We start from the raw sequence: 144,179 nt of genomic DNA on the forward strand, positions 1-144,179 counted from the left end.
TTTCAGGTCTTTTTTGTAAGAAATGGACGCCATGTGCTCTGGACCAAAGAGGAAAAGGACCATCCAGACTGTTAGCAGGAACAAGTCCAAAAGCCAGGGTGTGTCATGGTATGGCGTTGGGTCAGTGCCCTTGGCAAAGGTAACTTACACTTCTGTGATGGAGCATTAATGCAGAAAAGTCCACTGAAATTTTGGAGCAACATCTGCTGCCTTGAAGACGACATCTTTACCAGGGAGACTTCAACAGGACAATGCAAAACCACATTCTGCTCACATTACAAAGGTGTGTGTGTGGCAGTGGGGGTGTGGCCTAGCATCAGTTTGTGAATGGAGGGCGGGGCCAGGAAAGGTGAGTGACAAAGTCAATGCACCTGTGGTCAATTAATGTTGTGTTTGTTGCAGTGATGGTGCAGGATAGAAAAGGAGGGAGAGAGCAGAGATTTCCCAGACCAGAGCACAACTCTGTATGTTCATGCATGTGTGTTTGTGGCTGTACGTGTCTAAAACAAATGTTAAAGCTGAAAAGCATTAAAAAAAAAAAAGTGTGAATGTCGTCTCTCGCCTGCTGTACTTCTGTACTCCACCCACATCAGGGACGTATTACAGCATGGCTCAGTGGCGTGCACAGATAGACACGAAGTGGTGCTCAAGCAACTGCCTCTCTGCCCTCTGTCCAAAAAAGTGCCCTTTTGAATTTTTTTTTTTTTTACAGTTTACTGAGGCCAATGTCAACATGATCTTTTAGAAAAGCCGCGGCATTAAAAGCGTGTGTGAAAATAATGCCCCGATGTGTGCCCCCTCCACACACATACCGGACCTCTGTCTCTCTTGCTCTGTCACGTGAACAAGCGTGCAGTGCATTCAATGTGAGGTTGCAGCAGCATAGCGTCCTGGAAGCCACGGCCTTGTCTAAGCACAGACAACACATCGGGCAGTCAGTCAGCTCTTCCCCTGCCCCACCATAAGCTTGAGACAACAATGCCATTGCCACCAAAAAAGAAACGGGACATTAGAAGTTATTTCACCACCGCGACAGTAAGTATAGTGCGCCCAGAAGTTTGATATTTAGCTGTGTCACGCAACACAATTATTGCAGCGTTCAGTGAAGGCTTAGCTAAGTGTTCTATTTCCTCCTCCCCTCCCATGTCTTTTTGGAGTGCTAGTTTTAACTGTCTGTAGTAGCCAACAGAATAAAGCCCTGGCAGATACATGCAATAAACACGGGAAGTCATGGAAAGATGCTGATAGCTCCCGTTTTCATTAGTTAGTTAGTGCTAGTGTAGCCTGGTGGCTATAAAGCTTGCCAGTTGTCGCTAATTAATGAAAACTCTGTGCATGAAATTAGACAACAGAAGACAGATGCAAGCCTTGTGCAGGTTAATAATCTGTGCTTTTGTCACTATAGTTTTCTTTTTGTCCAGTTTGAACTCAGTCATAGCATAATTTCTTTTCACCTGAGCTAAATACATCATGGCAACATGTAGGCGATATTCCAGTCCTCATGTTTGTTAAAAATGGGTTCATGAATCTTTTTCATGAACATTTTGTTTGATTACATAGGACACAAAGAAGTGTAGTGCCAACCAGGAGGAGGTTTCGACAGAGGAAGCAGAACCTACAGGTGGTCAGGTGAGGTGTAAAGTTAAGAACAGGCATAAGTAGGTCAGCAATGACACTGAATGTGATATATGTTGAATAGGGTAGCCAAAAGTTAACTCACATTGGTCTGAAATAAACAGAGCTCTGAGACACAGCTCACATATTTAGTTTTGCCAGTTGATAAACACAGATGCACATAAGCATGCAACAAACACTGCAATAATACAGAGATTTTTATTTATTTATTTTTATATAGTGCAAGATATTATTTATTTGTTCTTTTCTGGATATTTTTCTCTTAAATGCACAATATCCCAATAATGTAGAGATTGCATCATTTACCTGAAGTGCAAGAAGTTCTTTGTTCTTATCTGGATTTGTGTTTGCTGTCTAATACAGAAGATCCCAATAATAGTTATTTATTTTGATCTTACCTGGAATGTTTTTCTCTTAACTGCATAAGAGGACAAAATGCAAAATGTATGCTGAATTTGGAAAAGGAATAAGTAAAGTGTTCTTGAACTGTTCCGCTGAGTAGGAGTGTGGTTGTGTACACGTGATGTATGATCAAGTTATGGGGGGGGAGTAAGTTGTAATGTCCCTACCAAACATGGCCGTAACTACCATTGAGGACACCGAGGTCATGTCCTCGGTATTTTTTTCAGCAATTTAAAATTGGTCTACGCTGAATTCGAGCAGTGATCAATGTAAAACGCAGCGTCCACATGTCATCTGTATTTCCCCCCAATAAAATTCACATTTGTTTAATGTCATCTGAAATCTCTCAGCCTCTATCTCTATCGTTGCCGTGTCTAACGCAGCGTCACGCGACGTAGCCTATACTAGTGTCGGCCGGGGAAGTTGGGTTTTGGATAAAACAGGCAGGGTGTAGTCTACGCTCTCTAGGGTGTCCATTCGTCCGGATTTCGTCCGGACAGTCCGGTTTTAGAGCCGTCTGTCCGGACGTCTGTCACGCGTCCTCACTTTTTACATTTTGTCCTCATTTCGGACCCTCAGCCGCCACCGTTGCATCAATCGTCACAAATCCCCGCCCATTATTTACACTTGCTATTCTGCGATGACATACAGGCAAAGATAGCCTACAGGGATTTCTCCTATACAAACAATCGCGCTGCACGCGCAGCTGATGGAGCCTCTGCAGCCTCTGATTGGCTGGAAGCTGCTGTCACTCAGAAGCTGCGCTCGCGCGATTGACTGATTTTTGCTCCTCCGAGCTGCGCGCGCAGTGCGAATGTTTGTACGGAAAAACTTATGAATGTTGGCACGCATGCTGTTGAACAATACTCATGCCGAAACGAAAGACATCCTTTAAAAATGCTTGGTGCTTAGAGCATCGTTTTGTCGGCAAGAGCCAAAAAGGAGAACACTTCGCCTTCTGCAAGCTCTGTCGCATTGACACTGATGTGGGGAGCAGAGGGAAAGGTGCGATAGACAGACACGCGGACACAGACCCCACAGAGAGAAATTCTCTCTAAATGACAGTAGGCCACGGGCGCAGATAGAGGGGGGGACGGGGGGGATTCGTCCCACCCAGATTTAAATTCACCTCTTTCGGTCCCCCCCACTTATAGGGAGGAAAAAAACGTCTATGCTGTCTTTCTTTGCATAAGGCAAACCTCACGGAAAAATCAAAAGACTAATTACCATTCGGGTTATTGAGGTGCACAGCAGTGTATACATAGTTGCAACTGCGCAGACTGCACAGGTTGCGAGCTCGAGCTTGGTTGCTATGGTTACCCACAAGTTTGACAGGCATATCAGGGACAGCGCCTCCTAGTTCAGGACCCCAACACGGCATGATGAAGGGTGCCAAAAGGCAGAAAACGATTGCATCGTTTTAAAAAAAAAAAACGACTGTAAGTAAACTGTGCCTTACTTTATCATATCACCTTGCAATTTTTTGATAGTCTGTTCAAAGTAATGTCGTAGTGAAAGTAAAATCGTACGGAGTAGAGATGCCTTTCTGGTAGCCTCCTTCTTTCGATGGTAGCCTGTAGATACAGTGCTCAGAAGGTAGTTTTAATGTTTAATCTGGCGTTCCCTGCCATAATTTCAGCGAGCATATTGTTTCATAAGGAAACTTTGCGAAGAGTTGTTGACTGACTGCCGCTCACGCAACACACAGGCATAGTTAGAAAGTCAGGATGCACTGGTTTACACTTCACACACACACGTAGCCCAGCCTCTCGCTATGGTTAACAGTTGGAACTTAGCGGTTTTAAAACTAGTTTTGCAGTTTTGCAATTTCTGTGCGTGATGATAATGTGTAAACTTTGGATTTCCATAGGCTATGTTAAAATGTTATCATTGTCCTGGCCTGCAGGTAGTTCCTGGTGATGGCAGTGAGGGAGGTGAAATAACACTACCGTTCAAAAGTTTGGGGTCACTCAGACAATTTTGTGTTTTCCATGAAAAGTCACACTTTTATTTACCACCATAAGTTGTAAAATGAATAGAAAATATAGTCAAGACATTTTTCTGGCCATTTTGAGCATTTAATTGACCCCACAAATGTGATGCTCCAGAAACTCAATCTGCTCAAAGGAAGGTCAGTTTTATAGCTTCTCTAAAGAGCTAAACTGTTTTCAGCTGTGCTAACATGATTGTACAAGGGTTTTCTAATCATCCATTAGCCTTCTGAGGCAATGAGCAAACACATTGTACCATTAGAACACTGGAGTGAGAGTTGCTGGAAATGGGCCTCTATACACCTATGGAGATATTGCACCAAAAACCAGACATTTGCAGCTAGAATAGTCATTTACCACATTAGCAATGTATAGAGTGTATTTCTGATTAGTTTAAAGTGACCTTCATTGAAAAGAACAGTGCCTTTCTTTCAAAAATAAGGACATTTCAAAGTGACCCAAAACTTTTGAACGGTAGTGTGTGTGTGTGTAATATATATATATATATATATATATATATATATATATATATATATATATACACAAAATGTAATAATTTGCTGACAGCTCAGTCCCCCCCAGTTCAAAAATCCTATCTGCGCCCCTGCAGTAGGCCTACATGTTTCTTGACTCATTTTTCGATTTTTCTTTTTTTTTCATTTTGATGGTCATTTTCAAGTGAATAAATATGTTGGCCTATGGCATGGCAAAGACTGTTTTTTCAGTGTCTATAGATGGACACAACTCTTTACATTGACTTTACAGTGATGTTTTGTTTCTTGTTGACATGGTCTTGACCATCATTTTCCACATTTCTCTTTTTGATAGGTGTTCCAAGTTAATAAATATATATTGACTTAATACGTTTTTTTATAAGCCCCCCCCCGTAACGTGACTGTGTCCTAACTTTAGGGCCTTTGTCCTCACTTTCGGTGCTGTCAGCCATGCTTGACCTCGGTATTTGAAAAATCCTAGTTACGGCCCTGCTACCAAAGCTTAGACCAAACCTACACCCTTGCGTTACAGTGTTGTAGTAAATTTGACAGTGAGTTCAGACACATCGCAGTCGGATCAAGTCCCGTTTTGTGCTGCAGCTTCTCACATCCGTCCATCTGACCCAAAGACTCTGTGACAAATCATCAGTGTGCAGTGAACAGAAACAATCTTCCTCCTCAGGACACTGATGATGAAGCTAAAACCTCTGCTTCAGTCTCACTATTAGAGAATGGGTCTTACTGAGGAGCAGCTCATGTTGTGGCGAAATGCATTCTGCCTCTGAGACATAACGTTTTCCCGTCACTGTCCCCTTCAAAAGCACACTAACCCGACACTGCACTCACCTCATTAACATAACACGCAACACCTGGGAACGCTGATTGGGGGCGTGGTCACGCGTGATTGATGAAGCGCTTCCTTTAAATGTCACTATGTTGCATCCGTAGGAAGAGGAGCGGAAGTGGAGCTCTGTTTGGTTCCTGTGCGATTCTGGAGTAGAAGCTAAACCGAGTGGAAGACTTGTACATTGTTGCCGACGACGGAATCTGCGGCGACCCGAGCAAGATTTCCGGGACGGAGGAACATCGCAAGCCCCAGGTGGGAGGAGCTAATAGCGACTTCAAGCCCGATGCGGGAAGCGGATGGCTGAGGTCTGTTGAAGTTTCGGATCCAGGACGGTCCGGTTTACACAGCAGCTCCAGAACTGAGTTAAAGCGTTTAACCACACGCCCCTTGCTGCTCGCTTACCAAGCGCTACTGGAACTACAAACTCTCCCTACACTCACAAACATACAAGCCCAAACACACACGAGCACTGGGTTTACACGACTTTTTTTTTTTTTTTTTTTTATGCCCCCTTTCGCTGTGAAGCATAAGGTCATTATGGAGTTGTATTGATGCCATTTTTTTTGTGAATGAGTAAAGAGTATGCACATTGAAAACCTACCTTTTTTTTTTATTATTATTGCTGGCGGTGGTTACTTTTAAGTGGCAGGATTTTGATGAGATGAGAACTTTTGCACTATTTTGGATGAGAGAAGAAAACCTTATTGTTGGCAACCAAAGTTCAGTGTTTGTGTTTGCAGCTTGATTGTAATTTGAAATATGAAACCAAATGTTCAGTGACAGTTTTTGCACAAGAGCACAAAAGCCTGTTCTGTCTGTGTACTTGAAGTTGTGTTATTAGAATTTTTTTTTTTGTGTGTGTATTCTTTAAGATGTGGACAACTTTTAATGTTTGGTGTCTTTTGCACTATTTTGGATTACAGAACCTTTTCACTGTTTTTGCCATTTGCCTGATAGAAAACCTCTCTTACCTGAAGTACTGTTTACAATATCCACTTTATTTTTATAAGAATTTTGTACTTCTGAGACACTATTCTTACTTCTGTTCTTCTGCACAATAAATGCTCAAATTACATTATATCTTTGCGTTTTTGTTGTTTAAATCAATTTTAGCTTTGCTAAGGGAGTAAAAAACCCAGTCAGAAACACTTCCATTATAAGCCTTACACCGCGGCATTTATACTGTGATATCAGTGGCGGCTGGTAGCCTTTCAAACAGGGGAGGCTGGTCGGTTACGATATTTCCAGATTTTAAAAGAGAAAACATCAATTTTGCCCATACTCTTGCCTCTGATCTGGCTGATTGTTGGCAGCATCACAAACTGTGAAATAACAGGTTATTTTGTCCCATTAGCCTACTGTCCAATATACATGATGGTGGTGTTTTGGGGGGGTATATTTTAATATTTTATTTTAAAATTGTGGCATGTTTAAAAATTGATCATTATTGAAAGCAGCTCTTTGTCAGGAACCTCAGCAGTAACAGCAGAGTGTTCTGGAATCGGCACAAGCACTGACCTTGGGGAGCCAAACATGGAGCTGGGGGCCACACATTTCATTCAATGACACTTTCCCTATATTTTACTTATTTTGACTGAAATGTTTTATTGACAATTTTGATAACCCTTCACTTTTAATCCAGGTCTGTAGTGTGAAATGTTCTCGGCTGTGTTTTTGTTTAAAAATGTTTTCCAAATTGTGTTTAATTCATATCCAGAAAAATATATATTCCAATATAATATACTCAGCATAAACATTTTAAATAGATTCTATATTTTTGGTCCATCCATGACATATTACTAAAGTAGCCTATTTACTGTTGATGTGGGTCACTTGCTGTTAGCCAATTCACTTTCTCGTACCAGGAGAGCTGAAAGGAACGAGTATTATTCCCTACCTTTTTCACCAAGTCAATTTGAGGCGTTGGTCTACCCTGCTCTTTAATTTTCCTTTTTTCCTCGAAAGGAAGATTGGCAAATGGCTTCGCCAAAATTAAATCAGCAATGCTTGGCATCCATGCGCAGCTTTCTTGCTAGCTGACTAGCCCCCTCAAGTTCAGTCACTCAAACGAAATTTCTGGAACTAAGATAGCAAACTTGACAACACTATATTTACACTATTTACAATGAAAATATATACAAACTAAAAAAGCTGGTAGAAACTGTATGTAATGAATGAAATTGAAATGTAAGCTGATCTTACAATACACCACAGCACTTGCGAATCCGCAGGGGACTGAACTGAGATTCACTGCTGCCTGTCTATAGTTGAAACGAGCTGTCAATCAAAGAAAATATCCGTCCGCTTTCACCAATCACCAGTCTCCTCACGGAAACTGCCATGTCCCTCCCACTGTGAGGCTCGGAGTCCGTAGACGGGCATTTTCGCAGTATTTGTCCAATAACCGTCTTGCATTTTGAGATTGAAAAGCGCATAGCTCCCAAATGCCGTTGAAGTCAAGGGCGTAGGTTTGGTCTAAGCTTTGGTAGGGACATTACAACTTACTCCCCCCCCCCCATCCACCCATAACTTGATCATACATCAAGTGTACACAACCACACTCCTACTCAGCGGAACAGTTCAAGAACACTTTACTTATTCCTTTTCCAAATTCAGCATACATTTTGCATTTTGTCCTCTTATGCAGTTAAGAGAAACATTCCAGGTAAGATCAAAATAAATAACTATTATTGGGATCTTCTGTATTATACAGCAAACACAAATCCAGATAAGAACAAAGAACTTCTTGCACTTCAGGTAAATGATGCAATCTCTACATTATTGGGATATTGTGCATTTAAGAGAAATATCCAGAAAAGAACAAATATCTTGCACTATAAAAATCTCTGTATTATTGCAGTGTTTGTTGCATGCTTATGTGCATCTGTGTTTCTCAACTGGCAAAACTAAATATGTAAACATAAATGCTTAGAACTTTTACACCCATCTAAATGCAGTGTAATCTGCAGATTTTTACAGGGGTATGAATGTCTGTAATGTTATTTAAATACACCAAACACATTAGTAGACCTATTCTACATCACATTCAGTGTCATTGCTGACCTACTTATGCCTGTTCTTAACTTTACACCTCACCTGACCACCTGTAGGTTCTGCTTCCTCTGTCGAAACCTCCTCCTGGTTGGCACTACACTTCTTTGTGTCCTATGTAATCAAACAAAATGTTCATGAAAAAGATTCATGAACCCATTTTTAACAAACGAGGACTGGAATATCGCCTACATGTTGCCATGATGTATTTAGCTCAGGTGAAAAGAAATTATGCTATGACTGAGTTCAAACTGGACAAAAAGAAAACTATAGTGACAAAAGCACAGATTATTAACCTGCACAAGGCTTGCATGTCTTCTGTTGTCTAATTTCATGCACAGAGTTTTCATTAATTAGCGACAACAACTGGCAAGCTTTATAGCCACCAGGCACTAACTAACTAATGAAAACGGGAGCTATCAGCATCTTTCCATGACTTCCCGTGTTTATTGCATGTATCTGCCAGGCTTTATCCTGTTGGCTACTACAGACAGTTAAAACTAGCACTCCAAAAAGACACGGGAGGGGAGGAGGAAATATAACGCTTAGCTAAGCCTTCACTGAACGCTGCAATAATTGTGTTGCGTGATGCAGCTAAATATCAAACTTCTGGGCGCACTATACTTACTGTCGCGGTGGTGAAATAACTTCTAATGTCCCGTTTCTTTTTTGGTGGCAATGGCATTGTTGTCTCTTAAGCTTATAAAGTAGAACAGTGGTCAAATTCAGAATGACAAATATATACAGTTTCGGGCCATTCCGAGCCAGATGCATTGCCACTTTCAGCACCACAGCACATGGACCTCTGCTTTGGCATGAGGCTGCCTGACTGGCACCACTGATGCCCATCGCTCTGTTGCAGCCAATGAAATAGCGGCATGGGTCGTCATAGCTCCGAATACATCTCGGAACCTCTCATAAACAAAACGTTTAAATTAATGCTACCACTGCATAGTATACTGAAATATTACATTAATAAATGTAGATTTTCGCTATATTAAAATAAAATGGTAAGTATTGGTAGGGACTATTTTGTATTCCCCAAATATTGATTGTGATATGTCCCTACCATCCCTATATAAATCTACGTCAGTGAACAAATTAGAGAAAGAAAATTTGTTTTCCTAAATCTGAAATTGGTCTAGCAAAAAATATAATACTTATGTGCAGTTGTTTCTGTATGCGACGGGCTACTTCACGACAAAATAATTACAGCTTGGGCTTAGAGGGCAAACAATACATTTTCACTCGATTCATGTGTTAGCTGGCTGGTGGGGCAGGGGAAGAGCTGACTGACTGCCCGATGTGTTGTCTGCGCTACGACAAGGCCGTGGCTTCCAGGACGCTATGCTGCTGCAACCTCACATTGAATGCACTGCACGCTTGTTCACGTGACAGAGCAAGAGAGACAGAGGTCCGGTGTGTGTGCGGAGGGGGCACACATCGGGACATTATTTTCACACGCTCTTAATGCCGTGGCTCATGGATTAAAGTTTTCCGTCGCTACGACGGATTTCCGTCAACTGGGAGTGCTAAAGGTCAATAATGAGAGTGACGCAGATCCGAGGAAGAAAAAAAGGGGGGGGGGGTGTTGGCCCATAGGTCTGACACCGATGTGATTTAGAACTTCACCAAGCTGCTGTGATTGCCTGTTGTTGAACCCTTTCTTGTGCTATGTTTGAGTGTATGTAAAGGAATAAGTTGTTGCGCTAGATAGGCCTAAATAAATAAATAAATCCTCCTCTACTGTCTAGTCCCGGGGAGGCTCGGCGTGGGCCACTGATGAAACTACTTGGCTGTCCGACTACTAGGCAACTAGGTTACTTGTCTACTACTAATACTTGGCCTTTTGTAGTAGTAGTAATAATGATATTTGCCTTTTGAAAGGTGATCAGGTGAAAAAGTTGAAGCTGCAGCAAGACCTTTGCTATTAAGCGTTTTGTAGGTTAAACAGGCTTCGGCAGACAATGTTCTGGAAAGGCTGTGTTTTGCTTTGGTTTGATTAGCCGACGATTTAATCTTTAAACATTATGGTTTCAGCAGTTCACTTAAACATTGGAGGCTGCAGAGTCGGGCTGCAAGATTTCCCGACACTTGTTTAAGATGCCAAACTTCATAGTAAGGAGAAAATAATTCCACAGTATTTAGTGCCCCGTCAGTCTCAAAAATTAATAGTGAAGGACCAACGCGAATTAAGTCCCAAAAAAACATCTCGTAGGCCTATATTTTACATTTTCAAAAAAGTCCGGAATTGGAAGTCGGTCAGTGGAGTGTAATGAAGTGTCTCATTCACTAAACACAAAAGGTCGGAAAACAGCTATTGCTTAAATAGGCTACTAATGTTTTACATTAGTAATTTAATGTATGTGACAAATTCATTGATTAAATAGATAAAGAAGTGAATACTCCAAAGCTCAAAAATCAGGAAAGTGGCTATGGTGTCAAGTGCACAAGAACAGTTATTTGAAAGTTAACCGAATGAATTTGTGCGTGCGCGTGCGATTTCATGAAGAACCGGGACAATTGGCATTCGGTGAAAGATTCACACCTATGACTCATTATATTCGCGCGCGCCCTCTCGCCCACTGCTGCTTCGTTTTCCCGATTTACACAAGTGTCTGAAGATGGAGTTTTCAGAAATCTCCACTCTGCCCAGAGTTTGCGAAAGTAGCTGTTTTCAGTGACTGAAACCACCGTATAGGTGTGAATGAGAGGTGCAACCGAATAAATAAATATGCGTCTTTTTTATCCGGCTACATGTAGGCTATCACTGCGCAAAGCCTCTAATGTTGAAATGGTAGTAATATTTGTTCAAATAATAGTTGGCTAATCTCATCTCATCTCATTATCTCTAGCCGCTTTATCCTTCTACAGGGTCGCAGGCAAGCTGGAGCCTATCCCAGCTGACTACGGGCGAAAGGCGGGGTACACCCTGGACAAGTCGCCAGGTCATCACAGGGCTTAGTTGGCTAATTTCCACATTAATTGGTAAAATGGCCCAAGGGATGTGATGGGGGGATGGTCGTTTTATAAGGGGGATGATTTGAGATTTTTATTTCAGAAGGGGGATGCCTCCCCCCACATCCCCCCTCAACTCGAGTACTGCGTATAAGGCCACTGGACAGGCCCTTCGATTTCCATCACTAGAGCGCGTCAAATTACTTTCGGTTTTGCCAGCATGGACGCGCTTCTTTTAAATGAAGACACAGATGTGTCAGACATCGACAAAACGGTAAAGAATAAGTGGAGATGGGCTTGGCGAAATGAAATGGGCGATAATGGCAAGCCATTTAGTTCATGGTGCAAAAAGATGAAAATGGCAGGTGTGTGCTTTTGTGTAGTTTGCCATAAAAAAAAGTCTATGGAAGCAATGGCAAAAAACTAGATGCCTTTGGCTTCACTGTGAAGAAGCAGAAAAAGTGAACTTTCACTTTACTTTTCTTGTTTCCTGGTTTTATGTCAACATATTTTCTTATTTTTCTTTCTGTTCCACTCTTTTGAAAGCATGGTTTAAGTTCGACTGCACTTGCACTTTTCTCTGAACCACTGTTGTGCATTACGAAAGTATTGTTGAAATAAATTTGCACTTTGCGCTGAAAACTTGTTTCATCATTTATCATCATAGCCAGTAATGACAATGGTAAAGTCTTGCCTTAGCTTTAGTCATTATTAAAATGATGTAAATGTACTATAAGTAGGGGCCGAGGGGATAATGGACAACATGACGTTTAAAATTTGACGCATCGCTGACGTGGTAGGGGCCAACGACATGGAGCTTTTTTTTCATTCAGATGATTTTTTTTTTTTTTGCTTTAATCCATGCGTGGCTTTTCTAAAAGATCATGTCGACATTGGCCTCAGTAAACTGTAAAAAAAAAAAAAAAAGAATTCAAAAGGGCACTTTTTTGGACAGAGGGGCAGGTGTTTGAGCACTACCTCGTGTCTATCTGTGCACGCCACTGAGCCATGCTGTAATACGTCCCTGATGTGGGTGGAGTACAGAAGTACAGCAGGCGAGAGACGACGTTCACACTTTTTTTTTTTTTTTGATGCTTTTCAGCTTTACCATTTGTTTTAGACACGTACAGCCACAAACACACATGCATGCACATACAGAGTTGTGCTCTGGTCTGGGAAATCTCTGCTCTCTCCCTCCTTTTCTATCCTGCACCATCACTGCAACAAACACAACATTAATTGACCACAGGTGCATTGACTTTGTCACTCACCTTTCCTGGCCCCGCCCTCCATTCACAAACTGATGCTAGGCCACACCCCCACTGCCACACACACACCTTTGTAATGTGAGCAGAATGTGGTTTTGCATTGTCCTGTTGAAGTCTCCCTGGTAAAGATGTCGTCTTCAAGGCAGCAGATGTTGCTCCAAAATTTCAGTGGACTTTTCTGCATTAATGCTCCATCACAGAAGTGTAAGTTACCTTTGCCAAGGGCACTGACACAACGCCATACCATGACACACCCTGGCTTTTGGACTTTTTGCTGGTAGCAGCCTAGATGATCCTTTTCGTCTTTGGTCCAGAGCACATGGCGTCCATTTCTTACAAAAAAGACCTGAAATACTGATTCATCTGACCACAATACATGTTTCTGCTGTGTGATGATCCATCACAGATGCTTCCGAGCCCAGAGAAGTCAATGACGCTTCTGGACACAATTAACATACGACTTTCTTTTTACACAGTAAAGTTTAACCTTGCAGTTGTAGATGTAACTCTGTGGATATAATTGTAGAGCTTGACAAAGATTTGCCAGAGTAATCCTGAGCCCATGTGGTTCTATCCGCTATAGATGAATGACAGTTCTTGATTCAGTACCATCTGAAGGATTGGAGACCATGGGTGTTCAGCTTAGGCTTCAGCCCTTACCCTTGACACACACATTTGTTGACAAACTGGAGATCCTCGGCCCATTTCGGCTCATAAAAGACTTGGCCTTTCATGGATACTGATTTTGTACCAAATCATGATTACAGTCCACCTGTTGTCATCACCGGTTTCAAATCACATAATTATTTATTTGTTACCTCGTTACGAGCCCTGAATTGCCCCTGCCACAGCTTTTTTTGGAATGTATTGCAGGTCTGAAATGCAGGAATGGATGTATATTAACAAATGAAATAAAGTTGACCAACAAACCATGAAATATCTCAGGTTCATTCTGTCTGCAATGAAATACAAGTCAAAGTACATTAAGAAATTACTTCTTTTTTAATTTTGCATTTTCTATCCTGTCCCAATTTTTTTTAATTTGAAGTTGTAGTCTCTGGAGATTTGTTTTGAGGAGTCCTGTTAGAAGCCATCATTGTTATACGTATGAGACGTTAAATTGGTTAACACCACTTTATTGGTAAAGCTGGTTGCAAATTATTTGGCAACTTATTTTTAAATGTATTTTCTTTAACTATCCCGCTTATCTAAACATTTTTTTAATTCAATAAAGGTCTTCATATCGGCTAAGGCATATCGGCATGAGCATCTTTTTCTTTGTTCCTAAAATGTCTAAAGAAATTGGGTGAAGTGCCTTTAAACTGAAATCTCCATCAGACTGGACTAACCTGCCCCCTTCACTTCGATCTGTTACTTTGGTTCATCGCTTTAAGGCATCTCTTTTTACTTATTTGCAAGTAACTTCCTCTTGATTCTAATTACACCTGGGATTTGGTAATAATTGATCTCTAATGTGCAGATGCATGTTAATGCATGTTTATTGCTGTGTATGGGTGCGTGGACATTTACTGGATGTGTTCTGGTATCACTGGGAAGTCAGTGGGAGTGGCTAGGACCAGGAGAGCTTTTGTCTGTGTGTATTCATGTTGATTTGTTTTATGGATTTTTTATTTTTTTTGGTGTGTGTTTTTTTTAAGGACCACCGTGAAACCGAGATGGTTCATCCTTCTAAGCAACTGTGCCTATTTTCATTTACAGACAACTTCATTTATACAAAGCAAATTAGAGGGAGGGGGAGAGACCTGGAAGTGGCCCTCGTTCAAATTTTCAAGCCAAGTCCACTGTCTTCTCAGTCCTACTGACTGCAGCTTTAAAGGGTGAGATTGTCATGATATTTGTATAGAATTGATCGGTAGTAATCCCTGGTGTGTAGGAGAACTTTTTGGTGGATGAGACCCATGATTTCGTGTTCTGTCTGGAAGTGCTGACCTCTGAAAAAACTGAGCTCAAACTCCATCATCTAGCACAGGTTTAGAGCTGCTGTTATAGAAAATTAATCAACCCCTTCTGACCAGTCAGAATCCAGACCTGAATAAGATCTGTAGTATACGGTCTATGAAACGCTGTGTGCAGGGGCGTAGCCATCATTTTTAGAAGTGAGGGGGACAAATTGTTCAGAGGTCTATTGAGTGATTTATCATCCTCTCGCATTCAGTTGCACCTCTCCTTAGCAGCTAAAGAACCACATAACCACAAACAGCACAGCACCAGGGAACCGACTTTAGTTCTTTAAAATGATATACTGTCAAAATCTATAAATCCTATAAAGTAAAATTTATAAATAGAATTAAGAATAGTAGTAGTGACATAGCTAGTTATATTCTCTTCTCACCTGTGACCCTGCATAATCCTCCCTGTTGGCCTCTGGTCCACTGTCTCCTCTCTCACCCTGCTCTTTCTGTTGTGGCAATAAAGATTAAAAAATATGTGGAAAACAACATTTTGAAATAGAATTAGGAATACAGTAATAATAATCAGCAAATTCATGTACTTTAAACTTTAACTACCACAAAAATAAATTAAATCTTTACAAAAATAACAGTCAAAGGAACACAAATACATTTATATTCTTATTTTCTACCCAGAAGTGAGTAATCTTAGAGTAGCCAAAATAGTAACGTTACTCAAGTAAGAGTATTGCTACTTTAGAATAATATTACTCAAGTAAAAGTAAAACGTATTTTGCAACAAAACAACTCTTAAGAGTACAATTTATCCAAAAAGTTACTCAAGTAAATGTAACTAGTTACTACCGCCTCTAAGTTAGCTAGCTAGCTTAACTAACTAAACTGACATCTATTTGTCATCTTTTAGCTCAACATTATCTACATTCAACAGCATTACTCAACTTACACGGTTTGTTTGGAAAAAACTGTGTAAAGTCTTTAGCCTCTTGGCTGGTTTGCTGAACATACAGAAGCGCTGCCCAGATCTGAATCACACCAAACATACTCATACAATATTTTCTAAAGCGTCTCTGATCACCACAGCGGGGTTTGTTTGCCGCCTCAGGTCCGCCTGCTCATGATGCGTTTAGAGGCGGCTCGGAAAAACGCGTTTCCACGTGTTAAACATGAATTGAGTGACTGTAATGGCTGTAAAAAGTGCGGGGGACAGAGGGCACAAATACAGGAAGTGCGGGGGACATGTCCCCCATGTACCCCGTGTCCGCTACCCCCATGGCTGTGTGTGTTTTAGGATGATGTCAAGTCCACAAAACTGGAGCTGCTCTGATTGGCTCTAGCACATAACCTGGCAGGAACAGCCAAGACCTCATGCAGTGTATGTGTACACACACACACACACACACACACACACACACACACACACACACACACACACACATGATGGTGGAGTGACTGGCTGCTTTGTGTCCCAGGGCTCCGTCATGTCTGTGTTTCCTTCTGGCTCTCCGTTTTAGTTATACTGCCACAGTTAGCCATGCTGGAATCCCTGCTTGCACTCAGCGCACAATATACACTGTTTTTAACCATGACATGATGATGCACAGACCGAACAATCTGTGTTTCTGTTTCTCTCAAGTTACATGTCACTCCTGAGATGCGAGTGATGTTGGCGTCTCCTGCTCTCCAGACCTGACTGATCCATTCTGATGCTCTACTTCTAGCTGAGGTTCTCATGACTTGGCTCCTGTGGAGGACGGCCCCAAATAAAGACAGCACAAACTTACACTTAGAAGATGGCTCAGGACACTTAATACAAACGATTTTACTCCGATTGTTTCGGACTACAATCACCCTGACAACTTTAGGACTGAATTTCTATTAATTCACACAAAGCCCTCACATTATCTCACCATGGGTGCCGCCAGGGGGGGAAAGGTTAGAACAATTCTAGGGGCCCAGCACTGCCATGGGGCCCTTCAAGGGGCTGATAATATGCTTTTAATGATTTTAATAAGACTTTTGAAATAACAACAATGCAATATTCCATCTGGTAAAATGAGCTAATTGAACAAGGTTGTCTATTTCTTGAGTTCTTCAACATATTGTCATTTAACCCTCCCCCTTTTGCGAAATGGTACGGTCCAGTTCTGGTAGAAGTGCGATGCGTTAAATCTGTGTGCTGATCAGTGCAACGCTACTTGCTGCTGTGTCACGGTGCAGCAGCCAGCCAGCCAGCAGTGGAGTGCGTACAGTCTATGATCGCTAAATATGAAGAGTGGCTGTCAAAAATGTAAAGAAAGGCAGCTGAAAGCTGAGAGGGACTGGAGAGGCAGGCAACTGGTCACTCGGTTTTTCCCAAAGAAAGGTGGCTATCGCTCACGTGTGTGTTCAAAATATTAGCGAATGGTAAATGAACAGTATGAACGTGGTTGGATTAGCCTATCAAGAGAACACTTTTACAGTTTGTACAGTGACATTTTTTCCATTTTAATAACTGAACTGACTTGTCTGATAAACAAGATGAAATATTACGTTATGCTGGTGCTAATAACTAGTGCTATGTAGTACTCCCTATGTGTGGGTGGAGCACAAAGGACGGCAGGACAGAGATCAGGTTTGTCACTTGGCTTTATTGCCACACTTTTCAGTTTAACAATAACCAAACTAGCACAGACACACACACAACCGGCGTCTGGTTCAGGGATCAGCTCTCCCCGCTCTCGCTCTCCCTCCTCATATAGGGCACGGTCACTGGGAAGACACACAAACAGGTTAATTGCTCTCAGGTGTAGTGATTCTGCCACTTACCTTCCCTGACTCCGCCCTCCTGTCACAGACCAGCGCTTGACCACGCCCCCACTGCCACATACCCCCACCGCCCGACTCAGGCTGGGCGCCCGTCCGGCCCGCAGCCGACTCCCCCCCCCTTGACGGGAGAGGAAGTCCGCCACGACCATCTGCGCCCCCGGCCTGTGGACCACCTTGAAGTTAAAGGGTTGGAGTGCCAGATACCAACGGGTGATCCGCGCGTTGGCATCCTTCATGCGGTGGAGCCACTGGAGGGGCGCGTGGTCCGAACAGAGGGTGAAAGAGCGCCCCAGCAGGTAGTAACGGAGGGCGAGGACCACCCACTTGATCGCCAGGCACTCTTTCTCAATTGTGCTGTAGCGCCCCTCACGCACTGACAGCTTTCGGCTGATGTATAGAACCGGGCGGTCCTCCCCCTCCACCTGCTGGGACAAAACGGCCCCCAGCCCTCTGTCCGACACATCCGTCTGTAACAAAAAAGGGAGAGAGAAGTCAGGGGAGTGTAAAAGTGGCCCCCCACACAGTGCAGCCTTTACCTCGGAGAAAGCCCGCTGGCACTGCTCCGTCCACTGGACCGGATCTGGCGCCCCCTTTTTAGTGAGGTCAGTCAGCGGGCTGGTGACGTCCGAATAATTAGGTATAAACCTCTGATAGTAGCCAGCCAGCCCCAGGAACTGTCTCACCCCCTTTTTGGTCTTGGGCCTCGGGCAGGCCGCAATCGCTGCTGTCTTATTAATTTGGGGACGCACCTGCCCATTGCCCAAGTGGAAGCCCAGATACCGTACTTCCACCCGCCCAATCGCACACTTCTTCGGGTCGGCAGTGAGTCCCGCCCGCCTCAGCGACCTAAGGACGGCCCTCAGGTGTTGCAGGTGCCGCTGCCAGTCATTACTATAAATGATGATGTCGTCTAGGTAAGTGGCCGCATAGGTGGCGTGCGGCCGGAGGACCCGGTCCATCAGCCGCTGAAACGTAGCGGGCGCCCCAAACAGCCCGAACGGAAGTGTGACGAACTGGTGTAAGCCGAATGGTGTGGTAAAGGCCGTTTTCTCTCGGGATAATGGAGTCAAGGGGATCTGCCAATATCCCTTCGTCAAATCCAGTGTCGAGTAAAAGCGAGCAGTGCTGAGTCGGTTGAGCAACTCATCAATACGAGGCATTGGGTACGCGTCGAATTTAGACACCGCATTGACTTTTTTCTATAGTCCACACAGAACCGGACCGACCCATCGGCCTTGGGTACCAAGACCACTGGGCTGCTGCAGTCACTGTGGGACTCCTCGACGATGCCCATTTCGAGCATGGTCTGAAGTTCTTCCCGAACCACCTTTTTTTTGTGTTCGGGTAGTCTGTAAGGGCGGCTACGCACTACCACCCCCGGGGGCGTCTCTATGTGGTGCTCTATGAGGTTAGTGCGACCAGGCAGGGGTGAGAACACAACCGCAAACTCGGTCTGCAACTGGGCGACCTCCGTGAGTTGGGTCGGGGAGAGGTGGTCTCCACAGGGGACCGGAGAGGTACGTGATGCCAATGTCCCTTTTTGAACCTCCGGCCCCAGCTCCGCCTTCTCCGGAACCACCGACACCAACGCCACGGGGACCTCCTCATTCCAGAGTTTAAGCAGATTGAGGTGGTACATCTGTAGTGCCCCACCCCTGTCTGTTCACCTCACCTCATAGTCGACGTCCCCGACTCGCCGTGTGACCTCAAAGGGTCCTTGCCACTTGGCGATCAATTTGGAGCTCGACGTGGGCAACAGTACGAGTACTTTATCTCCCGGTGTGAACTCTCTAAGGCGCGTACCCTTGTTGTACAGGCGGGCTTGCCGTTCCTGGGCCTGCCGCAAATTCTCCTGAGTTAGGTGGGTGAGTGTGTGGAGTTTTGCGCGCAGGTCCATAACATACTGAATTTCGTTCTTACTTTGTGAAGGTCCCTCCTCCCAATTTTCCCGCAGCACGTCCAGGATGCCGCGCGGCTTACGCTCATATAATAATTCGAACGGGGAGAACCCCGTGGAGGCTTGGGGGACCTCTCACACTGAGAACAGCAAGGGTTCGAGCCACTTATCCCAATTACGTGCGTCCTCACTCACGAATTTCTTAATAATATTTTTGAGGGTGCAGTTGAACCGTTCCACTAAACCGTCCGTTTGTGGGTGATACACACTGGTGTGGATCGGCTTAATCCCCAATAACCCATACAGTTCGCGCAGTGTTCGTGACATAAACGTAGTGCCTTGATCAGTCAGAATCTCTTTCGGGATTCCAACTCGGGAGATGACGCGGAAGAGTGCCTCTGCAACACTGCGTGCTGAGATATTGCGCAGAGGCACTGCTTCCGGATATCGCGTTGCATAGTCCACCAGAACTAATATAAAGCGGTACCCTCGTGCTGACCGATCTAATGGCCCGACGAGATCCATCCCAATTCTCTCAAACGGGGTCTTGATTAACGGTAGAGGGCGCAAAGGCGCTTTTGGAATGGCCGCTGGATTTACTAACTGGCATTCGCGGCATGCCATACACCACCTACGGACATCGACGTGAATCCCCGGCCAATAGAATCGGGCCATTATTCGGGCTAGTGTTTTATCCTGCCCTAAGTGTCCAGCCATGGGATTAAAGTGAGCTGCCTGAAATACCAATTCCCGGCGGCTCTTTGGAATCAAAAGCTGCGTGACTCGCTCTTTAGTTTGAGTGTCCTGCGTCACTCGGTATAATCTATCCTTCATTATCGCGAAGTAGGGGAAGGACGGGGTGGCGTTCGGCGGGAGCATTTGACCATCGACTACTCTCACTTGGTCAAACGCATGCCGCAGAGTCTCGTCTCACGACTGCTCTAATGGGATATCCGCGAGGGATTCCCCAATAGAGAGAGGAGGAGCCGGCGGCTCCTCACTCTGACGCGGAGATGACGTAGACGGCTCTGTGACAGCTGCTCCCGCCAAAGCGACACCGGGACCTCCCCCTGTCAACTGGCAGGACCCACTCTCTACTAGGCGCGTCATTAAACCCCGAAATCCCGGCCAATCAGTCCCCAAAATTAAAGAGTGGGTAAGGCGAGGATTAACCGCCGCCTTCACTATAAATTTTTCCCCTCTGAAAATAATGTGGACCGACACCAAAGGATAGCAGTGAACATCCCCGTGCACACACAACACCTTCACCCCTTGTGCTCCCCCCAATGCCTCGTTTTGAACCAGGCTTTGGCGAATTGAGGTCTGATTACAACCAGAATCCACCAACGCCTGATATGTAGCCCCTTGGATACTCATCGGTATGCGATACGCTCCAGCCCGATCGAGGGCGGCCTCTGGCACGTCGGGGATCCGAACCACCGTGCCCACTTCCCTTGCTGTGCACTGCTGTTGAAGGTGGCCCGGTTCCCCGCAGCGCCAGCAAACCGGCCCGGGCTTTCCCTCTGCACCGGTGATCTGGGGCTCACTCACCTGAGGTGGGGGAGAGACAGACACAGAAGGGAGAAACGGGAGGGCACCGCGGGTGCGGCGGGCCGGCTGGGGTGGTGCCGGCCCCCGCCTCCGCGGTGGGGGAATGGGGCGAGGACGGGACACAGGAGGAGGGAGAGAGAGAGAAGAGGAGAGAAGAGAAGATGTCATCTGCTGTCCTGCCGCTGGGACACCCGCCAGATGATCCTCCGCCAGCTCGACTGCCTGATCCAGCGACACCGGGCGGTGGCACTGGACCCACTCCGCGGTTCCTGCTGGTAAGTGGGCGATGAACTGTTCCAGCACCACCTGGTCGACGATTCCCTCGGCGTCGCGATCGTCGGCCCTCAGCCACCACCAGCAGGCGTCCCGGAGCTGCTGGCCGAACGCGAACGGCCGGCCAACTTCCTCCAATTGCAGTGCGCGGAAGCGCTGGTGCTGTTGTTCTGGGGTGCGCCCCACGCGCTGGAGGACGGCCCGGCGGAGGTCCACGTAGGCCAGCCGGCGGTCGGCGGGGAGCTGTAGCGCGGCCAGCTGTGCCTCTCCCGTGAGCAGGCGCGCCGCGCGCTGCTCCATCGGCCACCCCGAGGCTTCGGCGACCTGTTCAAATAACGTGAGGAACGCCTCGGGGTCGTCCTGCGGGCCCATCTTGGTGACAGTGAGGGGAGACGGGCCCGCGGCTGTAGCGCTGGTGGGCCCCGCCGACGCGAGGAGATGCCGGAACGCCTTGCGATCTTCCTGCTGGGCCAGCACCAGGGCTTCGAAGCGCCGCTCTTGTTCCTTTCGGAGTGTGACGAGCGCCTGGTGCTGGCTTTGCTGAGCCGTGGCGAGGGCGTGGACCAGATCGGCGAACGGGGAGGATTCTATGGGGCTGCGGGGTTGGTGCTCCACTTTCCCGGGTTTCAGCACCACTCTAGTACTCCCTATGTGTGGGTGGAGCACAGAGGACGGCAGGACAGAGATCAGGTTTGTCACTTGGCTTTATTGCCACACTTTTCAGTTTAACAATAACCAAACTAGCACAGACACACACACAACCGGCGTCTGGTTCAGGGATCAGCTCTCCCCGCTCTCGCTCTCCCTCCTCATATAGGGTGCGGTCACTGGGAAGACACACAAACACAGGTTAATTGCTCTCAGGTGTAGTGATTCTGCCACTTACCTTCCCTGACTCCGCCCTCCTGTCACAGACCGGTGCTTGACCACGCCCCCGCTGCCACATGCTAATAACCAGTTTCATAACTAATGGGGTGCCCTAAATATGCACAGATTCAGCCTCAGGGGGACCTCCGCCCTACCAAACCACTGAACCCCCCTTTGGAGAAGGAGATAAGCAGCAATACAACCCATAAATGCTTTAGGATTGAAGTTTTAATGAGCGAGCACCATATGCAGTTTGCTAGATTAAAGTGTTGCTAATAACGGACACCAGTCAAGTGTTTGACATGGTTACGTGTGTGGAATGTTCACACGTTCTAAACCATTGGTTTCAAATTGAGGAGCTGGAGAAAGTGCAGCACACATAAAAGAGGGATAGAGGTTACAACATATGAAGAAATACGTACGTAATTGATCAAATTGAAATGTCACTCCATGTCACTTTGAAATAAATTTATAATAAGATGTTTCCTGTCTTTTATGGGTAACATTTGTAAGGCTACTGAGTATGGAGTTCATTTAAATGCATCAAACTTGAATGCATCAAACTTTTTCATGCATTAACTAACCCCTCATCAGGCCATGATGCAGCAGCCATCAAAAGTCAAATAATGACAATAGTGCAATTGTGACGAGGGTGGGCAAAGTTGGGGGGCCCAAAATTCTAATCTTTCATGGGGCCCAAAATTTCTAGCGGCATCCCTGTATCTCACTGTACTGTATATAAAATTAAATGAATATGTTTTAAAACACCATTACACCTGAAATACCGAGAAATAAACACGGCATCCAAATCAGTTTTTATATATTTTGTTGCTGGACATGAACTTATTTTCAGTAACTGTTATAGATATTTTAAGTTTGTTTCTTAGACAAGGATTTTTTAAACTTGTTACCTTGTTAACAGTTTCGGCGAGAATCTTCCGCCTTCTTCAGAAACAGTCCTGAAGAACAGTTTCTGAAGAAGGCGGAAGATTCTCGCCGAAACTGTTAACAAGGTAACAAGTTAAAAAAATCCTTGTCTAAGAAACGAACTTAAAATATCTATAATAGATAGACATAATGAACTTCCACTACATACATTCAGTAACTGTTGATTGTTTTGTGTGTGTGAAAAATTTTCATTTTAAATCAATAAACTAATTTGATACAACACAAATAATTACACTGGATATATTCAGTTCTTCAAATTGTATATGACTGATACAATTATACAATATATTGGAAGTAGTGTATACTTCAGTAAAAGGGATGGCACTGATGCCATATCAGGTTCGATCGTCTGATATCGGAGTAAATGAACAGATTTGTTCTGATTCTGTTACAAAAAGATCTAAACTACATTAAACACCAACCAAAGGACAAAGTGATAAATGTGTCTTGTAGTGAGTCTCCTCGGGGCCTCAGATTAACTCCCCAAATGCTGATCCTGTCAGGTGAGAATCCCACCAATGTCCTGAAACTGTTCCTGTCCATTTCAGCTCCCTCTTCCACTGACTGGGTTCAGATTGAGTCCCTGTGCTTTTCCACCTGCTCTTTCAGGGTTTTTAAGGGACTGAGGTCCAGGCAGTTTCATGCAGATCACAAGTTGTGCCACATTCAGTGTAGAATTGTGTGCAGTCTGATTCACTGTGCACCATGAACACACACTGACCACGTCTCCGAGTCTCTTTCATTTGTTAGAACTAAATGACTGATGTGTTTATGAATGTGTTGTCTGTTCCCCAACATGGAAATGCAGGAACACCAGAGTCTTCATCTCACACACAGATGTTCATTACAACCTGAAAATAAAAGAAAAACATCTGGATTAATCCCCACACACTGGACTGTGGTACTTCATGACCAACAGCATGGAATCATCTCTGCTCCAAGAGAAACATTATTATCTCCTGTTTATAATTTAATTCAACAGGATAAAGCGGCTAGAGATAATGAGATGAGATTTATTCATCTCATCTCATTATCTGTACCCGCTTTATCCTGTTCTACAGGGTCGCAGGCGAGCTGGAGCCTATCCCAGCTGACTACGGGCGAAAGGCGGGGTACACCCTGGACAAGTCGCCAGGTCATCACAGGGCTGACACATAGACACAGACAACCATTCACACTCACATTCACACCTACGGTCAATTTAGAGTCACCAGTTAACCTAACCTGCATGTCTTTGGACTGTGGTGGAAACCGGAGCACCCGGAGGAAACCCACGTGGACACGGGGAGAACATGCAAACTCCACACAGAAAGGCCCTCGCCGGTCACAGGGCTCGAACCCAGACCTTCTTGCTGTGAGGCGACAGCGCTAACCACTACACCACCGTGCTGCCCAACATTTATTCAGTCTTATATAATATCTGTGTTCTAACACTGAGCTCCAACAAACGAGAACTTCCACAAGATCTAACAGGAAAGTGAGCAGACGTTTCCCATCACTGCTCTTATCCAATCACAGGCTTTGGAGCTTTTTAAACAGTAACTCACACTGCGGTGGGTTTGATCTCTTGTTCTACATGTAGATTTAAGTGCAGACTTTAAGAAGAACCCGAGGTGAAGTTTACAGGAACGACAGAAGACACGGTGTGGAGGTGGAGAGCAGGAAGGAGTGTCAGAGTGAGTCAAGTGGCTCCTTAAATCACACATTTGTGGCTGTGTGGCATTAAAGATGATCATTTTACTGAGTTTTGAGGAGAGTTGAGAAGAAAGTGTGCTGCTGATCAGAAACAGGGAAAAGCCGAGATCATCTTATTCAGACAAAAGCAGCAGGATGAAGTCAGAGACAGCAGGGTGAACATTTCTCACACTGGTTTCATTCCATGGCCTGGTCATGTGATATTTACTGACATTAAAGAAAAATAATAATAAGCTGAAATGATTATTCTTTTTTTCGACATTTATCTAAAAAAGGTGATGACTCACCTCAGTATCTGTAGTTTGTAATGTTCATCATCCTTAAGAGCAGAGAGCAGCTTCTTTCCTGAGCTGCTTATTTTATTTCTAGACAGATTCAGGTGTCTCAGGTGTGAGGGGTTTGATCTCAGAGCTGAAGCGAGAGCAGCACAGCCTTCATCTGAGACACCACAATCACCCAACCTGCAGAGACACAATGACACACACTTCACTGCCTCAGTTTATGAACATCAAGATTTACTTTGTGTGTCTTTAAATTAGAGGTGTGTGTGTGTGTGTGTGTGTGTGTGTGTAAGCTGCTTGCTGATGGAGGAAGTGACCGCTCGCTCGTTGTAATCAGAAACAAATTTCAGAAATAAATACAAATAATCAAACAGAACTTTATGCGTACAATTTATTTGCAGTATTTACAAATTATTCCACCACTGCAGACTCCAATATGTTCAGGTTTGAGATGTCAATCATGTTCATTCCTGATTTACTGATTGGCAGTTGGTTATGAGGTTCCGCCCCTTTGAAAGATCTACCAATCATAATAAGGAGAAGCCGTGTGTCCAGGCGGGACAAAGGAAAAGCACACTGTCCAATAACCACAGAGATGTGTTTTTTTTCCTGTGTAAAACGGACCCGCCCACACTCCATTCCCTCCCAGTGAAACTGTGCGTCTGGGCGGGGCTCAAAACGACACGTTTAAAGCCTGTTGTCCAATGAGCTTTCGTCTTTCTGCCCATTAAAACAGCGAGTACACAAACAGACACTAATAGATGCCGAGGCTCCAGTGGGGGTCTGTTAGCTGTGTGTGTGTCAGGGGCTTTTCACACAGACTGCACTGTTCACCACGAAATCAAATCAAATCAAGTTTATTTGTATAGCGCTTTTAACAATAAACATTGTCGCAAAGCAGCTTTACAGAATTTGAACGACTTAAAACATGAGCTAATTTTATCCCTAATCTATCCCCAATGAGCAAGCCTGTGGCACCGGTGGCAAGGAAAAACTCCCTCAGACGACATGAGGAAGAAACCTCGAGAGGAACCAGACTCAAAAGGGAACCCATCCTCATTTGGGCAACAACAGACAGCCTGACTATAATATTAACAGTTTTAACAGGTATAACCCTCAACTGTCTTCATGGGGCCGTCCTTCACAGGAGCGGTGCGATAAAACTCCGACCAGACACAGGGCACCAGGATGGATCAAGCAGGTCCGAGGGGCAGAAGAGGCCAGCATCTCAATCCCAGGATCAACATGTAACTCAGAGGGACAGATTTTTGGGGGGGGGGGGAGAGAAAGATAACACAGGTTGTTAGGTATGCCCTAAAAATGACAAGTATTAAATCTGTGTGGTAGGCTCGCAGAGACGAGAGTCTTTACATCAGGCATAACACAACAATGGCATGTTAATATGGTAAAAAATATATCATGACCTGCTCTGGCTGGATGCTTGATTGGGTGATGGGAGCACACTCCTCAGCAATGATGAGATGCAGATGGGACCCTTAGGGCTGGCCAAGACAATTCAGTTACATTTCACCGGGCCTGGGACATGTGACAGAATGTCTGACGGCCGATTCCCTGCAGGCTACGATAGCCAGTCGAGGTCTCCACCCTCTCCACCAAAAGATTTCCTGTTGACTCCATGTAACTCAGAGGGACAGATTTGGGGTGGGGGGGAGGGAAAGAAAACACAGGTTGTTAGGTATGCCCAATGTCACCTGAATAAGTAGGAGCAGTATACGTATTGCACCGAGTACAAGCAGGGACTCCGGCAACTGACTATGACAGCATAACTAAAAGGGGAGAGCCAGAAGGTAACACAGGCATGAGGGAGCCCTGGGACATAAAGCAGCCAGCCACTACACCGTCAACAAACTCGAGTGAGCAAGCAAGTGGGGACTGACAGCATCCATACATCCCAGTTTACCAAAACACTCTATGTCTGAGGACCCTCCAGATCTACTCCTTTACCTCATAAACACCATTAACAAAAGGCTTGACTAAACAGATATGTTTTCAGCCTAGACTTAAATGCTGAGACTGTGTCTGATTCCCGAACATTACTTGGAAGGCTGTTCCATAACTGTGGGGCTTTGTAAGAAAAGGCTCTGCCCCCTGATGTAACCTTCACTATACGAGGTACCAGCAGATAGCCTGCACCTTTTGATCTAAGTAGGCGTGGCGGGTCATAGAGGAGCAGAAGTTCACTCAGGTACTGTGGTGCGAGACCATTTAGTGCTTTAAAGGTCAATAGTAGTATTTTATAATCAATACGAAATTTGATTGGGAGCCAATGCAGTGTGGATAAGACAGGTGTGATGTGGTCATATTTTCTAGTTCTAGTAAAGACTCTTGCTGCTGCATTTTGAACTAACTGGAGCTTGTTTATGCACTTATTGGAACATCCAGACAGTAAGGCATTACAATAATCCAACCTGGAGGTAACGAAAGCATGGACTAGTTTTTCTGCATCATGCAATGACATTAAATTTCTTATCTTTGCAATATTTCTGAGATGAAAGAAAGCTATCCGGGTGATGTTATCAATGTGAGTTTCGAATGAAAGACTGGGGTCAATAATCACTCCGAGGTCTTTTACTGCTGCACGTGAAGAAACAGAAAGGCCATCCAGAGTCACTGTGTAATCAGAAAACTTACTTCTAGCTGTATGTGGTCCTAGCACAAGTACTTCAGTCTTGTCAGAGTTAAGCAGAAGGAAATTAATAAGCATCCAGTGTCTAATGTCCTTAACACATTCCTCAATTCTATTAAGCTGGTGTCTCTCATCAGGTTTTGCAGAGACGTACAACTGTGTGTCATCAGCATAACAGTGGAAACTAATACAATGTTTACGAATAATATCGCCCAGAGGCAACATATATAGAGAAAAAAGCAGTGGACCCAAGACAGAACCTTGTGGAACACCAAACTTTACCTCGGTACGTCTAGAAATATCACCATTTATATCAACATACTGATAACGATCAGTTAGATAAGACCTGATCCAGGAGAGGGCCATTCCCTTAACTCCCACAACATTTTCTAGTCTATCCAGAAGAATGGAATGATCAATGGTATCAAATGCTGCACTAAGGTCAAGCAACACAAGTAGCGAGACACAGCCCTGATCAGACGCCAACAGTAGGTCATTTACTACTTTAACCAGTGCTGTCTCTGTGCTATGATGAGGTCTAAATCCTGACTGATACATTTCATGGATGTTATTCCTATGTAAATATGAGCATAACTGCTGTGCCACAGCTTTTTCAAGGATCTTGGAGATAAAGGGGAGGTTTGATATTGGCCGATAATTGGACAGCTGACAGGGATCAAGGTCAGGTTTTTTAATCAGGGGTTTGATAACTGCTAGTTTAAAGGATTTGGGTACATAGCCAATCATAAGAGAAGAATTTATTATTTTTAGAAGCAGTTCAATTACTCTAGGCATTATCTGTTTGAATAGACGTGTAGGTAAGGGATCTAGTACGCAAGTTGAGGCTTTTGATGTAGAGATTAATGAAAGTAATTCAGTTTCTTTTAGGGGAGTAAAACATTCTAACTGATGATCTGATACAGTTATATTGTTAACTACAAGGTCACTTTCATTGTCTAACCTTAAATTAGTAGTTTGAATTTTTTGTCGGATATTCTCAATTTTGTCATTAAAAAAAATCATGAAGTCGTTGCTACTACATACTGCAGGTGTGCATGTGTTGATAGTGGACTTATTCCTGGTTAATTTTGCTACAGTATTAAATAGGAATCTAGGATTATTTTTGTTATCTTCTATTAGGGAGGAGAAATATGTTGATCTCGCAGCACTACGCTTTTCTATACTTCAGGAAGCCCTCCTTCCAATCTAATTTGAACACTACCAATTTTGTTTGACGCCATTTACGTTCCAATTTTCGAGTGGTCTGTTTTAATGTGCGAGTGTCATCATTATACCAGGGTGCTAATTTTTTGTCTCTGACCATTTTCCTTTTTAGAGGAGCTACATTATCTAAAGTATGGCGGAATGTTGACTCTAAGCATTGAGTTGCCTGATCAAGCTCTGCAGGGGCTGACAGTGACCCAATCAAAGTTGACAGCTCTGGGAGATCATTTATAAAGCTCTGTGCAGTAGTTGACGTGAAAGTACGTTTAATACAGTAGCGTGGTGAGGTGCATATATTATTACTCAGACATAGTTTGAATGAGACGAGACAATGATCTGAGATAACTTCAGACTGTGGAAGTGTGACTATATTGTCTACGTTTAATCTGAATGTTAGTATTAGATCGAGGGTGTGACCACCATTATGGGTCGGTCCTATGACATTCTGCTTAATCCCGACTGAATCTAAGATGGACACAAACGCTGTTTTTAAAGGGTCTTCTGGGTTATTGAAGTGAATATTAAAATCTCCGACAACTAAAGCTTTGTCTAAGGAAATAACCAAATCTGAGATAAAATCTGCAAATTCAGAAAGAAACTCAGAATATGGCCCCGGGGGCCTGTAAATAATAAGCAAATTATTTTTCGAGGCTACATACATTATATGAGTATGAAGAACTTCAAATGTATTAAATTTATAACCAGGTTTTTGTGTTACACCTAGATAATCGTTATAAATTACCGCGACGCCTCCTCCTCTGCCAGTTAGACGAGGCTGGTGTATATAACTGTATCCAGGAGGACTCGCTTCATTTAATGCTATATATTCATTTGGCTTAATCCATGTTTCTATTAAACACAGTACATTAAACTCCTGATCAGTAATGAGTTCATTAACCATTAGCGCTTTAGATGTAAGAGATCTAATATTTAATAGCCCCACCTTTAGATCAAAGGTGCTGGCAGCAGCTGTACAGTCAGTATGATCTAATTTTACATTGATTAGGTTACTGGAACAAACTCTCTGAAAATTTCTACCTTTTTGTTGAGCTCGGGGAACAGACACAGTCTCGATGTAGTGGGCCCTGAGTGACGACTCTGTGCAGCTAGCAGACAGTCGGTTTAGCCTGTTCGTCTGCTCCCTGGCTTTGGCTCTGGATTGTCAGAAATTAACTAGGCCTGTTCTGAGACTATGACCTATGCTGCAGGAAATGAGAGCAGCACCTTCCCGAGTGGGATGGATACCGTCCCGCCCTAACAGGCCAGCAGTGCCCTCAAAATTAGCCCAATTATCTATAAAGCCCACACTGTTTTCAGAGCACCACCTGGACAGCCAGCAGTTCAGCGACCATAACCTGCTGTAAGCTACATCGCCATGCCACATTGGGATGGGGCCAGAGCATACTACAGCATCGGACATCGCCTTCACTAATTTAAACACCTCTACAAAGTTACTCTTAGTAACCTCAGACTGACAAAGGCATATATCATTAGCTCCTGCATGGATAACTATCTTTGAGAACCTGTGCTTGCCTAGGACCCTAAGATTACCTGCTATGTCCGGCGCCCTGGCTCCCGGTATACACCTGACTAAAGCTGCTGGTGCCCCTAAAGGCTGAGCTAATTTCACATGCCGTATGATAGAGTCCCCTGTAACCAGAGCTCTTTCAGGTTTCTCAGTGGGTGCATCACTAAGGAGAGCAAGCCTGTTCGACACGTGACGCGGAGAGGAGTGGTGCTCCCGTGGGCAAGCCACAGCGGTAGCTTTGGCTCTACGCTTATGCCGCCGAGCCGTCACCCATTCGCCCCGCTGTAAGGGCTCTAATGCCGGAGTTGGGGGATTACTAACTCCACCTAGGGCATCCAGACTTTTCCCTACAGAAACTACACTGTTCTCACGCTCACTAACCTGCTCTAAAGCCTGGACACGCGCTTCTAGCACTGAAATCTTCTCCGTCAGAGAGCTAACTAATCTGCATTTATCACAAATAAAGCTAATAAAGCTATCGCTAGTGACGGAGGAAGAATGACTAAACATCCTGCACTCAGCACACTGAGCAAGCTGAAGGTGTGCCATGATGAAAAGATTCACGTACCTTAAATGAAGATCTGTTGATATTAAAGCAGATCCGATGTGGATGGCCTCCGCTTGTGGTCTTTACACAGGAGGAGAGAAACAGTGTGAGTTTAATGAACAAACAGCGCCACACTGCAGTGAGATCCTTCATCAATCTGATTCACTCAGATACTTAATTACACCAAGACGGAGGAATAAAATCGACACTTTGGGAAACGTTTCATTGCTGCATTTGAATGAAATGTTCGGGGAAGCTGGACTTCCAGTGGTGTCTTAAAGCGATCACCACTGACAGAGATGGACTCAAACATTACTGACTGTTTTAACATTTATTATTATTATTATTATTATTATTATTATTATTATTATTATTATTATTAACTAATAATAGCTGCATTGTTGCCATGGTTTTGAATTTATTGGAAGTTCTTTTCTGCTCCTTTTTAATTTTTATCTAGATGTAATTTTTTTCTCTTTTTATTTTTGTTCCTGCATCAGTTCTCTGGCATTAATGACTCATTTTTGTTTCAAATTCTATATTCCTGAGATCATTTCCACCATGTCACTGCTGCTCACACAGAGGGCAGTTAGTTTGAGTCTCAGGTGCAGTTTATGGGATTCGTTACAGTGTTGTAGTAAATTTCACAGTGAGTTCAGACACATCGCAGTCGGATCAAGTCCCGTTTTGTGCTGCAGCTTCTCACATACGTCCATCTGACCCAAAGACTCTGTGACAAATCATCAGTGTGCAGTGAACAGAAACAATCTTCCTCCTCAGGACACTGATGATGAAGCTAAAACCTCTGCTTCAGTCTCACTATTAGAGAATGGGTCTTACTGAGGAGCAGGTCATGTGACTCTCAGAGAGATGATCTTACCTCAGTGTCTCCAGCTTACAGTGAGGATTCTCCAGTCCAGCACAGAGACGTTTCACTCCTGAGTCTCCCAGATTATTGTCAGACAGATCCAGGTCTCTCAGGTGTGAGGGGTTTGATCTCAGAGCTGAACTCAGAGCAGCACAGCCTTCATCTGAGACACCACAATTACACAACCTGCAGAGACACAATGACACACACTTCATCAACAGATTCCCATCTTGGTTTAATACTGACTTTAAAGATGATTAGTGTAAAATTAATTTTATTATTCAGAATGTCATGAGGATTTAATATCACCTGTTTATTCTCATTAACAGTGTCATTAATAATGATAATACTGAGTGTTATATTGAGTTTCTCTCCTCTGTTGTGTGTGATATTAAACCATCAGCAGCTGAAGCTGAACAGAGAACAGCAGAGAGACCATGAACTTTAATCAGAGAGAGAGAGAGAGAGAGAGAGAGACTGAATCTCAGATGGGTGTCTACTAGACTTATAGTGCACTACACAGGGGCAATAAACTTGTTTCTCTGTTGTCTACACAGTGCATTAACATGTATATCTATCATTTCCGTGTATATCTATCCTTCACTTCTTTCTGACTAAGATTGTCCAAGTAATCCAGTAGCAGAACTTTTTTAGCTGTAGTTTTCTTCGGACAACAGCAACAGACGCTGGACATCTCCGCTTGGCTTCAGTATGTGAACAGCCAATCAGCAGGTCCCGTATGTGTTTATGATTTTTATGTCACGATTTACAACCAATGGGAGACACCCTTTGTCGGCTGTCCACCAATCACAGGCTCCCGTGCCACAATGGAGGTTTGTTGATAAATATTTAGAAAATAAAAATATTATTACGAAATATATGAAACCATCAAAAACAATAAAAAATGGTAATATATATACTGGTTAGAGGTAAGGAACATTATTCAGTGATATCGTTTATTATTAACTCCAATCGTGATATAAAAGTTTCAAGTTTGACACCTGCCCACTTCAACCGCGCTGCTGGCACACGATGTCCTTGACCCTCGTCGCTCTGAGCCAATTGGTATAATTATGTCATATTTTTTGTACTTTTATATATTGTCATGTTGATGAATAAAACTTAAACACATTTCCCATGAAACAAGACGAGCTACTCTTAACACAGAGTGAGGATACAGTCCATGTCTCTGACGCTTGGTAGGATTCATTTTATTCAGGAACCAGTTCAGGAAAACACAATTTTCAATAGACACAGGTGAACTTTGTTTTGAGGAGTCAGATGTCATGATGCGTGATTCACTTTGCATAATAATAATAATAATAATAATAATAATAATAATAATAATAATAATTTCAATTTATATAGCACCTTTCACAAACCCAAGGACGCTTTACACAGGAGTTACCAAAAAAAAAGCCACACTAGGAAGAGTAGTGTGAGGTAAAGAGAAAAGTTTTCAAGTTAGCTTTGAAGGAAGAGAGAGTGGAGCAGTCACGAAGCGATTGTGGTAACGAGTTCCAAAGTTTAGTAGCAGCAACACTGAATGATCTGCCACCCATAGATGCCAGTTTAAAACGTGGGACAGTCAGAAGTCCACAGACAGAAGATCTGAGGGAGCGGGAGCGAGGGAAGCATTCTTAGTAATTAGTTTAAAATGGGGTTCAAACGTAAGGGTGGAGTCAAAGAGAACTCCAAGGTTTTTTATAACTTGGGAAGGACTAATAGACACACCATCAACATCAATAGTAAAACTGGAGAAGTTCAGAACCTGTCTTTTGGTACCTAATAATAGAACCTCCGTTTTGCTAGCATTAAGTTTAAGGCAGTTCTTATGCAGCCATTGCTTAAGGTCAGTGATGCAAGTCCTTAGCAGCTGAACAGAGGCTATGAAAGAGATGGTAGTGATGTAGATTTGAATGTCATCAGCATAACAATGAAAGTTAAGGCCATGGTTACAAATAATCTGGCCTATAGGAGAAACATATAATATAAAAAGAAGGGGACCAAGGACAGAACCCTGAGGCACACCTTGAGCAACAGTAGCAGTGGATGATTTATGAATACCAATAGAGATGAACTGTTGCCTGTTTGCTAGATATGACTGAAACCAGGCTAAAGCTAAGCCAGTAATACCAAAAGAAGATAGTCTGGAAATGAGTATCTCATGATGTACAGTGTCAAAGGCAGCTGTGAGGTCCAAGAGAGCAAGGACATTGAGATGACCAGCATCAGTTGAGAGCAGGAGGTCATTAACAACTCTTTAGAGAGCAGATTCAGTGCTGTGCATATTACAAAAGCCTGACTGAAAGGGTTCATAGAGATCATTATGAGCAAGGAAAGTATGAAGCTGAGAGGCTACAACTCGCTCTGTTACTTTAGCTAGGAAAGGGAGATTTGAAATGGGTCTGTAATTGGACAGTGAAAGAGAATCTAGACCAGGTTTCTTTAGTATTGGTGTAACAGAAGCAATTTTGAGGGAGATGGGAACAGTGCCTAAAGCAAAACACTGATTAATCATATGAGCAATATAAGGGGAGATAGCAGATACACAGGATTTAAGAAGTGCAGTGGGTGCAGGGTCCAGCAGACATGAGGAGGAGGTCATAATTTCCGATACTTTAGAAGAATCAACAGGAGAGAAAGCAGAGAGACAACAGTCAGCTTTATGAGAAAGAGCTACTTGCAAGACAGAAGAATGAATTTCAGAATGAAAGTGTTGGTAAATACTGTCAATTTTATCCTTGAAAAAAATCCAAAAAAGCCTGACACTGAGCAGGGGAGCTGGGAGTGGTTGAGGAAGGAGGCTGAAGAAGTTTATTTATTGTATTAAACAGAGTTTTGGGTCTATAGTTGCCACTCTTAATGATGTTAGCGTAGTAGGAGGATCGAGCAGCATTAAGAGCATCCTTATACTTAGCGATGTGTTCAGAGAAGAGTGAAAAATGAATAGTAAGGCCAGTTTTCTTATAAGGGCGCTGTAGCCGCCTTCCCTTGGCCTTCATGGCCCTAAGCTCAGAGGTGAACCAAGGAGAGGCGCGATTCGCGGAGACCTGTCTAGTTTTAAGGGGAGTGAAAGTATTGTGTTAGATATAGTATTATTGTAAATAGAAACTGTATCATCAGGAGAGTAGAGATGAAAGTGGAGCAAAGAAAAAAATCCTGAACTTCTGAAAGTCAAACGAAGATTGGGGGGGCAACGTCCCCCAAAAAAAATTTAATAACACGCAAAACCCTGCATTCTAGTGCATTTTAGTACTTATTTTCACTAAAACAAGTTATAACTTTTAAGCCTTTTTATTTCATGTACATTAATTATTAACATGTCAAAAATATTAAATTTTATTCCCTTAGTTAATGAATAATTTTCAGGAGTGCATTGTTCTAAATTCAGAATTTTCACTATTGGATGTTAAAACTTATATAAAGTGATGCTGTCATATCTTATGTGCAATACTGCATATATGTTTAGAAAATAATAATTCAACTGATATTAAATAGTTCACACTTTCATGAAATTGAATTGATTCAATATCAAAACAGTCTTATTAATCAGATATATATTTATTGTAACAGTAAACTCATTCAGAACAGAAAAGATAAATCAGCCACATTATCTTGTAAAATTGAGCTTATTCAACACAAACTATTATCAAAAAGAATATTTCTTATTATCATGCCACTTTAAAGATTTCAAACGATTAATAATGCACTAAAACTTAACTGGTTTGAACTGTATATATATATATATATATATATATATATATATATATATATATATATATATATATATATATATATATATGTATGTATGTGTGTGTGTGTGAGAGAGAGAGAGACATGGAATGCACTGCAAAGTTCATAGTTTTGTAAAAGCCAAAGAAGACAGTCTGCTCAGGTAAGTGAAAACCAGCTGTGAAACGGACACCACTGAATCTAGACCCTCTTCTTCTTCTTCGGTTGTTCCACAGCCTTACAGCTGTTTTGTTTTCTCTTACGCTTTCCCCAAAAGGTTCGTTCCATAGGCATGGCATTTGTGACTCTTGTGTCGCGAGAGAACTCTTGAGCAAACTTTATTAGATGTGGAGACATGGACAGTGGTAGGGAATGTTCTGCCATGAATGATAATAAAGAAGCCTCCTGGTCTGATTTCCTATCAAGAAAACTAATGATTGGTTTTGCTGGAGTCGTCTGACTGGCTGAGCAAGAAGCAGCACTGTGAACATTCTCAGAAGGCATCGTGCAAGTAGTACTGGTGGCTCCTTTCTCCATTGCATTTACATTGTGAAATACTGCGGGAAGAGTCTGGTTTGTTCTCTTCAGTCTACGAGCTTCAATGTGCTTCTTACGCTTACTGTGGCCTCGGAGGTCTTTCTTCCCAGATGACTCGTATTTAAGCAGCTCAAAACAAAAAATGGAAAAAATATATTTTCTCACACTTAAAATGTGAATATTTAGAGGTATACAAATTCATAAATGACTCATTAAATATAGCTCACCAATTATATCCCAATAAATGGCATACTAATAAATTATAATATCATTTATATTGAGTGTGTGGTTCATTTTTTATTTTTACTAACATTAACACTTCAATACTCCGATACGGTTTACAATATCACGCACGCTCACTGATAACTACTTTTATTTGCGGTCATTATCAGTCACGTCAAGTCAATAAGAATTCATTCACAATTTTCTAAATCTCCACATGGATCTCAAGTACAACAAATTAAGAATAAGAAAAATTACTTACCACGTGCATAATGCATATCCTGGCCTGTCCACTTTCCTCACACAGTCCGATAAAAAGTCACCGTTTGCATCTTTCTCCTCCAGCCATGACCATTTGAACTTGTTCTTTACCTTTCCTTCTATGCTACGGATATCTGCCGACCTGTCAACTTGTTTGTACATTATTATTGCTGAATCGGTAAACACATTTCAATAGAGAAGGCTCTTCAATTGTCTCGCTCAATAGAAAGGTACACAAAAGAAAGACCGCGTTTTCTAAAGCACGATATCGCGATAAAATCTCGTTCACATGACATGAGGTATGTATATAAGCATATAAGGTCTCGTACACACCAGCAAGCATTGCGAGACTACAAAAATGGCAACGCCTTGTTGCTGAATGTAAACAAGCCGTGCGATCGCAAAACCGAATTTCTATGAAACGGAACTCGAAAAATCCGAAAAATAAATTTCTCCATTCACAAAACCGGAGATTTTCAAGAGTTTTGTCAAATATCCGGATTTCCGGGTAAATCCGGAAGACTTTAATCTACAGGAGAGGAAACCTCAGCAAATTTACAAAAAGAAGAGAGGACAGAGGCAGAGAAAGAATGCACATCAATAGAAGAAAAATTACGGAAAGAGACAGTAGAACGCAGAGGAAGTTTAGAAGAAGGCACACTGAGACAACACTCAATCAACTTGTGGTCAGTAAAACCTCCATCAGAACCCGATACAGATACAATTTTTATACCAGTAGAGCGAAGCGAGTCAAGTATATGACCAGGATTATGTGTGGGAAAGTCAACATGCTGAGTTCAACCAAAACATTCAAAGACAGTCAAGAGCTCATCAGTCAGGGAGCAACTAGCGTCAACATGAATATTAAAGTCACCCAGAAGAATGACGGCAGGACAGATAGATGAGGCGACAGTTAGCAGCTCATTCAGTTCAGACAGAAAAAGAGATGGTGATGATTTGGGAGGTCGATAGATTAAGAGCAGCAACATTGGTGTGGGAGTGGAGGTTTTCAAAGCCAGATATTCACAGGATGTGACATCATGACAAACAATCTCTTTAAGTTTCAAACCACATTGGAAAACTGCAGCGAGACCTCCACCTTTCCCTGTGAGACGTGGCTTTGATATATATGTGTATCCAGCTGGTGAAGACATATAATAATAATAATAATAATAATAATAATAGAACTATGCTACTGCCGGACTGACAGTTCAGACCTGCATCACGGAGCAGTTGCCTGTGTTGTTTAGGTTGCCAGCACTAACTTTTGTCGTCCGATCAGAGGATTACCATTCAAGTTTTACTCGTCCTTGCACAGACTTTAGTCGTCTCGGACGATCGGACGTGGGATTTTTCGAGCATAGCACTTCTTTCAAAAATTCAATGTTTTAATGATCTTTCCTGCTCATTCAAAAATAAAAATTCCAAAATCTATTTTCCTGTAAAAATTTAAAACCAAGGATCAGCAAAGTAGCAGCAATAAAATAAAAAACTACACCAGTTTCCCCTTCATCAGGTAAACCACACAACCATCTAAATGTAAACAGTGAGGAAGGAACGTGCTTTCTGCAGCCTCAACTCTGTTACAGCTAAATCAGGCTTCAATCACAGTTCTGTACTGAAATGGAGGAAAGTCAGCATCTCCACATGCTCTTGTGAGAGACTCGCTGTAGCTCCGCCCACCAGACAAACCAAATCCAAAAATAAATCAATTAACTCGTTAATACCTCAATTATAAAATAATGACTCAACTAAACAAACACCAAAACAAACAAACACTTCCTGTTCACCCAGACCACTTTACACACACAAAATACCCATATTTACCATTTCCATTAAAAACACCCCTGTCAGAATGGACCACACCACCAAACACCCCTATTTCCCTGTGGTGGTACAGTCCCCCACTTTCCCACTGGAACCAGGAGGTGGTGGTGGAGTTGAACGGCGGTGAATGAAACTGGATATGGGGTTGTGTTAGGACTGGGACTGTTTTGGCCTCTAGAGGCTGCTGTTATTCCCTGTTTTTTGTCTATGTTTGTTTTGGCCTCTACAGGTCGCCACTGTGTCCTGTGTTTTGTGTTGGTGTTGATTGCCTGTTTTCATTAGTGTCACCTGTTTACAATTTATTTTGTGTATTTATACCCCCTGAGTTCAGTCCGCTTGTCACGGAATCTTTGTGCTGTTATGTTTAGCTCCAGTTACCTCTGTTCTGTGTTCCTTGCCGTTGTCTCTTTGGTTTTGCACTTTGCTTTTCTTTTTGGACTTTTTGGACTTTGTGTTTACTGTTTTTTGATATTCTGAGCATTGGTATTTTGCCTTTTCTTTTCTAGTTTTTTGCTTTTGTTTTTAACTTTGACCTTTTGGATATTTTATTTTTCCCTTCATCTTCTGAGCGTTTTTTGGATTATATTTTTGTTTGGACTGTAAATATTGTAAATAAACTTTTTGATTCTTTTCTACTTCCGCCTCATGCCTCTGCACTTGAGTCATCCCCTGGTGGCCTTGTGGGGGTTTGCTGGATTATCACACCAACGAACCAGGTTCGAATCCCAGCAAAACCCTAACAGAAAGACTCCGTCATGACCGACTCAGCAGAGGCTGCTTCAACTGTCTACCCGGCCAACCTTCAGGGAATTATGGCAGCTCCGACATGCTTCGGAGCGACCATGGACGCTCATGGACGAATGCTCACCAGCCAACTTGAGGCCCTTGCTCACCACGAGGAACTGCTTCAGTAAATTGGGAAAACCATGACACAGCTGACACCTCTGCCTGCATCTCCTGTTCCTGCTCCAGTGCCTCCCGCTACATTGTCTCCTTCACCTCACGAACCCAGCCTTCCTGTACCACAGAGGTATGACGGCAAGCACGGTGAGTGCCGGGAGTTCCTTACCCAGTGCCAACTCACCTTTGAGCTCCAGCCTACCACCTACACTATGGATCGCCGCAAGATCGCCTTTGTGATAACCTTGTGAGCTGGTAAGGCACGAGCTTGGGCAACAGCTATCTGGCAGAGACGGGGACCCGAGTGCTCTGATTTTGAACTATTTACTGAAGAGATGCTTCGGGTCTTCGACCAGGCGGACATCAGTACCGACACAGCCAGAAAGCTCATGTCCATCCGGCAAGGAGGAAGCGTCGCAGATTACGCCATCTCGTTCCGGACGCTCGCAGTAGTAAGTGGATGGAACGAGACTGCCCTGGTGTCAGCCTTCCACCATGGTCTGTCTGACCCCATCAAGGATGGCCTGGCCTCTACTGGATGCCCAAGTGACCTCAAAACTCTCATCTCACATTCTACTCGTCTGGACAACAGGATGAGAGAACGCCGCCAAGTCCTGAGCCCCCCCAGCCTCCCTACCTCTACCTGGAGCCCGTCTACCTCCTCCAGTGACTGTCCAGAACCCATGCAAGTGGGTCATACTCGCCTCTCTGCATCTGAGAGGGAGCGCAGAAGGAGGGACAAGTGCTGCATCTACTGTGGCAAGCCTGGTCACTTCCGAGCATCATGTCCCGAACTCTCGGGAAAAGGACCGCCCCGTCCAGCCGAGGGAGGGTTGTGACGGGGCCTACCCTCTCTCCCGGACTCCCTGACCAAGGAATCTACATCCTGGTCTCCATCTCCTGGGGTGAGTCTGTCCACTCTTGTCAAGCTTTGTTAGACTCAGGGGCAGCTGGGAACTTTATAGATATTCACTTTGCCCAAAGTATCAATGTCCCGACTGCACCTCTTGAAGTCCTACTGTCTGTGTCTGCCCTCGATGGCCAAGCGTTAGGTGATGGAAGAGTCACCCAAGTTACTTCTCCAGTGTTCCTCCAGTCTCAAGGTCACAAGGAAGAAATATCCCTGCACCTGATTCCTTCACCTGAGTTCCCAGTTATTCTAGGCCTTCCTTGGCTTACTCGCCACAACCCTCGCATAGACTGGGTAACAAGCCAGGTTGTGGAATGGGGCCCTGCATGCCATGCCTCTTGTCTGCTCTCTAGCTCTCCTGTGTCTCCTGCCAAGCCCCCTGATCTCACCGAGTTATCTCAAGTTCCCACAGAGTACTGGGATCTCAAGGAGGTCTTCAGCAAGAGCAGGGCCGCCGTTCTTCCTCCGCACCGGGCCTACGACTGTGCCATCGACTTGCTCCCTGGGACTACCCCTCCTCATGGCAGACTGTTTTCCCTCTCTCACCCAGAACGCAAGGCCATGGAGGAATACCTCAAAGATGCCCTGGTCTCTGGGTTCATTCGACCCTCCACCTCACCTGCTGGTGCCGGCTTCTTCTTTGTCAGCAAGAAGGATGGGGGGCTCCGACCATGTATTGACTACAGGGGTCTGAACAAGATCACTGTGCACAATCGATATCCCCTTCCGCTGATGTCCACAGCTTTCGACCTGCTCCAAGGCACCACCGTCTTCACCAAGTTGGACCTACGGAACGCATACCACCTCATCCGTATCCGACAGGGAGACGAGTGGAAGACTGCCTTTAACACCCCGTCTGGCCACTACGAATACCAGGTGATGCCCTTCGGACTCACCAACGCACCAGCTGTTTTTCAGGCCCTAATCAACGACGTCTTGAGGGACATGATTAACCTGTACATTTTTGTCTACCTCGACGACATCCTTATCTTTTCCAAGACCGTGCAGGAGCACCGCCACCATGTCCGCCAGGTTCTCCAGAGGCTGCTACAGAACAATCTGTTCACCAAGGCCCAGAAATGCGAATTTCATGTTCCCGAGGTCTCCTTTCTGGGTTTTATTGTACGGACAGGCCAACTCCAAATGGACCCAGCCAAGACCCTGGCCGTCCGGGACTGGCCCACTCCCAAGTCTGTCAAAGAGGTTCAGCGGTTCTTAGGATTTGCTAACTTCTACCACAAGTTTATCAGGAACTTTAGTTCTGTAGCAGCACCCATGTCGGACCTCACCAAAGGGACAAGTGGATCTTATGTCTGGTCTCCTCAGGCAGAAAAGGCGTTCAAAGACCTCAAGGACTGCTTCTGCACGGCACCCATTCTGGTCCTCCCGGACACCTCCCAACCATTCATCGTGGAGGTGGACGCCTTGGACAGTGGTGTCGGCGCGGTGCTCTCTCAACGTTCGGAAGGAAAGCTACACCCCTGCAGTTACTTCTCCCACCGCCTGAGTCCTGCGGAGTCCCGGTACGATGTGGGGGATCGAGAACTGCTAGCGGTCAAATTGGCCCTTGAGGAGTAGAGGCACTGGCTGGAGGGAGCGCAACATCCATTCCTGGTCTGGACTGACCACAAGAACCTGGAGTACCTCCAGCAAGCCAAGAGACTGAACCCACGACAGGCTAGGTGGGCCCTGTTTTTCAGTCGGTTTGACTACACCCTCTCGTACCGCCCCAGCTCCAAGAACACCAAACCTGACGCACTGTCCAGGCTGTTCTCTGCCACTAACAGGGAGAGTGAAGTCGGGCCTATTATCCCTGTGTCCCGGATTGTGGCCCCTGTCAGCTGGGGTATTGAGGAGGCCGTCTGACGAGCCCAACGCCAGGACCCCGGTCCTGGGACGGGGCCACCGGGCCTCTTGTACGTCCCACATCAAGCCCGGGCCAAGGTTCTCCAGTGGGGTCACTCTTCCCCTCTCACCGCCCACCCAGGAGCTTGGAGAACCCTGGACTTCCTGAAAAGATGCTTCTGGTGGCCTAACATGGAGAAGGAAGTAAGGTCATTTGTCCTGTCCTGTGAGGTCTGCACCAGAACCAAGAACCTGTGACAGCGTCCCCAGGGTCTCCTGCATCCTCTGACCATTCCCCAGCATCCCTGGTCCCACATGGGAGTCGACTTCATCACGGGTCTCCCTGAGTCTCAAGGTAACACTGTCATTTTGGTTATAGTCAACAGATTCTTGAAGGCCTGCCGCTTCATACCACTGTGCAAACTCCCTTCTGCTCTTGAAACAGCCAAACTTATTTTTAATCATGTCTTCCGAGTCTTTGGTCTCCCACAGGACATCGTCTCAGACCGAGGGCCCCAGTTCTCCTCCCGAGTGTGGCACGGGTTCTGCAAGGTCATCAGAGCCATTGCCAGCCTCTCCTCTGGGTTTCACCCACAGTCCAATGGTCAGACGGAGAGGCTCAACCAGGACCTGGAAACCACCCTGCGAGGCCTGGCTATGGATAACTCGACATCGTGGAGCACCTGGCTGCCATGGGCAGAGTATGCCCACAACACCCTGCAGTCATCGGCCACCAAGCTGTCGCCATTCCAGTGCCAATTCGGGTTCCAGCCACCTCTGTTCCCGGACCAGGAGGAGGACGCGGGGGTGCCTTCGGTCAACCAATATGTGAGATGGTGTCGCAAGACCTGGAGCAAGGTCAGGAAGACCCTCATCTAGACCTCCAGAACCAACCAGACTCAGGCCAACCGCCATAGAAGACCTGCCCATGCTTTCCACCCTGGGCAGCGGGTTTGGCTGTCCACTAAGGACCTTCCGCTGTGGGTGGAGAACCGCAAGCTTGCTCCTCGCTACATTGGCCCCTTCAAGGTGGTGCGCAGGGTGAACCCTGTCTCCTACCGGCTCCAGTTGCCCCGGACTCTGAGGATCAACCCCACATTCCATGTTTCCCTGTTGCGGCCTGTACTGACGTCCACATAAGCCCCTGCCCCTAGGAACCCCTCCGCATCTTCCAGGGTCAGACTGTGTTCACCGTGCATCGCCTGCTTGACTCCCGCCGGGTCCGCGGCGGGCTGCAATATCTTGTGGACTGGGAGGGCTATGGTCCTGAGGAGCGCTGCTGGGTTCCCGCTCGGGACGTCTTAGATAAAGAACTGTGTCGGGACTTCCATTCGGCCCATCCGGATCGCCCTGGGAACGTCAGGAGACGCTCCTAGAGGCGGGGGGTCCTGTTAGGACTGGGACTGTTTTGGCCTCTAGAGGCCGCTGTTATTCCCTGTTTTTTGTCTATGCTTGTTTTGGCCTCTAGAGGTCGCCACTGTGTCCTGTGTTTTGTGTTGGTGTTGATTGCCTGTTTTCATTAGTGTCACCTGTTTCCAATGTATTTTGTGTATTTATACCCCCTGAGTTCAGTCCTCTTGTCACGGAGTCTTTGTGCTGTTATGTTTAGCTCCAGTTACCTCTGTTCTGTGTTCCTTGCCGTTGTCTCTTTGGTTTTGCACTTTGCTTTTCTTTTTGGACTTTTTGGACTTTGTGTTTACTGTTTTTTGATATTCTGAGCGTTGGTATTTTGCCTTTTCTTTTCTAGTTTTTTGCTTTTGTTTTTAACTTTGACCTTTTGGATATTTTATTTTTCCCTTCATCTTCTGAGCATTTTTTGGATTATATTTTTGTTTGGACTGTAAATATTGTAGATAAACTTTTTGATACTTTTCTACTTCTGCCTCATGCCTCTGCACTTGAGTCATCCCCTGGTGGCCTAGTGGGGGTTTGCTGGATTATCACACCAGCGAACCAGGTTTGAATCCCAGCAAAACCCTAATAGGTTGTTTTACAAAGTTTTAACCAATAAATGAGAATATTTTAACAGCCAGTGTGGATGTCTGCATTTCTTGATCCCAGATAATGTTTCTACAGATGAGAGATGAACACGACAAAGCTGAAGGAGGGAATATTTCAGTTTGGACACAAACGTGTTTAAAAAGCCGGGAGGTCTTTCCCTGCACTTCTTAAGCAACCGAGTTCGTTCAAATGGAGTTAATCTTGAGTGAACGGTGATAAATGACACAGTGAACAGTAAAACAGTACAGAAACAGTAGCAGCAGTTCAGCTCCTAGCTGTTTTTGTCGATAAACGGTTTAGTGCTTGCTCCCGCGCGTCACCGCTCCGTCCCTCACACTCCATTTAAGAAATCTACATTTAAACCATATTTTTGTTTTGATTCTAGAATCCTGTGTAGATATCGAAACGTGCTCTAAATAAATGTTTCCGCTCTATCGGTGCAGTTTCACGATAAATGGAGATGTTCGTTATTCAGGCTGTCACTTTTTCCCCAAACATCAACTTCACCGAGATCAAACCCAGAAACCCTTCACTTTGGCCACGCCCATAAACAGGAGGTGCAGAATTTTCATTGTGGGTTTGTGAGAAAATATAAAATTCTCCAGACATCTGCAAACTCGTGCAGTCAGCAGCAGCACCATCTCCAGCTGTAAACGTCGCCGTGACATTATGACGTCGCTGTAACGTTTAAAAGTGGAAATGGTATTTGGACTGTGAACAGGTGCGCTGTGAATAACAGGTTGTTAGTTGCTTCTCTGTTCCAACTCCATCAACAAATCAAGAGACTCTGCATTTCCAATAAACATTACAGCTCATAACATGAAGACCATAAGACGGCTTTTACCATTAACGTTAGCCAACTAGCTAGCTAACTTCCTGAGATGAACCTTCATCCAGTGAGCCGACCTGCTTCCTCTTCATATGCTCCGACAGAGAGGATGTGCTTCCATAACAGCTAAGGTCAGCTTTACAAACTGGGTCATTCACAACCTTTCCTTTCAGAGTTCAGTGTGAAAAGCTCCCACACTTTGGAGGTTTTTGTTTTTGAAGCTGCCTTCGCGCTTTTGTGAATTTCTCTCCAGTAAGCGCGAACGTCAAAGCATTCCGAGTTAGCGCGAAAAACACACGTGATGATGTCACCAACTAATCAGCTATTACATCAGTTGGGAACTAATTTGGTCATCAGTTTTAGTCAATGAACTCGATTAATCGTTACACCCCGAGTGAACAGAAACAATCTTCCTCCTCAGGACGCTGATGATGAAGTTAAAACCTCTGCTTCAGTCTCACTATTAGAGAATGGGTCTTACTGAGGAGCAGGTCATGTGACTCTCAGAGAGATGATCTTACCTCAGTGTCTCCAGTTTACAGTGAGGATTCTCCAGTACAGCACAGAGACGCTTCACTCCTGAGTGTCTGAGTTTATTAGAGGACAGATTCAGGTATCTCAGGTGTGAGGGGTTTGATCTCAGAGCTGAACTCAGAGCAGCACAGCCTTCATCTGAGACACCACAATCCCACAACCTGCAGAGACACAATGACACACACTTCATCAACAGATTTTCATCTTGGTTTAATACTGACTTTAAAGATGATGAGTGTAAAATTAATTTTATTATTCAGAATGTCATGAGGATTTAATATCACCTGTTTATTCTCATTAACAGTGTCATTAATAATGATAATACTGAGTGTTATATTGAGTTTCTCTCCTCTGTTGTGTGTGATATTAAACCATCAGCAGCTGAAGCTGAACAGAGAACAGCAGAGAGACCATGAACTTTAATCAGAGAGAGAGAGAGAGAGAGAGACTGAATCTCAGATGGGTCTCTACTAGACTTATAGTGCACTACACAGGGGCAATAAACTTGTTTCTCCGTCGTCTACACAGTGCATTTATAGAACACTATAGATTTATATTATTGGAGAATCAAGGAAGTAAACAAAGATCATTCCATATAAATCCTACAAACATTCAGCCACTCGTTCTCGAGACAGCGCGAGAACAAGAATCTCACACAAATGGGAATAAACCCCAAAGCGTGAAGACAATAAAATTAACGCTTCAGTCCTTGAAAAAATCTCCCAGTTTTACGGCCCAATGTGGGAGCAGCACCCAAAACATACTCACCCGAAAAACAATTCCACTTGCCCAGAGCTTGACTTTATTTTGGAGAGGACAGAATGCAGTGGATTTTTTTTTAATAGGTGAAGCAGCATCATTATGATAAATCCACAAAACCATCACACCAATATATGCAGACACATTCAGAAAGAAAAGTTCTAGTAGTAGAGGAATTCATAATTTAGGGCATATTAAGCTGTGGAGAGTTTTGAATGAGTATAATAATAATAATAATAATAATAATAATAATAATGCAGCTTTGTTTCTGTTATCAGAGGAACCCAGTCCTGTACAAAATGTCACCGTGGAACCAGAGTGTAGAAATGAACCGACAGTTCAAGAGAGTTCTACACACACACACACACACACACACACACACTGAACTTTACAACAGCTGCACACATGTGAAACAGAAATAAATCAACTAAAGCAGGAAAAAACTATTTTAGATAAAACTTTTATTGTCCGTTACACACTGATCAACGTGAGTGACTCAGTTGTGCTTTTGAATCGAAAATAAATGAAAAGAGAACTGAACATTAACCGTTTACTGAAATTATTATTACAGGGTGATTATAGTTACTATATACCGTAACTACAGCTACAACTGGAATGTGCTGATTCTGTTAGCGTTTGTAATTATTGTACCGACCACTATTAGATAAAATTAAAATAAAATCTTACAATACTGTTTGAAAGTCTAGAGCAAGATATTTTGTTATTTTACAAATAATGACACTTCAGATATTGTTTTAACAATAATAAGCATCACTGTATAAATGACAGAGTGCAGATAGCTGTGTAACTACATGTCCGTGGGGTTATTGAGACATGGAGGGGTGGGGATAAGATCTAGCCCACAGTTTAGGTCAGAGCCCTTTGAGAGTAAATGCTTTGGCTTTCACAACATTCTGTTCCCAAAAACTGATGTCGGGAAAAAGTCTTTACACAAAGAAGGTTTTCTTGCTTCTGTAATTTTTTTTAAACTGTTCTTCTGTGTCGGGACTCTTCAGGAAAAAGAATGTATATGCCAACGTGCAGCTAATGCTAACGCTCGGCTACAAATCTGCACCGTCACTCCAGTCGTTTCGAGGAATTTTGCACGGATCAGAACCGCTAATAAACTCTCAGTTCCGTGTATATCTATCCTGTGCTTCTTTCTGACTAAGATTGTCCAAGTAATCCAGTAGTAGAACTTTTTTAGCTGTAGTTTTCTTCGGACAACAGCAACAGACACTGGACATCTCCGCTCGGCTTCAGTATGTGAACAGCCAGTCAGCGGGTCCCGTATGTGTTTATGATTTTTATGTCACGATTTACAACCAATGGGAGACACCCTTTGTCGGCTGTCCACCAATCACAGGCTCCCATGCCACAATGGCAGAATGTTGATAAAAATTTAGAAAATAAAAATATTATTACGAAATATATGAAACCATCAAAAACAATAAAAAATGGTAATATATATACTGGTTAGAGGTAAGGAACATTATTCAGTGATATCGTTTATTATTAACTCCAATCGTGATATAAAAGTTTCAAGTTTGACACCTGCCCGCTTCAACCGCGCTGCTGGCACACGATGTCCTTGACCCTCGTCGATCTGAGCCAATTGGTATAATTACGTCATTGCGTGGACCCCTCTGAGCCAAGCTTTTCCAGTACACTCAAACACACGCATACTTCGACAAATTATAACCAAAAACAAGGAAACGTGAATGATTTCCTCAAAATATTTTTGTACTTTTATATATTGCCGTGTTGATGAATAAAACTTAACACATTTCCCGTGAAACGAGACGAGCTACTTTAGACTGGTTCCCTGCTCTCTTAGCGCAGAGTGAGGATACAGTCCATGTCTCTGACGCTTGGTAGGATTCATTTTATTCAGGAACCAGTCCAGGAAAACACGATTTTCAATAGACACAGGTGAACTTTGTTTTGAGGAGGAGTCAGATGTCATGATGCATGATTCACTTTGCATAATAATAATAATAATAATAATAATAATAATAAAACTTGAAGTATGCAAATATTTTAACAGCCAGTGTGGATGTCTGCATTTCTTGATCCCAGATAATGTTTCTACAGGTGAGAGATGAACACGACAAAGCTGAAGGAGGGAATATTTCAGTTTGGACACAAACGTGTTTAAAAAGCCGGGAGGTCTTTCCCTGCACTTCTAAAACAACCAAGTTCGTTCAAATGGAGTTAATCTTTAGTGAACGGTGATAAATGACACAGTGAACAGTAAAACAGTACAGAAACAGTAGCAGCAGTTCAGCTCCTCGCTGTTTTTGTCAATAAACGGTTAGTGCTCGCTCCCGCGCGTCACCGCTCCGTCCCTCACACTCCGTTTAAGAAATCTTCATTTAAACCAAAGTTTTGTTTTGATTCTAGAATCCTGTGTAGATATCGAAACGTGCTCTAAATAAATGTTTCCCCTCTATCGGTGCAGTTTCACGATAAATGGAGATGTTCGTTATTCAGGCTGTCACTTTTTCCCCAAACATCAACTTCACCGAGATCAAACCCAGAAACCCTTCACTTTGGCCACGCCCATAAACAGGAGGTGCAGAATTTTCATTGCGGGTTTGTGAGAAAATATCAAATTCTCCACACATCTGCAAACTCGTGCAGTCAGCAGCAGCACCATCTCCAGCTGTAAACGTCGCCGTGACATTATGACGTCGATGTAACGTTTAAAAGTGGAAATGGTATTTGGACTGTGAACAGGTTCGCTGTGAATAACAGGTTGTTAGTTGCTTCTCTGTTCCAACTCCATCAACAAATCAAGAGACTCTGCATTTCCAATAAACGTTACAGCTCATAACATGAAGACCATAAGACGGCTTTCACCATTAACGTTAGCCAACTAGCTAGCTAACTTCCTGAGATGAACCTTCATCCAGTGAGCCGACCTGCTTCCTCTTCACACGCTCCGACAGAGAGGATGTGCTTCCATACCAGCGAAGGTCAGCTTTACAAACTGGGTCATTCACAACCTTTCCTTTCAGAGTTCAGTGTGAAAAGCTCACACACTTTGGAGGTTTTTGTTTTTGAAGCTGCCTTCGTGCTTTTGTGAATTTCTCTCCAGTAAGCGCGAACGTCAAAGCATTCCGAGTTAGCGCGAAAAACACACGTGATGATGTCACCAAATAATCAACTATTACATCCGCTGGGAACTAATTTGGTCATCAGTTTTAGTCGACGAACTTGATTAATTGTTACACCCCGAGTGAACAGAAACAATCTTCCTCCTCAGGACACTGATGATGAAGCTAAAACCTCTGCTTCAGTCTCACTATTAGAGAATGGGTCTTACTGAGGAGCAGGTCATGTGACTCTCAGAGAGATGATCTTACCCCAGTGTCTCCAGTTTACAGTGAGGATTCTCCAGTCCAGCACAGAGACGCTTCACTCCTGAGTCTCCGAGTTTATTAGAGGACAGATCCAGGTGTCTCAGGTGTGAGGGGTTTGATCTCAGAGCTGAACTCAGAGCAGCACAGCCTTCATCTGAGACACCACAATCATACAACCTGCAGAGACACAATGACACACACTTCATCAATAGATTCCCATCTTGTTTTAATACTGACTTTAAAGATGATGAGTGTAAAATTAATTTTATTATTCAGAATGTCATGAGGATTTAATATCACCTGTTTATTCTCATTAACAGTGTCATTAATAATGATAATACTGAGTGTTATATTGAGTTTCTCTCCTCTGTTGTGTGTGATATTAAACCATCAGCAGCTGAAGCTGAACAGAGAACAGCAGAGAAACCATGAACTTTAATCAGAGAGAGAGAGAGAGAGAGAGAGAGAGACTGAATCTCAGATGGGTCTCTGCTAAACTTATAGTGCACTACACAGGGGCAATAAACTCGTTTCTCCGTCGTCTACACCAATGTTTCCCAATCACTGTGCCGCAGCACATTAGTGTGCCGTGAGAGATCATCAGGTGTACTGTGGGACATTATCCAATTTCACTTAATTGTTCCGAAAATTATTTATTTCCTGCAAATAATTTGTCTTCGTTCGTCTATGCCAGCGACGTATAGTGACCGGCAGAACAATTAAATACTCTTCCAATAGATGGCAGCAGGTAGCTAATTAACCTGTGTATCTACCTGTTGCCATTCAAACAATAGAATTAGTAATGCTTCGGATGTGACAGCGGTGATAGCGATAGCAGGGATGAGAGTTTTCTGCTTTTCGGCGGATTTCCGCTTTTTCTGAGTAAAAATTTACCTTTTTATTTTATGCCTAATCCGTTGAGATTTTTTTTTTCATTTATTGAGGGGGGTTGGGCGGCACGGTGGTGTAGTGGTTAGCGCTGTCGCCTCACAGCAAGAAGGTCCTGGGTTCGAGCCCCGGGGCCGGCGAGGGCCTTTCTGTGCGGAGTTTGCATGTTCTCCCCGTGTCCGCGTGGGTTTCCTCCGGGTGCTCCGGTTTCCCCCACAGTCCAAAGACATGCAGGTTAGGTTAACTGGTGACTCTAAATTGACCGTAGGTGTGAGTGTGAATGGTTGTCTGTGTCTATGTGTCAGCCCTGTGATGACCTGGCGACTTGTCCAGGGTGTACCCCGCCTTTCGCCCGTAGTCAGCTGGGATAGGCTCCAGCTTGCCTGCGACCCTGTAGAAGGATAAAGTGGCTAGAGATAATGTGATGTGATGTGTGAGGGGGGTTGGGGTGTGTTCCTTCGTGACACTCAAGCGTAATATATTCCTACGACGATGTTACATGTTTACATTTTCGCCATCTTTAGTCTCTCCAAGTCTCGTGGTAGAATACGTGTTATCTGTAATTGGCCAAAACATCGATGGCGAGAGCATGATAGCCAGTCATAACAGCTCTTACAAAAGAGAGGACTGACAAGCTTTTGTCTTTGGCCAAAAAGCTGAAGAAGTTGAAATGATCAAATGAAAATGAGAAGTGACTGAACTATAAATAATTGTATAAAGTGCACATAGACATTATCCCATAAACTTAGCATTCGTTTGATTTAATACATTGAACATGTATATGATAGTCAGTAAATCTGAATTAATGCTGACAGTTTTGAAAACTTAAATATTTCAAAAGACTTCTTGAAGAAATCATATGCAACTAATGTAGGGTGACCTGACGTCCCGGTTTTACCGGGACAGTCCCGATTTGGGGTTGTGTGTCCCGAGTCCCGACAAAAGTCTGTCGGGACACGGATATGTCCCAGTTTTCGCCACTCGCGACGTTTGCGACTGAGCAGCGTGGGAATCATTAGCGGAGAAATGTCTGCATTTACTATTTTGATGAATTGACTGGAATCGCAAACTTTCCTGGTTACTGCCCCCTGGCCCTGTGGCATGGGTGTTTATTTAGCCACATTATTCCAGACAACAGAACGTGTTGCCATGCAACAATAAAATAAACATTAACTGGCGCGAATGTTCTTTGTCTAGCAGCTAGCAGCAGTAATGCCACAGGAATTATGCCCAAAAGAAAATGTACCTTTTCCAAAGATTTACAGGGCACCTACCCCTTCCTCCGAGAGGTGCAGAACAATGCGCACGGAGCCGACTGCACACACTGTAAGTGCTTTGTTCTTGTACTGAGTTGGGTAGCCTATGTTGCAAATGCTGTGCGCTCCTGTGGGGGCTTTCCTCGGGCTGTCGCCCCTCTCCTCCTTTACTGCTGTTTTGTTTGAGTGTATATTCTCAAATCACTCGTCTCTTTTTTGTTTCTGTTTAACATACCATTCTGACAGTTTGGCCATATTGCTGTGTTGAACAGCTTGTTGCACCTTCCATTAAAGTGTTCACTTTTGTACACATCTTGCTTTATTCATTCAGTTGTGGGGAATGGTTAGTAAGGTTGATTCTGACCTAGGCTATGTTGAGGTCACATATCTACTTTTTAAGTTCATGCTATAGTGCATACAATTTTAGAGATATAGCCTACATGTGCATATGCATTCTTCTTGGTGTTCTCACAAACAGGTGAAATAAATCAGTGTAAATGTGGCCTATGGACATAGCCTGGCCTATTCTCAGCCATTACAAAATCTGTTGTCTGACCATAATTTAACTGATCTGTATACCACTATGCTACTAGATAACAAAATGCCTGTTTGTTTTATTTCATGTGAGATGTTGATAAATGTGAGCTTCAACAAAATGATAAGAGCACCTCTCTGAGTGTCACGTTTACGTAAAAAAAAAGGTGTGCGTGCACGAGCATGGTCGCGCGCAAAAGTGTCCCGGTTTCAGACTCAGGGAATCTGGTCACCCTAAACTAATGAGGACATAGGGAGAAAAGGTCAGTCACCCTAAGAAATTTTATTTCATATATGAACATTTTGATAATTAATAGAACTTAAGTTTAATGTGAATTTAGTTTGTCATTTTTGTTGATCATGAATTATAACCATACCCTTGAATGTAGAATGTGATTTTATTTTGAATTCAAACAATACTCCTATTGATTTGATACACATTTTCATGTAAATATATAAAAAAGACAACAGATATTTTTTATCTGCTGCAGCTCAGATTGCAGGAAAAGTGGTTTGTAAGGCCTTATTTTTCAAAATTTTCCTGGGGGGGGGGGGGAAATCCAGGGTATCCCCCCCATTGGCTTTGGCTTTATAAACACACACACATTTTTGTTTGGTGGTGTGACGTGAGATTTTTCAAATGTAAAATATGTGCCGTGGCTCAAGAAAGGTTGGGAAACACAGTGCATTTATAGAACACTATAGATTTATATTATTGGAGAATCAAGGAAGTAAACAAAGATCATTCCATATAAATCCTACAAACATTCAGCCACTCGTTCTCGAGACAGCGTGAGAACAAGAATCTCACACAAATGGGAATAAACCCCAAAGCGTGAAGACAATAAAATTAACACTTCAGTCCTTGAAAAAAATCTCCCAGTTTTACGGCCCAATGTGCGAGCAGCACCTAAAACATACTCACCCGAAAAACAATTCCACTTGCCCAGAGCTTGATTTTATTTTGGAGAGGACAGAATGCAGTGGATTTTTTTTAATAGGTGAAGCAGCATCATTATGATAAATCCACAAAACCATCACACCAATATATGCAGACACATTCAGAAAGAAAAGTTCTAGTAGTAGAGGAATTCATAATTTAGGGCATATTAAGCTGTGGAGAGTTTTGAATGAGTATAATAATAATAATAATAATAATAATAATAATAATAATAATGCTGGAGCTTTGTTTCTGTTATCAGAGGAACCCAGTCCTGTACAAAATGTCACCGTGGAACCAGAGTGTAGAAATGAACCTACAGTTCAAGAGAGTTCCACACACACACACACACACACTGAACTTTACAACAGCTGCACACATGTGAAACAGAATTAAATCAACTAAAGCAGGAAAAAACTATTTTAGATAAAACTTTTATTGTCCGTTACACACTGATGAACCTGAGTGACTCAGTTGTGCTTTTGAATCGAAAATAAATGAAAAGGGAACTGAACATTAACCGCTTACTGAAATTATTATTACAGGGTGATTATAGTTACTATATACCGTAACTACAGCTACAACTGGAATGTGCTGATTCTGTTAGCGTTTGTAATTATTGTACCGACCACTATTAGATAAAATTAAAATAAAATCTTACAATACTGTTTGAAAGTCTAGAGCAAGATATTTTTTTATTTTACAAATAATGACACTTCAGATATTGTTTTAACAATAATAAGCATCACTGTATAAATGACAGAGTGCAGATAGCTGTGTAACTACATGTCCGTGGGGTTATTGAGACATGGAGGGGTGGGGATAAGATCTAGCCCACAGTTTAGGTCAGAGCCCTTTGAGAGCAAATGCTTTGGCTTTCACAACATTCTGTTCCCAAAAACTGATGTCGGGAAAAAGTCTTTACACAAAGAAGGTTTTCTTGCTTCTGTAATTTTTTTTAAACTGTTCTTCTGTGTTGGGACTCTTCAGGAAAGAGAATGTCTATGCCAACGTGCAGCTAATGCTAACGCTCGGCTACAAATCTGCACCGTCACTCCAGTCGTTTCGAGGAATTTTGCACGGATCAGAACCGCTAATAAACTCTCATTTCCGTGTATATCTATCCTGTGCTTCTTTCTGACTAAGATTGTCCAAGTAATCCAGTAGTAGAACTTTTTTAGCTGTAGTTTTCTTCAGACAACAGCAACAGACGCCGGACATCTACGCTCGGCTTCAGTATGTGAACAGCCAATCAGCGGGTCCCATATGTGTTTATGATTTTTACAACCCTGATTCCAAAAAAGTTGGGACAAAGTACAAATTGTAAATAAAAACAGAATGCAATAATTTACAAATCTCAAAAACTAATATTGTATTCACAATAGAACATAGACAACATATCAAATATTGAAAGTGAGACATTTTGAAATTTCATGCCAAATATTGGCTCATTTGAAATTTCATGACAGCAACACATCTCAAAAAAGTTGGGACGGGGCAATAAGAGGCTGGAAAAGTTAAACGTACAAAAAAGGAACAGCTGGAGGACCAAATTGCAACTCATTAGGTCAATTGGCAGTAGGTCATTCACATGACTGGGTATAAAAAGAGCATCTTGGAGTGGCAGCGGCTCTCAGAAGTAAAGATGGGAAGAGGATCACCAATCCCCCTAATTCTGCGCCGACAAATAGTGGAGCAATATCAGAAAGGAGTTCGACAGTGTAAAATTGCAAAGAGTTTGAACATATCATCATCTACAGTGCATAATATCATCAAAAGATTCAGAGAATCTGGAAGAATCTCTGTGCGTAAGGGTCAAGGCCAGAAAACCATACTGGGTGCCCGTGATCTTCGGGCCATTAGACGGCACTGCTCACATACAGGCATGCTTCTGTATTGGAAATCACAAAATGGGCTCAGGAATATTTCCAGAGAACATTATCTGTGAACACAATTCACCGTGCCATCCGCCGTTGCCAGCTAAAACTCTATAGTTCAAATAAGAAGCTGTATCTAAACATGATCCAGAAGCGCAGACGTCTTCTCTGGACCAAGGCTCATTTAAAATGGACTGTGGCAAAGTGGAAAACTGTTCTGTGGTCAGACGAATCAAAATTTGAAGTTCTTTATGGAAATCAGGGATGCCGTGTCATTCGGACTAAAGAGGAGAAGGACGACCCAAGTTGTTATCAGCGCTCAGTTCAGAAGCCTGCATCTCTGATGGTATGGGGTTGCATTAGTGCGTGTGGCATGGGCAGCTTACACATCTGGAAAGACACCATCAATGCTGAAAGGTATATCCAGGTTCTAGAGCAGGGGTGTCAAACTCATTTTGGTTCAGGGGCCATATACAGCCCATCTGATCTCAAGTGGGCCGGACCAGTAAAAGAGTTACAAAATAACCTTTGTCAACTCCAAACCTTTAGCATTGTTTCTTTCAGTAGGCTATGCTTTATGCTTCAGCCTACATTTGTAGGCTACATAATCACTGATCACAAGGGATCTAGATTATTACACATTTATTCACAGAGAGGCCAATGGATTTGAAATAAAATGCATTCCACTCTCAAACAACTGGTTTATTTTTATACAGTTGAGTGAATACATTTTTACATCTGACAACCTGAACCAACTCCCCACACTAAACTCAAGTGGGAGCTATGAAGAAAGTAGCCTAAACATCCTGCTTAAAAATGTGAATGTGCAAATTTATGAAAAATAAAATTAAATTAACAAACATAAAAGTTATAGCAGTGCATGAGCAAAACGATTAGGCTACATCAGATCAAACTATTTTGTAGGCTAGGCCTACTGAAGCTGAGAATGATATACTGCACAATATTCATTGTCTTTTAAAGTGAAACCATGCAGAGTCTTATTTTCAAAGAACTGCATTCTTCAGACTGCAAACATTTGTGAACATTACAAGAATTAGGCCCAGGCCTTAATGCTGATTAACCTCCCTCCCCGCTTTCTCTCACCAAGTCTATCGGCTGCTGCTGGCTCCTGACACTTGGCATCTTTTAGCCTTCACGAGGGCATCGATATCAGGTTTCAAATCCCGAGTAGCAGCACATTTCACAATGTCATTCAAGTGTGCGTTTGATAACCTTGAGCGGTGCTTTGTTTTGTTGAGGTTCATGACAGAGAACGCCTGTTCACAAAGATAGGTAGTCCCAAACATGGATAAAACCTTTGCAGCCAGGGTTGTTAATTTGGGGTACCCTGGCAAGAGATATTGATAAAATGTGTCTAAGCCCACCGATGCAAATTTCTGCTTCATATCGGAATCACATTGCAAGTCAGTTATCTCAAGTTGGATGTCAGAGGGCATATCAGAAGCATTGACTGTAAATGGCGAGCGAAAAAAGGCAAATTCGTCCTCAAGTTCACTGAAAACCTGAAATCTCCACTCGAACTCCTGCAGCAATTCTGTTATCTTGTCTTTGTATTGATCCAAATCAGCATTATGTTCGGTCGCACGCATAGCTGTGAGCAATGGGAAATGAGAGGTGTCACCATTAGATAGCTGTGTCTCCCAGAGTGACAGTTTCAACTTGAATGCGTGCACGCTATCGTAAAACTGAGTGCCAACTTTTCTGCGGCCTACAACATTTTGTTAAGATTATTCAGGTGCTGTGTAATATCCACCATAAAGGCCAGATCCCGCACCCATTCCGGGCATTTAAATTCCTCTCCTGGTCTGCCCTTTTTCTCCATGAACTGTCCAATTTCCTCTTGTAGTTCAAAGAAACGCTTGAGTACGGCACCTCGGCTTAACCACCGTACTTCAGTGTCGTATGGTAAACCAGCCGGAATGTAATTATCACTGAGAAAACAGTCAAACTGACGGTGATTCAGACCTCACGCTCTGATGAAATTTACAAGCCTGCACTTTCTCTCTGAATTTTGTCGCAACGCCTGCCTTTCTCCCGACCATTGATGGGGAGCCATCTGTAGCCAAACTGACAGCACAGGACCAGTCCACTCCGACCTTGTCCAGCACTCTAACGAGACAGCTGAATGTGTCATTCGCTGTTGTTGTGTCCTTCATAGGCACCAACTCAAGGAACTCCTCAGTGACGGTCAAAGTCTCATCAACAGCACGAATAAATATGCACAGTTGTGCAACATCTGTGACATCGGTGCTCTCATCAATTGCAACCGAAAATGCAATAAATGACTTGATTTTGTCATTCATTTGGCTGCCCAAGTCGTGAGAGATCTTCAACCCTATTTGCAGTAGTGTTCCTTGACAGACTAACGTTGGCAAAAGCAGATTGCTTTTCAGGGCACACGACTTCTGCAGCCTTCAGCATGCATTTTTTCACGAGTTCACCATCAGAAAATGGCTTGGATGCTTGCACCAACTTGTTTGCAATAAGGTAGCTAGCTTTCACTGCTCCATCACTGACCTCACGGCTGCGAGTAAATGCAGACTGCTGTTTCTTCAGACCAGCTAACAATTTGTTTATCTTCTCTTTTCTTAATTGTCCATACAAATTGTGAATTTTTTCTTTATGATGAGTCTCATAGAGGCGCTGAATATTATATTCTTTAAGCACTGCAACCTGTTGATTACATACCAAGCACACTGGTTTTGTATTCACCTCTGAATAAATAATACTCAGTCCATTTTTCCTGGAAAACTCTGCACTCTACGTCAACTTGTCTTCTTTTTGACAAAGACATTTTGGTAATGGGGGTATCACTCTTGATAATTTTCATAGCAACTTAATAGTGATGAGGCAAGACTGCCATTCATGGAATCAGACAGCATATCTGGGCACGTTGCTAAAATGTGCTGTTTATTTCCTGATCTCTCGTTATGTCAGTGCTGCTTCTTTTGGCTGCCCCTAGTGGCTGAATTGAGCATTTTGGTTATTTCTTTAAAAATTAATAAGTCGTCACAGGAAAGGATTAACTTTTTTTTTTGACATCCTTAGAAATTTTTTCTCTACAAGTCGGGAGCTGGATTAAACCATCTGGCAGGCCGGATCCGGCCCGCGGGCCGTATGTTTGACACCCCTGCTCTAGAGCAACATATGCTCCCATCCAGACGACGTCTCTTTCGGGGAAGACCTTGCATTTTCCAACATGACAATGCCAAACCACATACTGCATCAATTACAGCATCATGGCTGCGTAGAAGAAGGGTCCGGGTACTGAACTGGCCAGCCTGCAGTCCAGATCTTTCACCCATAGAAAACATTTGGTGCATCATAAAACGGAAGATACGACAAAAAAGACCTAAGACAGTTGAGCAACTAGAATCCTACATTAGACAAGAATGGGTTAACATTCCTATCCCTAAACTTGAGCAACTTGTCTCCTCAGTCCCCAGACGTTTACAGACTGTTGTAAAGAGAAAAGGGGATGTCTCACAGTGGGAAACATGGCCTTGTCCCCACTTTTTTGAGATGTGTTGTTGTCATGAAATTTAAAATCACCTAATTTTTCTCTTTAAATGATACATTTTCTCAGTTTAAACATTTGATATGTCATCTATGTTCTATTCTGAATAAAATATGGAATTTTGAAACTTCCACATCATTGCATTCCGTTTTTATTTACAATTTGTACTTTGTCCCAACTTTTTTGGAATCGGGGTTGTATGTCACGATTTACAACCAATGGGAGACAGCAGCTGAAGTTGAACAGAGAACAGCAGAGAGACCATGAACTTTAATCAGAGAGAGAGAGAGAGAGACTGAATCTCAGATGGGTCTCTACTAGACTTATAGTGCACTACACAGGGGCAATAAACTCGTTTCTCCGTCGTCTACACAGTGCATTTATAGAACACTATAGATTTATATTATTGGAGAATCAAGGAAGTAAACAAAGATCATTCCATATAAATCCTACAAACATTCAGCCACTCATTCTCGAGACAGCGTGAGAACAAGAATCTCACACAAATGGGCAGAAACCCCAAACCATAACGGTTTCACCTCTCAGTGGCGGAGGCAGATAAATGTCAGTGTAATTTATGATTATGTTCGTTTGTCTAATTATTTTTTCATCCCTCAAAAAATAGGGACCACAAATAAAAAGTGCTGTAATTTCAACACCAGTCGTCCAATTTAGACGCGAGTTTCTCAAAATAAAGCTGAAGGTCTGCACTTTGAGCTCATCTTCATTATTTCATTCCATCAACAATATACTGTGGACGACAATAAAAACCCCAATAATTATTTATATCCACGTCAGGGCTGGATTTAGGGGGTTCCTGGGTTGGGATATGCCCCGCCCCCAACCGGTCCCTGCACTGCATCAAGACTTTTTTAGGACCGCATTATCTCCTGAATTAATTTACGAATCTCATGTCAAACCTAAAGCTTGCAGGTCAAAATACGGTTGAAAAAAAAAACAGTTAAAAAATAATGAGTTTGGACCTTTTATCCTCTCCATCTCAGAAACTAATGCAGATACGAGCCTGAAATTTTACACACTATTAATGGGAACAGCGACATTATTCAAAAAGTACGAAGCAAATCTGAGATGGACAGTTGGGAACATTTTTAGAAAATCTGGTGATTATTCATTTCCATTCATTCAATTTCTAAAAATTACATTTCAGACACATCGCAGTCGGATCAAGTCCCGTTTTGTGCTGCAGCTTCTCACATACATACATCTGACCCAAAGACTCTGTGACAAATCATCAGTGTGCAGTGAACAGAAACAATCTTCCTCCTCAGGACACTGATGATGAAGCTAAAACCTCTGCTTCAGTCTCACTATTAGAGAATGGGTCTTACTGAGGAGCAGGTCATGTGACTCTCAGAGAGATGATCTTACCCCAGTGTCTCCAGTTTACAGTGAGGATTCTCCAGTCCAGCACAGAGACGCTTCACTCCTGAGTCTCTGAGTGTATTATAGGACAGATCCAGCTCTCTCAGGTGTGAGGGGTTTGATCTCAGAGCTGAACTCAGAGCAGCACAGCCTTCATCTGAGACACCACAATCATACAACCTGCAGAGACACAATGACACACACTTCATCAACAGATTTCCATCTTGGTTTAATTGCGGTTGTAAAGATGACGCGTCTCTTGTTGGACTGTCTCCTGGCTCTTGTCCAATCACAAGATATTAATAATGACGACTGAAACGTTACCACTGTTACTGACAATTATTAACATTCAGTTTATTAGAGGTGCAAATGTTTCAGCACAAAGTAAATAAAGGTTGAAGAGTTGGGTTTTGTAGAATTTCTCTGTTTGACTATTTGTCATGCTCACATATTTAACTGTAAATACATATATATTATTTACCAGCTGGGAGGTCCGTATCGTGAAATTCCGTGACCGAGGTCTTGAAAGTACTGAGCGAGGCCCTCTGGGTCGAGGTCAGCATTCAAGGCAGAGGTCACAGTATTTCAGCATACGGACCGACCTTAAGCTGGTAAATAATATATTTAATTTTTCTTTACCAAATTCTAACAGAAAACGAGAGCGCCCGAAAGGGAAAACCGAGCCGATGCAAGCCGCCATTTTGAATCCTCATTCACGGCTGTCATGCAAATGGCTTCCTCCTCGGTATACAAGTGCACTTCCATGGCAGGAAAAAACTACACTTTGCTGCCTATGTAGTCCCCTATTTATACAAAATTGAGTCATTCAGGATTCAGCCATGTTTTTGCTCGGCGTTAGCAACAGTTACAGGTTTTTAACTTTCTCCTGAAATGTTTTCTTTTGGCGGCACGGTGGTGTAGTGGTTAGCGCTGTTGCCTCACAGCAAGAAGGTCCTGGGTTCGAGCCCCGTGGCCGGCGAGGGCCTTTCTGTGTGGAGTTTGCATGTTCTCCCCGTGTCCGCGTGGGTTTCCTCCGGGTGCTCCGGTTTCCCCCACAGTCCAAAGACATGCAGGTTAGGTTAACTGGAGACTCTAAATTGACCGTAGGTGTGAATGTGAGTGTGAATGGTTGTCTGTGTCTATGTGTCAGCCCTGTGATGACCTGGCGACTTGTCCAGGGTGTACCCCGCCTTTCACCCGTAGTCAGCTGGGATAGGCTCCAGCTTGCCTGCGACCCTGTAGAAGGATAAAGCGGCTAGAGATAATGAGTTGAGATGTTTTCTTTTATTTCTTCTTCCTCAGGGTAGTAAAATTCGCTTTCGCTGTGAACACTGTCGTTACCGCTATCCATGCTGTAAAATTAATGCTATTCTCCTGAGAAATGCGAAAATAAATGTTGACAAAAATTGCTACTATGTTTGTTGTTGTGAACGAGTGAGTCAGCAGAGGTCTGTAACTGGGGTTTGTATTTGATATGGACCCGCTCGCCAGCCAATCAGATCGCAGGATTTGATGGAAACCGGACCGCGAAAAAAATAAATTTTAATTAATTTCTTTTATGTAAAAGTGATTCTGGGGAGAAACGATCACTTAAAGAGAGAGAGAGAGAGAGAGAGAGAGAGACAGAGAGAGAGAGAGAGAGAGAGAGCATTGGCACCTGGGGATTTTATTTTATTTAGAATTGGAAGCCTTTATTTGTTGCTTCTGTGTACTGAAGGGAAACAGCGTTCGAGTGTTCCGGTGGCGTCCCAGGTAGATATCCGGTTTCAGTGCTGCATCCAGGGAAGCCTATTTTTAGCAATATCATAACTTTTAAAATGGATAAATTTTTGTTCAAAAGTATTTTTAACTGAAACCTGCAGGGGGAGGGGCACATCAGGGCAGTTTCCATGATCAACAAACGGCATTTATTTTTGGATTTTGACTTTAAATGCTCTAACAGTAATTCACAGTTCGAGCTGTTCGGATTTGAGTTTTCTGCTGCACACGTCGTCACTGACACATGGGATAAACACACAACATAAAATCTGACCACCAACTCGGGAAATAAGAGTCTGATCTAAAATATTTATAAGAGGAGAAAGAAAAAGAGTTTCAAAAGTCAGGTTTAGATGAAGCAGGCAGAGTCATATTTACTGGAACAGATCAGACATCTAATTTGTTCTCTAATTACTGAGCGACTGAAATGATGGAGATACTGGAGATACTCATCATGAGCTCGTGTGTGTGTTGCCAGTGATTTACAGACTGGACATGTTCTTCCCCTTACACTCTGTGTGTTGTCTCTCCCTGTCTGACTTTCCCTGTGTGGGGGGGGGTAAAGACCTCTCCCAGAAAAGGACACTGAAATTTGAGACAGAGGTTTTTGTTTCAGAGACAAATAAATCCATCAAAGAGCTTCAGCATGAAAAAGAATAAAAGCTGTGAGAAGGTCAACAAAGTTGCAATTTATAAAAGATCTCCGGACATGAGAACAACAAAAGAATAATTAGCATGTAATAAATGTAAATCATGGTGTCATAAAAATAAATAAAATGGTGTTTCGAGTTTGTAAATATTGTAAATAAACTATCAGTATAAAGTTCAGTTTGATTCTTTGCTTCATTTCTGGAAATGTGGTGTTTGTGAGTCTCGTTAGCTGGCCGTCACCTCCATCTTCAGCTCACAGCTTCAATACTTCTTGGAACAAAATGGCAGAATGTGAGACGTAAACGTTTTTCTCCTTAAATGACATCAACTGGTTTCCACTTATTTAATAGCTGAACTTCAGTTTTATTCAATTCTACATGCAACTGTTTTCCCCTCATTTATCTCCTGATCTGTGTGTATTAACACACTCTGTATCACCTGAAACTCAAAACATCCCAAAACAGAGCTGGACAGTAACGAAGGACATTTACTTAAAGACTGGACTGAAGGACATTTTTTCATATCCATCTTTTACTTCGAGTATTAATGTTTTGGAAACTTTTGACTTTCACTCCTCTACGTCTCAAAGATAAATATTGTCCTGGTGACTCCAGGAAGCTTCCCGTTACTCGTTACTTTGAAGCATCGCTTTTGAGTCAGCAGGTGAATTTTTGTTTCTTTTCTAAAATGCCCTGCGCTGTGTTGGTGACAGGAGAAAACCAATCACAGTAAACTCCTCCTACACTCAACTTCAAAGCGCTTGCTGCATTTCTTAAACAGTTCATTTGAACTTGGTGGTGGTAAAGATGGTAACGAGAACTACAGCAGATAAAAATGATGGTTCCTCACCAGAGCACCCAGAGCCATATCTGAAGGCCATGACTGAGATTTTTGAAATGAAGAAAGATTTGCATTCTTTTAATCTTTGCTCTGTTTACCGCGCACAAACATCATCACTGCCTACAAAACCTTCCCGTCCAACCTGAGAAAGCAGCTGTCCTTTTGTCGATTCAACTGTGTTTTTATCAGCATTTCTACAGGCTCTGGAGCAAATTCTACAAGCTTTTTATTCTACAGGTTCTACAAGCAAGTCACTGTATTCAGTAGGTTGTTTCCGAGCTGTTAGAGTCTGTATCGTTGCCGCAGTGCATTTACAGCAATGTCCTGACATTAAAAAGACAACAATAAAAAAAAAATAATTAAAAAGTACTTCTGAACACTGAAGTATTTTTAATCCTCTGGGGTCGAGAGCTTCTCCGGCAAAGCTCGGCAGGTTTAGAATGAGGAGGTCATGGATTTAGAGAAATATGTTCACGAGTTTATCATATGAGCATGATAAACATATTGAGAGAAACTTTATACTTTACACTTTCCTCTGTGCCCACTGACAAATAATATTATAGTTTTTAAATTCCCTAAATTAGATGAAATATAAAACTTGTCCCTTCCTCAGTCACACCAGAGTCGGAGCACTGAGCGCCCGCTTACACATTCATAAAAGAATGTTCCCATGGTAACAGCATGATAATCACTTTCACTCTTTCCGTTTCGATTGGTTTCTCTTTTGCAGTGGGAACGCCCACCGTAAACAGGATAAAATCTGTCAGACAGAGTTCAGGCTATTTGGAGGTAAAACTTGTTGCGAGATGGCAAGCAGATTTTATCCACTTTGGATGATTCAGGACAGTGAATCAATTTCAGAACAGAAAATCAATTCATGATTCAGGACAGGGATTCAATTCAATCTTGAGAACTGCAACACCGATGATGAGCGGTGCCTTTTTTTTTCCCTTCAACTTGACCCAGCCGAAGATCAGCTCAAGTAAGTGTAAATATTTCTTCTATTTCTGATGAGCAGATCGGTTGATATGTGTGAGCTGTAGTGCAAACACAGGAAACATGCAGGCCTTTCAATTACATGAAACCTGCGACAGATAATGTCGTTGGCGCCAACATTAAAAAGGCGCCCAAAATATGCAACCAAAAGTAAAAAAAACCTGAAATGTTGATTAAATAAACTTGGCTGCCTAAAACCCAAAGTCTTGACTTTCTTCTTTAAAAACACAGAAATTAGCAAGAATTAGCATGTATTTCTCGTAATTAATGCAAAATCCACACCATTCCCATGTTGTTCCGGGTTTGTCGAACTCGCCGTAAGCCTCGCGCAGAGCACGAATTCTCCATCAACAGCGATCGGCACGCCATGATTTCGTGGAGGAGCGACTCGTGTACCAATGACCAGAGCGGGATTTCCACATTCGGGAAATCTTCTCTTCTTCTTCTTTTATATTGTTTTATGGCGGTTGGCAAACAGCTTTTAGGTGCATTACTGCCACCTTCTGGACTGGAGTGTGAACCAGAACGTTTACTCCCCTATTGTGCTAAATTCTAATAATAATTCCTGTATCATTTAAAAACCTAAAAATAGCCCGATATCCCACATTATCTGACCTCAACTGCAATATCTCTCTGATACCAAGTGTCATATGATTTAAATCAGGTAAAAGACTGAATAAGAGAGAGCTATTCAGGACACAACTGTGCGTAAAGATACAGCTTGCATCTTAAATCCACACAGTTGTGTAAGTGTGGGTGGAATCAGTGACTTGGAGCTTGGTCCTCTTGTTGATGATCTTAGACACTGGCCTTTCGTTTAAACTAAGATCTTTAACCTGACTACATGCTGTGAATTGCGCTGTGTGGTAAAACACGCCAAATCGCCAGGTCCAGGTCCACACAAAAAACTGGCTCCGCCACAAATAGCACTTTGGTGCAAGGTGTTTTATTTACAGTGCACCCAACATACAGGCAACCATGCAAAAGTTGCCAAGAGCGGTGAAAAGGTATGTTGTAGGTTATATAATACAAAAAAACTTAATAAATTACAAATAATAATAATTAATTAAAAACGTAGGAGAAATAGCACTTCCACAAAATATGGAACTTTTACAGCCACAGTCTACATTACTCTTGCTGTCCCCTCTCACTCTCCCATACACTGAATGAGGATCCCCTTTTAGGCCCTAAGCCCCTCCCCTAGGCCATACCACCCTGCACATTAATCAATCATCGTCACAAAAGGCATAATGGATTACATGTACAGCAATAATCACACATTCATATAAACACTGCACATTACCATAAAAACTATTGCACTTTTGCCCATCTAGCATGTATAAATAACACATTTACTGAACCCCCCCCCTTCCCGTCGTATAGTCCAATCCCACGATGCATTGCGCAGGCCAGACACTACTAAAGTAGCCCCAAGTTTGAACCGCTCGGTTTGGCTCTCATTTCCCTGCATTGGAATTACGCGGACCATTCAAACAAACCACCAAACACAGAAACGCCACCAACAGACACGCCAAACACAAAATACAAGAAGACAAAGAGCGCTCAAAGATAAGTACAAACACAACATTCAACAATGACCATTTTATCGTGTGTGGCATAGCAAATTGTTTAAGAGTATGAACCACTAAAGATGAAGGCAATATGTGTGTGTGTGTGTGTGTGTGTGTGTGTGTGTGTGTGTGTGTGTGTGTGTGCATGCGTGTATGTTACTCTCTGCTACTAACTTTGGGTGTGCACCCCCACTGTCGTAGCCGTAATATTATTGTTTAATGAAAGTAGCGTGTAAATGGGAAAACAACAAGCGTGCTTTACGTGCTTAATGAAACAATAGGCAGCGCTACAGATGCCGCTCATGAACGGAGACAGAGGCCTCTGTCACACACTGCCAATTCTTGTGATGTGACTGAAAAACCTTTTGTGTCGCGGGTCTGCTACAGGTTTGTCTCTCTGATGGCAACAGTGCAGAACTTGCATTTTCATTCCCAGGCTGCTTTCCTCCAGGCTCTCCTCAGGCCCCAACACCTCTTTTAAATCCTAACTAACTGTATTCTAATTATTTTTGTCATGTACATCAAGAGGGATTAATGCTGTAGACATTTTGAAAAAAAGGTAAAAATAATTCATAGATTTCTTTATTAATTCATAACTTTGGAGCTAAAAAATCAGCAGCAGGTTTAAACACAGAGCCCTGGGAAAACAGCACTCTGCGCATGCAGAAAAACCCAAATTACCCTGCATCACGACGGAAAAGGCCCAAATTCAGAAATACAGGGTGGAGCCCAAATTATGTCATTGAAAGGCCTGACATGACTGAGCAGTTTTTTCCAGAGTTAAAAGTATTTTCCTCAAAAATAGCTAATTTTACTGTATTTTGAGTTTAGAGAGTAAAATTTGGAGTTGGAGTAAAATTACAGAGTAATTGTGTAACAGAGTTGACTGTGGTTCTGAACTGAGTAAAATAGTTAAAGACACACTGAATCGAGTCAAATACCAAAATAAAGTCAAACACCAGATAAATGAAGATGTTGTAAAAATCAGTTTTAGAACTGTGTTGGAATTAGGGTGACCACCTGCTCATAAGCCCAAGGGGGGACAAGGGGTATGTTTTTGAGGGACAATGTGGGACGCCGCCCCCACTGCACCGCGCCGGCTGCTGGAAGACTCACAGATAGTGGTTTACCCATTTCTAGCACATACTACCTTACATGGTATATCAATAATACCCTATTCTGCTGTTATTGGTGATGTATGGTCATGAACAGGCCACCAAATGTGTGGGTTTTTTTTAAATAAACATTCATAATATTTTGACCATTCAGTGACTTGACAGACACACTTCCACTTATGATTTACTGAAGCTACTCAATTTTATTTATTTTCCATTACAATTTATTCACTTTAAATCAATCATAATATAATATTGAGTCTAAGGCTTTGCAGTGCATCAGTACAGCAGGAATAGTGACAAGTCTCCATTTAGTTTTCAGTGGATTAACAGGAATTGTAGTGGCTCAGCACCACAGAAACAGTAGAAAAAGTCTCTTAACTCACAACCACAGCTTTGTGCCACAATCTCCTGCCCGATATGATATTGCGTGTTGGGCAGTGTGATACACACTCGTCACCTCTGCCGCAGTCACTTTGTCAGCTAGAGAGTCGTTTTTAGGTCAGAGGAAAGCATCCATAGATTTAGACGTTTCTTTCTGTTGCACACGTTTCTTGTGAGTCTCCGCGAGCCTGTGTCGTTTCACATCGTATTCCCCGCCATGTCCGATTGAGAAAGATGTTTTGCAAAGGTCACAAAAAGCCCTCTTGGTATCCCCCTCAACCCCTTTCAGCCACAAATATTCATTTACCCACTCTTTCCTGTACATACACCTTCTCTTTTTAACTGGAGGTGGCGGTGCCTCACCTGCCATCTCCCCGGTACCTTTCTCCATTTTTTAATATGAAAGCAATGCATGCGTTGCACCTGCGTCCCTCGTCACTGTCTGTGCACGTGAGTGCGGTGTCATGGCAACAACAAAAAGTTGACAACAAGCAGTCAGTTGTGAGGGGTGTGTGTGTGTGCTTTTGTTCTACAGTCTATAGTGGCGACGGTGGTGTGCTGAAATGTCAAGTAATATTCGTTTGGCTGCCTGGGTGGCCCGGGGAAAAAACATGACCTTACCCATTGCACGGCTCGAAATTTGCGGTGGTCCGGTTGCTGAGGCGACTTAATTTGTCATTAGGCGGGTAATTCCTGTCACTAGGCAGCCCGGCTGGCTAGTTGAAAATAAAAAATATATATGAAGCGAAGATTCAGACACACCGTCAACTAAAGCCGCCACATATTAAGCGTGTGCTGTGTCTGTGTTAATCGATGTGTTTATCGGCAGGACGGAAAATACCGAAGAATTCCGAATCATATAGTGTACGAGTCAGGCTGTCGGTTTTTTCACTACTGCGCATGCATATTACGCATCTCGTTGAATATCGCGGTAATCACGTGTAGTATTGGACCAGGTGGGTGGAGCACAGAAGCACAGCAGGCCAGAACTGAGTTCTCAATGAACTATTTATTACTAGCTTTTCAGCCTTTTATCACTTCCTAGCCGCACGCGCGCGTGCACACAAAGTGTTGTGGTTGGGGAGAGAGAGCTCCCTTTCTCTGCTCTCCTCTCCTTTTAAAGGGCGCGGTCACTGCGGAAGATACACAAACACAGATTAATCCCCATCAGGTGCAATGATTCCACCACTTACCTTCCCTGACTCTGCCCTCCATTCACAGACCAACGCTTGGTCACGCCCCCGCTGCCACATCATGTTATCATATTCAATAGATGTGGCCACATTATCGCCCATTTAAACACGTGTGTTTTTGTTGTTGTTTACATCTACATCTGCCAAAGCTACGTTGCGATGTGGAATTTTCTGAAAGGTGTACAGAAACCGCCAGAGACGGGGACAAAGCGACCTCGGTCTGAAGAGGAGAAAAAGGCCACCAATAAAGCATATGAGAAGGAGAAACGACAAAGGACTTATAAGCAAACGTGGGAGCAGGGTAGGCCTTGGCTGTGATATGATTTTTATGGAATAATTAATTTTTTCAAGTTGATTCCTAGTCAATATGAAGCTCCTAATGCTTTCTCACTCATAAATGGTTAAATACAGAAAGCATGTTGGACATATTTTGGGTGCTATAGTCATGATAGTAAGTATATTTGTTTTCAATACTCGTACACCAAGTTGTCAAGTTTTCCAATATATTATTATTTGTTGATATTATATTATGGTGCTCTGTGTTGTTCTCATTTATGTATTTAACAACAGCATCAAAATACTCGGGTCTTAAAATAAATGCACATTAGTCATGAACAATGGTAACGACTCTCTTTTGCATTATTTTTGACAGAAGTAAAATTCATACATGAACAAATTTTGGCGAGTTGATTTTCTGTTTGGCGAGTTACTTTGGAAGGTAACTAGTCCGGCTGGCTGGTGAAAAAATATATGAATTTCTAGGCCTGCATTGGGACTTGACCTGATGGGATTAAAGGGCTCTGCATGCTCTTGCGACAAGGCTTTCGCAGACAGCTTTTCGCAGACAGTTGTAATTTATCATTGAGCGGGGAGTAATAGGCATGCACAATGTTATTCACTGCCACAACGCAAGGGGGCGCGAAGTTGCGAAAACGCTAGGAGTAGTTGGTGGGTGTGGTTAGTGGAGTGTTTATCCTCCGGTTACTTATAATGACTAGAACTGGAGTCATATAGATGTATGTACTTCCTCACTTCCTCGATCAACCACTCTTCGTGCTGCTCCATCTTCGCTCGTGTTTTTAAAAATGGCGGTCGTGAAAACAAAACAAACCGGGAAAGTAGGGAAGCGGAAGTGCATGTACAGCGGATGTAGAGTGGACCAATCAGAGCCCTCTTGTCTGCGACGCTGTCTGCGGTGGTCACAATTTTTGGGAGGTGCGCGCAGAGCGTCTGCGAAGGGGGGGGGCTTCGCAGACGCCATCTGCGAAGACTGGGTTGTCAGCATAAATTGGCCTTAAGAGTTGGCAGTGGGAGGAGTTTTCACTCTTCTCATTGAATGGAATGGAATTTTTACCCTTCTCAGTGAATACCCCTCCCACTGCCAACCCTTTACCAAAGCAACAGGGCATACATTTTTTGATGGCCAGTTAATTGTCCAAATCAATGGAGCAGATTTAAGTTTGTGTGTTTGATCTATTTCTCAGACTGAACAGAATCACCTCAAGTGACCAAAACGGTTCGACACAATGGGTACAGTCATGTTTTTACACACATTCCAACACAGTTCTAAAACTGCTTTTTACATCTTCATTTATCTGTTATATTTTTAAAAGCACAATCATGATATACAGACTACAGAGATATTATTGTAGCTGAGATTGAGCTGAAAACAAACAAGAGTGCTCCGAGAGCACAATATCCCCCACTGGCAACTCGGCCATAACTCTGGTAAAATGCGACTGAATTGAACAAAATTACAATATGCGTATTACCGACATAGAACAAAGAATCCTGCCAAGTTTTGTAAAATTCCTCCAGAAATTGTGAGAGGAGTTGATTTCAGAAGGTCAGCACCCTTCCTGGGATGGATGGACGGACATCGCCACGACATAATCCCCCTTTGGGCCTTTCAGCCAGCGGGGGATAATTGTGAGGGAAGTTGATTTCAGAAAGCAAGCACATCTTGATTAAATTGCCAAAGTACAAGTCTGTTAATAATCAAGGGTAAAATTTTACTCTGGTAAAATTTGCCCAAATTAAACGAAATTTCAAATGAACAGATTTCAAAATCAACACTGACCATGGTGACGGCAAGTTCACCTGGAACTGTGCCATTTGTTATCGCATTTGGATATAAAGCTTTCACACAGACAGCTAACAAGCGAACGGCCACTTGCAAAGTGTGTGGCATCAGGATAAATGATGCCGGCTCAACTACATCCAACTTTATCAGGCACCTCAGAACGCACAAGGATAGGTCAGTTACTTGGTTAGGTGAAACGAAAATTTAGCAGTATGGACAGATAACGTTACCGCTAGCAAACTAATCGAACCACAGATTACATGCAGATTATAGATTTATTGTTACCTGCCCGATGTTAGGGTTTTATTTGATTAACATCTCACCACATTTGAGCCTACTATTATACTCTGCTACCTGTTACCAGATAGTGGCAGAGTAGGCTATATGGATGTAGTTCATGGATGTAGCCTAACGTTAATCTTATGCATTAATTGAGGTTTCAGAATAGGCTACTGTTATGATCTAGTAAAACTACATTCAGCTCCCCAAGTGTTTATTCAGAAAAAGTATTAAAACGTATTTCTTTCAGAACGTCTATCACAAACATACTGTTGGCCTATTCCACTGCATTATTACTCTTAGCCTAATATTGCTCTGGAGTAAATGTCATATTTTGGACAAACTGAATGTATACAAAATAGCCTACTGGATTTTACTGCAAAAATGCAATATGGTATAAAAAATATTGCAGCAATGCAGTTAATATAAAATAACAGCAGGGTTTTTAATTTTGAAGGTACATCCACATGTAGTATTTTATCTATAAGCAACAATATTAGCTTTATCATCCATATTTTATAAATGGATTTATATGTTCATCTTCAGGTTTGCAGAATTCAGCAAAGCAAAGACAGGGACCAGTGAAGAGCGACAGAGCAGCATTGAGTCTTTCTTGGTTCAGACGAGAGGTGTGCAAGTTAGGGCTGGGTTCAAAAGATCGATCCACGATCCGATATCGATTCACGTTCAAAAAAATACGAGATCGATTCAAAAATGTGTGGATCGATTTCTTCCAGGTGGCTATAGGCACTATTTTCTCGACCGCGCAAGGACCGCTATAAAAAGCGGGTGCCGGCAAACGAAACTTAAGAACGCGAGATGGCTGAAGCTGCACAGCTAAAATCACCGCCTGGCCTGAAAGCTGATGTATGGCATTACTTTGGATTCAAACGTTACGAGGACAGAGACGAAGTTGACAGAACAAAAGCAGTGTGCAAACTGTGCCACATAGAGGTAAAATATAGTGGCGATACAACCAATCTCCGCAACCACTTATCCAGGCACCACGCCGACACAGTTTCAGCTAAACCTGCGGCGAATCAAACTGCACTGGAGAAAGTATTTGGTGTTAAATTACATGCACAAACACATATGGGGCTGTTATTGTCAATAGGGACAGTTTTTACTTTAAAGTGACAATCCAGCAATATCTAAGTAAATCGATATCGAATCGGATCGTGACCTTATGAATCGGAATTGAATCGATCCAGGAAATCTGGATCGATTCCCAGCCCTAGTGCAAGTATACCACCAGGGTCATCCTCGACAGAGGATCATCACTGAATCAATAGTCAATGACCTTGTCATTGGATGCAATTTGCCCCTGTCTTTGATTGAGCACCCCAACTTCAGGAAATTTTTGTCAGTGACAGAGGAGAGATATAAACCAGTAAGTCGATGCACAGTTACAAGACGTCTGAGTGATCTAACATCAGAGAAACAGGCCTCTATCGAATCAAAACTAGAAAAGACAGGCACTGTGGCTGTGACTGTGGACTTTTGGACAGACAGGACCATGTTAGACCTTAAGAATGAAAAGGCGACACAACATAATACATTTGTTAATGTATCCTGTGGTATTTTTTTCAAAATATATTTATCAAGTTCAAACAAAGCTTTCATGTTTCTTCACATTACACATTCATGGATAAAAGCAAAAAAAAAATAATCTGACTGAAAAAAAAAAAGCTCCATGTCGTTGGCCCCTACCACATCAGCGATGCGTCAAATTTTAAATGCCGTGTTGTCCATTATCCCCTTGGCCCCTACTTATAGTAGATTTACATCATTTTAACAATGACTAAAGCTAAGGCAAGACTTTATAATTGTCATTACTGGCCATAAATGATGAAACATCAAGTTTTCAGCGCAAAGTGCAAATTTATTTCAACAATACTTTAGTAATGCACAACAGTGGTTAAGAGAAAAGTGCAAGTGCAGTCGAACTTGAACCATGCTTTCAGAAGAGTGGAACAGAAAGAACTTGCAAAAAAAGTAAAGTGAAAGTTCACTTTTTCTGCTTCTTCGCAGTGAAGCCAAAGGCATCTAGTTTTTTGCCATTGCTTCTATAGACTTTTTTTATGGCAAACTACACAAAAGCACACACCTGCCATTTTCATCTTTTTGCACCATGAACTAAATGGCTTGCCATTATCGCCCATTTCATTTAGCCAAGCCCATCTCCACTTATTCTTTACCGTTTTGTCGATGTCTGACACATCTGTGCCTTCATTTAAAAGAAGCGCGTCCATGCTGGCAAAACCGAAAGTAATTTGACGCGCTCTAGTGATGGAAATCAAAGGGCCTATGTCAGGTGGCCTTATACGCAGTACTCGAGTTGGGGGGGGGGATGTGGGGGGAGGCATCCCCCTTCTGAAATAAAAATCTCAAATCATTCCCCTTATAAAACGACCATCCCCCCATCACATCCCTTGGCCATTTTACCGATTAATGTGGAAATTAGCCTACTATTATTTTAACAAATATTACTACCATTTCAACATTAGAGGCTTTGCGCAGTGATAGCCTACATGTAGCCGGATAAAAAAGACGCATATTTATTTATTCGGTTGCACCGCTCATTCACACCTATACGGAGGTTTCAGTCACTGAAAACAGCTACTTTCACAAACTCTGGGCAGAGTGGAGATTTCTGAAAACTCCATCTTCAGACACGCGTGTAAATCGGGAAAACGAAGCAGCAGTGGGAGAGAGGGCGCACGCGAATATAATGAGTCATAGGTGTGAATCTTTCACCGAATGCCAATTGTCCCGGTTCTTCATGAAATCGCACACGCACGCACAAATTCATTCGGTTAACTTTCAAATAACTTTTCTTGTGCACTTGCGACACCGGAGCCACTTTCCTGAATTTTGAGCTTCGGAGTATTCGCTTCTTTATCTATTTAATCAATGAATTTATTTGTCACATACATTAAATTACTAATGTAAACCATTAGCCTATTTAAGCAATAGCTGTTTTCTCCACTGTTTTCTGACCTTTTGTGCTTAGTGAATGAGACACTTCATTACACTCCACTGACTGACTTCCAATTCCGGACTTTTTTGAAAATGTAAAATATAGGCCTACGAGATGTTTTTTTGGGACTTAATTCGCGTTGGTCCTTCACTATTAATTTTTGAGACTGACGAGGCACAAAATACTGTGGAATTATTTTCTCCTTACTATGAAGTTTGTCATCTTAAACAAGTGTCGGGAAATCTTGCAGCCTCCAATGTTTAAGCGAACTGCTGAAACCATAATGTTTAAAGATTAAATCGTAGGCTAATCAAACCAAAGAAAAACACAGCCTTTCCAGAACGTTGTCTGCCGAAGCCTGTTTAACCTACAAAACGCTTAATAGCAAAGGTCTTGCTGCGGCTTCAACTTTTCACCTGATCATCTTTCAATAGGCAAATATCATTATTACTACTACTACAAAAGGCCTAGTATTGGTAGTAGACAAGTAACCTAGTTGCCTAGTAGTAGGACAGCCAAATAGTTTCATCAGTGGCCCACGCCGAGCCTCCCCGGGACTAGACAGTAGCGGAGGCTGTATTTATTTATTTATTTAGGCCTATCTAGCGCAACAACTTATTCCTTTACATATACTCAAACATAGCACAAGAAAGGGTTCAACAACAGGCAATCACAGCAGCTTGGTGAAGTTCTAAATCACATCGGTGTCAGACCTATGGGCCAACACCCTCCCCCCCCTTTTTTTTTCTTCCTCGGATCTGCGTCACTCTCATTATTGACCTTTAGCGCTCCCAGTTGATGGAAATCCGTCGTAGCGACGGAAAACTTTAATCCATGCACATTGAAATAGCCCTCCTAGGTTACCATGCTCTGATCAGTTTTGATATTGTGTATAATAGCCTAATAGATGATAAAGTACAGTAAATCCTTTCAATCCAAAACATACAGAAATGCAGTATCATCTCAGATAGCATCTAATGAGAGAACGTTAATTTCAGTCATTTGAGACTTGACTTGGACTTGGGACAAAAGACTCGAGACTTGACTTGGCATTGACTTGGACTCGAGTACAAAGACTTGAGACTTGACTTGGAAAAAATGACTTGTGAACATCTCTGGGAGGATCTTGGTCAAATGTGACTCTTCTAAGCACCTTCTCCATTACAGTTATTGTACTGTATTTGCACTACTGCTATTTTGTACATTGTTTGATTTTAGAGTGTATTTTACCGATATCTATATTTTATAAAGAAATAAATACATTTTGTTTTTTCTTTTTTTTTTAATATAAATATTTTTATCTGATTTTACAAGGTGAGAGAGAAACGACATTTTGATTCTCCTATATGTCCTGGACACACAGTGACTTGACAATAAAAATCTTTGGATCTATACTTTCACTCAACTAATGGAGTTGTGGATTTTGCCCTCCTCTGTCCCAAAGTGAGTTTCTGTCAAAGTGCTTTCAGTTTCTCTCTTTCTAACAATAGAACAGTTATATAAAGCTTTACTTACACTGCTTTTCTGGATGCTGCAATCACAGGCATCACCTTCACAAGAACCTCATGTGTTATCTTCCCTATACTGGTATATTTACTCAAGTCAAACTCCTCCAGCTCCTGTGCTGAAGTTAGTAACACAAACACCAGAGCAGACCACTGTGAAGGAGAGAGTTCACTTTGTTTCCCAGATTTCAGGTAGCGTTGGATTTCCTCCACGAGAGAATCATCACCCAGTTCATTCAAACAGTGGAACAGATTGATGGATTTTTCTGCAGGAAGATTTTCACTGATCTTCTCCTTAATGTACTGAACTGTTTCCTCTTTGCTCTGGGAGCTACTTCCTCTCTGTGTTACTAAGGCATGTAAGAGTTTCTGATTGGACTCCAGTGAGAGACCCAGAAGAAAGCGGAGGAACAGATCCAGATGTCCAGTCTGACTTTTTAAGGTCTGATCTACAGCACTCCTGTGTACATCTGAAATTGTCTGAAAGGACCAAATCTGATCAAGAACATTTCTTATTTTTTTATGCATTTTTCTTGTCGAAGAATTATCCTGATCAAGAACATTTCTCTTTTCCTTCATGAAGGTCAGATGCACATACAGAGCTGCGAGATGTTCCTGAATGCTCAGATGAACAAAGCAGTACACTTTACTCTGGTGAAGCCCAGGCTCCTCTCTGAAGATCTGCGTACACACACCTGAGTACACTGCTGCTTCTGTCACATCAATGCCACACCCTCGCAGGTCTTTCTCATAGAAGATCAGGTTGCCTTTCTTCAGCTGCTCAAAAGACAGTTTTCCCAGTTTCAGCAGCATTTCTTCATCACTCTCCTGCTTCTTTGAGTATTTTTCTCTGATGACGTTTGTCTGAATGATGAGGAAGTGTGTGTACATTTGAGTCAGAGTCTTGGGGATCTCTCCACTCTCTGCTTCACCCAACATTCTCTCGAGAACAGCGGCTGAAATCCAGCAGAAGACTGGGATGTGACACATGATGTACAGGCTTCTTAATGACTTCAGGTGTGTGATGATGTTCTTGGCCAGGCGCCAATCACTGACCCTCTTCCTGAAGTACTCCTCCTTCTGGGGGTCATTGAACCCTCGTACCTCTGTGACTCGATGGACGTACTCAGAGGGGATTTGTTCAGCTGCTGCTGGTCGGGAGGTGATCCAGATGAGAGCAGAGGGAAGCAGATTCCCTTTGATCAGGTTTATCAGCAGCACACGCACTGATGCTGATTCAGTTACATCACAGACTCTCACTGTGTTCTGGAAATCCAGAGGGAAACGACACTCGTCCAATCCATCAAAAATGAACAGAACCTTTTCCAACCTGGACATTTCGGTTTCTTTTGTTTCCTTAAAACAGACATGAAGGAGCTCCATCAGACTCAGTTTTTGGTCCTTCATCAGATTCAGCTCTCTGAAAGGAAGTGGAAATATGAGGGGGACGTCCTGATTTGCTTTCCCTTCAGCCCAGTCCACAATGAACTTCTGCACAGAGACTGTTTTTCCGATACCAGCCACGCCCTTTGTCACTACAGTTCTGATGGGTTCGTCTTCTTCAGATAAGGGCTTAAAGATGTCGTTGCATTTGATTGGCGTTTCCTCTGTTGTTTTTCTCCTGGACGCTGCCTCGATCCGTCTCACCTCATGTTCTTTATTGACGTCTCCACTGTCTCCCTCTGTGATGTAGAGCTCGGTGTAGATCTCATTCAGGAGCGCTCGGTTTTCCTGCTTTATTATCACTCCATTTAAACACTGAAACTTCTCCTTCAGATTTAATCTGAACTTTTTCTGGAATTCCTTTACAGCAGGAGATTCTGGGGCGTGTCTGTGTGACGGGGTGAAATAAGAAGACATGGTGAGACCTGGGCTCCAATTATTACAGTTTAACATCACATTTTTTCTGACTGGTTTCCACAGATAACCGTTCTTTATGATGCTAACACGATGGATTTACCTGATTTGACTGTATGTTTTCTATAATCTAATCCTGTAGATAATAACAGGAGAGAGATTTATAATACCAGAGCGTCAGTGTCAGTCATGGTGTTGGATTTGGTCTTACCCTGTATCTGTGATGAAGATCTTTTCTCTTCTGTCTCCTGCCTTCTGTAAAACACTGGGAACAAAAATAGCTTCTGTTAAAGACAAGAACTTTAGTCCCTTTAAGACTACAATCTAAACTTTAGCCCTAATTTTACTGCAGTTATTCTTTATGAGTGCAGTAACATTTCGAGAGCACAGTGCTCACTACAACATGACAAAAATATTGATTGAACTGGAGAAAAAATATCTGCCCCAGTTTTAATTTGAGTTTCTCATTTTTCCTTCCTATAAGGTCATTAGGGATGGAACAGAACATCACCTCATCACGCAGAATGAACAGATCGTGTGTTTTAAATGGATCCTAAAGCAGATGTGTATTTTTAAGAAAGCCGGCCAGACATCAACGGTTTCAGAGTTTAGGGGAATAAAAGGGTCCTAGGCGGAGAATAGGAGGGTATATAATTAAATAGGCTGAAGCCCTTCACCGTGAACCAAAGGTGAGAAAAATGGAAAACTGGGTTTATCTGAGACACAGTTCAGACATTTGGGGAGGAATTTCCGATTTATTGTAAACAGCAAAATAGTCTGAAGTGATGAGAATCAATACTAAACATTTAACAGAACTGCCATATAGTAATGAATCAAAAAGAAATTTGACAATACAAAACTTTATATATTTTTGATGTTTACAAAATCAAGGAACAGTTACAATAACTCGATCTTGTAAACATCAAAAATATAAGTTTTGTTTAGTCAAATTTCTTTTTGATTCATTATTCAATTTCTGAACATTCTGAGTATTGATCTAATCCTAAAGCTTCTAGAACAGTGTGTAGTGAGATCAGGTACTGAACCTGATTCAGGTTTTTATATGTTCTATCTTCCCCTTTATCCTTCTTTTCTTTGAAAGGAACCGCTCTCTTGCCTTTTAGATAATATATATAAGCCTGTGATATCCCATTTATATTAAGGAGGTTCAGAGTTCAAAAGATTTTTCAGATATTTTGAAAAAATATATGAATTAATTTATCACAGTATTTTTATTTGGCATTGCACTATAAGTTATAATAAGTGAATCTATATTCATCTGATAACGAGTCACAGTTCCTGCAACTGGACAAAAACAAATGCGTATAAACTCATATTTATAATTTTAACGATTACCGTTAACATTAACTGCATGACAGACATCGAGTCTCAATATGTGACTCCCCTCCAAGGATACACTGCATTCCATCACAAATCAAAATGTTAACAAACAATGTCAATTGGCCGAGTTGGCGGGTTTAACCCAAAACTGGCCGTATACAATAATGGGATAACAATTGAGATATATAATTTAATATTTAGCTGACCAGCATTTCTACATCGACCCATTCACAGACGTATTTGGGGTGGATCCAAGAAAAGGGGGGGGGGGGGTCAACCCAGTAAAGGCCAGGGGTCCGGGGGGCTGCCAGAGTCCCCTGGATACTCTGCAGTCTTTAAATGTCCAGAGATGCATTTTGAGCTGTCAGAGACATGTTGTAAATTAAATCTCTTAAAGAAAATGACCATAATCAAAAATATTTAAAAACTAGGAACTTTCAAAATCATTTTATTAGTCACTGAAAATGATATTGTCAGAGTTGGGTCATTCCATGTCAAATCTCCGATTGCTCCCACTTGACCATCTCAGATTAGGCTGAAAAAAATTCCAAGAGGTCCACACACTTCCCAATCGGAAAAGTCCCAAATTTTAGCTCCCAAATCCTTAGTTTTGTCATAAAAAAATATTTTTGCAACTAACCTCGGACCCGTTTTGAGCAGTTTTTTGGGGAGCCACTTTGAGATTGCTGTATCTAGAAGAGTATTTAAGCTAGGTCCTTCAAATTTTCAAGGGTTAAAATCTGGCACCAGTACTTGTAGGATATGGACTTTTACATGTGCGCTTTTGGTTTATCATAGAATTCTGGGGGCTTGAATTTGCTCGGAAATTCTACACTACGCTCTGTGGCAGCATATTTGAAGGACTGTGGAAAGTACAATTTCAAAGACAGAGGCTTGATTTTGCACATACGCCTTCCCATATATACTGTGTACTTTGTATTCTAAAACTGCCCCTCTGATGAGCGGTTTGGAAGATCTCATCTCATCTCATTATCTGTAGCCGCTTTATCCTGTTCTACAGGGTCGCAGGCAAGCTGGAGCCTATCCCAGCTGACTACGGGCGAAAGGCGGGGTACACCCTGGACAAGTCGCCAGGTCATCACAGGGCTGACACATAGACACAGACAACCATTCACACTCACATTCACACCTACGCTCAATTTAGAGTCACCAGTTAACCTAACCTGCATGTCTTTGGACTGTGGGGGAAACCGGAGCACCCGGAGGAAACCCACGCAGACACGGGGAGAACATGCAAACTCCGCACAGAAAGGCCCTTGCCGGCCACGGGGCTCGAACCCGGACCTTCTTGCTGTGAGGCGACAGCGCTAACCACTACACCACCGTACCGCCCCCAGTTTGGAAGATATTGAAGTTTAAAAATGGAAAAAATTTAATTTGCTGACATTTTTGGAATGTTATAGCAAAAAAATGAACGCATCCACCAACATAAAATTGACTGTTTTAGAAAGATTAGATGTCTGTTTTTAACATATCCAAAATGTGTGATGGTGTTCTGCCTTATTTTTGCAAAATGAATTTTTGAAAATGTGGTGTTCGCATACACGCACAGCATTCATGGCCTATGAAAGCATTTTCAAATGCTAACAAAATGCCCTGAATTTATGATACACAGCTTAAACTCAACAAAATGCTTCATTTGGTTCATGGTAAACTATACCTGAAGGATAACCTATATGCAACCTTTAGATCCTGAAATATTGGAGCTCCACTATGGGTGAAAACTGAAACTTGTTTTCATTACAACATTTCTGTTGTACCATAATTTAGAAGAAAAAGCAGCCTGTGTGCTTCAGTTAGTATTTATCCATGATAAAAAGTCTTTGACAGTCCAGTAGAATTGATTTATTATGATTTATTATTTATGACACTGATTGAATTTATTAAATTTATTATAAAGCTGGTAACTTTGGGACAACTCTTGTAAATTATTTGAACTCTTTCATGAAACTTTCAGATGCTTTGTCACATTCCTTAAGTGTATATACATGTCTAGTTGTAGTGCTAGGAACATCTATTTTAGAAATTGTGTGTTGCACAGGTACCCAGCACAAATCTTCTCTCCTGGGCCAGAAGAAACTTTTTGCTGGGCCGTGTGGATGCAAGAATTGTATCAAAACATCTTGCTGGGCTTCAGATGCCTCTCTGATTGTCAGGACAAACAGACGAGGACCCAAGACTGCAAGTTAAATGTTGAATTTATTGATAGCAGGGGAAAGGGAGGATGTGTGTGTGAAGTTCAGTGGCAGGAAGACTGAGAGGCAGGGATGGCTGGTGGGAGCGTGGTGGTGATGTCTGAGGTCTCCCATCTGAATACTAACCAGGCCCAACCCTGCTTAGCTTCTGAGATCAGATGAGATCAGGCGTTGTCAGAGTAGTTTGGCTGCAAGCTGACAGCCCTTGATGTTCAGGCGGTCTCCCAGCAAGCAGGCTCTCAGCAGGCAGACAGGACAGCACGACAGACAGGAGTTTGGGAACAGGCTGAAACACAGAGTCACAGGTCAGGTAGCGAGAATGGAGACAGAAATGCAGGGTCAGGTTACCAGGGCTGAAGAGTTGACGGAGTCGATGCCTTGAAAGACAATCTGACACTGAAGCTTGGGAGGACTGCAGTTTAAATACACACAGGGAAGGGAGCAGGTGATAGGCAACAGCCAATGACAGCCACTGAAAGTCAAATGAGAGTTAATGATGGTAATTGACAGCAGGTGAGCCTGATGGGGAAGGAGCATACGGGCGTGGCAGGTAATACTGAGTGGAGAGGAGTGGAATGTAAACTGATGAGAGGAAAACCACATGTAGGACCATGACAGAACCCCCCCCCAAGGGACGGCTCCAGAAGTCCCTAGACACAGATCCACCAAGACGGGCGGGAGGAGGGTGAATACCGGTGGAGGGTCAGAATTCCTCTGACTGGTCAGTGTCCATAGCCTCCGCACCATCTTCACTGTCGGAAGACTCATCATCTAAGGGCCCCAGCCCTGGATTCGGTTCAGTGTCAGACTCGGACACTGGAGCAGGGGCAGGGTCCGGAAGTGGATCCGCCCGGTGAGAACTCGTACGTCGACCCCGTCGGATGGAGGGCTGGTCAGGGTGTAGGCGATGGAAGTCGGCGATGAGGGCCGGATCTAAAATCCTTCCAGCGGGGACCCATGCCCTCTCCTCAGGACCATAACCCTCCCAGTCTACCAAGTATTGGATGCCCCTACCCCTCTGTCGAGAGCGGAGCAGTCGCTGGACCGTGTAGACAGGTCCACCATCAATGAAGCGTGGGGGAGGGGGCAGCGGTGTTACCGGGACCAGGGGGCTCTCGTGCACCGGTTTGAGTTTGGAGACGTGAAAGGTGGGATGCATCTTCATGGTCTTGGGCAGCAGCAGCCGAACTGCCATCGGACTGATGACCTTCTGTATGGGAAAGGGTCCAATGTAGCGAGGCGCCAATTTGCGTGACTCCACCCGCAGTGGTAGGTCTCGAGCAGACAACCATACCTTCTGGCTGACATGATAAACAGGTGCAGAGGTCCTCCGCTGGTTAGCCCCAATAGCATAGCTGGTACTGGACTTCAGGAGTGCGGTGCAGGCCTGGGCCCATGTGCGGCAGCAGCGGCGGACGTAGGCGAGAGCAGACGGGCAGGTGGCATCTCCCTCCTGGATGGCAAACAGAGGTGGTTGATAACCATACACACACTGGAAGGGGTAGAGTCTGGTGGCAGAACTGGTGAGGGAGTTGTGGGCATATTCCACCCAGAGCAGATGTTGAGCCCAGGCGTGGGGGTTGCGTGAAGCCACACACCTAAGTGCCTTCTCCAGTTCTTGGTTCATGTGCTCTGTTTGGCCATTAGACTGTGGGTGAAACCCAGATGACAGACTGGCAGTGGCCCCGAGGAGGTGGCAGAATTCTTTCCAGAAACTGGCGGAGAACTGTGGTTCCTGGTCAGACACGATATCCCTGGGCAGGCCGTGGACTCAAAAGACGTGTTCTAAGATGACCCGGGCAGTCTCCTTCGCAGTTGGCAGTTTTGGGAGAGGCACAAAGTGGGTCATCTTACTGAAGCGGTCCACAATGGTGAGGATGACCGTATTACCTTCCGACAGAGGAAGACCAGTAACAAAATCCAGGGAGACATGGGACCAGGGACGCATGGGTACTGGCAGGGGCTGGAGTAACCCGGCTGGGGGCTGACTGGGGGATTTGTGCTGGTTGCAAGTGGGGCAAGCTCTCACAAAATCCTGGATGTCCTTCCTCATCAACGGCCACCAGAACCGCTGAGACAGCAGATGGAGGGTGCGTGTGACCCCGGGGTGACAGGCCAGGCGGGAGTCATGTCCCCATTAAATGACCTGAGACCTCAGACCGGCTGGGACATAGAGACGGTTGGAGGGGCAAGCGCTGGGGCTTGGCTGGTCCCTGATGGCTTCTCGAACCTGCTCCTCGATGTCCCAGGTCAGGGCAGCAACGACACAGGGGCTTGGGAGGATGGGTGTTGATTCCTCCTTGGATGCCTCATCCTTCTGAAACATCCGGGAGAGTGCATCGGGCTTGATGTTGCGGGAGCCAGGACGGTAGGAAAGGACAAAGTTGAATCGGGTGAAGAATAATGACCACTGGCGCTGGCGGGAGTTTAGCCTCCTGGCTGTCCAGATATACTCCAGGTTTTTGTGGTCAGTCCAGACCACAAACGGAACCTTAGACCCCTCCAACCAGTGGCGCCACTCCTCGAGGGCGAGCTTGACAGCCAGTAGCTCGCGGTTGCCAATGTCATAGTTGCTTTCTGCTGGGGTCAGTCTTCGGGAGTAGAAGGCACAGGGGTGCATCTTGCCATCCTCTGCTGCTCGCTGGGAAAGCACAGCCCCGACTCCCACATCCGAAGCATCTACCTCCACCACAAACTGCCGCTCGGCGTCAGGCATCGGGAGGATGGGAGCTGAAGTGAAACGGGCCTTGAGGGTTTCGAAGGCTTTGTCAGCTGCTGCAGTCCACTGGAAAGGCTGTTTAATGCTGGTCAGTGCGGTGAGTGGGGCTGCCACGGTGCTGTAGCCCCGGATGAATCTTCTATAAAAGTTGGCAAACCCCAGGAACTGCTGCAGTTTCTTACGGCTCTCTGGAACCGGCCACGACATCACTGCAGACACCTTCGCAGGGTCCATTTGAATGCTGCCCTCGGTCACCACATATCCCAGGAATGAGACAGACTGAGCGTGGAACTCGCACTTCTCTGCTTTCACAAACAGCGAGTTTTCAAGCAGGCGGCGCAGGACCAACTGGACATGGTGGGTGTGTTCAGACAGGGTTTTTGAGAAGATCAAAATATCGTCTAAGTAAATGAAAACAAACTTATTGAGCATGTCTCTGAGGATGTAGTTTACCAGCGCCTGGAACACTGCTGGGGCATTGGTGAGACCAAATGGCATGACAAGATATTCATAATGTCCCATCGGGGTGTTGAACGCAGTCTTCCACTCGTCGCCTTCTCTCACTCACACCAGATGGTAAGGGTTCCGAAGATCTAGCTTGGTGAACACTGTGGCCCCTTGCAGCAGTTCAAAGGCGGAGGAGAGTAGTGGCAGAGGGTAGCAGTTCTTAACCGTAATGTCGTTCAAGCCCCGGTAATCTATGCATGGGCGAAGAGAACCATCCTTCTTTCCCATGAAGAAGAATCCAGCTCCGGCAGGAGAGGACAACAGACGGATTATGCCAGCAGCCAGAGAGTTGTTTATGTAGTCCTCCATGGCCTTTCTTTCCGGGGCTGATAGGGAGTAGAGATGGCCCTTCGGGGGTGCGTTGCCTGGCAGGAGGTCGATGGCGCAGTCGTATGGTCGGTGTGGGGGCAAAGACGTGGCCTTGGACTTGTTGAACACCTCTCTCAGGTTGTGATAGCAGACAGGAACCTTGGATATGTCGGGGGCGGAGCTGGTGGTCTCCTGGTTGGTTGGCAGGATGGCTCCCTTTAAGCAGGTCTGATGGCAGCCCCTTCCCCACTCTCGTATTGTGCCAGTCTCCCAGTCAAGTTGGGGGTTGTGTTGACGGAGCCACGGGTAGCCTAGGATGAGTGGTTGGCCGGGTGAGTGTAGGAGGTGGAACTGGATGGACTCCTGGTGGTTTCCTGACAGCAGCATAGTCACGGGGGCTGTGATGTGTGTCACTGTGCTGAGACGATGTCCACCCAGCACTCGTACAGGAACGGGTGGAGTGAGATGGTGACGGCCCACACCCAGCTGCTGTGCGAACTCTGTATCCATGATGTTTGCTTCGGCTCCAGAGTCCACCAGGGTGGCCAGGGCACAAGTGGTGTCGGGAAACTGAAGGCGGAGCTGAAGCAGGGGTTTTCGGATGGAGGGAGACTGGATATATGTCGAGCTCACCCAGATCTCCCCTACGCCTGGTGAGCTCTGGCTTTTGCCGGGCAGGTGGTGACATGGTGACCTTCCCCACCGCAGTAGAGGCACAGGTTTGAGGTTAGGCGGCACTGTCGCTCTTCGGGGCTGAGGGAGGCACAGTCGATCTCCATGGGCTCAGGCTGATTATGTTGGCTTTGGGACGTGACAGGCAGGAACTGGGCAGCGGAAGACTCACCCCGAGTGCGGGTGGCAGGTTGACTCGGACGCCCCTTCTCTCATCTGTGGATCTGGATACAGTGATCAATGCATACAGCAAGGGCAATGGCCTCATCGAGTGTCGCTCATGGGAGACGAGCTCGTCTTTGACGTAGTCCGCCAAACTGTGGAGGAAGGCGTCCACTAGTGCTGCCATGTTCCACGAACTGCACCTCGCCAGCGTACGAAAGTCGATGGAGTAGTCCGCCACCGTCCGGTTGCCCTGACGGATACTCATCAGCGCTCGTGACGCCTCTGTTCTTGACGAGCCCAGGTCGAACACCTTTAACATCTCCTCAGCGAAGGCACAGGCCGGGGTCTGCCGGTCGAATTCTGCTGTCCCCCACAGCCGAGCCCGGCCGGTCAGGTGAGTGATGACATACCCCACCTTGGCTCCTTCCGTCGAGAAGGTCCTGCGCTGCAGAGAAAACTGGATACAGCAGCTGGTCAGGAATGGCCGGACCTGGTTTGGGTCACCATTGAAACGTTCCGGATTACCAGGAGCTAGAGGCTGTGCCGCCAGGACTGGAACAACTCGATTTCGAGGAGAAGCCACAGCAGAGGGGCTTGGTGGTGCAGATGGAGCTGGAGCAGCAGGAGCGGTGAGTACTTGCAGGGCTTGGATTAGCTGCTGCTGCTGGCTAAGCTGGAACAGAGATGCAATGTTGCCAGACACCTGGTTTATGTCTCCCTCTGTGCGTTCCAGTCACTGCAGGGCGGTCATGTCAGGCTCAATCCCCATGCTGGTCGGGAAGGGCGCTGGGTCCATGATGGTCAGATCATTCTGTCAGGACAAACAGACGAGGACCCAAGAGCACAAGTTAAATGTTGAATTTATTGATAGCAGGGGAAAGGGAGTTGGGAGGATGTGTGTGTGAAGTTCAGTGGCAGAAATGGCTGGTGGGAGCGTGGTGGCGATGTCTGAGGTCTCCCATCCAAGTACTAACCAGGCCCAACCCTGCTTAGCAGCTGAGATCAGACGTTGTCAGAGTAGTTTGGCTGCAAGCTGACAGCCCTTGACGTTCAGGCGGTCTCCCAGCGAGCAGGCTCTCAGCAGGCAGACAGGACAGCACGACAGACAGGAGTTTGGGAACAGGCTGAAACACAGAGTCACAGGTCAGATAGCAAGAATGGAGACAGAAATGCAGGGTCAGGTTACCAGGGCTGAAGAGTTGACAGAGTCGATGCCTTGAAAGACAATCTGACACTGAAGCTTGGGAGGACTGCAGTTTAAATACACACAGGGAAGGGAGCAGGTGATAGGCAACAGCCAATGACAGCCACTGAAAGTCAAATGAGAGTTAATGATGGTAATTGACAGCAGGTGAGCCTGATGGGGAAGGAGCATACGGGCGTGGCAGGTAATACTGAGTGAAGATTAGTGGAATGTAAACTGATGAGAGGAAAACCACAGGTAGGACCATAACACTGATGCTTCCCACCCACCAGTGATGGTCATAAACACAGGTTATATATTGGCCAGGTATCATGTCACTGATCTGGAAGCCCTGTGAAACCTCTTCGTCTACATGTTCTACCTCATAGTTGACTAAAAATCCAGGAATTCCAGACACTCTGCTGACCTCAAGTGTTGTTGCATTGACTGGCTTGAAACAGTGATTATCTCTAGTACATGGCACTGTGACTGCCTATGCAAATCTGCTTTCCAGCTCTTCAGCCATGGACTTCACACTTTCTTTACTGATCCAGATAAATTTGGAGAGTTGTCCCAAAAGAGTTGTCCCAAAGTTACCAGCTTTATCATAAATTTAATAAATTCAATAAGTGTCATAAATAATAAAATCATAGTAATCAATTCTACTGGACTGTCAAAGACTTTTTATCATGGATAAATACTAACTGAAGCACACAGGTTGCTTTTTCTTCTAAATTATGGTACAAGAGAAATGTTGTAATGAAAACTAGTTTCAGTGTTCACCCATAGTGGAGCTCCAATATTTCAGGATCTAAAGGTTGCATATAGGTTATCCTTCAGGTATAGTTTACCATGAACCAAATGAAGCATTTTCTTGAGTTTAAGCTGTGTGTCAAATTCAGGGCATTTTGTTAGCATTTGAAAATGCTTTCATAGGCCATGAATGTTGTGCGTGTATGCGAACACCACATTTTCAAAAATTTATTTTGCAAAAATAAGGCAGAACACCATCACAAATTTTGGATATGTTAAAAACAGACATCTAATCTTTCTAAAACAGTCAATTTTATGTTGGTGGATGCGTTCATTTTTTTTGCTATAACATGCCAAAAATGTCACCAAATTAATTTTTTCCATTTTTAAACTTTAATATCTTCCAAACCGCTCATCAGAGGGGCAGTTTTAGAATACAAAGTACACAGTATATATGGGAAGGCGTATGTGCAATACCAAGCCTCTGTCTTTGAAATTGTACTTTCCACAGTCCTTCAAATATGCTGCCACAGAGCGTAGTGTAGAATTTCCGAGCAAATTCAAGCCCCCAGAATTCTATGATAAACCAAAAGTGCACATGTAAAAGTCCATATTCTACAAGGACTGGTGCCAGATTTTGACCCTTGAAAATTTGAAGGACCTAGCTTAAATACTCTTCTAGATACAGCAATCTCAAAGTGGCTCCCCAAAAAACTGCTCAAAACGGGTCCGAGGATAATTGCAAAAATATATTTTTTATGACAAAACTATAAGGAATTGGGAGCTAAAATTTGGGACTTTTCCTATTGGGAAGTGTGTGGACCTCCTGGAATTTTTTCAGCCAAATCTGAGATGGTCGAGTGGGAGCATTCAGAGATTTGACATGGAATGACCCAGTTGTTGGTATATGTGTCAAACATAATTACAACTGATATACAGTCGTAGGTGGCACGGTGGTGTAGTGGTTAGCACTGTCGCCTCACAGCAAGAAGGTTCTGGGTTCGAGCCCCGTGGCCGGCAAGGGCCTTCCTGTGTGAAGTTTGCATGTTCTCCCCGTGTCCGCGTGGGTTTCCTCCGGGTGCTCCGGTTTCCCCCACAGTCCAAAGACATGCAGGTTAGGTTAATTGGTGACTCTAAATTGACCGTAGGTGTGAATGTGAGTGTGAATGGTTGTGCATCTCTGTGTGTCAGCCCTGCGATGATCTGGTGACTTGTCCAGGCTGAACCCCGCCTCTCACCCAGAGTCAGCTGGGATAGGATCCAGCCCGCAACCCTGTACAGGATAAGCGGTTACAGATAATGGATGGATGGATTCTACATGTAGCCTTGTTACTGCAGTAATAATCCATTATTACTGTTTTAGTAACTGCAATCTGAGCTCACTAGGGAATTTTAAGCAAACTGTCACAGGACAGAAAAGTCTGAAACGTTATCTGTCCATCCAAATTTCAGCCTGTCTGAATGACGGGCCAAAGGCCTGGAACAGTGAGGCTGAGGTTCTGGGGCTCACCTTAGGGCCCTGGAAGCTGAAGGGCTTTAGATGCCTGGAGATGCTTCTCAGCTATTTCTAGGCACGTTTGTGAACTTCAACTGCCAAATTACACTTGACATTAGTTGTTAATTACATGAAAGATTGAATATAATTTACAAGAAAATGTCATGGGACAGATTTGGACACGGCACAAAAAGTTCAAACAGAAAGGCTGTCTGTGTGTGTGTGTGTGTGTGTGTGTGTGTGTGTGTGTGTGTGTGCGCGTGTGTGTGTGTGTGTCTCAGATGGTGCACATATTGAAAATTTGTGAAATTATTCATGGAATCCAGGTAGTTTTGAATTTCTCATTCAGATTTTGAGGAATAAATCTTATTTATTTTCCTCAACATTAAGCCTGTTCAGTTTAATTTGCCCAGACTCTGTAGTTTCTGGGATATTTACATCTCAATTATCATAATTTTTGAAACACCCAGTGTATGTATGTATATATATATATATATATATATATATATATATATATATATATATATATATATATATATATATTACACACAGGGTGTCTCAAAAAAATGTACTCACACTTTAACTGTCCCTAACATGCTGCCTTTTTTGTGTTGCAGGTGTAATTAATTAATCACAGCATGGCAGGAAATTATCACACCAAACCAAGAACAATTGATGCATTGAAATTGGAAATTGAAAGACAATGTCGCGATATTCCTAATGACCTGTTTCGTGACGTTTGCGAATCCCTTGTTGCGCGTTATCAGCGTTGTCTGGACAATAATGGTCATCAATTTGAACATTTGCGAACATGATTCTTCAATTACATTTGTCTTCTGTATTCGAAGCTATTCCATTTCACTCTATGTTCATAAATAAAGGTTTTCTCGTCATTCAAAGTGTGAGTACATTTTTTTGAGACACCCTGTATATATGAAGGGATGTGCAGTCAGGGGAGGCGGAGCCTCACCCATCATGCTCCAATGAACACAGATGTTATGAATGTAAAATAATATTTAATAAATCATGATTCTTCTCCTTGATCTGTGTTCTGTCATTTCTGTATGAAATTTGTGCGTCCTCATGTTCTATAGCCTAAAGTCTAGGTAACTTATTTCACAGATGTGCAAAAGACATTGAGGCTTGTTGCACTCGACATAAAACTGCAATGAAAAAGTACGAGGTGAGGCAGCTATTACCTCTGCTGCACTGAGGAGGGCGTGCGCGAGCCCAAGTAACGATGACGCTCCCTCTCCTCCTACTGTTAGCTAGCTCGAGCAAAATTTGACAGTCACACAAATACAAATATATGACAGTTACAACTTTTTATTCCTCTGCTTTCATTTATTTTAAATGTCCCTGCACCATATGGGCACCAAAAATGGAACATACAATATCTAACCTTCAAAATTGGGCTTTCAAACTACAACCCCAACTCCAAAAAAGTTGGGATGCTGTGTAAACTGGAAATAAAAAGAGAATACCATGATAGCCAAATCTCTGAAACCCTGTTTTCATTGAAAATAGTACAAAGACAACATATCAAATGTTGAAACTGAGAAATTTTACTGTTTTTTTTAAATATATGCTCATTTAGAATTTGATGTCAGCAGCACGTTTCAAAAAAGTTGGGACAGGGGCATGTTTACCACAGTGTTGCACCACCTCTACTTTTAACAACTCTAAACATTTGGGAACTGAGGAGACCAATTGCTGGAGTTTTGAAAGAGAAATGTTGTCCCATTCTTGCCTGATATACAATTTCAGTTGCACAGCAGTTCGGGGTCTCCTTTGTCGTATTTTACGCTTCATAATGCACCAAATGTTGTAAATGGGAGACAGGTCTGGACTGCAGGCAGGCTAGTTTAGCACCTGGAGTCTTTTACTACAGAGCCATGCAGCTTTAATATGTGCAGAAAGCAGTTTGGTGTTGTCTTGCTGAAAGAAAGAAGGCCTTCCCTGAAAAAGATTTTGTCTGGATGGCTCGTGAAGGGATTGGCCAAAAATGGCTCACATGACATAAAATAGTTCCACCATTGATTAAGCAATGAATCTCGTGATGTCAAAAATTAACCCTCAGGGGTCGAGAGCTTTTCCAGCGATGTTTGTCAGGTTTAGAATGAGTAGGTCATGTATTTAGATAAATTTGAGAGTTTTTATCAAACAAGCATGATAAACATATTGAGAAAAACTTTATACTTTACACTTTCCTCTGTGCCCACTGACAAATAATATTATAGTATTTAAATTACCCAGATTAGACGAAATATAAAACTTGTCACCTTCCTCAGTCACACCGGAGTTGGAGCGCGCACTTACGCATTCATAAAAGACTGTTCCCATGGTAACGGCATGATAATCACTTTCACTCTTTCCGTTTCGATTGGTTTCTCTTTCGTGGTGGGAACGCCCACCGTAAACAGAATAAAATCTGTCAGACAAAGTTTAAGCAATTTGGAAGTAAAACTTATTTCAAGATGACACACAGTTTTTATGCACTTCGGGTGATTCAGGACAGCGATTCAATTCAATCTTGAACTGCAATGCGGTGCATTTTTTTTTTTTAACTTCGACTCGATCCAGCCAAAGATAAACACGATTAAGTGTGAATATTTCTTCTATTTCTGTTGAGCAGATCGGTTGATATGCGTGCGCTCTCACGGATTTTATGTGCTTCGGATGATTCAGGACAGCGATTCAATTCGTGATTCATTTCATGATTCAGGACAGAGATTCAGTTCAATCTTGAACTGCAATGCGGTGCCTTTGTTTGTATTTTTTTTACTTTGACTCGATCCAGCCAAAGATAAACTCCAGTAAGTCTAAATATTTCTATTTCTGATGAGCAGATCGGTTGATATGCGTGTGCTCTAGTGCAAACACAAGGAACATGACTGAGCAATTATTCCAGAGTTAAAAGTATTTGTGGCAGCGGGGGCGTGGTCAAGCGCCGGTCTGTGACAGGAGGGCGGAGCCAGGGAAGGTGAGTGGCAGAATCGCTACACCTGACGGTGATTAACCTGTGTTTTGTGTGTTTTCCCAGTAACGGCTCCCTATTTAAGGAGGCAGAGGGAGAGCAGAGGGAGCGCAACCCGGGACCAGAACACCGAGTGTGTGTGTGTTTATGGCGCTTCCTGGAAACCGGCGATTAGACTGAAAAGTTGAGAAATAAAAGCCGTGTCTATATTGAAAGCGTTGTCCTGCCGTCCTCTGTGCTCCACCCACACGCCGAAAGCGCTACAGTGGTGCCGAAACCCGGGATAAGGTGGAGCACCCAGCTTGCAGTCCCATGGAATCCTCCCCGTTCGCAGACTTGGTCCACACCCTCACCACGGCTCAGCAGAGCCAGCACCAGGCACTCATCACGCTCCGAAAGGAGCAGGAGCGCCGCTTCGAAGACCTGGTGCTGTCCCAGCAGGAAGATCTTGAGGCATTCCGGCATCTCCTTGCGTCGGCGGGGTCCACCAGTGCCCCGGCCGCGGGCCTGTCTCCCCTCACCATGACCAAGATGGGCCCGCAGGACGACCCCGAGGCGTTTATCGCCTTGTTCGAGCAGGTTGCTGAAGCCTCGGGGTGGCCGATGGAGCAGCGCGCGGCGCGCCTCCTCCCCCTCCTGACAGGAGAGGCGCAGCTGGCCGCACTACAGCTCCCCGCCGACCGCCGGCTGGCCTACGCAGACCTTTGCCGGGCCGTCCTCCAGCACGTGGGGCGCACGCCCGAACAACAGTGCCAGCACTTCCGCGCGCTGCGGATGGAGGAAGTCGGCCGGCCGTTCACGTTCGGCCAGCAGCTCCGGGACGCCTGCTGGCGGTGGCTGAGGGCCGACGATCGCGATGCCGAGGGAATCATCGATCAGGTGGTGCTGGAGCAATTCATCACCCGCTTACCAGCCAGAACCGCGGAGTGGGTCCAGTGCCACCGCCCGGCGTCGCTGGATCAGGCCATAGGACTGGTGGAGGATCATTTGGCGGCTGTTCCGGTGGCAGGACAACCGACGACGTCATCTCTTCTCTCCTCTTCTCTCTCTCTTCCTCCCCCCCTTCTGTGTCCCGTCCTCGCCCTATTCCCCCACCACGGAGGCGGGGGCCGGCTCCACCGCAGCCGGCCCGCCGCACCCGTGGTGCCCTCCCGTTTCTCCCTTCTGTGTCTCTCTCCCCCCCCTCAGGTGAGTGAGCCCCAGAGCACAGCTGCAGAGGGAAGGCCCGGGCCGGTTTGCTGGCGCTGCGGGGAACCGGGCCACCTGCAGCAACAGTGCGCAGCAATGGAGGTGGGCGCCAGAGGCTGCCCTCGATCGGGCCGGAGCGTATCGCATACCGGTGAGTGTACAAGGGGCTACATATCAGGCGTTGGTGGATTCGTGTTGTGATCAGACCTCGATCTGCCAAAGCCTGGTGCAAGACGAGGCATTGGGGGGAGCACAGGGGGTGAAGGTGTTGTGTGTGCACGGGGATGTTCACAGGTACCCTTTGGTGTCGGTCCACATATATTTCAGAGGGGAAAAATCTATAGTAAAGGCGGTGGTTAATCCTCGCCTTACCCACTCTTTAATTTTGGGGACTGATTGGCCGGGATTTCAGGGTTTGATGACGTGCCTAGTAAAGAGTGGGTCCTGCCGTTTGACAGGGGGAGGTCCCGGTGTCGCTTTGGCTGGAGCTGTGGTCGCGGAGCCGTCTACGTCATCTCCGCGACAGAGCGAGGAGCCACCGGCTCCTCCTCTTTCTGTTGGGGAATCCCTCGCGGATTTCCCACTAGAACAATCGCGAGAGGAGACTCTGCGACACGCATTTGACCAAGTGAGAGTAATCGATGGTCAAACGCTCCAGCCGAATGCCACCCCGTCCTTCCCCTATTTTTCCATTTTGAAGGATAGATTATACCGAGTGACGCAGGACACTCAGACAAAAGAGCGAGTCACACAGTTATTAATTCCAAAGAGCCGCCGGGAATTGGTATTCCAGGCGGCTCACTTTAATCCCATGGCTGGACACCTAGGGCAGGATAAGACACTAGCCCGGATAATGGCCCGATTTTATTGGCCGGGGATTCACGGCGACGTCCGTAAGTGGTGTACGGCGTGCCGCGAATGCCAGTTAGTAAATCCAGCGGCCATTCCAAAAGCGCCCTTGCACCCCCTACCATTAATCGAGACCCCGTTCGAAAGAATTGGGATGGATCTCGTCGGGCCATTAGATCGGTCAACACGAGGGTACCGCTTTATATTGGTTCTGGTGGACTATGCAACGCGATACCCGGAAGCGGTGCCTCTTCGCAATATCTCAGCACGCAGTATTGCAGAGGCCCTCTTCCACGTCATCTCCCGGGTTGGAATCCCGAAAGAGATTCTGACTGACCAAGGCACCTCGTTTATGTCACGAACACTGAGCGAACTGTATGGGCTACTGGGTATTAAGCCGATCCGCACCAGCGTTTATAACCCACAAACGGATGGCTTAGTCGAACGGTTCAATCGCACCCTCAAAAATATAATCAAAAAATTCGTAAGTGAGGACGCATGTAACTGGGATAAGTGGCTCGAACCCTTGTTATTTGCAGTGCGAGAGGTCCCCCAAGCCTCCACGGGGTTCTCCCCGTTTGAATTATTATATGGGCGTAAGCCGCGCGGCATCTTAGATGTACTGCGGGAAAATTGGGAGGAGGGACCTTCACAGAGTAAGAACGAAATTCAGTACGTTATGGACCAGCGCGCAAAACTCCACACGCTCACCCACCTAACTAAGGAGAATTTGCGGCAGGCCCAGAAATGGCAAGCCCGCCTGTACAACAAGGGCACGCGCCTTAGAGAGTTCACTCCGGGAGATAAGGTACTCGTCCTGTTGCCAACGTCGAGCTCCAAATTAATCGCCAAGTGGCAAGGACCCTTTGAGGTCACACGGTGAGTCGGGGACGTCAACTATGAGGTTAGGCGAACAGACAGGGAGGGGGCACTACAGATCTACCACTTCAATCTACTTAAACTCTGGAATGAGGAGGTCCCCGTGGTGTTGGTGTCGGTAGTTCCAGAGAAGGCGGAGCTGGGGCCAGAGGTTCAAAAAGGGACATTGGCATCACGTACCTCTCCAGTCCCCTGTGGAGACCACCTCTCCCCGACCCAACTCATGGAGGTCGCCCAGTTGCAGGCCGAGTTTTCGGATGTGTTCTCGCCCCTGCCCGGTCGCACTAACCTCATAGAACACCACATAGAGACGCCCCCGGGGGTGGTAGTGCATAGCCGCCCTTATAGGCTACCCGAACACAAAAAAAAGGTGGTTCGGGAAGAACTTCAGGCCATGCTCGAAATGGGCATCGTCGAGGAGTCCCACAGTGACTGGAGCAGCCCGGTGGTCTTGGTTCCCAAGGCCGACGGGTCGGTCCGGTTCTGTGTGGACTATAGAAAAGTCAACGCGGTGTCTAAATTTGACGCGTACCCAATGCCTCGTATTGATGAGCTGCTCGATCGACTAGGCACGGCTTGCTTTTACTTGACACTGGATTTGACGAAGGGATATTGGCAGATCCCCTTGACTCCATTATCCCGGGAGAAAATGGCCTTTTCCACACTGTTCGGCTTACACCAGTTCGTCACACTTCCGTTTGGGCTGTTTGGGGCGCCCGCTACGTTTCAGTGGCTGATGGACAGGGTCCTCCGCCCCCACGCCACCTATGCGGCCGCTTATCTCGACGATATTATCATTTATAGTAATGACTGGCAGCGGCACCTGCAACACCTGAGGGCTGTCCTTAGGTTGCTGAGGCGGGCAGGCCTCACTGCCAACCTGAAGAAGTGTGCAATTGGGCGGGTGGAAGTACGGTATCTGGGCTTCCACTTGGGCAACGGGCAGGTGCGTCCCCAAATTAATAAGACGGCAGCGATTGCGGCCTGCCCGAGGCCCAAGACCAAAAAGGGGGTGAGACAGTTCCTGGGGCTGGCTGGCTACTATCGTAGGTTTATACCTAATTATTCGGACGTCACCAGCCCGCTGACTGACCTCACTAAAAAGGGGGCGCCAGATCCGGTCCAGTGGACGGAGCAGTGCCAGCGGGCTTTCTCTGAGGTAAAGGCTGCACTGTGTGGAGGGCCACTTTTACACTCCCCTGACTTCTCTCTCCCTTTTATGTTGCAGACGGATGCGTCGGACAGAGGGCTGGGGGCCGTTTTGTCCCAGCAGGTGGAGGGGGAGGATAGGCCCATCCTGTATATCAGTCGGAAGCTGTCGGTGCGTGAGGGGCACTACAGCACGATTGAGAAGGAATGCCTGGCGATCAAGTGGGCGGTCCTCGCCCTCCGTTATTACCTGCTCGGGCGCCCTTTCACCCTCTGTTCGGAGCACGCGCCCCTCTAGTGGCTCCACCGCATGAAGGATGCCAATGCGCGGATCACCCGTTGGTATCTGGCACTCCAACCCTTCAACTTCAAGGTGGTCCACAGGCCGGGGGCGCAGATGGTCATGGCGGTCTTCCTCTCCCATCAAGGGGGGGGGGGGGGGGGAGTCGGCTGCAGGCCGGACGGGCGCCCGGCCTGAGTCGGGCGGTGGGGGTATGTGGCAGCGGGGGCGTGGTCAAGCGCCGGTCTGTGACAGGAGGGCGGAGCCAGGGAAGGTGAGTGGCAGAATCGCAACACCTGACGGTGATTAACCTGTGTTTTGTGTGTTTTCCCAGTAACCGCTCCCTATTTAAGGAGGCAGAGGGAGAGCAGAGGGAGCGCAACCCGGGACCAGAACACCGAGTGTGTGTGTGTTTATGGCGCTTCCTGGAAACCGGAGATTAGACTGAAAAGTTGAGAAATAAAAGCCGTGTCTATATTGAAAGCGTTGTCCTGCTGCCCTCTGTGCTCCACCCACACGCCGAAAGCGCTACAGTATTTTCCTCAAAAATAGTTAATTTTGCTCTTTTTTGAGTTGAGAGAGTAAAATTTGGAGTTGGAGCAAAATTTCAGAATAATTGTGTAACAGAGCTGATTGTGGCTCTGAACTGAGTAAAACAGTACAAGAGTTAATTTCAAGACACTGAATCGAGTCAAACACCAAAATAAAGTCAAACACCAGATAAATGAAGATGTTGTAAAAGCAGCTTTAGAACTGTGTTGGATCATTAAATCAAAACAGCTGCTAATGTCAGTGTAGCACAGCCTGTAACTGTGACTTTAACTCTGAGAATTATGGGATGTTACCTGTGTGCAGGTGAGGAGTCTCTATTTTTAAACTTCAAAGGAGGATCCATCGACCAATCACTCTTCATGGAGACACAGCTGGGTTCTGGGGAGTCTGATCTCTTTCTCTGGAGTTCACTGTTCAACATTACAGACAGTCCTTTATATAAAACATTTACACTGCTTATTACTAATTATTATTGGTTATTTAAATGATTCTGTGAGCCATTACCATCACTGTCACATGCAGATGAATTTACTTCCTTATCCTGTCCATGACACTGTGAAACACTGACCTGCACAGTTACTGATATTAATTACTCTAAAATGTTTACTGAAGGTACTGCAGCAGCACTTGGACCGAATTAAAGTTTAACAAACTGATAAATATCAAAACTCTGCTCATGATCTGGCCTGGATACAGGAATGTGTAACACGGCCTTTCACTCTGCAGTGACTTTAACTCTGAGAATTATGGGATGTTACCTGTGTGCAGGTGAGGAGTCTCTATTTTTAAACTTCAAAGGATGAGCCATAGACGCATCGCTCTTCATGGAGACACAGCTGGGTTCTGGGGAGTCTGATCTCTTTCTCTGGAGTTCACTGTTCAACATTACAGAGGAGCCATGAGACAGAATTTCATCATCTTAAACATCACAATACAAAATACAGGGAGAGACGAATCTCCTGCTCATATCATGCATCACGAGATTTCTGTTGAATATTCTTTATTCAACAGAATCAAGTGGGGGGGGGGGCTTCTGTCAGTAAACCCGCTGAGAACAACCAAACTACAAACATGGACTCTGAACTACAACTCCCAAGAAACACAGCACCCTCTGTCACCAGCTTATTGATGACAGCTGTCACTCATCCCACTAACTGCCAGTCATGCTATTTAAGCTCTTCTTTCACTCAGCTCCAGTGCAAAGTATTGTTCTTTGTTTCTCCAGTTCATACCAAGCCTTTAACACTCTGCCTCTCGTTATTCTGACCTCCGCTTATTCTCTTCGTTGACTTTCAGTCTTAGTCTTGCCCCATTACTCTGTTTGCTGATTGACTGACACACGCTTGGTTTCTGACCACGCTTCCTGTCTCATGATTTGGCTTTGTCTACAGTTAACATCCTGGTCTCCTTTGCACATAAATCCATAAGTGCCTGCACTCTGACACAGAGGAGGCAGAGCCTCACCCATCATGCTCCAATGAACACAGACGACATGAATGTAAAATAATATTTCATAAATCATGATTCTTCTCCTTGATCTGTGTTCTAAATGTCATTTCTGGATGATGCAGATTGTTTTTATTGTCAAAATTGCTGACTGGTGGAACTCAGCAGCAAGTACACGCAAGGTACAGAGAGGTGCGGCGGCGGTGAGCTCTGCCTCTCCTCTGATTGCGCGATCCTATTGAAACCGAGCTGAGCGCAGGTAATAAGCGCATGCCTGTTACCATTTCTGTGAATATCACTCATATAATGTTCGTACACCCCTTCTTTGTGCGTCCTCACTTTCTATAGTCTAGGTAACTTATTTCACAGATGTGCAAAAGACATTGAGGCTTGTTGCACTCGACATAAAACTGCAATGAAAAAGTATGAGGCGAGGCAGCTATTACCTCTGCTGCACTGAGGAGGGCATGCGTGAGCCCAAGTAACAATGACGCTCCCTCTCCTCCTACTGTTAGCTAGCTCGAGCAAAATTTGACAGTCACACAAATACAAATATATGACAGTTACAACTTTTTAGTCCTCTGCTTTCATTTATTTTAAATGTCCCTGCACCATATGGGCACCAAAAATGGAACATACAATATCTAACCTTCAAAATTGGACTTTCAAACTACAACCCCAATTCCAAAAAAGTTGGGATGCTGTGTAAACTGGAAATAAAAAGAGAATACCATGATAGCCAAATCTCTGAAACCCTATTTTTCATTGAAAATAGGACAAAGACAAAATATAAAAATGTTGAAACTGAGAAATTTTGTTGTTTTTTGAAAAAAAAAAGCTAATTTAGAATTTGATGTCAGCAGCACGTTTCAAAAAAATTGGAACAGGGCGTGTTTCCCACGGTGTTGCATCACCTCTACTTTTAACAACACTAAACGTTTGGGAACTGAGGAGACCAATTACTGGAGTTTTGAAAGAGAAATGTTGTCCCATTCTTGCCTGATATACAATTTCAGTTCAGGGTCTCCTTTGTCCTATTTTGTGCTTCATAATGCACCAAATGTTGTAAATGGGAGACAGGTCTAGACTGCAGGCAGGCCAGTTTAGCACCTGGACTCTTTTACTACAGAGCCATGCAGTCTTAATACGTGCAGAAAGCGGTTTGGTGTTGTCTTGCTGAAAGAAAGAAGGCCTTCCCTGAAAAAGATTTTGTCTGGATGGCTCGTGCAGGGATTGGCCAAAGATGGCTCACACTACAGAAAATAGTTCCACCATTGATTAAGCAATGTATCTCATGACATCAAAAATTAACCCTCAGGGGTCGAGAACTTCGGCGGCAATGTCCGTCAGGTTTAGAATGAGTAGGTCATGTATTTAGATAAAAACTCTCAAAGATATTTATCATACAAGCATGATAAACATATTGAGAGAAATTTTATACTTTACACTTTCCTCTGTGCCCACTGACAAATAATATTATAGTATCTAAATTACCAAAATTAGATGAAACATAAAACTTGTCACCTTCCTCAGTCACACCGGAGTCGGAGCGCACACTTACGCATTCATAAAAGACTGTTCCCATGGTAACGGCATGATAATCACTTTTACTCTTTCCGTTTCAATTGGTTTCTCTTTTGTGGTGGGAACACCACCGTAAACAGAATAAAATCTGTCAGACAAAGTTTAAGCAATTTGGAAGTAAAACTTGTTGCGAGATGGCACACGGATTTTATGCGCTTTGGATGATTCAGGACAGCGATTCAATTCATGATTCAATTCATGATTCAGGACAGAGATTCAATTCAATCTTGAGAACTGCAACGTGGTGCCTTTGTTTGTATTTTTTTTTTTACTTCGACTCGATCCAGCGAAAGATAAACTTGAGTAAGTCTAAATATTTCTATTTCTGATGAGCAGATCGGTTGATATGCGTGCGCTGTAGTGCAAACATGGAACATGACTGAGCAATTATTCCAGAGTTAAAAGTATTTTCCTCAAAAATAGTTAATTTTGCTCTATTTTGAGTTGAGAGAGTAAAATTTGGAGTTGGAGCAAAATTTCAGAGTAATTGCGTAACAGTATAACAGAGTTGATTATGGCTCTGAACTGAGTAAAATAGTACAAGAGTTAATTTCATGACACGCTGAATCGAGTCAAACACCAAAATAAAGTCAAACACCAGATAAATGAAGATGTTGTAAAAGCAGCTTTAGAACTGTGTTGGATCATTAAATCAAAACAGCTGCTAATGTCAGTGTAGCACAGCCTGTAACTGTGACTTTAACTCTGAGAATTATGGGATGTTATCTGTGTACAGGTGAGGAGTCTCTATTTTTAAACTCCAAAGGACGATCCATAGATGCATCACTCTTCATGGAGACACAGCTGGGTTCTGGGGAGTCTGATCTCTTTCTCTGGAGTTCACTGTTCAACATTACAGAGGAGGCATAAGACAGAATTTCATCATCTCAAACATCACAATACAAAATACAGGGAGAGACGAATCTCCTGCTCATATCATGCATCACAAGATTTCTGTTGAATATTCTTTATGAGCTCTACCTCTTCTTACACACTAGGTGGCAGCACCAGAGGTCGCAGCCCACAGAGTTATAGAGGGAAACCTCACTGCCTCAAAGCACGCAGACTTAACAGTCCAGAAAGTGAAGCTGATCAGAAGGAAGTGTTCTGGCACACAGGTCAGACAGCGGGCCCACAGCCTCGTTTCATTCGGCCCGCGTGAACTTGGAAAAAATAATCCTAAAACAGCCTGTAGAATACGACTGCTTAACATTTTCACACGATCCAGAACTCACAGCAGATCTGTAGTGGAGCCATCTGAAGGTAGTTACAGTAAACCGCTGTAGATACAGACGTGCACTCCAGTTTCTATCACAGCTGGATTGACTACAGTCTGAAATGCAGGTTAAAATAAACACCTGGATTTGACACAGAATCTGAGTTTAACGCCCCAACTGGAGTGAGACTGCAGTGGTTCGATTTGCTGCCATTACAAATCAAAATAAATGTTTTACACTTTAAAATGTAGTGTTCTGCGTCAACACCGTCTCATCAGTCTGGTCTTGTGAAGCCTGTACTGGGATACGATTCCTATCGTGGCTTTAATGTATCGTCTCATACGACTGCATTTTTAATTTCATCACAACATAATTTTACTGGGCACGGTGGTGTAGTGGTTAGCGCTATCGCCTCACAGCAAGAAAGTCCGGGTTCGAGCCCCGTGGCCGGCGAGGGCCTTTCTGTGCGGAGTTTGCATGTTCTCCCTGTGTCCGCGTGGGTTTCCTCCGGGTGCTCTGGTTTCCCCCACAGTCCAAAGACATGCAGGTTAGGTTAACTGGTGACTCTAAATTGACCGTAGATGTGAGTGTGAATGGTTGTCTGTGTCTATGTGTCAGTCCTGTGATGACCTGGCGACTTGTCCAGGGTGTACCCCGCCTTTCGCCCGTAGTCAGCTGGGATAGGATCCAGCTTGCCTGCGACCCTGTAGAACAGGATAAAGCGGCTAGAGATAATGAGATGAGATGAGATAATTTTACTGACAGTGAACAGAATCTGGCATTTTTTCAAGTGGTGACTGTTAACTTTTCATTCTTAGTCTGAATTTTTGTTCAGTTAATCTTTTCATATAAACTCACTACATATTTTAGATCTGAACAGTTAATGACTAAAATATTAGAACATGACAGTTTACCGCTTTTCTGAGGGTGGGGTCACATTATCTGTGTCCAGATCACAGCTCTCCATTTTTGAATATTAGCATACGGACACAGCTCATGGACTCACTGCTGATTCCTGAAGACACTGATCTCTTGAATTACTCATGAGTTGAATAAATGATGCTCCTAAAAATCAGAAAAAAACCCAACAACAAATATGCTGTTAAAACTGGAGAAAACAATCTTTCATATCTAATGAACTGCACGTGTGAAAAGATCCAAACTTAAGAATCAGGAGGATTCACAGTGAGAGAAGTTTTAAAGATCATACAGCAGTGTTATGTCACATTAGATCAGGGGTGTCAAACCTGATCCATAAAGGGCCGTGTGGCTGCAGGTTTTCATTCCAGCCATGCAGCAGCACCCTGATTTGGCTTATTCAATCAACTGACACACCCACCCTTTAATCAAGGGTGGGTGTGGCTGCAAGTATTTGACTGTGTGAAGACAGTTCAGTTGATTGAATGAGCCAAGTCAGGTGTGCTGCTGCATGGCTGGAATGAAAACCTGCAGCCACAAGGCCCTTTATGGATCAGGTTTGACACCCCTGCATTAGATGCAGAAGACAAGTCTCCGTGTCCATCTACACAGGAGATGAGGTGGACAGTTCAGTAATCAGGGGAGGGAGACCTCTGCTGGAAGGCAGGAGAAACAGTTTGAAGTGGAAGCAGATCAGCTGTGATGCCTTCACTAAAAAAGCTGAACCAGAAGGTGACTAAAATCATTTGCGGTTGATAGAAAAGCTGCTTTCAATCTCATCCTACTTTCTCTTTCCCAGCATTAAATGAGTTTTTAGTTTGAATAAATTCTGATCCAGAAGTCAGTCAGTCTGAAGTCAGTTGGACTAAACGGACATGATTTCTGCGCGCCTAAAGTAGAGGAGTGTGATATGACTGTTTTAGACCGTGAACAATCCATGATCTGTTTTTACTGAGGGATCACATGGACCGTGATACTGAATATATTTTGTCAGTTGTGCTGAAAATGCTTAGACATGGCACCTTGTTTTATGAACCAGACTTTACTCTGTTCATTAGTCCAGCTCATGGTCTCCCTGAAAGACACAGGAACGAACCAATAAGAACCCAGAGTAAGCAGTTCCTTGGCCTCCAGTTCCTTGTTTTGTTTGGGAACGGCGTGGCCAAGAACACAGAGAACCTGGTGCCGAAAAAATTCCACATCAGTGAAATGGAAAACGCTGGAATTTACACAACAGACACGGTGAAAACAACAGGTGTTTGAAAAATATGCAAAAGCAAGAAAGCAGCGTAAAGACACTCCTTATGAGAAAACACTGATCACTGATGCCATGACATTGGACACTGCACCTGCACCGACCCATTCAGCAACTTCTAAATATCGCTGATCCTCATTACGACTGACTGAGTCTCAAATATTTTTCTAACATCTCCATTCCTCAGCTGAACACAGAATGGCAAGAAAAGTACCATAAAAACACACAATAAAACAAATATCCTGTTTAAAAATAAATTAATATAAATGTAAACAAACTCAGGTGAAGTGTTTTGGATTTACATATTTATCATAAAGGGGAGGCTGAAACAGATGCAAATGCAGTTTGAAGCTGTAATGAAGAGACTGGCACCCAGATAAAAACTGTTCAAAAACAGGCAAAGGTCAGATGGTCATCAAACATCAACACCGAGGCAGAATCCAAACTCAAGCAGCAGAACCAGAACACAGAAATAAAGGCTTGGTAAGTTCTGGGAGACGCACGAGTGGATGTGGGAATGGAGTCCTTAAATCAAGTTCAAGTTCTTTATTGTCATTGTTAAGGTACAACGAAATTTCTTTTCTGCTGGTCCCAAAGGTGCAAAAAGTTAAGGTGCAAAAGACAAAAAAAAACCCACACAGACCTGACCGAGCAAGTACCTGAGAGCTAAGAAAGGGGATAAATAAATATAATATATACAAAATGAGCATAAATATACTTAACAGAAACGATATGGAAATCAAGCAATATGTACAGGTTGTGGGTTGAAGAGAAAAACAATGTACTGCACGTCATATCTCAGACTGTGGAGAGATCAGAGTTCACCAAGTTTATTGCAGTTGGAAGGAAACTGTTTATAATTCTGTTGGTACGTGTTGATTTGATTGTGAGCCGGGGTGTGTGTGTGTGTGTTAGAGATCAGAAGTCAGCGTGACGCAGTCCGTGTGTTTGTGGTGTGTTCTGGGAAACAGTTTATTTTTAATCTGACACATATTTAACAGATAATACAAGAGTTGATGTAGATTTATATTGCATTTTTTTATTTGTTATCTTTATTTTCCTTTTAGGAATAATGGTTTACATTTTGCAGTGAATTTGCACTTTATTAAAATGTGTCTGAAAATGTGCTTTGGCCTCAGGTGTCTTATTCTTTTCCAATGAAGTTATGTTTCCTTTTAAAGATATTGGCATTTTTTCACTCAGGGTCCACATTTCTGTTCCAAAATGGTCATTTTTTGAAAGTTTAGTTTTCAGATTTGTAGTCAGTGCATGTTGTTTCCACATATCTTAATATTACAGTGTGAAAATTTCATGAGGTATCCTCATCTGATTCAGAAGATATGGCCTGCTGATCAAGACCACCGTTTCGGTGAATTGGTGGGGGCGACAGAGACTACACCAGGGTATATTTTTTTCCACAGAATAAAAAAAGAAAGATTTAAAAGTTATAACTAGATATATTTTGTTGGAAATATTATGAAATACAATGTGTATGGCAATGAGCACAGAATCAAATATCTTTTCCAATGAAGAAACGCCTAACGAAGAATTGGAGGCTACAGAGACTACATTTCTCAATTAAACCACTCAGTGCAATTACTTCAAGTCTGTAATGACTAAAGGCATTTTTATACCTTTACTTCTCATGGTAATTATAAAAACATTATGGGAAATTCTTTAACCCTGATTAAACCCCGAGTTTAGAGAGGGCGACGGAAACTACAGCGCTTTTTCCATTATCCCAGTGAACACTTTCAATGAACGCTGAAAGGTGTCGGTGTCTTACAGTCAACACATTTTTTCTGTGCATTATTCCGACATATATAGCGATTGAAACTACCAAAATGGATACCATTAAAAGAATCAGTGATTGAATTTTTAGGTTCCTTTTTGAGAACACCGACCAAAAACGTCATTTGGCATAACGACGGACACATTATTAAAGAACTGCAAAATCTTTGCCAGGTGATAAATGACTCCTTTCTATGCATATATTAAATTAAGCAGAGATACAACATTATCATTTCATATTAATCTTATAGCAAAAAATGCACTAGAAACGTGGGATTCTGTATGATGTTATATAGATCAGTGTACAGTGGAACAGTATAACATGCCAAAACAGCCCTAAAATGGACCAAAAAGGCATAAAAAATGAACGAATCAACATGGAAACAAAATGTAAAAAGTGTTCTCTGTGGTGAGCCAATGACACGAATATAAACATATAAGTTTAATACAAGAAACTTGACATATTTTTTTTAAATCCACCTGCACAACATCTTATTTCTCCAAATGTGACCCTGAGTGAAAAAATGCCGCATATTTACATCAATGAGGAAATTAGTTTGTTTGCTCTGGAAAATAGTCTTAAAAACCAACATTAAAACACAAAACCACCCCAGGATAATATTGTTGATGATCCAGGCTGGAAAATCTTGATATATTTTTGCCAGATCTCCCAGCCCAAAATTAACCACATTAAATGGCACTTTATTTAGTTTTAATGGTTTGATGATGACTGGAACTTCCCTTCCCCACATTTATAGCAGTGTAAATGACTAATCTGTGTGCAGGTCATTAAAAGTGCTGTAAGATGTCCTCCTCTTATTAGATTCCCTCACTGACTGAAACTCCTCCACTTCAGGAGCTTTTCACACACACTCCATTAAAGTCCCAGTAAACTTTACATCACCACATTATGGGATGAAGGGAAACAAAAATGCGTTCCAGTTAAACTCCCCCAAACTCTCTGAGTGTTTAATAGATGAGAAACTGAAGAGAGAAACTCGAATATAGAACACACAGCCGATAAACAGCAGCTTTACAGGGAAGATGATTTCAGTTCCGCAGTTTTACTGCTGTTTTTACACGAGCTCAGTCAAATACAACCACATTTCTCTCCAACACATCACTCACTTTTACTCAGCACTCCATGCTGGGCTTCATTCATCTCACCGCTTCTGCCTGGAGTTGCAGTTTTTCTTTAGTTTTATTATTTTCTCCGAACAGCAACAAAACGGTCCCGAGGCTGAAGGAGAAACACTTTCACTTCTGGAAAACTGATTCACTCCGAGTGAAGTGTCGCTCAGGGAAAGAATCGACTCTTTGATTCGGCTCTTTGAGATGAATGTAAAAGTGAAAAAGCAATCAGTGAAGTTGAAATGTTTCCTCATTCAGGGAGACTCTAGACGTTTTGCTGTTCTGAAGTGACACTACAAGTCCAGTCCACTTTAATTACCAAGAAACAGAATAAAAGTGCTGTCATTAATAATTGGTTTGGTTTGGCTGTCGCAGCGACAGATCCATGTTCAGCAGCAGTGTCTCATCGGTCTCCTTTGCGGTCGTGAGTCCGGCGATAGCTCACAAGTCCGATTGCCGATCCACAGACTGGTGGACATTTATCACAAGATTAACTTCCAGGTGCTGATATTTGTTCCTTTCGACAACGAGGACGCCGTTTATTCTGCATGTGTGAGCAGTGCTTGAAGTGGAAAAAAAGAAGTGCAGGAACCCTGATTTTCTGACAATGCCATCCCGGTCATTCAAATAAGTTCAAATCAAGTTCTTAAAAAAGGCTCCAAAATTGCTTGGGGTCATCATCTTTGGGAGGATGAGGAGCTTCACAAGCTGTGTCATCTGCAGACCTCCGCCCATGCACTAGCCATGACTGGACATACTTCTCAGGGTGGAACAGCTCCAATGGTGGCCCATTTGTTTTGAGAAAGACGAGGTTGGACACTCGATCGATAGCAAGGGCATTCCTTTTTGCAGTGAGAATGTCATTCATGGAGCTGAAAGCTCTTTCGCATTCACTGGTGGAAATGGCAATTGTGTGCGTAGCTTTCAGAAGAGGCATGAGGGATTTTGGGGTCCTTGAGGCTCTGGTTTCCTTGTACTCTCTGAATCCCTGGATGCTCTCCCTCTTGTTGACTCTGAACATCTCACATAATCGCCCAATTTCTGCATCACCATGCTGAATGTTCATTTCCACTGGCCAGGTATCTGGTTGAAGAACCCTCATGTCAGTCATGATTCTGCATTCCTCCTGAGTGCCACGTTGACTGACATGAGAAGAGGTAGGAGCAGCCATCCTAGAAGATAAATTGTCTGCCATGCTGCGGAAGAACTGGGCAGGATTTATCTTCACAATTTTTCCATTTGCATGTAGAGGGACGCTCTGAAATGACTTCTCTCTCTCTGCCTGCAGCACTGCTTGTGTGTAGGGACCAGGGGTTGTCATCATTGATTCAAAAACTCGAATCTGGCGAGAAAGAAGCCTCTCAGCATCAGGCAAGGTGGTTTCGCGTTTTTGCAACATCCTCGAGAGATCACTCAATTCTGTTAGCGCATCATACATAATTCCCAGGTTTGTCACAAAAGAATCAGACGTGAGAACGTTTTCCAGGCCACTGTACTTTGCCCTCTCCTTGGAATTCCTCGAAGAATCTTGAGCAGCCTCGTGGAAGTGTTCCCTGAGAGCCCTGTAGTTTTCCCAAACCGCTCTCACGGTGCGCTCACTGGATGCGACCCAGCGCACGGAAAGGACGCGGCCAATAACAAGAAGGCACTGCTCAATGCGCTGCGCACAGCTGCTCAGCTCGCGCTGATGTTTTAGCGAAGCGTGATAAAGGCTGTACAGCTTGTCGAAGAAGATCTTAAAGTTGTTCATGGTGCATGGTGAAAATAAAGAAGTGCAGGAACGCAGTTCCGGTGCGTTCCGGCCCACTTCAAGCCCTGTGCGTGAGTCAACAACAAATATGACGTGACTAAAAGCAGCGTCATGCCTCATTACAATGACTGTCTATTTTAATCTTAGAAATAAAAATGCCTGATAATAAACTCCTTATTAACCTAGCTTACTTGGTCTTTACAGGGAACTATCAGACTGTGGTCTTGACAGTACGGACCGAGCCCGTACAAAGACCTCATGCTCAGTTAATAAGTAGTTAATAATGACCAGCTCGCTGTACATTATTCCAACTTATAACACGGCTAGAAAGAAATAAACAATTTCACCGTTTCCGTGTTTTGTTGCCTCACATGCAGCAAGTCACACTGAAATACAGGAAACACCCCACAACCTAATTTTGAGTGTTTTGCACTGAGTTCCAATTCGTAAAACGAAGTGAAGAACCAATCCAGAAATATTAAAATTGTTCAATTCTTGCGACCTAGTACAGAAGGAGGAAATGACATGAGAAGAAGAAGAAACCTTTATTTGTCACATGCACACTTCAAGCACAGTGAAATTCATCCTCTGCATTTAACCCATCTGAAGCAGTGAGCACACACACACCCAGAGCACCGGGCAGCCACACTAGAGTGCCCAGGGAGCAGTCAGGGGTTAAGTACCTTGCTCAAGGGCACCTTAGCCCACGTTAACCTAACCGCATGTCTTTGGACTGTGGGGGAAACTGGAGCACCCAGAGGAAACCCACACAGACACAGGGAGAACATGCAAACTCCACACAGAAAGGCCCTCGCCGGCCGCTGGGTTTGAACCCAGAACCTTCTTGCTGTGAGGCGACCGTGCCACCCTGAGAACAACAGGTTTACATAATAATGAGTCCCAGGGTGGGTTATTAAATAAATAGAAATTACATTTCTATTTCACTTAATTTATTCTCAGCAGTAAGTCAGGTTGTTCACCTCAGATAGTACTTTGTTTGTGATGTTTTGGAAAGTCTGATATTTTTCGATTCAGACTTTCTTATGTTTAACCTCAAACTTTGCATAAAAACTGATCACATTACAGGGAAAGATTTCAGTGTTTCACAAATGCATAGTGTATTGGAGCATGAAACGCATATTGGCAGCAGACGATATATTTTTTAAAAATCTGAAAAATATATCGACTGTATGGCCAAAATTTGTGGATACTTAACCTTCTTCCCCAAACTGTTGGCACAAAGGTAGAAGCACACAATTAATTTAAATATCTTTGTATGTTGTAGCATTAGACTTCACTGGAACTAAGAGGCCCAAACATATTTTAGTATGACAATGCTCCTGTGCACAAAGTGAGCCCCATGAAGACATGGCTTGCCAAGGTTGGAGTGGAAGAACTTGAGTATCCTGCAGTGAGCCCTGACCTCAACCCCACTGAACATCTTTGGTATGAACTTTAACACTGACTACATCCCAGGTCTCCTCACCGAACATCAGCGTCTGACCTCACTAATGCTCTTGTGGCTGAATGGGAAAATCCCCACAGCTATGCCGCAAAATCCTGTGGAAAGCCTCCCCAGAAGAGTGGAGATTATTATAATAGTAACAGGGGACTAAATGTGGAATGGGATGTTCAAAAAGCACATATGGGCCAGTGTTGTATTCGAGTCACTAAACTTCGAGTCCGAGTCCAGTCTCGACTACCCACTGTTCAAGTCTGAGTCAAGTCCAAGTCATTAAAAAAATTTCATGTCGAGTCCAAGTCAAGTCCACTATTGATCTGAGTTGAGTCTGAATCGAGTCCGAGAACAAGACTCCAACCGCACTATTTGACGGTGGCTGTTTTAGTGCCATTAACATTAGTTTGTTCCTGAACATGATGTATGAACATGTGATAGTTGGGAAATGGATGTAATTGCAGAAGGTGTGTTTATTAATACAAGTGAAGACAGGTGAACAATCCAGAACGGCAGGCAAAATCATAAAACAGTGAAACAGGCAAAAGGTCGAGTGAGGCACAAACAGGCTATCATAGAGTTGGCAGAATCAAAGACAAGAAACAGGAAATCAGGGATCAGGAAACTAAACAAGGAAATAAGGCTTGGGAATGTGTCAGCAATGCAACTCAATACTTCATAAAGTAACCGTGTTTTCACCGTTTTTATATAGGCATGGTGATTGTGCCTTAATCCTGTGCAGGTGTGAGTCGTTTATGGTGCGCATGAGAGTCCGCTTGGCGCGCACGCTGTCCGGCGCGCACCCGAGAGTCTATCTAATGCATGCGCCAAGGCACGCAGGTGTGACACTCTTGCATGAAGTTAGTATAAAAATTAATGTATACAGTGGTGCTTGAAAGTTTTTGAACCCTTTAGAATTTTCTATATTTCTGCATAAATATGACCTAAAACATCATCAGATTTTCACACAAGTCCTAAAAGTAGATAAAGAGAACCAATGACACTGGCGTAAAGTATACCCCCGCAGCCCCCGCCAGGCGGGGGGGCCGACCGCTGGGGGGGCCCGTCGCCCGATGTGATTCAATGCACGAAAAAGTCCGATGAAACATGAAAATAATAAACACAACAATGAAGCGTACCAGAGAAAAAAGTGGTGCTCAAAAGTGGCAAATCAAAAAGAAAAAAGAAGAATTTACATCCACACTGCCCAAAATTTCATCCGTTTTTGGGAGAGTTAGGCCTTATCCTCCAGTTCATGATGCGCTAACAGGTAGGGCCATGGGGGGGACTAGTGCAGTTAAAATGAGGCTAATGAGTGAAAAAGTACCTGATTTAAAATGGGATTTGAATAAAAGTTAATTTTTATTATCTTTCTTCTCAATAATTCAATGTTTCTTTTTCTTGAATATTGTTCTCCATGACCACCAGCCATCATCCAACACATTGATCCAAGATAGGTTGGTTATGTAATTCACACTTTTCAGCAATCAAAAGAGAGATATACAGAGAGTATATATATATATATATATATATATATATAAAACACTTTTAGTAGCTGCAGGGGGGCCCAAAGTAATTGCGTTACGCCAGTGACCAATGAGACAAAAATATTATACTTGGTCATTTATTCCATGATATCATCTTGGAATTAGAGGTCTGCACGGGACAGAATTTTCAGTCCCGCTCCCACCTGCTCCTGCATTGTGCAGTCCCGCTCCCGCCCGCACCTGCCATATTTTGTCCCACTCCCGCCCGCAAATCCCGCATGATGCAGACGTTCACGTTATTTCTCATGAAAGTTCTTGTCATTGGCTTGGGGAATTAAACATGCTGAGCTTAGCTGAGCTCTCCACTGACCGATCCTTCACCTAGCGCACGTAGCGAGGGTGCGCGTTGCCAGGCGGCATGCGCAGCTGAGGCTTTACAGAGATACCCAACACACCTACCAAAATCTACAGTGGATATTAACAATATTGTACATTGCACATAGATTATATGTCACTCCTCACATTTACATTCTAGGAAATACAAGTAGGCCTATAAGAAATTAATATAATTTAAAGACACAGCGTGATGGTGCCCTGCCCCCTACTTTGAGTGGATTTGAGCATAAATATCTACAGCTCATGTTCAGGGGTGCGTTTCCCAAACAACCAACCACGAGTGAGAATGACTTCCACGAGTGAGAACGACTTCCAAATGTCTGATTTCAGGACTCTTGACTTTTTAACGGTAAATGTACCTCTTTTTAAAGCAGCACTTGCTTCTGAAGCACTGTGAGCTTCACTAGAGGAGTTCTGCTCTTCTGCCATGATCGGAGATCTCAAACACAGAAGAGCGGAAAGGAATCGGAAATGTACGCGAGATTAGACCACATCCGGAAATTTAGGCATCTTAAAATGTTTTTATTAATGCCGAATAAAATATCCAGCACAAATTATATATGATAGACATAAATTAATAATTTATAAATTTTATTTTAAACATGTTTTTAGTTAGCGGGACTGCAGCTTATCACCTCTCCCACCCGCTCCCGCATTGTGCACTCCCCCTCCCACCCGCGCCCGCAATGAGCTTTCAAAATTTGTCCTGCGCCGCAGTGCTTTGCGTCAGGTCCTGCGGGAGTGCAGGGCTCTACTTGGAATTAAAAAATTCAGCACCAGGTCATGATGGCATAAAGAGCATTTTAATCAAAGAAACTATTAGTTATATCAGTCAACTTTTAACCCACATTCTTTCCTTAATTGTTACAATCTGGAGTTGTTCCCCTTGATCTCAAAATTGCAAAAGTTATTCCTATTTTCAAAACAGGTGATGCCAAGGACTTTGGTAATTATTGACCTATATCCATCCTGCCCTGCATTTCTAAAATTTTGGAGAAATTAGTTTATTCAAAAATACCTAAGCATTTAGCTGAAAATAACATCCTATATGCACACCAATATGGATTTCGAAAAAAATACTCAACAGAGCATGCGTTACTTCAGCTAACAAACATTATTTCAACCGCCATGGATGAAAGAAAGTTTGTCCTTGGGGTCTTTTTAGACTTAAGTAAAGCTTTCGAAACTGTCAACCACAGTATTTTGATTTCCAAATTAAATACATATGGAGTAGAGGATATTGCCCTAATGTGGTTTAAAAATTACTTAACAAACATGGGACAATATGTATCTCTAAATGGATACTCTTCCACCAAATCCAGAATCATACACAGAGTTCCTCAGGGTTCAATTCTTGGCCCTTTATTATTTTTGATTTATATAAATGATTTAGCCAAATCTTGCAAACATCTTCTTCCCATATTATTTGCTGATGACAATCTTATTGCAACACATAATGACTTCAATCATTTGATTAATAGTGTTGTAGCGCCCTATTAGCTAACCTGCTATGCTTACGAGTGCGCTCCCCGAATCCATGTGCGGAGAGATCTCTCTCTCTCTCTCTAGTTAACCAATGCAATAGTTAGTTAAGTAATTTTGTTGAATGTGCCTTTACTTACTCAAGGTGACTACTCTTAAAATTTGCTGCTTTAAACAATACTGTAGAAATAGCACTCCTAGGTAAACATAATAAATGTTCTCTTTATATCTATTGGGTAAAGGTGTCTTCTCATATCCTTATGGCGGTCCTTACTATTATCACCTAGAAGGAGTTTTAAACCTTTAAGGGACATGTACCATTTACCCTTTAAACTATGTATACAGTATAGTACCATGCATGAATAGATCAAATGAACTACACCTATGCACCAAGCATAAATTAACTATTTACTTAAAGTAGTTGGAAAATATATACATCCAGCTCATAGGCTGCAACACAAATGAAATTGTTGTCTCTTAAATTCAGTTCAGTTCTGTTTCAAATCAGTTCAGTTAGTTGTAAAGGGTAAATAAACTCAAATGTATCCACTACCAAAAACAAACAAAACTTTACTAAACCTTCTATTACTGCCGGCAGTTTACCTTAAGATAACCATGACATGAAACAAAATAAAATGGGTACCCAGCAAAAAAACAAAGTAGATGTCAGTTAGTGAACGATGCAGGCCTGTAACGTAGCTTGTGGGCGGAGAGGCCTTAACCAAAATGGCCGCTTCACGCCGTTGCGCATAAACAAAAAACAAGCTCACCCATGCAGCCGTTTTGCCGCCGTCTGCTTTGTGGTAGCCTCGCAATGCTGGAGAGGGTAAATGGACTCGTTGCCCCTGAAAACGATGACCTGCCTCCGGTCGGAATCCTCAGTCTGGTCGCTGCCGTAGAGCCGAGCTGGCCGCACGTCTCCAGTCCGCCAGAACGCGCGCGAGCTCCGTTCAGTATTAAACACTCACAATGTTCTAAGCGGGAAGCTCTTGTCCCAAAGTTCCGCCAACTTGCGTGCAAACACTACTATGTCCGCATCGAATCAACGTTTATGACTCACAGTCCGGTTGTCACTAAACTGTTCCCATGTAACTCCAGAAATTAGTGTTTGACTAACTCTTTTGTCCACTCCTCTCACAACCCAACTCTCTCCTTCTCTCCCCTGCTGCTCCTCCCGCCTCTCTCCACTTCCTCCTCCGGTCAACCTCCAACCCCCTACTCTGATTGGCCCATATGCCAGGTAAGTAATTTTTTAAAAAACTTAATTCTTTTCACATACACATTGTTTTCACAGTTTTAACACATTGACATTCCCATTTTAAACACAGGTCAAGTAAATAAAATAAAAATCAGAAATTAATAATCCCAAAAATCCCAAAGGGCTACATCCTCCCCTTTCTAAATGTCTAAATGTCCTCATTAGACACTGAACAATAAACAGCATTGACCATTTTTAATACATGAACTTTAAGTCATCCCTTATGAATTATGGGTGAACTAAACTTTTTACTGTAGTTTAATGATAATACCTCTATGAACTATAGTAAGTGGTTGTTCACTAGCCTGACCAGGCGCATCATAAGTAAGTCTGAGTACTGGTTTTATTTGTCTTTTTTCTCTTGTTCTAAGTACTCTTCCGGTTTCTGGTTTAGAGCTCAATCTTTGATTTTGAGTGCCAACAGGAGTTCTGCCAGAATTCAGATCTGTCTCCGAGTCTGATGGTTCTGTATCTGCTTCCACCTGGCTTTCCTCGCTTGCTTGCTCAGGTGCTGACTCCGCCGCTGTGGACTCAGGTCTTGGGTCTCCGACATCATCAGGCTCTGAGGGCACAGACTGTCTGTCTGACATTTCTCTCTCTACCAACAGATTTTTCAAGTATTCTCTGTAAGGTCGGTGAGGTACTTCATATCCCATATCTGACAAAGAGTCAGTCATGTCTGACACCTCTTCTCTTTCTGTCGGTTTTCTGTGTCTTGTTCGGGCTGAACGGGTTCTCCGTCGAACAGGAGCTTCAACATGTTCCTTCCCTTCAGGCATCCTCACAGACTGCCCAATTGGTAAGAGGTGGTCACGATGGAGGGTCCTGAGGTTGCCTTGTCCCCCTTCAGGCCTGACATGGTAAACAGGTAAGTTCGGCAGCTTTCCAACCACCACATAAGATATGGAGCTCCACTTGCTCTCAAGCTTGCGTTTCCCTTTGAGTCCCAAATTCCTCAATAAAACACGGTCTCCCTCTTGGATATCCTGGAAATTAACCCTCTGGTCATAGGCTCTCTTGTTGCGCAAGTGAGTCTTCTCTGCGGCTTGATTCGCAAGCTGGTACGCCCTTTGCAAATCACGCTTCAATTTCCCGACATACTGGTAGTGGTTTCTCTCCTCACCCCCATCGCTGGATGCTCCGAAGCACAGGTCTATGGGCAGTCTTGCTTCCCTGCCAAACATCAAGTAATAGGGAGAGAACCCTGTCGCATCACTCTTGGTACTGTTGTATGCGTGCACCAATGAAGCCACATGCTGACTCCAGGATCTTTTCTTCTCTTGGCCTAACGTAGCCAGCATGGAGAGCAGCATACGGTTGAAACGTTCTGGCTGGGCATCCCCTTGGGGATGGTATGGAGTCGTTCTGGACTTCTTCACACCCAAGGTTGTAAGCAGCTCTTTTATCAGTCTTGACTCAAAGTCTCTTCCCTGGTCCGAATGAATTCTTGCAGGCAATCCGTAGTGTACAAAATACTTTTCAACCAGGATCTTTACCACTGTCAAGGCTTTTTGATTCCTTGAGGGGAAAGCTTGAGCATATCTGGTGAAGTGATCAGTTACGATCAGTACATTGCTTATGCCTCTGGAGTCCAGCTCCATTGACAGGAAGTCAATGCATACTAAGTCCATAGGGCCACTACTGACAATGTGATGTAAGGGAGCAGCCCGTTTGCAAGGTGTTTTACAGGTCACACATAATCCACAGTTCTTTATGTACTCCTCTACATCGTGAGCCATCTTAGGCCAGTAGAATCTTGCTCTCAGTAGCTCAGTGACTCTTTCTACCCCCAAATGGCCTATATCATCATGTAGAGAGTGCAACACCTGTTCTCTGAATTCAGCAGGCAGTACAAGCTGAAATGCCTCCTCTTCCGCTTTCTTGCACGCTCTGAACAGAAGCCCACCTCGCATTACCAGTCTACCAGCTTCCCGCTTCATCACCCGCATATCAGGGTCCAACTCTCGATGGGTAGGCCACACTCCCTGCTTCAATGCTTTCACCACTGGTCCAATCACTGCATCTCTCTTCTGTGCGATTATCAAATCTGCTTTGGACAGTTTCTCCAGTGGGCCCAACTGCAACTAGGATGGGAAGGCATATGCATCTGGAATACAGGCTGGTGAAGCCCCTAATGAGTCAACATATCTGATATCAACCATTGGGGAGACACTAACCTGTTGACAAACTGATTTCACCACATTCTGAGGCAGGCTGTCCCACTCACCAGAGTCACTTGCATCTGCTATGTTGCGAGACAGCAGGTCAGCATCAATGTTGGCTCTACCAGGCCTATAATGTATGTCAAAATCATAGGTGGCAAGGGCTGCGAGCCACCGATGACCGGCGGCGTTGAGCTTGGCAGTGGTGAGTACATAGGTCAATGGGTTATTATCGGTGCGTACTGTGAACTTAACCCCATACAGATAGTCATGGAACTTATCCACTACTGCCCATTTCAACGCCAGGAACTCTAGCTGATGCACCGCATAACGCTGTTCTGACGAGCTCAACTTACTACTGGCGAAGGCCACAGGTCTTAGTCCTTCAGAATATCCCTGATAGAGCACAGCACCAATGCCCTTAAAACTGGCGTCAGTGTGCAGAATGTATGGCTTCGTGACATCAGCGAATGCCAACACAGGTGCATTAATAAGACACTGAATGATGCGCTTGAAAGACTGATCACAAGGCTGGTCCCATCTTTCGTTGAAGGGCTCAGATTCTTTAAAGTAGGTCTTGTCCTTATCTATGGATTGTCGCTTACCCTGCCGTGTAGGTTGATAGCCCTTTGTCAGCTCTGTCAAGGGCCTGACGATTGAGGCGTAGTTGGCTATGAATCGTCGATAATACCCACAGAACCCAAGGAAAGATCTTAAGGACTTGAGGTCGGTGGGTTTAGGCCACTTGGCTACAGCCTCAATTTTTTCAGGGTCCGTGGCAACACCATGGGCAGACACTATGTGCCCGACGTACTTTACTTTTGGCTGACAAAATTGGCATTTGTCCAGGGAGAGTTTCAGCCCTACCTCTTCCAGCCTGTCCAATACTCGCATGAGACGTTCTTCATGTTCTTCTAAGGAGCGCCCAAAGACTATCAAATCATCCAAGTAGACTAAGACCTGAAGAAGGTTCATGTCCCCTACAGCTTTCTCCATTAGTCTCTGGAACGTAGCTGGCGCTCCAGTTATGCCTTGAGGCATTCTCTCAAATTGAAAAAATCCAAGTGGACAAATGAAGGCAGTTTTTTCTTTGTCTTTGTCTGCCATAGCAATCTGATAATACCCACTCTGTAAGTCTAAAACAGAGAACCACTTGCTGCCTGATAAACAGTCCAAGGCATCGTCTATGCGGGGAGTTGTGTACTGATCAGGAACCGTACGGCTGTTAAGGGTCCTGTAGTCAATGAACATCCGAATATGCCCATTTTTCTTTCTGGCAATCACAATTGGTGATGCATATGGACTGCGTGACTCCCTAATGATCCCAGCCTTTAGCAACTCTTGCAAGTGCTTCCGAACATCATCGATATCAGCCGGAGCCAGGCGTCTTGAGCGTTCTCTGAAGGGTCTTGGGTCTGACAACCGGATATGGTGCTCCACATCTTTGGCTAGGCCGACGTCCCACTCATGTAAGGAGAATACCCCTGCTCTTTCACACAACTTTCTTTTGAGCCGCTCCTTCCATGGTGGAGGAATTGGCGAATCTCCGAACTGGATTAACTGAGGATCTAACCTAGTAGGGACAGTATCTGTCCTTGGAGATGGCATGACTGGATCCGCATGACACAGCTGACCCACGACAGCCCCAACTGGAATGACTGCATTCTTCTGTGAAGCATTCTGGATCCTCACAGTCATATGGTCATCATCTACGGCTGTACTGGATAAGACCATGGGTTGCAGCAGGACTCCAGAGGGTAACGGGACAGAGGGGGATGGTTCAACCATCAACATGTCTCTAGTGAGTGGTTTCTTCCACTGTACCTTACAGATAGCCATACACTCGCCACTAGGAGGGACCTTCAGGGAGCCTGGACCCATCCATTTCACACACCCTACTTCCTCATCCTCTCCCTCTGTGGACGGCTGCTCTGCATTCACATCACAGTCACGCACTTTTATGCCCAAGGTTTGGGAAATGTCCACCCCACCAGTCTCTTTGCACAGGGTTGCCAACCTCTGGAACAGATTTGCATTGGTGCCCAAGATAACTGGAGTCTGCTCGGGACTGTGAGGACTAGGACATATCAGTGCTAGGACTGATAGAGTATCTTTTGTGCCAGTCACTTTCTCTGGGAATTCCATATCCACTACCACATACCCTAGGTAAGGGTAACTGGTGTCGCTCAGTCCCCATATGGCCAAGGCAGACACTGGCTGAATAGGAACATGTGGTAGGTAGCGCTTATACCAAGAGTCAAAGATAATGGTGACTTGTGAGCCACTATCTAAGAGTGCATTACACTGTTGGCCATTTATCTTCACAGGAACAATTGAAGAGGGGCCAATCAAACCCTTTGGAATATCTGGCCTCAATGTGACTACTTCACTTTTCTTGGACTGACACACTGTGTTGTTACTATTTCTTGGTTGAGCTGCAGACTCACTCCGTTTAGATTTGTGTAGTGAACGGATCAACTTCTGAATGACCTTTGCCTGGTTCTCTGGGTTCTTACATTTAGCTGAGAAGTGGCCATCTTCACCACAGCGATAACAGAAATTATCATCTGAATCACTAGATGATGACGGTCGGTTTTCACGCCTTGACAGTCTGGTTGACTCCACCCGCCAGACTGCAGCGGGGGAATCTATCTCTGTAGACTGTTGAGCTGCCACTTGGCTTTGTAAATCCGTTACTTGTTGTCTTAATGCAGCTACTTCAGCATTGGTGTCTTTGTCTGTGTCAGGTGTCTTTACTGATGCCATTGGTTCTTTGTGGTTTGTCACAGCCGAGCCGAATGATGGGCTCATAGCAGCAAACAAAGACTTCAGTTCTTTGATTTCCGATCTCAGTTTCTGAATCTCCATCTGCCCTACAGGCAAATCAGGGTCTGTCATAACTTGCCGCACAGATGCACTCAGCTTCAGTCTGGAAGATTCATATTCTTCTTCATTACGGATCTCACTCAACAGTTCCAAGAAAGACGGAGGGCGGTCCTTCCGTTCATGGAGCTTAAGCTGAACCATCATCATATCAGAGTGGACCGCACCTCGAAGAAGCTGTTCTACCCGAGCGCGATTCACCTGGCCAGCTGGCAGACCTCCCCGATGTACTACTTTGATCAACGACAACTCCAGACGTCTAAGGAAGTCAGACAACTTCTCCTTTGGCTGCTGCTGTAGTAACCTAAAAGCAAAGTATAGGTCTTCACCAGTCTCTGCAGACCCGAAAGCACTCTCAAGGGCTTCTAGGCACTCAGCCGGACTAACCCCTATATCTGCAGCCCGAACAGCCTTCACCACGGTTAAGGCAGGGCCTCTAAGGCTTTCCATTATACGTCGTCGCTTCTCCTTAGCAGAACACTCACTCTCCTCTACCATCAGCCGGGCATGATCTAGCCAGTTCTCAAACACTTCTTCTCCAACAGGGGTTGGCAAAGTTCCTGAAAACACCCGCAGTCGTCGGTAGCTGCTGTTTTCTCCAGACAGTCTCTCCATCTTGGCTAACAGATCACCAATGACACGGATCACAGACTCAGCTGAACTATGAGAAGGTGGGTTTTCAGGCAGACTCGGTTCACTGTATCCAGGTACTGGGCTGGCAGATGCTGTAACAATAGTCCAGGCCTGCGTTCCACCGAGAGGAAGGACTTCCGGGGGGATTTCCCTGGCAGCTGTCTCCCCCTTGTGTTCACAGAGAACTGTTACACAGCGATGCTTACGACTGTATGTCCGTCCTCTCACACGAACCCTGCCTAAAACTTTGATCGTCTCCATTGTTTCTTCGATACAGGCGATCTCAGTTCCTTCCGGAACCAGCACAATGAGGGCCTGGGCTTCATCAAGTCCTTCTCCCCGGCACCATTCCCTGAGCTCATTAGCCAAGTCTGTGAAGCTACTTGGTTTATCCATGTCTACTGGTGCTTTTATAAATATCGAATAGTGTTCAATAACTACACAGGCTAATATGTCACAAAAGAAAACATTAATTTGTTATTACTCCTTACTCATCTACTTGCATTAATTAACTAACAGCATCCCGGACGAGCCCCCAAATTATGTAGCGCCCTATTAGCTAACCTGCTATGCTTACGAGCGCGCTCCCCGAATCCATGTGCGGAGAGATCTCTCTCTCTCTCTCTAGTTAACCAATGCAATAGTTAGTTAAGTAATTTTGTTGAATGTGCCTTTACTTACTCAAGGTGACTACTCTTAAAATTTGCTGCTTTAAACAATACTGTAGAAATAGCACTCCTAGGTAAACATAATAAATGTTCTCTTTATATCTATTGGGTAAAGGTGTCTTCTCATATCCTTATGGCGGTCCTTACTATTATCACCTAGAAGGAGTTTTAAACCTTTAAGGGACATGTACCATTTACCCTTTAAACTATGTATACAGTATAGTACCATGCATGAATAGATCAAATGAACTACACCTATGCACCAAGCATAAATTAACTATTTACTTAAAGTAGTTGGAAAATATATACATCCAGCTCATAGGCTGCAACACAAATGAAATTGTTGTCTCTTAAATTCAGTTCAGTTCTGTTTCAAATCAGTTCAGTTAGTTGTAAAGGGTAAATAAACTCAAATGTATCCACTACCAAAAACAAACAAAACTTTACTAAACCTTCTATTACTGCCGGCAGTTTACCTTAAGATAACCATGACATGAAACAAAATAAAATGGGTACCCAGCAAAAAAACAAAGTAGATGTCAGTTAGTGAACGATGCAGGCCTGTAACGTAGCTTGTGGGCGGAGAGGCCTTAACCAAAATGGCCGCTTCACGCCGTTGCGCATAAACAAAAAACAAGCTCACCCATGCAGCCGTTTTGCCGCCGTCTGCTTTGTGGTAGCCTCGCAATGCTGGAGAGGGTAAACGGACTCGTTGCCCCTGAAAACGATGACCTGCCTCCGGTCGGAATCCTCAGTCTGGTCGCTGCCGTAGAGCCGAGCTGGCCGCACGTCTCCAGTCTGCCAGAACGCGCGTGAGCTCCGTTCAGTATTAAACACTCACAATGTTCTAAGCGGGAAGCTCTTGTCCCAAAGTTCCGCCAACTTGCGTGCAAACACTACTATGTCCGCATCGAATCAACGTTTATGACTCACAGTCCGGTTGTCACTAAACTGTTCCCATGTAACTCCAGAAATTAGTGTTTGACTAACTCTTTTGTCCACTCCTCTCACAACCCAACTCTCTCCTTCTCTCCCCTGCTGCTCCTCCCGCCTCTCTCCACTTCCTCCTCCGGTCAACCTCCAACCCCCTACTCTGATTGGCCCATACGCCAGGTAAGTAATTTTTTAACAAACTTAATTCTTTTCACATACACATTGTTTTCACAGTTTTAACACATTGACATTCCCATTTTAAACACAGGTCAAGTAAATAAAATAAAAATCAGAAATTAATAATCCCAAAAATCCCAAAGGGCTACAGTGTAAATGATCTCATCTCATTATCTGTAGCCGCTTTATCCTGTTCTACAGGGTCGCAGGCAAGCTGGAGCCTATCCCAGCTGACTATGGGCGAAAGGTGGGGTACACCCTGGACAAGTCGCCAGGTCATCACAGGGCTGACACATAGACACAGACAACCATTCACACTCACACCTACGGTCAATTTAGAGTCACCAGTTAACCTAACCTGCATGTCTTTGGACTGTGGGGGAAACCGGAGCACCCGGAGGAAACCCACATGGGGAGAAGATGCAAACTCCGCACAGAAAGGCCCTCGCCGGCCACGGGGCTTGAACCCGGACCTTCTTGCTGTGAGGCGACAGTGCTAACCACTATGCCACCGTGCCGCCCAGTGTGAATGATGAATTATCTAATATTTCTAAATGCTTACAACTCAATAAATTAACACTTTAATACAAGAAATGCAACTTTGTGATCTTTTGCAACACAAATAAGTCTTACCCAAAAGAGCTAGCTAAATTATATATTAACGATTCTGAAATATTGCAAGTAAAAGGTACTAAATTTCTGGGAATTATAGTTGATGAAAGACTTAAGTGGTCAAATCATATCGACCTTGTTTGCAAAAGGTCTACAAAGATGCTGGGCATATTAAGAAAGGTCTGTCCATTAATACATCCCTCAGCCCACCTAATTCTGTACTACAGTTTCTTGTTTCCTTATATGAATTACTGCAATATTGTTTGGGCAGCCTCTTACCCTACTCATCTTAACAAATTATGTATTATTCAGAAGAAGTTCCGAAAGTTCATTTCATATTCTAACAGATATACTCCATCTGCACCACTTTTTGAAAAATATTCTTTATTGCCAATTCAAAAACTGAATATTTACCAAATATGTTTATTCATTCACAAGTTTATTTACAAAAACCAAGATCTCCCTGACACGTTCCAAAATTTCTTCATCTACACATCAGATGTCCATTCATATCGCACAAGATATAGTAATAATAATAATTAGGATGCAGTGCTGCAGCACAGCAACCTATGGGCTCCCCTAGGGGAGCCCATAGGTTGCAGTGCAAAGCACTGCAACTATTGTTCTTCTACGTGTTTCCTCTTCTTCTTCTTCTTCTTCTTATATTTCTTATTATTCCTACGCAAATTTCGATTTCGAATAACTCAATAACCGTACGTTGCACACAGACAAACAATATATCAAAATGTGCGGCTCGATCGGACTCGCTATGCTATTATGTTTCTCTACAGAATACGATTTTTTCGCGACGTAGTCGCGAAAAAATCGCCCAAAAAAACCCCATTCATTTCTATGGAATTAATTGAAAAAAAAAGCACTTTTTCAAACATCCGCTGCTCTGGCATGCTTTCACCTAGAGACGTGATTCAAACTCTAAAACGTAGGAAAACTTCTCCTCTGTGGATCTGGCATTCAACTTTTCTGCTAGGTTCTACACTTTTGGATCAGCCCCGGCTCAAACGCCATGTGGGTTCCAGGAGAAAATCCGGCTTTTGAATGGGTGTCTATTGCGTTACACACCAGTGAAGCTCATTAAGTCAGAGTGGAGAGAGGTTGAAAAAAAAAGCTCAAACTATCTCGCTTAAACTGTGTTTTCAGCCACAAATTTCACTCTACAGACATGATTTTCTCAAAAGTAGTAGTAAAACTTGTCCTGATTTACACAATGTGTCTCCCTAAACGATAGGATTTACAGTTTTTGAATGACAAGCCTCAAACTGAGAAGCGGGCAGCGGAGAGGCCTCATTGACACCCATTATAAACGTGACAGAAAAGTCACTCATTTTTAACACTACAGACAAAAAATTACATCAGTTTATTCAGGAGACCCTTCTAGCGCTCACTGTGAAAGAATTTTGTGAATAGCTGCTTTCGCTGTCAAGTTATTTGTCATTGTTCGAGGCCTTCTCCTTCGCAAAAAACCGGAGACACCTGACAAAATCTTGTGTGTGTGTCTTAACTTTCCTGTTCAGGCCTGTCGCCATGCCGACTGGGGCTACTGTCTCAAGCACACACACACAAATCATGCTCAAAATTTCAAACTTAAACTGTGTTTTCAGCCATAAATTTCACACTACAGACATAATTTTCTCAAAAGTAGTAGTCACACTTGTCCCAAAAAAACCCCATTCATTTCTATGGAATTAATTGAAAAAAAAAGCACTTTTTCAAACATCCGCTGCTCTGGCATGCTTTCGCCTAGAGACGTGATTCAAACTCTAAAACGTAGGAAAACTTCTTCTCCTCTGTGGATCTGGCATTCAACTTTTCTGCTAGGTTCTACACTTTCGGATCAGTCCCGGCTCAAACGCCATGTGGGTTCCGGGAGAAAATCCGGCTTTTGAATGGGTGTCTATTGCGTTACACACCAGTGAAGCTTGTTACCTTAGAGTGGAGAGAGGTTGAAAAAAAAAGCTCAAACTTTCTCGCTTAAACTGTGTTTTCAGCCACAAATTTCACTCTACAGACATGATTTTCTCAAAAGTAGTAGTAAAACTTGTCCTGATTCACACAATGTGTCTACCCAAACGATAGGATTTACAGTTTTTGAATGACAAGCCTCAAACTGAGGACAAGGCAGCTGAGAGGCCTCATTGACACCCATTATAAACGTGACAGAAAAGTCACTCATTTTTAACTCGCTCTAGTGTCCTCATTTTTAACACTACAGACAAAAAATTACATCAGTTTATTCAAGAGACCCTTCTAGCGCTCACTGTGAAAGAATTTTGTAAATTTCTTTTTTTTGTGAAAAAAAAACAGCCTCGGTCGGCATGACACTTCACTTTAGCCGCCCACTTTATTAGGAACACTTCTGTTCGTACATACAAACTACAAACACTCTTCTTAGAGTTTAGAGTTTATTTTATTTTTAAAAGGGACAGTGCGGCATTGTAGCTTCAAAGCAGGTCACACATTCACGGCCAGCGAACATGCGTGACCGAATTGCTTCGCGCACTGCATCCTCTCACAATTTCCCCCGGGGAATTGTCCGGTCTAGTCTATACTTACCCTTTTCTAGTACATCACACCATCAATTCAACATATCTTATAGAGACCCTAAGCTATGGAACTACCTCTCCCATTAAGATCCATATCTTCCCTCTCACTCTTCAAAAAGCAGCTTAAAATACCTACATTTTACCTTTTCATGAATCCTCCATTCATCACATCTACTCTCTGCCCTCTCCAATGCCTCACTTCTTCACTTTTATTCAATTTTTTGTTTTTGTGTGTCTTTTTGTGTGTCCTTTTTCCATGATTATTATCCCTCCTTGATGTTTCTTTTCATTATGTACCTTGTCTCCTTATTATTCACTTACATTGTTTTCTTTTGTATCTTGTTTCTATATTTTCCCTTTTACAGTGACTATTTTGTACATTGTCTCCTTACGTTTTAAAGTTCATTTGTTAGCCATCATCATAATGATTGATGCTGATTATTGATAGGGGTGGAACTCTTGTACAAGCCCTTCGGGCTTCGTTCCCTCCTTGCACCATTGTTCTTATGAGTGCTAAATAAATAAACCTAAACCTATTTATTGAGGAAAATGATCCAATATTACATATCTGTGAGTGGCAAAAGTATGTGAACCTTTGCTTTCAGTATCTGGTGTGACCCCCTTGTGCAGCAATAGCTGCAACTAAACGTTTCCAGTAACTGTTGATCAGTCCTGCACACCGGCTTGGAGGAATTTTAGCCCATTCCTCCGTACAGAACAGCTTCAACTCTGGGATGGTGGTGGGTTTCCTCACATGAACTGCTCGCTTCAGATCCTTCCACAACATTTTGATTGGATTAAGGTCAGGACTTTGACTTGGCCATTCCAAAACATTAACTTTATTCTTCTCGAACCATTCTTTGGTAGAACGACTTGTGGTCATTGTCTTGCTGCGTGACCCACCTTCTCTTGAGATTCAGTTCATGGAGAGATGTCCTGACATTTTCCTTTAGAATTCGCTGGTATAATTAAGAATGCATTGTTCCATCAATGATGACAAGCCGTCCTGGTCCAGATGCAGCAAAACAGGCCCAAACCATGATACTACCACCACCATGGTTCACAGATGGGATAAGGTTCTTATGCTGGAATGCAGTGTTTTCCTTTCTCCAAACATAACGCTTCTCATTTAAACCAAAAAGTTCTATTTTGGTCTCATCTGTCCGCAAAACATTTTTCCAATAGCCTTCTGGCTTGTCCACGTGATCTTTAGCAAACTGCAGACGAGCAGCAATGTTCTTTTTGGGGAGCAGTGGCTTTCTCCTTGCAACCCTGCCATGCACACCACTGTTGTTCAGTGTTCTCCTGATGGTGGACTCATAAACATTAACATTAGCCAATGTGAGAAAGGCCTTCAGTTGCTTAGAAGTTACCCTGGGGTCCTTTGTGACCTCGCCGACTATTACACACCTTGCTCTTGGAGTGATCTTTGTTGGTCGACCACTTCTGGGGAGGGTAACAATGGTCTTGAGCTTCCTCCATTTGTACACAATCTGTCTGACTGTGGATTGGTGGAGTCCAAACTCTTTAGAGATGGTTTTGTAACCTTTTCCAGCCTGATGAGCATCAACAACGCTTTTTCTGAGGTCCTCAGAAATCTCCTTTGTTCGTACATTGATACACTTCCACAAACATGTGTTGTGAAGATCAGACTTTGATAGATCCCTGTTCTTTAAATAAAACAGGGTGCCCACTCACACCTGATTGTCATCCCACTGATTGAAAACACCTGACTCTAATTTCACCTTCAAATTAACTGCTAATCCTAGAGGTTCACATACTTTTGCCACTCACAGATATGTAATATTGGATCATTTTCCTCAATAAATAAATGGCCAAGTATAATATTTTTGTCTCATTTGTTTAACTGGGTTCTCTTTATCTACTTTTAGGACTTGTGTGAAAATCTGATGATGTTTTAGATCATATTTGTGCAGAAATATAGAAAATTCTAAAGGGTTCACAAACTTTCAAGCACCACTGTAAATATCTTTTGCCAAATTATTAGGGCATGTTACAAAAAATAAAGAAAAAATCAGAGCCCTCTTCTCCAGTTTACGAGTCCAAATGCAGTTAATGCATGAGTCTGAGTTCAAGTCCGAGTCATCAGTGCTCAAGTCCAAGTCAAGTCACAAGTCCTTAAAATTAGGGCACAAGTCAGACTCGAGTACTACAAGCCTGATATGGGCATAATGGTCTGGTGTTCACATATATGCAGTTTGAAATATTGTCTATGTGGACTTCCTGTCTCCAGGTTCCCATCGGTTGCCTCTAGGTTCTCTAGTGCCGCTTTTCCACTACAAACGCGGCTGAGCCGTGCCGTGCCGAGTCGAGCTGAGTCGGGCTGAGCGGGGCTGTTGGAGTTGCATTTCGACTACAACCGCGCTGAACCGTGCTGGCTGGAAGTGGGTGGACACATTGGGTGGAGTTAGCGAAAGTGGGTGGACGTCACGTGATGTCGTTAAGCAGCGCAAACAGTGACATCAGTGACAGTGGCGGAACAAGTCAGAGCCGGGCCGGGGGCGGGGCAAATGACCGGGCCCTTTATTAAAGCTTATCATAACATCATTTTAGGCTACAAAATGTCCGCAACTGCGGTGTTTACCAATTTCAACACTACGGGGTGCAACTATGTTATTTAGTACATCAAGTCCTTCAAACGAACATGTAACTCAGAAACAAAAAACATTAGGATACTGTACATGGCTCATAATAAAACATCAATAGCCTATACTGCGCACATTATTTGAAGGGCATACGAATGAGCGCTCAGAGGCTGCGGTGACAGGAAGAGTCAGAAATAAAAGGAGGGCGGTGCAAACCTCACTGAATGCACTGTGTTTACCAATTTCAACACTACGGGGTGCAACTATGTTATTTTGTACATTAAGTCCTTCAAACGAACATGTAACTCAGAAACAAAAAAACATTAGGCGACATACTGTACATGGCTCATAATAAAACATCAATAGCCTACTGCGCGCATTATTTGAAGGGCATACGACGAGCCTTGCGCTCCGCGAACTCGTCCACGATGCTCTGTATGTAACTGATTCAGTGAGCTTTTAAGCGGTAGTCTCACGACCCGAATAGTAAACAATAAACATGGAGGACATGGAGTCGTTAGTGTTGCTGGTCTTGGTTCTGTGGCTTGTTGTCACCGACAACGCCAACAGATACTGGCAAGAGCGTATAGATGAGGCGAGGCGCATAAGGCTTCAGAAATTCTCGTAATTCGTAATTATTCTCCTTCCGGGTTTGCGGTGTTTACAGATCCCAGCGCGCTCGCGGGGCGTGTGTGGGCATGTGAGGACACTCCTCCTCACCAATCAGTGCACAGGGGAGTGTCTGCTCACGCCCCCAGCCTCAGTCGGCACGGTTTGGCTCGCTTCAGCCCCACTCCAAAACGGTGCGAGTTTTAGGGGCTAAGCAGGGCTGAAACGAGCTGAGTCGTGCTGGTTTTTGGTAGTCGAAACGCGAGCCGTGTCGGGCTGAAGTGAGCTGAAGCGAGCTGAAGTGAGCTGAAAAAGGGTAGTGGAAAAGGGCCATAGTTTCCTCTGACAGATGATCAGCTGCAAAACCACCGTTCCCCTACAGGCAACACCTCCCTCAGCCAGCACACAGCTTAGACAAAGTTATCTCTGACCCAGCTTTTGGTGATCTTTTCAAAGCTGCAACCAATAAGATGAGGCCTCATACAGTATGTGACATAGCAAAAAACAAGTATTTTCTCCATCTTCTCCAAACAATGACCTCTCTAAAGCCAGAACCTTTTTTTTATTCATATGCATGCTAGAGGGGCGGCACGGTGGTGTAGTGGTTAGCGCTGTCGCCTCACAGCAAGAAGGTCCTGGGTTCGAGCCCCGGGGCCGGCGAGGGCCTTTCTGTGTGGAATTTGCATGTTCTCCCTGTGTCCGCGTGGGTTTCCTCCGGGTGCTCCGGTTTCCCCCACAGTCCAAAGACATGCAGGTTAGGTTAACTGGTGACTCTAAATTGACCGTAGGTGTGAATGGTTGTCTGTGTCTATGTGTCAGCCCTGTGATGACCTGGCGACTTGTCCAGGGTGTACCCCGCCTTTCGCCCATAGTCAGCTGGGATAGGCTCCAGCTTGCCTGCGACCCTGTAGAAGGATAAAGCGGCTAGAGATAATGAGATGAGATGCATGCTAGATTGACATACATGTAGAATGGACTCGATCTGTGAATGATCCATGTTTCAAACATGTTTTGAATAAGTAGAACCACTTAACCTTTACTTTAAACTTATTATTTATACAGTAAATTCACGGTGAGCAAAGTGCAAAACACTGATTATCCATAGCCACTCTAACTGTGAGTGTGTGTGGGCATGGTCCCTTGAAATTATGGCTCTGAGTAATAACTATTGTTAACGTAAAAAGAAAAGGTTTGACCGGTGTTTGTTAACCTGTTTGTCTGTTCCTGTATAATAGTACATGTCTAACAGACAGTTAAGTGCCACTGCATTTTGGGTCTAGTGTTTGCATTCTCCATTTTGAACCCCCCTTCCTGTCTCTCTCCCTCTCTACACGCTGTTTCCACTGATATTGGAGATGTTTTAATCTCATTGTACATGTGTATAGTGACAGTAAAGGCATTCTGTTCTATTCTAATATGTAAGATGCTCTTGCTCTTTTTTTTTTTGTTTTTAGGAGTTCTAACAGCAAAAAGAGACCATTATCACTTATGTTTGAGATAAAATTGAGCAATGTCATCGTGTACCATCAGCAAATAACCACTAACTATAAATAATGAAAGTACAGCACTAATGAACAAATCTGCACCAGACTCACTCATCATATTACAAATATTTCAATACGAACATATCAAAAGCACTAACACTTTGTTCTTAGCATTAAAATAAATCACATTGTGACATCTTTTTTATATCGATTATGTACCCCTGACATTTGTATTACAAATGCTGTGCGAAATTAAGTAAAATTAAGCTTACTTTGTCTTGTTCTTTAAAATACTTCCTAGGATTGTTATATGTGTCAAAATCAATTTGCATGCCTGTTTCTGTTGAGGCTTGGAAGAAGTTTATGGAATCAATTTTGTGCCAAAATGTTCATACAGTACTTTTGAAATATCAAACAAAAACGACAAATCAAAATACAAAAAAAAGAAAAAAAAGTCAATTTTTTTAGACTGGCAAACAAATTATTCGTGTAATCGTGCAAAATATCAGTCTATTACTCTTCAGAAACCTTTTATTTTTGTTCCGCGTCTTTCTCAGTTTTGTTTGGCGTAATTTATTTCGGTTGCGATTCCAGCTTTCTCGTTTGCGCTCCCTGACTTTTTGCTGCAGTTTTGGCACAAACTTCCTGTGTGGGCGGGCTGTCCAGGAATGCATTCCCATTGGCTAACCTGTGTTTGACTGACAGCTGCGCTCAGCCATTCCCTACTCGGATTCTGGCGGACTGTTTGACGAGTGACCGATCCATTGACAGTACACAAGGATCGAGTGGACTTCAGTGGCGACTATGATACTGAATTTACACTTTGTTGTAAATTAACTGCAATTAATTCAGTATCATAGTCGCCACTGAAGTCCACTCGATCCTTGTTTACCGTCAATGGATCGGTCACTCGTCAAACAGTCCGCCAGAATCCGAGTAGGGAATGGCTGAGCGCAGCTGTCAGTCAAACATAGGGTGGCCAGATGTCCGGCTTTAGGCCGGACCGTCCGTCTTTTCAATGTCTTGTCCGGCGTCCGGCGCAGCATCAAGCCGGACGCACATTTGTCCTCCTTTTAGAGACGATGAGCGGAATTATATAATATCGACTTGCCAGACTGGAAGAGCAGAGTTCTAGAATAACGTTTTGTAGGGAAACTGCAGATCTGTGCTGCACACTAGTAATCTACAATAAAGAGTCTATGGCTCGATGTTTTTTGGCATGCAATGCGAACTCCGCACCGCGATGCGTTGCGTTCTAGAACGCGTTGCGCTCTATCCTTTGATGATCTTCCTGGCGCGTGCCAAGTGCCCTGCCCCCCTGGCCCTGGCTGGGACTTGGAAACACGAGTCTGTCCGGTAGACCAGCTGCTCACAACTGAACTTGTTAGGATATGGATGACAGTGCAAATGCACATCTACTATATCTACCTTAAGTTTAATTTCAGTGGTTTGTTACTCCACAATGTTTTTAATAAATACAAATATGGTGTTCTAGCCAATTAAGAGCTAATACATGAATTATAATAAATACTATGAATGCTTTAAAACGTTTTGTAATGTTGCTGGTTATGTTGCCTATTTGTTCTTTGAGAATCTACAAATGTTGTGCTTTTTGGTACTCAGCACCTTAAGTTTAATTTCAGTGGTTTGTTAACTCCACAATGTTTTTAATAAATATAAATAATGTGTGTTCTAGCCAATTAAGAGCTAATACATGAATTATAATAAATACTATGAATGCTTTGACCTTACTCTTTTTTCCCCACAATCATAATCTTTAACCCTACAAAATTGCGATGTTGATTTCACCAAACTTGAGTGACTTGCATAAAAATAATCCATTCTCAATCTTGCCACTGTGATTTACATAAAAATTTGAGGGCTATGAATCAGATGGGATTTGCCATTATTCACCCTAAAATTGATTAGAATGCAGGAAATTGCATCTAAGAAATACAAAATTTTCTGGGGGAGGGCCCCCAGACCCCCCATCCAAATAATGTCCTCCTTTTTGGTGTTATGGAAATGGTCACCCTAATTGAATACAGTGTTGAGTTTATTCAGAGTTATGTTAGATTTATTGCACAATGTTGCGTGGACGGTATTAAATAAAGCCATGTTGGATTTAGCTGACAAAGTTATTTTGGATTTAATTAACAACATCATGTTGCATTTGGTGAACAGAGTTATGTTGGATTTATTTAATAAACTTGTGTTTAATTTACATTTCTGTGTTCTGTACTGTCTGCATTTGTTCCAACAATATCTACTTAACCCTCTGGAGTCTAAGGCCTTTCAGAGACTTTGAGGCTGTTTGCAACACCCTGACATTTTCAAGTATTTCAACTAACTGTAAACATCTATGCAAAAGTGGCACATATGGTTGTATTCTGAAAAGCCTAACAAAAAATAATATGAAAGTAAAGTGAATGTAATACAAACGTTTTATTTAAATTGAGTGTAAACACAACTGTACAAAAAACAGGTTTTAGAGGTCTTCAAACAGTGCAAGAAAACACACAATAAATATATCTAGCCAAGACTTTTGAAGTTTGAACCTTGTAAACAAAAGTGTTGGCTGCATAAAAGTAAAAAGAGCATTTAGAAATGTTTTGTTGTTTCCATACAAAATGTAAAAAAGTAATTGTATGTCAAGCCAGTGTCTCTGTTAGTCGAATACTAATTAGATGGGCGTGAAACACCTCTGATGGCCCCCACCCCCCTGTCACTTTCCATGTGCTCTGGCAGGACATTGCCTTTGCCTTCTGGCTGAATGGGGCGTGCTCTCACCTCTGAATAGCCACTCAAGCACCGGGTACTTTACATGTGAATAGCGATAGGTGTGGCCTCGGGGGCTGCTGCAGTCAGACAGTACAGAAAATCCAAAGATTTCTTTTCACTCTCTTTAAAAAGGGCCAGCTATATAATTTATTTCATATATATATATATATATATATATTTGAAAACGGGCGGCACGGTGGTGTAGTGGTTAGCGCTGTCGCCTCACAGCAAGAAGGTCCTGGGTTCGAGCCCCGGGGCCGGCGAGGGCCTTTCTGTGTGGAGTTTGCATGTTCTCCCCGTGTCCGCGTGGGTTTCCTCCGGGTGCTCCGGTTTCCCCCACAGTCCAAAGACATGCAGGTTAGGTTAACTGGTGACTCTAAATTGACCGTAGGTGTGAATGTGAGTGTGAATGGTTGTCTGTGTCTATGTGTCAGCCCTGTGATGACCTGGTGACTTGTCCAGGGTGTACCCCGCCTTTCGCCCGTAGTCAGCTGGGATAGGCTCCAGCTTGCCTGCGACCCTGTAGAAGGATAAAGCGGCTAGAGATGATGAGATGAGATATTTGAAAACTAGAAGTTTCAAGGTTTTTAATGGTGTCACTTATATGTTTGAATGACAAAAACTCTCAGGGTTACAGATGTGTTTTTGGAGAAGTGTCAAATTGCCCACCGGTGGACACTTACACTAAGTTCACACTGCAAGGCTTAATGCTCAATTCCGATTTTTTTGTGAAATCCGATTTTTTTGTGAGGTCGTTCACATTAACAAATATATGCGACTTGTATGTGATCCTCAGTATGAACGAAAAGCGACCTAAAAGTGTTCCGCATGCGCATTGCAGGATACGACGACGTCACACGCAGTGAGCATGGCCAGTGTTTACAGAAGTAAAACCGCCCGGTTGCGGTATGACCCATCCAATCTAGCTTGAATAGCTGCATCCCCCCAAATGGAAATCAGCTCCCTAACCTCTGCGTCCTTCCATTGAGAAGATTCAGAACCTTCACAGCCCGAAGCGTCCCTCGCATTGATGTCATGCGCAGGGGCGCAGATACGTTTTTTGAACTGGGTGGGGACAAAAAACTGGGGGGGACAAAGCTGCCAGCAAACCAACCCCAACCCCGATATGCCTGTCAAACTTGTTGTTAGTAACCATAGCAACCAAGCTCGAGCTCGCAACCTGTGCAGTCTGCGCAGCTCAACCAACCGAATATCAGTCTTTCTTTTGTTTTATGTGATTTGTTGCAACTATGTATACACTGCCGTGCACCTCAATAAACCGAATGGTAATTAGTCTTTTGATTTTTCCATGAGGTTTGCCTTATGCAAAGAAAGACAGCATAGACGTTTTTTCCTCCCTATAAGTGGGGGGGACCGAACGAGGTGAATTTAAATCTGGGTGGGACGAGTCCCACCCTCTATCTGCGCCCGTGATTATGCGCCATGTTGTTGTAACTTTTTTTGAGAGACCCGCCGCCTACTTCAGCGCAGAATAGTGACGTTTGTGGCTTGTTGATGACGTGTAAGTCGGATGAATGCGACCTGGCGGTTCAGACTGAAGTCGCATATGAAAAGAGCGGATAGGGATCGGAATTAGCACCACATATCCAAACGGCCTGGGTCGGATTTGAAAAAATCGCATCTGTGTCGTTCATATTGTCAATAAAAGATCGGATACAGGTCACATATGGGCGAAAAGATCGGATTTGAGTCACTTCAGCCTGCAGTGTGAACGTAGCCTTAGACTCCAGAGGGTTAAAGTACCGTACACAACACAAAATAACCATTTAACTCAGTTTTATTTGTTTGCCCAAGTGCATCTTTCAATTTGAAAAACTAAACATTTGGCAGATTTCAATGTAAAAAAAATAGAAAGGTGATTCAAGTTACTTTAAAGAAAAAAAAAAGCCTTCGCCTTTGTTGTAAAGTGCACGGGCATCTTTAAGTGCATAAAAAAACCTTAGGCTATCTATAAACAGAAAACATCTGGCAGCATTACCAATGCAAACAAAGTGTGTAACAGCGCCAAACAAGCTCAAGACTTAAGTCGTAAGTATCAATGTGGTATCAATTGGGTTAAATGACAACTTTCATGCAGTTGAACCAGGCGCTGCATTTCTACACAAATGGCCGCTGTTCCCCCGGTCCGCCTTACTGAGCGCGTGCAGGAAAGTACGGAGAGCGCATTGGGACAACCTTAATGCAGTTTAATCAACTGTATTACATAAATCCAACTCAATAAGGTCTAATAATCATAAAAACAATACTGTTAGGTTATTAAAACAAAACTCACTTGATTTAATCGTTAAACACGACAATATTTAATAAATTTAACATGAACTAGTTATTTAACTCCAGCAACATGCATGTTTCATTTCTTTGAGTGTACATTCTCACTTACCAGTGTCTTGTTTTTTTCTGTCTTCCTCTTCCCTTTTCTTCTTTCTCTTCTGGTTCCCTGAGGGGTAATTTCGCTTCTTTTTTTTTTTTTTTGCCGCGGAGCTCTGCAACCGGGCGGCACGGTGGTGTAGTGGTTAGCGCTGTCGCCTCACAGCAAGAAGGTCCTGGGTTCGAGCCCCGGGGCCGGCGAGGGCCTTTCTGTGTGGAGTTTGCATGTTCTCCCCGTGTCCGCGTGGGTTTCCTCCGGGTGCTCCGGTTTCCCCCACAGTCCAAAGACATGCAGGTTAGGTTAACTGGTGACTCTAAATTGACCGTAGGTGTGAATGTGAGTGTGAATGGTTGTCTGTGTCTATGTGTCAGCCCTGTGATGACCTGGCGACTTGTCCAGGGTGTACCCTGCCTTTCGCCCGTAGTCAGCTGGGATAGGCTCCAGCTTGCCTGTGACCCTGTAGAAGGATAAAGCGGCTAGAGATGATGAGATGAGCTCTGCAACCACTTGACCGGACGGACAGTCAGGGGTTGACAAAAGACTGTCATTGCACTTTTCGGCCAAAGCATGTAGGGAGGCGCTGTTGTGCATTAGGGGGCCCCCCTTGGAACTCGGGTATTTCAACGAGTGTCATTAGGCGCCGCGCTGCCGTGCTCAAAAAGTTGTCATTGCTATTGAACACATAACCAGTCGTTCGGCAGCTATGGAATCGATTTTGTGCCAAAACGTTCATACAATACTTTTGAAATATCAAACAAAAACGACAAATCAAAAAACAAAAAAAGAAAAAAAGTCAATTTTTTTAGACTGGCAAACAAATTATTCATGTAATCGTGCAAAATATCAGTCTATTACTCTTCAGAAACCTTTTATTTTTGTTCCGCGTCTTCCTCAGTTTTGTTTGCCGTAATTTATCTTGGTTGCGATTCCAGGGCCATGTACTACGAAGCGGGTTTTCTGGCTTACCAGGGTACAGTAACTTCAAGAGTAACTTGATCACGTGCAGCGTAACTTCCCGATTAACCCATACTACGAAAGTTGGCTATGTTCAAACCGAGGTATGCTGCCATGGCAACTTACGCTGCATCTCAAACCTGCTCGTCTCAGGTTATGTTCTTGGTTAACCCGAGGTTTCCGATTAACCACACCCTTTTTAAACACCACCTCTCCACCGACATTTCCTCTAGAGACAATGCCAGCGTACCTGGATGACCCGTGCGATATCGGAGCGCAGATTAGAGATGGGATTTATGGCTCTTTGATGGGATCCGCATCTTTGTGATCCGTTCTTTGAAAAGAGCCGTTCAAAAGCCTGGCTCATTTGGCTCTTTTTAAATATTTATTCAGTTTTAAGAAGACAGCGTCTAAAGAAGCCAGATCCCTCTGCTTAGACAGTGACATCAATATTTCTGGACATACCTTTTATATAAAGCAACCTAGACTTACATTATTGTAACCCCTAAACGCTCATAAATAACCATTAAAAAACAATGCGGGCTTCAATGAATGTCCATGCAGAACGGCTTTTCTGTAAAAAAAAAAAAAAAGAACCCACTCAAGAACATAGTTACCAAGAACGCAAGAATATTTTATAAAAAAAACACTTGTTTTACAAAAACATTTAAGTCTGAGATACAAAATAGATACAACTACAATAAATATAACACAATAACTAGTTATCACACAAGAACATTTTAATAGAAAAAAAACTTTCTATATTAAAAATATTGAAATTGTAACAAAAATAGATACAACTAAACAGTCAGATAAATAGATAAAGTTATAACAAGAACACAAGATTATTTTAATAGGAAAAAACAAACTATTAATGCAAAAAATATGTTATTATTAGAAAAATAGATACAACTAGACAAACAGATAAATAAATAAAATACACAAAAATAGAACAAACAAAATGACGATAGAATAAATTAAATGAACGTCCGTGCAAAGTAGTTTCCCCACAATATTATCATTAATATCACACAACAACATTATAAACTATATACAAAACAATTTGAACTATTAGGCAAACAGATAAAACTTGAATAAATAAAAGGCAAATGAATGCTTGCTTGCACGCGCACACACACACCATTATGAATGATGTTTTTATATTTCATTTTCACCTGTTGCCAGGTGCGTTTGGCACTGCTGTTGCCTCTGAAATGTTCACAGGACATACACCAACTTAGTCAAAGGGACTGAACAGTCAGTCATCCTAATTCATGTGACTCTGTGCACATATCAGCTTAAGTAGGCTACTCCATGAATTTACCATACCAAATTTTATTCAGGATTTTTCGGACATTAAACAAGCTGTATATGACTGGGGCCACGTCGAAGGACCATTTTCTGTGACTTGTGATTGATCATGAAGCTTTCTCTCATCCTATACTTCTGTTCTGGAACATATAGAAGGGAGAATGTACTTGCGCATTTACCCGATCGGCAATTCGTTGCCAACATGCTTGCCGCTCCTTACTGGCAGCCGCTGTGTTAGATTTTGCTCTTAATGTTGTTTTGAACTCCTCGTAGCTTTGCATTATGACAGCGCATTCTTCCTCCGTGAAGTACGGCGACCGTGCCATTGTGAACAGCGGTGATTTGCGCTGATAACCTCCCCTTTAACGTGAACGCGCATTAACCCTGATTAAGTTAAACCAGGTTCAACAAATCAACTTCATAACTGGCGTCGTAGTACCGTTTAACCCCAAACAAGATAACCAGGTTTTGTCAACCCCGGTTTAGCGGGGGAACCCTGGGTTACTTCTGGGTAGGTTAACCTTCGTTCGTAGTACAGGGCCCAGAAAACCCGCTTCGTAGTACAGGGCCCTGGAATCGCAACCAAAATAAATTACGTCAAACAAAACTGAGAAAGACGCGGAACAAAAATAAAAGGTTTCTGAAGAGTAATAGACTGATATTTTGCACGATTACACGAATAATTTGTTTGCCAGTCTAAAAAAATTGACTTTTTTTCTTTTTTTGTATTTTGATTTGTCGTTTTTGTTTGATATTTCAAAAGTATTGTATGAACGTTTTGGCACAAAATTGATTCCATACTGCCGAACGACTGGTTATGTATTCAATAGCAATGACAACTTTTTGAGCGCGGCAGCGCGGCGCCTAATGACACTTGTTGAAATACCCGAGTTCCAAGGGGGGCCCCCTAATGCACAACAGCGCCTCCCTACATGCTTTGGCCGAAAAGTGCAATGACAGTCTTTTGTCAACCCCTGACTGTCCGTCCGGTCAAGTGGTTGCAGAGCTCATCTCATCTCATCTCATTATCTCTAGCCGCTTTATCCTTCTACAGGGTCGCAGGCAAGCTGGAGCCTATCCCAGCTGACTACGGGCGAAAGGCGGGGTACACCCTGGACACGTCGCCAGGTCATCACAGGGCTGACACATAGACACAGACAACCATTCATACTCACATTCACACCTACGGTCAATTTAGAGTCACCAGTTAACCTAACCTGCATGTCTTTGGACTGTGGGGGAAACCGGAGCACCCGGAGGAAACCCACGCGGACACGGGGAGAACATGCAAACTCCACACAGAAAGGCCCTCACCGGCCCCGGGGCTCGAACCCAGGACCTTCTTGCTGTGAGGCGACAGCGCTAACCACTACACCACCGTGCCGCCCGGTTGCAGAGCTCCGCGGCAAAAAAAAAAAAAAAAAAGAAGCGAAATTACCCCTCAGGGAACCAGAAGAGAAAGAAGAAAAGGGAAGAGGAAGACAGAAAAAAACAAGACACTGGTAAGTGAGAATGTACACTCAAAGAAATGAAACATGCATGTTGCTGGAGTTAAATAACTAGTGCATGTTAAATTTATTAAATATTGTCGTGTTTAACGATTAAATGAAGTGAGTTTTGTTTTAATAACCTAACAGTATTGGTTTTATGATTATTAGACCTTATTGAGTTGGATTTATGTAATACAGTTAGTGTTGCCACACGTCCAGGTTTTTCCGGGATTGTCCCGGTTTTTTTGTGGAAAATGGAAAATGTCCAGGAAAATGGAATAACCTTCCCGGGACACGTTTTGTCCCGGTTTTTTACTTCCTCACATTATCCCCCATTGAAATAAACACAAATCATTAATGTTTCTCGCAGCCACTTAACATATTAATAGTTTTCACGTAAGCGGGCATATTGTAGGCAGCTACTTGTGTGGCCTCACCGAATGTTTGCGCACGCAGCCAGTCGCCGTTGCTAGGTGATCGTGGTCAATACAACGGCGGCCGCGCGAAATCAAAGATACTGGAATACCGTAATACCAAACAATAGGTGAGAGTTCCCTTGGTCGGTGCGCGAGTAGGCTGGCTGTCTACTTCCTATGTTCTGATTCTGATAAAGGCTGGTTCTAAAGCCTGGGCCAATTTCATCAATAAATGAATCATTAAATAAATCATTAAATATATCAAAAAAGAATGCCTGAACACTGGCGTGAGAAATGAATAAATCAGTTGTCCCAATAACATAGCACCTCTCTCTTGTGATTAAAACAAAGGATTAGGGCTATTTGGTATGATACGGTAGTCTAACTTTTAAAGTTCAGTTCTCCAGAGAAAAGGCTAAAACAACAACGAAGCAGACTGAGAGAAATTATATTGATTATATTTGTATTATTTTGATTTGGAAACGGAATGGGAGGAGAGACAGACGATGAGGGAGTCGGACAGAATGAAGTAGAAGATCCGGTACCTGTCAAAAAGAAAAAAAGACGTGACATTCAACGAGGGATGGGCAAATTTTGACACATTCAGCGAATGCCCTAAAAAAAAGCATTGTTCAAAAAAAAAAAACAAAAAAACCATTGTTCAAAACCTGCACTGATAAAGAAGGGAGGGGGGCAAAAAAGATTATCCCTATAAAAATAACTGTTTACTCTGTTAACCCCTACTATTGTTATGAAGAGACAAATGTCAAAACTTGTTTATGGAGTCAAATGTATTTTCTTTTATTTTTGTATGTAATTAAAACTTGGCCTAAAGCTTCAAAGTAAGATGCATGCTCTTCAGGGGGCTGTTAGCCTACTATTAAATATTTGTTAAAAAAAATATTGGCGTCCAAATAAGATCATTCCTATATGAAATTATTTTTTGTAATAATATTTGTGGTAGTGCCCATTTAAGGGTTAAGAAGACAAAATGAATTTTAACTAAACGCCTAACTGCACCAGTTGAACTGTTTTATTTTTAAACGTGAACATTCACATAAGGCATCGTAGATGTGCGTGTCCGCAGCCCTCAACCCCCGCGCTCGTACGTGCGCGCAGGCGCGGCCGCCGACCGATGTGTCCCGGCTTTTTACAACTCAGATGTGGCAACCCTAAATACAGTTGATTAAACTGCATTAAGGTTGTCCCAATGCGCTCTCCGTACTTTCCTGCACGCGCTCAGTAAGGCGGACCGGGGGAGCAGCGGCCATTTGTGTAGAAATGCAGCGCCTGGTTCAACTGCATGAAAGTTGTCATTTAACCCAATAGAGATCTTGCAGTCACGTGACCGGAAAGTACACAACTGCCATCTTGTCGGTAAAAAACACCGCTGAATACTGCTGCACTCGTGTACAGAATGGATCAATTTCAACCGACGGACTACACGGCTCATTTTTCTAATGAACAGATAACTAGATACGTCTAAAATAAACGATCTACAGATTTGTGACCCTTATGGCTTACCGGACGGAGTTTTCACGACTGGATTTTGAACTGCCAGCGGAATACCCCGGCGTGTATGATTACCTCATCAACTTTCCCTCGCTGTTCAGTGGTGAAGCACTGCGTGCCTATAAATCTCTGGACAGTTTTCTCTACAGAAATTCAGGATTTGTCAGCGACTCAGATGTGGCATCTTGTAAACAAGAAAATAATCCTCATTGGATGGGTAAGTCACTTAAGTATTGAGTATAGCACTGACCAGCCGATTATAGAATAGAATAAGGTAATTCCAAATCGTCCGTGTTGTTTACATGGATCTGGCATTGGAGAGGTAGAGGCTCGGCAGTGGAGATTTGAGTGGCTGTTTTCTGAGCTTAGTCAACAGGCCGGCTCTGCCTGCAGCCTCGCTTTTGCTTCTGCTCCCGGCGCCGCCTCCTTCGCTTTGCTTCCGATAACAATCCACGGAGACCCCGCTGGTCTCGCAATCTGGTCTCGTCCGGAACGTGTTTTTTTTTTTTTTTCCCTCGTCCGGAATGTTGTGCATGCGATGGAAATCGCTACAAACCGTCATTTTCTGCTGGAAACCAATGTCCAGTAAGTCCATACAGTTGTAGTGGATATTGAAGTCCGGTACAGACGAACAACACGCAAAAATACACACAAAAAACATAAACGTGCACAGGTAGGGAGAGCTTGTAGCCGCAGCCGTTGTAGTAGAATTGTATATAGTAGGGTTTTCCAGAAGAAAAGGTAGAAGTAAAAGCAGAAGTAGAACCAGAAGTAGAAGGCGGAATATGGCGTTTGACCTACAAGATGGCGTCTGTCACAATCTGGATCGGCTGTGACGTCACATGCAAGATCTCTATTGATACCACATTGATACTTACGACTTAAGTCTTGAGCTTGTTTTGGGCTGTTACACACTTTGTTTGCATTGGTAACAGGGCTTTGAACCGGTTCAAGGAACGAAAACGAAAACCGGGAACTTTTTCTATTTCACATGGAACAGAAATGAAACCAGAAACTTTATTATTTTTTATGTTCCGGAACAGAAACGCTTATTAAAAATAATGGTAACCGGTTAATACCGGTTTTTATTTCGTTCCTCAAAGTTTATGTAGCCTACAAATAGTCATTCTTCTCCTGCGCAAGTTTCTATGACCTGCTGGGGTTCACTTCCTGTGTGACGTTCGCTGATTGAATGGAGAGAGCGGGAAGGTGGACTGCTAGTGAGTAAGTGCATTACTGAGTGTCTGAGCAAAGAAGAGCCTGAACGATGCAACCTCCCTATTGGTTGTTTGTAAAAATGTATCAGTTGTTGCCCTTCCCACGGGAATCATCGCGGGCTCGAGAGACGAGACCTGACGAGTTAGTTCGTTGGTAGCAGAACAAAATGTCTGGACACAAATCGGGTTTTCAGAAAAGGAAAGAAAATAAACGGAGGGTTGAAAATACAAAAAAGGAGGCAGAAAATGCAAAACGAGTTTTAAGGTAGGACAAATGGTTACTTTTCTGAGGCAGCCCGCCGTGGCTGCAGGCTTTCAGTTGTCATTGAATGGTTAGTTTTCTGAGGCAGCTCGCCGTGGCTACAGGCTTTCAGTTGTCATTGAATGGTTAGTTTTCTGAGGCAGCTCGCCGTGGCTGCCTGCAGGCTTATTTATTATAGCCCATTTAGTTAAAATAGTTGATATAAAATGTTTATAGTTATAGTTATGTGATGGTTGTCCTGATTTAGACTGGTTTTTTTTTTGTTTTTTTTTGGGGGGGGGGGTTGCACGATGTTGCACCCGGGTCCAGATTAGGGCAGAACCGGCCCTGGCTACATTTCAGGTGTAGTTTGTTTTATGTATGTATGTACTTGCATAGATGTGTACTTGGTCTTCCAATATGGCGCCTAACAAAATCTCGCGGCGCGGTGACGTCATGCGGTAGCCCTCTATAGGCCCTGACTAGCCTTTGGTAACACACTAAACGAATTCTCTTTCATTTTTGGCACTTTTTCTGTTTGTGTAGATGGGAAGACATACTGAGAATCCAAATCGCCAACATTTGAAATAATAATTGTTTTGAATTATTTCTTGTCTTATTTAATGAAGGTTGTAATAGAATTAGCCTACATTTGGCTTAAGCTGGATGAGACAGAGACATAATTTTATAGCCATTTGTTAAACAGCTGACAGGGAACGTAATTAACCGTTCCGGGAACGAAATTTTTTTGTTCTAACCGGTTCGGGAACGTCTATTTAATGGTGGAACCCAAAACCGGAAATGTTAAAATTCCGTTTCTGTTCGGAACGAACCAATAGGAAAAAAATTCCGGTTCAAAGCCCTGATTGGTAATGCTGCCAGATGTTTTCTGTTTATAGATAGCCTAAGGTTTTTTTATGCACTTAAAGATGCCCGTGCACTTTACAACAAAGGCGAAGGTTTTTTTTCTTTAAAGTAATTTGAATCACCTTTCTATTTTTTTGACATTGTAATCTGCCAAATGTTTAGTTTTTCAAATTGAAAGATGCACTTGGGCAAGCAAATAAAATTGAGTTAAATAGTTATTTTGTGTTGTGTACGGTACTTTAAGTAGATATTGTTGGAACAAATGCAGACAGTACAGAACGCAGAAATGTAAATTAAACACAAGTTTATTAAATAAATCCAACATAACTCTGTTCACCAAATGCAACATGATGTTGTTAATTAAATCCAACATAACTTTGTCAGCTAAATCCAACATGGCTTTATTTAATACCGTCCATGCAACACTGTGTAGTAAATCTAACATAACTCTGAATAAACTCAACACTGTATTCAATTAGGGTGACCATTTCCATAACACCAAAAAGGAGGACATTATTTGGATGGGGGGTCTGGGGGCCCTCCCCCAGAAAATTTTGTATTTCTTAGATGCAATTTCCTGCATTCTAATCAATTTTAGGGTGAATAATGGCAAATCCCATCTGATTCATAGCCCTCAAATTTTTATGTAAACCACAGTGGCAAGATTGAGAATGGATTATTTTTATGCAAGTCACTCAAGTTTGGTGAAATCAACATCGCAATTTTGTAGGGTTAAAGATTATGATTGTGGGGAAAAAGGAGTAAGGTCAAAGCATTCATAGTATTTATTATAATTCATGTATTAGCTCTTAATTGGCTAGAACACCATATTTGTATTTATTAAAAACATTGTGGAGTAACAAACCACTGAAATTAAACTTAAGGTAGATATAGTAGATGTGCATTTGCACTGTCATCCATATCCTAACAAGTTCAGTTGTGAGCAGCTGGTCTACCGGACAGACTCGTGTTTCCAAGTCCCAGCCAGGGCCAGGGGGGCAGGGCACTTGGCACGCGCCAGGAAGATCATCAAAGGATAGAGCGCAACGCGTTCTAGAACGCAACGTGTCGCGGTGCGGAGTTCACATTACATGCCAAAAAACTTTGAGCCATAGACTCTTTATTGTAGATTACTAGTGTGCAGCACAGATCTGCAGTTTCCCTACAAAACGTTATTCTAGAACTCTGCTCTTCCAGTCTGGCAAGTCGATATTATATAATTCCGCTCCTCGTCTCTAAAAGGAGGACAAATGTGCATCCGGCTTGATGCTGCGCCGGACGCCGGACAAGACATTGAAAAGCCGGACGGTCCGGCCTAAAGCCGGACGTCTGGCCACCCTATATTCAATACATCTAAATTAGCACAGTTTCGTGGGACCGGTTGCCATAACTCCGTTAAGTAAATCCAATGTTTTTTTTTTTTGAGTGACACACTCATTAACGACTCTAAATTGACCGTAGGTGTGAATGTGAGTGTGAATGGTTGTCTGTGTCTATGTGTCAGCCCTGTGATGACCTGGCGACTTGTCCAGGGTGTACCCCGCCTTTCGCCCGTAGTCAGCTGGGATAGGCTCCAGCTTGCCTGCGACCCTGTAGAAGGATAAAGCGGCTAGAGATAATGAGATGAGAATGAGATGAGATGAGACACTCATTAACACCAAGCAGGTCGACAAGCAAATTTGGTAGCTAGCTTACGTTAATGGTGGTTATCTTGTAGACAGTGTTTATAACAGTGATGTAAACGTTGTCATGGACAACAGGCTTACAAACTTGCAAGGACTGGCTAAAAATTCTAATATGTGCCACACAAATAGGTGAAAGACTGTCAACTTCTCCCAGATTAACTTATTGTGTTTATCAAATGTCATTGTCAGAGTTAGTTTCAGCGAGCTGCATGGCTTTCATCAGAAGTAGCTAGTGTGTCGTGAGCATGAATGGAGCAGGACAGGGGATGGCTCACAAGAAAGCTCTTTTTTACATAAATAGGCTATGTTTTTGACCTTGGTCGGATATTAATGCAGTAATTCAGCTAAGAAACCCGAACTTTCTGCAAGGAAGCCCTGCTGTGATCAGCACAGCTAATGGCTACGACATGGCAAGTTTGCTTCGCTTGTGTCTCTGTATTGTTTTTGCTTCCATGGGAAGGAAGGACAGCCCTTGCCATTTTCTCTGATTCTAGTAACCTCTGCAAGAATTCCATGCATCAT

General features: G+C 43.6%; 1 protein-coding gene across 1 annotated transcript; it reads right to left on the reverse strand.

Moving 5' to 3' along the window:
- Nucleotides 1-24,896: 24,896 nt before the first annotated feature.
- Nucleotides 24,897-105,722, reverse strand: LOC132870543 (NACHT, LRR and PYD domains-containing protein 12-like). Its single transcript, XM_060904220.1, has 11 exons — nt 105,635-105,722; nt 101,457-101,607; nt 97,054-97,170; nt 96,589-96,705; nt 77,273-77,326; nt 75,215-77,035; nt 59,856-60,029; nt 49,437-49,610; nt 45,297-45,470; nt 31,721-31,894; nt 24,897-25,074 (listed from the first exon to the last, which is right to left on the reverse strand). Exons 2-11 carry the CDS (start codon nt 101,507-101,509, stop codon nt 24,897-24,899), a joined length of 3,036 nt encoding a protein of 1,011 aa, XP_060760203.1. The 5' UTR covers nt 101,510-101,607; nt 105,635-105,722.
- Between the last annotated feature and the right edge of the window lie 38,457 nt (nt 105,723-144,179).

The sequence above is a fragment of the Neoarius graeffei genome, chromosome 22 (genome assembly GCF_027579695.1).
Source record: "Neoarius graeffei isolate fNeoGra1 chromosome 22, fNeoGra1.pri, whole genome shotgun sequence".
Lineage (NCBI taxonomy): Eukaryota > Metazoa > Chordata > Actinopteri > Siluriformes > Ariidae > Neoarius > Neoarius graeffei.

What these genes read in the sequence shown, in the direction of transcription:
- LOC132870543 (XM_060904220.1), bottom strand. Translation starts at nt 101,509, where the DNA reads ATGGAGAGCTGTGATCTGGACACAGATAATGTGACCCCACCCTCAGAA. An exon ending in ATCTTCATCACAGATACAGG is followed by an intron (nt 77,036 to 77,272) that starts GTAAGACCAAAT and finishes CCCGTCACACAG; the next exon opens with ACACGCCCCAGAATCTCCTG. An exon ending in GCAGCATCCAGAAAAGCAGT is followed by an intron (nt 60,030 to 75,214) that starts GTAAGTAAAGCT and finishes GTGTCTCTGCAG; the next exon opens with GTTGTATGATTGTGGTGTCT.